Raw genomic sequence first — 143,559 nt, 5'->3', positions numbered from 1 at the left:
AAATAAAACTATTAAAGCTATATTAAATCCTACAAGCTGCACATGCCAAAGAAAGCTGAAAGAATTTGGGGACTTTGGAATTTCCCAAGCCTTGGGAAGGCGCACCACCGATTGAACAACACAGCCACAGCTGAGGAATTAATTTTAAGCCATTTTTTAAGGCCTGGCAAGTATTTTGTTTGAATAAAACACTGTTGTGGAGTATCTGAAATTTGGGGTTCTGGCTCAGGAGTAATCAGGGGTTTCCTTTAACACTATTATGCAGAAAGAAGAAACAGGACTCACAGGTTAGTCTACAAGTAGACACATGATTTGACCTGTTGGGAGCCCATCATATTATATCCCTTCCTTCCTTCCTTCCTTCCTTCCTTCCTTCCTCCCTCCCTCCCTCCCTCCCTTCCCTCCCTCCCTCCCTCCCTCCCTCCCTCCCTCCCTCCCTCCCTCCCTCCCTCCTTCCTTCCTTCCTTCCTTCCTTCCTTCCTTCTTGCCTTCCCTTCCTCCCTCCTTCCTTCCTTCCTTCCTTTGTAGGTTTCTGTTGATATTTGTTGTATAATTAGCTACACTGATCAAAGGCAATCAAGCCCTGTGCTTGCCCTAGGCTTTGCTAAGAAGGGCCCAAGCCAGGCCTGATGATATAGACCTGTACTCTCTGGACTGAGCAGGCCAAAGCAGGCCAAACCCAGGCCAGCCTAGGTCACATAGTAAGACCCTGTCCCCAAAAACCAATAATTAAAGTGAAATGCTGCACAGGTGTGCGCACAGACATGTCAGCTGGCAGTGAAGAGCACTGGACCTTTGGGCGGGAGTCCCCACAGTGTGGTGTTTTCAACATGCTTCAGGCAGCACCCAGCTTCCCCAGCTCACATGCCCACAGAATGTGTCATTGAAAAGCTTGCAGAATATCAGGAAACTGAGACCCTGGGTGAAGGGAGCTGGTCAGATGATTGCAATTCCTTCCTTTGGAGAAGCCATTCCTCACACCACAAGGAATGCTGAGAGGAATTTGCCCTTTTTCTTCCAGGAAACAGCCCTCCTATCTAATGGGCATGGTGATCTGTGCCAAATGGGCTGACTGAGGACACATGCCAGCATGAGGGGTAAAGCCCCCAGAATTCCCTGGCAGCTATTTGCAATGAACCATTCCCTGGACGTTAATTTGCAATGAAGTCATTACCTCTGTGCTCTCGAAAAAGCAGAGCTGCCCAAACACTGGCACGAAAGTTAGCTAGCATGCACTTCCCTGCTCTGCTGAAAACGGGTTTCATGTTTGAACCTTCGTTCCTGGCACCGCTGAGATAATGAAAATAACTGGGGTAGGAGCTTTCTGAGGTGCTGGGCGCACAGTGGCTGTCTTCTTGGCAATGCCCAGAAGCCCTCGGGGGTGTAAGACTTTGCTTCTGTAGGTGTGCCATTTAGTCGGATTGGAGAGGACTGGATCCACTGAGCTCTTTTGTGCTGAGGGATTGCGAATAGAATGAATGCAATAAACTGAAAGGGGGAGTCCCACGCCAAAGAGAACTAATGACAGGTGCTTTTTATAGAGCAGCCCACCAAAAAGCTTAGAGTAAAATACTAACAAAGGTTCAAGTGCCCAGAGGGCATCGAACAGCAATTGAGGCCTCAGTTGGAACCTAAAGTTCAAAAGGGGGCTGCTGTGGAGAAAACACCAGCCAGGGACACAGACCTCATGCAGGGTCAGTGCTGTGACAGCTGAAGTCATTCAAACACAGGTTCAGAGGACTGGAAACACGATTGTAAAATTGCACCCCCAAATTAGCCTCAGAGAACTATAATTTCACTCCAATGCCTTGTTCTTATTGTGTTATCAAAAGCAGTGTCTGCTTCACTGACTTGCAATGTGTAAATGGAAAATACTGATGTTTTGTGACTGCATAATTAACTGACATTTGGTTTGAAGACAACTCTTACATGCATGGCGCTTGCTGTCGATAAGACAAATGCTGAGAAGAGGTGAATGAATTCGACCACTGGGCCTTGGCTTCCTGTTTTCCCCCAGAAGCTTTCTAATTGATCGGTAAATTGATGCAATCTAACATTTCCAAGCAACCAAACTACACAGCTAGAAGAGATTAAACACCACCAGGGAAGCCAGCCTGGGACGCTGAGTGGGAGACTCAGGAGTTTGAGGCCAGCCCAGGCAATGCAGCATTTTGTGAAAGTGGATGGACACCTTCATGCGGCTTCCCCCGACGGAGAGCTTCTTACAGACTGTGGTCGAGTCCAACAATGGCTGTCTCGTCATGGGAAGTCCGAGAATCAAATAGTCCACAAGGCTAGATGTCCTCGCTGGTCTTCCATATATGTTGAAATCCCAAAGAAGTAGGCTCTAATCCTTGTGAAGGAATGCACATGACGGTGAGAGCAAGGGCAAGCAGGCAAAGAGCAAGAGCTTCCATTTTACATGTCCTTCATATAGGCTGTCACCAGAATGTATGGCCTGGATTTAAGGTGAGTATTCCCAACTCCAAAGATTCAGACTTAGAGTGAGTCCTATATACCCAGCAGCTTGGGTTTTAGTTAATTCCAGAAATATGCAAATTCACATTCACAGCTAAGAATAGCCATTACAACCACTATCTTATGGTGAAAGGATGGGAAAAAAACGTTTATTTATTTATTTATTTATTATTTTTATTACTATCATTTATTACAATTTATTCAATTTGTATACCGGCTGTGGCCCCCTCCCTCATCTCCTCCTATGCCCCTCCTCTAGTCCCCTTCCCTCTGACCCTAGCATATCAGGTCTTATTGGACTGTCTGCATTGTCTTCCTCTGTGGCCTGGCAAGGCTGCTCCCCCCTCATGGGGAGGTGATCAAAGAGCTAGCCACTGAGTTCACGTCAGAGACAGTCCCTTTCCCATTACTAGGGAACCCACTTGGAGACTGAGTCTATGGGCTACATCTGTGCAGGGTTCTAGGTCCTCTCCATGCATTGTCCTTGGTTGGGGTATCATTCTCTTCAGGGCCCCCAGGGCTCAGTTTTTATGGCTGTCAGTTTTTATGGCTGTTGGTCTCCTTTTGGAGCTCCTGTCCCCTCTAGCTCTTTCTATCTCCCCTTTCTTTCTTAAGATTCCCTTCACTAATGCGATAGACATTGGAAGCAGGAGAAGACAGGGAACAGGACAGGAGCCTACCACAGACAGGAAAAACTATTTCAAAGCTGGATGTTTGACATGCTCCTTTAATGCCAGTACTCAGGAGGCAGATCGATATGCGTTCAAGGCCAATCTGGTGTATATACCAAGTTCCAGGACAGCCAAGATTATAGTGAGACCCTGTCTCAACACAACAAAGCAAATATTTCATTAAGTAGAACTAGGAAACATGCAGGCATCAATATTCTAATATCTGATAAAACAGACATATTTTTTAAAACTTCTATGATGGGCAACAGGTATGGGAGCCCCACCATGGCAGACAAAGGAGAGTGTCATTGCCACGTAGGGCCAGCTAAGACAGTGCCACGGTTCGCAGAACCAGCCCTCGGAGCCTTGCAGGAGGAGAGCGCAAGTCCTCAGCAGTGCTCTTGGGCTGCAAACAGGGATGGTTGTGTCCGGGGTCCTGGCAGAGGGGCCTGTACCGCCCAGGGCAATATGCTCTACAGCTGCATGGCTCTCACCAGGTCCTGTCCCCTACAGCACTGCCCAGCGGCACAACCACCCTGACCCGGAGCAACAAGATATCTGAGATGAAAAACGGTTCATTTTCTGAGGGAAGTCTTCTCAAAAGACCTCCATGGCTACTACTGCGTCCAGAAATCATGTGGGCGTCCACGAGCCATGCTGCCTATAACAGGAAGGCAGCTTCTGGTGCAGTCAGTGACACGTAAGAAAATCAGAATGAAATATTAGTATGCATAATTAATATATGCTAATAAGACACATTAAAAAAGAAAATATGGAAGACTAAGAGACTTGTCTAGCTTAGCCATGCTGTTTGTTCTTAACAAGCTCACTTAGTTGCATCTAATGACATGCTTGTCTGTGTTGATTAAAGGGGATCTCGTTAGCAGACGTTGCTGGGACCAGAATTACAGGGTTGCAAGTTCTCTCATCAATCCTTCTCTGGGGAGAAGCAAATCTAAGGTGGACATGAACAACCTACCACACCTGTGCCAGGGGCAGTGCCGCACAGACAGTGATGAGGCTGGCGATGATGCTAACAAGAAAGAGGAAGAAAAGGAGGGGGAGAGAATGCCAACCACAGCTACGTATTCTGTGCCTGCCATGGCTCCTTCCCTGTGGCAGAGGCTCTACAACAATTTCAGTTTTTGCATTGGCTCTCTGGTAGTATCCCATTTGGAAACAAAGCAACTGAGGCTGGGGTGGTCTTTTCTGGCTTCGTAGCAGGGAAGTTTCCAAGCAACTTTTATTTTCTTCAAGCAAAGGTGTGGGAGGGAGGGCAGCCTGGAAAAGAAGGTGTTTCATAAGATAAAATGCCTCCCCAGCAAGCCCAGAGCAGCTGCCTCACTGACTATTCATTCGGTCTCAGGCTCTAGGTGATAAGAAAGAACTGTTTGCCATCCAGAGAGTGGGTGAAGGCAGAGCAAACCTTGATGCTCATGGGCCAGGAAGCAGAGAGAAAGAGAGAGGCCAGGGTCCCACAGTCTCCAATGACCTGAGGACCTCCTATTAGTTTCTGCTCCTGCAGAGTCCACCATTTCTCAGTGGTGCCACCGATGAGACTTAGCATGCGGACCTCAGGGATGTTCAACACCCAAACAACAGTGCCAGGGCCTAGAACACACAAAAGGCACCAGGTTTCTCAGCCCAGGTTCCCAGCTCCTTTCATATCCCCTTTTCTAATCCTTAAAAAAATATTAATATTAGTAGTATCATCATCAGTCTTTTAAGACAGGGCATCTCTGCGTAGCCTTGGCTGATCGCTATGTAACTCTCTATGTAGCCTCAAACTCAGAGATTCTGCTGCCTCTGCCTCCTGAGTGCTGGGATAAAAGGAATGAGCCACCAAAGCCCATGTAAGGTCTATTTATTTATTTGTTTATTTGGGCGTGAAGAGGGCACTCATGCTACTGTGTGAGTGTTGAAGTCAGAAGGTGACTTTCACCAGTTGGTTCTCTCCATTCTCCACCTGAGCCCTGGATGTCAAACTTAGGCCATCATGCTTGATGGCAAGGACCTTTGCCCACTGAGTCACCTCGCCAGCCTTTACCAATCTTTCAAAGTAGGTCTATAGTTTTTGTTTGTTTGTTTTCCTGAACAGAAAGACAACACGTGTTCCTTTAAGTCATCAGATAAAGAACGGGGCTGGAGAGATGGCTCAGCAGTTTAAGAACACTTTGTTCCACCACAAGAACAGGAGTTTGTATTCCAGCTCTGAAGCGAGGAACCCTTCTGGCCTCCAGGGGTTCTGACACACACACACATACACACACACACACACATTTTTAAGAATAAAAAAAGAAGGAACCACACACGCCATATTAAACCTTCCTATGGTGCTTTCCTCTGAGATCTTCCTTCTGCCTGGCTGCCATCTGCCCGTATGTCTGTCCTGGTAGCTTTAGTTCAGAGCTTCCTGTGTGGCCTTTAGCCTTATGCTCAGTTTCAGGAAACAGCTTTGTAGAGGTGGAAGGTTCTGTTTCCTGACATGTTCGTGTCATATCCTCCGTTCTCTTTACTCTTCTTCACATTTGTAGTTGGAACTAAATTTATTTCAGCCACGCAAAGGGCCCGCAAAATACAAGATGAAATGCTCTGTTCATTTCAAATAATCTTAGCTGCTTCAAAGAAGAATCTGGTTTTCAAAACATGGTGCTTTTTATAATATGCTTCCTTACAAAGGAAAAAGTGAAAATCAGAAACTGTCATGAATAGGGTGCAGTGGCTTTCCTTGGAAGGGCTAAAGGGTGAGTGAGGGTGGGGTCCTGATTTCCTGTGATGGGGAGTTTGATTTCCTGTGATAGGGGTCCTGATTTCCTCTGATGGAGGAGAAAGAGTTGGATACTTGAAACATAGGAAAGACATTTATATTCATGAACTTGGATTTAATATTGATAAAATGCCCATACTCCCAAAGCAATCAATGGAATCAATACAACTCCTATGTATGCCCAATAGTAACTTTCAGTTTTAAAAAGAACAACTTTGAGATTCATTTGGAATCACAAATGGTCCTAAAGAGACACAACAATCTTGAAGAATTACAAATTTGTAGACAGCACAGTTGCTGATTTCGAAATCTATTTCAAAGCTATGGTAATTAAAACCATATGGCAGCATTATACTGCTATTATTACTGACATATAGATTAATGGAATGGAATAAGGATCCTAGAAACAAACTCAATTCATATGTGATCAATTATTTTTTAAAAACAGTACCAAGAATGTACAATGGGGAAAGAATAGTGTTTTCCACAGATGCTGCTGCAGGAGCTTGTAGAACAGCGGAGCTGAGCACCGTCCTGGGTTACTTCTTCTGTGGCTGTATTGAGCACTGACCATTCCAGCCTGAAGGAAAAAGGGTTATTCGGCTCACCGGTTACCGGTCATCTCTGAGGAAAGCTGAGGCAGGAACAGAAGCAGAGACCATGCAGGACTGGTGCTGGCTGGCTTGCTTCCCCTGGCTTGCTCAGCTATCTTACACAGCCCAGGATCCCTCTCCTTATTGGGCTTAGCCCTGCTACATCAATTATCAATGGATGAGATGCTCCAAAGGAGGTGGAAAGATTTTAAGAGCCAAAGGCCATGGATGACTCCAAAGAAACAGCATCTTCCAAACCCAGCAGGACTGATACAGGTTCAAACTAGTGAAAACCTGCATTGAGAAGGGGCAGTGAAGAAAAAGTCTCACTCCAACCCAGAGGCTATTTGCACAATCATACCTGCTGAGAATGGAAAAAATCGGTTTCTTGAATGGATACTAAAACCACATTCCAGGGCAGGCCGCAAGCCCAGGAGTAGTTTTTGTTTTTATTTACTTTGTTGTTGTGGTGGTGGTGGTGGTTGTTTTGGTTTTTTGTAGCTTTTTGTTTTATTTTGTTTTGTTATTTTTCTTATGTTTTTTTTTAGCTTGTTTTGCTTTTCTGTTATTGTTGATGTTCTGCTCTTTTTTTGAGAGACAAAAAGAGAGACTATGAAGTTGGATGGGTGGAGAGATGAGGAGGATCTGGGAGCTGGAGAAGAAAAAAAGATATGACCAAAATATATTGTGTGGAGTTTTTAAATAAAAATAAATTAATTATAAAAATAAAATTAATCACAAAAAAGAAAAAAAGAAGGAAAGAAAACACCTCACAAATATGGTCACAGGTCAATCCAATGAGAGTCGTTCCTCAATGGGATTCTTCTTCCTAAGCGTGTCAAGTTGACAACTGAAGAGAACTATAACAATCACTTATCTTCCATCATACACAAAAGAATCAACTCAAAGTGGATTCAAAACTTATGCATAAGGCCTGAGCCTGTTAAAGTGGCAGGAAAGTTTTAAACATTGGTCCTGGCAGTGCACAAAAGACTTGTACAAGTTCAACATTCCTCCATGAGCAAGTCGGGAAGAAAGGAGGAGGGGCATGGAGCGTGAGACCCAGGGCATGGTGAGAGCCATAGAACTGACAGTATTCCCTCGGGAAAAGGTTTCCTCTAAAATGTCCTCTGAGTCACGGTGCCCACTCTCCCATCTTACTAATAGAGTATCCAAAGTCTTAGAGCAATTGGGCAAGAGAGAGACATCAAAGGGATATGAACAGGGAAGGGAGAAGTGAAATTATCCCTATTTGGAAATGACTACATAAATAGGAGAAGGAAAATATTGTGAAAAAGATTATAATGCCGAAAATGATTCACATAGTCAGTGTAAAGCCTACCGAAGTCCAAATGACATTCTTTACAAAAGCAGAAAAAGAAAAACAAACACACACAATGCCAAAATTCATACAAAAGTACAAAAGACCCCAAACCAGCAATCAGCTGCAGAAAGATGAATGCCACCAAACACATCTCAGTGTCCACTAAAGAGCCGTGGTAGTGTGACCAGCAAGGTCTGAGCAGAAAAACACCTGAAAATCAAAGAAACCTCCCCGGCTACCAGCGCCTGGTTGTTGAGAAAGGTGTCAAAGCATGCGCTGGAGAAAGAGCTTCTAACAAGTGGTTGTTGGGAAACAGGTCTGCAAATACAGACGCAGGGGACGAAATGGGCACACACTGCTCGCCCCCACTCGCCCACCAATTTAAAGTAGAACAAAGAACTTTGTGTATGACCTGCAACCTCGAAACTGCTCTCAAGAAAACAGGAAGGACAGTTCAAGATATGGGCATGAACAAAGCTTTTCCAAACAGAAAGCCATAGCACAGGAAATAATCAGGAGACTTGCCGTGGGCTCGCTTGACATGTAAAGGCAAAGCAAAGGAAGCGGTAAGAGGAGTGAAGAGGCAGCCTAGAGAGCGCAGGGGATCTTGCCCGCCACTCATCAGATGGGGCTCCCTGTGCAGGACATACACAGAGCTGCAAGCTGGGTGCGGTGGCGCACGCCTTGAATCGAAGCACTCAGGAAGGCAGAGGCAGGCAGAGGCAGGCACATCTCTGTGAGTTCCAGGCCAGCCAGCCAGAGCTACACAGTGAGACCCTGTCTCTAAACAAACAAACAAACAAACAAACAAACAAACAAACCTACGTAGCCTATGTGGACCATTCTCATTCAAACTGCCACAAAGATACAGGTTATGAAATTAAAAGTGGCAACACGGGAGGAGGATGGAGGGGTCTCACAGAATCAGAGAGGGGAAGAGTAGCCATGTTATGTGAAAATTGAAAGGGCTAGGCTAGTCAGGGGAAGAAGGAGAGACGGGAGCCAAGGAGAAAGGAAGGAGGGAGAATCAGTGAAGCAAAGCATTATGAAAATGTGGTAATGAAAGCCATTACTTTACATGCTAATTTTTTTTTTGGCTTTTTTGTTTTGTTTCATTTTTGTTTTTCAAGTCAGCATTTCTCTGTGTAACAGAGCCCTTTGGCTGTCCTGCACTCGCTTTGTAGACCAGGCTGGCCTCGAATTTAGAGATCCACCTGCCTCTGCCTCCCGAGTACTAGGATTAAAGGCCTGCGCCACCACAGCAAGCTACATGCTAATTTTAAAGAACTGGAACTTTTAAAAATTCTGATATAATAAACCAGTCCCATAAAGACATATACAGCATTTTCTCATGTAAGTAGAGGGAGACTCTTAGGGCAGGGGAAGGGACTAGCCGAGGAAAATGAGTAAATCCAGTCAAAGCACATAGTGAAGCAAGCACTTTAAAAGATCCAGCTTCCAGGTAAGACTGCACGCTAAAGGCTTCCTCTGTGAGAGCTGTGACAGTAAGGATCTAGATAAGAAAAAACAAAAACAAAAAATAACCCAAAACATTAGAAAAGGCACCGGAAAGAGCGAAAGCCAAGACATGCCATGCAAGCCAAACACAGCCTCAGTTGCTCAGTTCGGTGTGTGTGGAGGGGACTCAGAAGTCATTACCAAACCGGGACAGCCATGCCCTGGAGAAGCCCACAGCCTTCAGAAAACTCAGAGCCAGCTGTGGGGTTTTGATGAATGATTCTTCCAGCCGACAGTGCTGCCAAGAAGAAAAATCCCACTTAGTCAGTGAGTCTGAGGGCAGGGAGTGGCCAGACATCATCCCGAGAGGGACTTTGCTAAAAAAAAAAAAAAAAAAAAAAAAAAAAAAGAAAAAAGAAAAAAGAAAAAAAGCTACCTTAGGAGAATGAGAACATGAAAATTTACAGAACAGAAAGCCCCAGTTTGACCTGCTGTTGCCCACAGGGGCTGCCAGGCCCAGAGAGGCAACTGTAGAAAGCAGGAGGGGTCGGCTGGCAAAATGAGGGAAGTCAGGTGGCAGGAGCCAGGTCTAAGGAGGCTAGGAACAGATCCTGTCAGCTGTGTTGAGTTTGATGTAAGTCCTGAGCCTCAGGCCAGTGGGTGGGTCAAATTCCAGAGCCAACTATCTGTCATTCCCTGCTGCAGGGCTATCCATGTTACCCACGCGGTGGCATCGCTCCAACAGGGTGACAGACGATATCCCGGAAAACCTGGAGTTGCAAAGTCCACCCAGAGAGGATCTGCCCAGCTCACAGAACACAGAGCTTAAGTATGGCCAGGAGAGGCCCCTGAAATGCAAAGAAGAAAGATGGCTGCCATGAAGCCAGCTCTAACGTCATCAGACACATGTAATACACACTCAACAACAGCCACAGGCAAGGCAAGAGTTCACAGCTCAACTAGGCTCATTTGTGCCCACTGGCATGGTTTCAATGCCTAGGCTACACGACAAAGCTGTGGGACCCTGAAGGTTTTGGGCGATACTGGGAGCCAAGAGGCTCAACAGGCCCAGCGCAGGAAGCTAGCATCACCTGGCACTGAGACAGAAATGAGATAGGCCTGGCCTTCCTGAACCCAGCAAACTGACACAGAAGAAACCTCTGGTGGGTTCCCAGCGCCTGGGTTGCGCAGGAGGGAGGCAGTTGAAAACAAGCCTCCTGTTTTGTTAAAAAATGAAGGAGGGTAAGGAGGAGGAGGCCATAAGGATTGCACACAGTTCTGAGTTTCGAACTGAGGTGTATGGACTTTTGATCGCCTTGCTTATTTTGTCTGACTTTTAACCTGCCACCCCCTTCTTGTTTGCATCAGTATAGAACGTGGTGCCTCTGGAGCTGGTGTCCTCTTTACAATACGTGGAAGAATCCAATTAGTTCTTTTTATAAACTGAATACATTTGCTTTTAGGATATTTATTAATTTCCCCCAAGTAGTTACTACAAGCTCTTTTCCAGGCTTCATTGATCACCCACAATGACGTGATCTCAGTATTAGTAAGAGGTACCACAATTTTGGCCAGGTCTGTTCCAGACAATTGGCATAGTCTTATTCTATCTTTTATAACCAATTCAGAAATCTTCTTTGTATATGTCTTCAATTTTTTATTTTTTACTTTGTTTATGTGTTAAGAAAAACCATTCCATAATACTATCTTCCCTTTGCATAATGAGCCCAGTAGGAGAATGAGTTGAAGGCAAAATGACCAAAACACAATCAGGTTTTTATCAATTCAATCCACATATAAATCTTGCAGTCTTTGTTCTACCAGAGTTAACTCTTTTTCTGCTTCAGCTGTTGGACATCTTGGACTGTTTAAGTTTGAATCCCCCTGTAATGTTTGAAACAAATTACTTAACTCATAGGTACTCAATCCAATTGTGGGCCTCAGCCAGTTAATATCTCCCATTAATTTTTAAAAATCATTGGGCTGGGGGGCTGGAGAGATGGCTCAGAGGTTAAGAGCACCGTCTACTCTTCCAAAGGTCCTGAGTTCAATTCCCAGCAACCACATGGTGGCTCACAACCATCTATGAGATCCTAGTGCCCTCTTCTGGGGTGCAGGTGTACATGCAGGTAGAACACTGTATATATAATAAATAAATTAATTTAAAAAAAATCATTGGGCTGGAGAGATGGCTCAGAGGTCAAGAGCACTGGCTGTTCTTCCAGAGGTTCTGAGTTCAAATCCCAGCAACCATATGGTGGCTCATAACCATCTATAGTGAGATCTGGTGTGCAGGCAGAATGCTGTATAAATAATAAATAAATCTTTAAAAAAATACTTTAAAAAAATCATTAAGAGAGTTTTAATTTGGGCCTGGGGAGATGGCTCAGTGGTTAAGAGCACTGGCTGCTCTTCCTAGAGGTCCTGAGTTCAATTCCCGGCAGCCACAAGGTGGCTTGCAACCATCTGTACTGGGATCGGATGCCCTCTTCTGGCATGCAGGCATACATGCAGATAGAGCATTCATATGCATAAAAATAAATAAAATCTTTTTTTTTAAAGAGTTTGTATTTGGTCTCTATGGAACTGTCGAATTTTTTGTTGACTGATTTTATAACTCAAATAACTAAGTGAATTTCCTCTTTGTATTTTTTCTGCAACAATCTGTAACCTCCAACTTAGCAGAATTCTTTGTGTTTCTTTAAACATTTTCTAAAGTATCTGCATCAGAATCGGCCAAGAAAATATCATCCATGTGATGATACATGACAGATGAGGAAACTGCTACAAATTATTTCCAATGATTGTCGCACAAAATAGTGACACAAAGCTAGACTATTCAACATTCCCTGTGGCAACACCCTCCTGTGGTGTCTCTTTATTGAACCACTATTGTTATAGGCCTGGATCTAGGTAACAAAGAAGGTAAAGGAAGTCCAGGCTGTAGAGGACCCATTGGTTGAATTACTCTTATTCACAGCTCTTAACTCCGCCATCATCCGCCATTTTTCTAATCTCATTTTTACACCAAACACAGGGAATTCCATGGCCTGGTAGACTCTTCTGAATGTTGCACCTCCAGCTGCTCTTGTACTAGCTGTTCAAGTGCCTGCAACTTTTTCTTTTGTCATGGGCCACTGCTCTTGCAAAACAGGTCTGTTTGACATCCATTTCAGGGGCAAGGCTGCTGGTATCTTAGCAGTGACCCCTATTATAAATTTGGAAACTCAGTTCCTGTGCTGTCTTATGTTTGGACAATGGGCACCTGTATCAACACCTTCTCCAGGAGAATCTACCATATCATTCCCAATTTCCTCGGTTTCTGTCTCTGAGATGGCAGGAATATTAATTTGAGTACCCCATTGTTATAAAAGATCCCTCTCCCATAAATTTATGAGTATGTCAGCCAAATAGGGTCTCAACTCCCCTGTTTGCCTTTCTGGTCCTACACACTTTATCCATTGGACACTTTGTCTTATTTGTGATAATTCACCAATTCCTATAAACTGTGTATAAACCTTCTGAAGTGGCCAATCTGGATTCCAAGACTTCTGGGATAGTATACTGACATCAGCCCCTGTAGCCCCAAACCTTCCATTTGTTTGTACCATTATTTGGGTCTCTGATCATTGAGCACGGATTGTCAGAACACACGTTTTCCAGCGCTCCCAAAGCTCCCGCTCCTTCTGCTGGAGCAGGCTTGCCCTTGCTGCAGGGAAACAGCAGCAGCCGAGCATAAGTTGCCTCTCCTTTTCACATACACCATCATTTTATTTTCTTCCTTGCAGCCCCCATCTATGATACCTGGATGTACAGTAAATCCTTGAGAAGTTAATCCACTCCTTCCCAGGATTATTCCTACTGTCCCTGAAGGTAAAGGACCACAAACACCAGTGGTTATCTTGTAACATTGAACAGTTGGGGATAGTGTGTAAGGGGCGCATCTGTGGCCAGGCCCAAAGATTCACTACCTTCGGGAACATGCATTAGATCATCAACACTGAGTTCTGATTTTCCTGCCTGATTGGTACCTCCTGGCTGACCGAGGGAAGATGGCTCCCATTGTTTGTTTCAGGGCCTCGAGCTGACAGGCCCCTTTGTTCGTTTCCTGATGGCAAGAGATTACCATCACGTCTCTTTTGGACTTACAGTCCCTAGACCAATGTTTTCCTTGCCATAGTGGCTACAAAACCCTGGAAGCCTTTGCATTCTGTGGCAGCCAGAAACTGCTTGTTCCCTTCTAAATACTATTTTCTTCAGTCAATGTGCCTACTATTTTGATCTCTGAAGCTTCTGGTCTTACAGTTTCTTTGAAAGTGGCCAAATTCACCACAACTATTACGCCAGACATTTTGATTCTAACTACAGCTTGTCCAATGATTTTGGCATTATGTTCCTGAGAGCCAATATCAGCTTCTCCCTCATCCATTTGTTTATCGGGGCTCATTGTGCTTTTAATGGTCTAATTGTTCTCTTAACATTCAATATTTGAATTTCAAATGCTAAGATCTCCATCAATGACTTTCTGGTTCCAGGATCTGGTCTGGTTCTACTGACAGCAGAAGTCAGTCTCTGTAATAACTCAGTGAAGGCTTCTCCAGATCCTGTATTACCTTAGTAAAGGAGGCGGTTTTCCCCCGGCTCCTCAACCATGTCCTATGCTGCAGCATGACATTGTTCAAGTATGACATAACCAGGCCGGATTTACTCTTGTAAATCAGCGTAACAGCCTACACCAAGCAGTTGTCCCTCCACCACGATCACCATTGCAATTGTTGCTCCGCTTCTAGGACAGCTGACACCAAACCCTTCCAATCCTGGGGAAGAAGTCCATTTTGCATAGCCCCATTATTTAATAATTGTTTAACAAATGGGGAATACATCCTGTACCTTAAAATAGACTCCTTAAAATGCTTTAAATCTAGCATGTCTGTTGGATGCCACGTCATCTCGTCATAAGCTTCACCACCATCATTAGCAGGCATATGCTGCACAAAGACTGGAAAAGCTGATGGTTCCTGCGGAGGCCTAGGCAACTCCTCAGGAGGTACACTTGGCTCCGCAGGAACCCGATTACCCTGCACAGCCTCCTGCTCTTCCCGGCCCTTTGCCTCACGGAGGTGCTCTGGGCACTTCGTACGTAGCGAAAGTGTGTGGAGCAGGGCAGGGCAGCACCCTGCCTTCCAGCCTAATTTGCTTCCCTCTCTCAGTGTCGGACACTGAACCTAAACCCTGTTGTTCTCCTCCCACTGGCTTCTTTTGCTTTCCAACCTCTATTCGCAAACTCTCTAGGTTCATAGCCAATTCTGTAATCCTTTCCAACACCAGAGAATCGAGTAACCTTCTGAGTTTCAGCCCCCGCCCCCAGTCTTTTTCAAAATGGTATAAATGAAGACCACAAAGCAAAACCAGAACCCCCCCCCTCCCGGGAGCAAGACAGGAGACCACCCAGAGGCAAAGCCACTGTTTCACCTACCTCCTTAAACAGCATTTTCAACCCATCAAAACCTGAGGATTCCCCCACTCCATTAGAATCCAAGTTACCCAAAGTGCCTAAGCCACGGCTGGGCACCACTGGTAGGCTTAGAAATTTCACCAAACCTGCTTTATTTAGGATTCTTAAGCACCTTTACCTCCCTTCCAACTCCCCACAACCTTAGGTAGGAGAATAATAGGGAAAGGGCTGTATTCCTCATTTTATCTACTTCTGTGGGTCTGTGGGTCTTTAGGGGATTACCAAACTCAGTCATTAGGATACCAGCAGTCAAGTCCAAAGGCCAACACAAAGCCACGAAAGCCGAAAGACTCAGTTGGATTGCCCCAAGAAGCTCTCTGGAACGTTTCTCTCTGTGAAGCCAAGTGTCAAGCACAAAGATCAGCGTGGCAGTGTGGATCCAAAATGCGGCATCTCGCTGTGCATGTGGCTCTCTATCTCCTGTCCTCAAAGTCTACCCACGGATGTTCTCAGCTGGCCACAGTCACGCCCCTCGAAGGTGAGAGCTCACAGCAAAAGGTCACGTACCCTCTCACAAGCCAACCTGGGAAAAACATCATGTGCCCATCTTGCAGCAAAACATCACATGACAAAACTGAGTCTTCAAAGAAACCCGAAACTTCCACTTCACAGACCAATTTCCCTTATGAACATAAATGCAAAATTTTTCAATAAAATACTTGTAAACAGAAGCCAAGAACACATAAAAAAAATCTTAACTGTGATCAAGTAGGCTCTATCCCAGAGATACAGGGATGGCTCAACTTAAATAGATCAATAAATGTAATCCACCACATAAACAAACTGAATGACAAAAACTACATGATCATCTCATTAGATGCAGAAAAAGCCTTTGACAAAATCCACATCCTTTGTGTTAAACGTCACAGAGAGACTAGGGATCCAAGGGTCATACCTAGACATAATAAAGGTAATTTACAGCAAGCCCACAGCCAACATCAACTTAAAGAGAGAGAGAAACTCCAAGAAATTCCCCTAAAATCAGAAACAAGAATGTCCATTCTCTCCATACCTATTCAACATAGAACACAAATTGAAAAGGATGAAGTCAAAGTATCTTCATTTGCAGATGATATGATAGCATACATAAGTGACCGTAAAAATTCCACCGGGAAACTTCTGTAGCTGATAAACACTTTCAGTAAAATAATAGGATACAAAATTAGCCCATAAAAATCAATAGCTTTCCTATATGTAAGTGACAAACAGACTGAGAAAGAAATCAGGGCAACACTATCTTTCATAGTGGCCTCAAAAAAACAAAAAACAAAAAACCCAAAATATTGTGGTAACTCTAACCAAGCAAGTGAAAGGCTTGTATAACAAAAACTTCAAGAGAGCCAGGCCTGGTGCATACCTTTAATCCTAGCACTCAGATCCCTGTGAGTTCAAGGCTAGCCTGGTCTACAAGTCAAGTCCAGGATAGCCAAAGCTACACAGAGAAACTCTGCCTCAAAAAACAAACAAACAAACAAACAAAAATAACCAACTTCAAGACATTGAAAAAAAGAAATTGAAGTTATCAAAGGATGAAAAGATCTCCCACACTCATGGATCAGTGGGTTTAATATTATGAAAATGGCTGTCCTATCCAAAAGCAATCTACAGATTCAATGCAATCCCCATACAAATTGCAACACAATTCTTCACAGAGACAATTTTCAACTTCACAAGGAAGCACAAAATATTTAGGATAGCTAAAACAATCCCGAATAATAAAAGAGCTGCTGCAGGTATCATTATTTCCCATTGCAAGTTGTGTTACAGAGCTATAATAATAAAAACAGCATGGCACTGACATGTAATAGAAGCCTACATATCTATGAACACTTGATTTTTGATAAAGAAGCCATAAATACACTGAGTAAAAGGCAGTATCCTCACCAAACAGTGCTGGTCAAACTAGATGACTGAATGTAGAAGAATGCAAAAGGATTCAAATTTATAACCCTTTACAAAACTCACACTCCAAATGGACCAAGAACCACTCTGTAAAAGAACCTCAACATGAAACTGGATCCCTTGAATCAAAAGAAGGAAAGTGGGCATAGCCTTGAATGCACTGGCACAGGACGTAACTTTCTGAACAGAGCATGGATAGAGCAGGCACTAAGGTCAACAATTAACAAGGGTGGCCTTGTTAAATAAAACTGAAAAGCTCTGTAAGGCAAAGGACATGTTCATTCAGACAAAGTGGCAGCATACAGAATTGGAAAAGAGCTTTTCCATTACCTGTCCAATATAAAATTAATATTTAAAAAACATAAGAAACTGAAAAACGAAACAAAACTGGACATCAAAGAGCAAATACCCAATTAAACAAATCGGGGTACAAGCCAGGTAGTGATGCATTGCTTTAGTCCCAGCACTTGGGAGGCAGAACAGACATAAGATCTCTGCGAGTTTGAGGCCAACCTGGTCTACAGAGGAAGTTCCAGGACAACCAGGGCTGCACGGAGAAAACTTGTCTCAAAAACAAACAAACAAAAAATGGGATACATACCTAAGCAGACAGTTTTCAAATGATGAAACACTGAGAAACACTTAAATAAAACTGCATGGACTTTCTATGTCCACACCAGCTCTGAATAATGACTCGGAAACATATTTATTTATAATAGGTTTAGACCTTAGCTTTATAATAGATTTATTATAGATTTATAATTATAGATTTATAATAGATTTAGACCTTAGCTTATAATAGATTTATTATAGATTTGTAATTATAGATTTATAATAGATTTAGACCTTAGCTTACTGTTTTCAATTAGCTCTTATATTTATAGTAATTTATGTTTTTCTACATGGTTATTTGTTGTTATTGTTGTTTTTTTAACCTCTCCTCAGTTTCATATGTCTGACTTCCTCCGTGTCTTGTAGGCGAATCTTTTTGAGGCTCTTCCTTTCTGAGAGTTCCTATCTCTGCCAGATGCCCTACCTCCCTTCCCTACCTTTACTATTGACCATTCAGCTCTTTATTTAACCAATCAGAAGGTGATAGAAAACAATGTTTACAACATTGAGACAGGTGATTAACAATACTGAAGTCGGGTCTGTACTCAGCTCTCTGCCGGTATAGAAGCCAGCATCTGAATATACGAAAGACAACCTTTACACAGACACCAAAGCACCATCACTCCAACACTTAAATAAATATGCAACATCCTCAGTTAGCAGAGAAATACAAATCCAAACTAGAGATTTCATCTTGCCCTAGCCAGAATGCCCAAGATCAGTAAAACAATTGAGCGCTCACACTGGATGAAGGAGAAGGAGAGCACTCATCCAGTGCTGGCGGGAATGAAGTCAGTGTCATCATTCCTCAGGAAGCTGGGAGTACATCTCAAGGTCCAGCCACTGCACTCTTGGGCATATGCTAAAGGATGCTTCATCCTATCATTACTGAGTTACTTCCTCAACCATGTTCACTGCTGCGCTGTTCTTAATAGCCATTAACTGGAAACAACTTAGATGTCCATCAACTGATGAGTGGATAGACTGATGAATGGATAATGAAAATGTGGTACATTTACACAATGGAATATTATTCCACTGTTAAAAAAAAAATAAAGTCATGATTTTTGCAGGTAAATAGACAGAGCTAGGAAGAAAAATCATTCTGAGTGAGGTAACCCAGACCACAAAGACAAATATGTGTTCTCTTACATGTGGCTGTTAGCCTTTGATGGGCATGCCACAATCTGCATAGGCACAGATGTTAGGTAGAGAGTAAGGAAGGGGTGATCTCCCGAGGAAGAGGAAATAAATAAATATATAGGAAGAATTATGGGGAGGAACAGCTAACACCAAAGGCCTTTTGAAAAGTCACATGGAAACCTCCTACTACAGAAGATCCCTAACACACACATGAGAGGAGCCTAAATGCAGTCACTAAATTACAGAGGAGATGATGCCCAACTTCACATCTTACACCACCAAGTAAAGCCTCCAGCTCTTGGAATAGGTTACGCCTTACTGAGTTGTTAGCCAAAGAGACCTGTTGGAAAGCCCAGAACAACACATTATCAGGGCTGTTGGTACTCTCTACAGCTACTGGTAAGGCCCTACGTCTGGAGACAACTTACTGATCCCAAACCTCACTGAACACAGAGATGCTTCATCTCCACTGACTGGTGCTCATGGTCCTGGACGGGACTCTGCATACCACTGAAGGAGAAAGATAAACATCAACCCAGCTACAAAGTCAGCAGTCTGCAATGGCGGCCTGCCTGCATGAGATGCTGGGACATAGTGGCAGAAATGTCGTTGGAGTAACCAACCACTATCTGATTGGCTTGAAGCCCCACTCCATAAGCTGGAACTTATACCTGACACTGCTCAGCCAAGAACCCGAGACTGGAGAGAGCACAGGCCTAGAGGAAACCAAAAAACTATTGTTCTGTTCAAGGAGCATAGCAACAAAATGACTCCCAAAAACAATTCTGCTGTGCTCAGAGATCAGGGTCTTGCTCAGCCCTCATCAGAGATGGGAACAAATACAGAGACCCCCAAAGAGACAATGTACTTTGGCACACTCAGGTCTAAGCGGAACGTCTTCGTTAAGCCGGTTCAGGGCTCACGGACCTCTGTGGACCAGGAAGGCAAAAAGATATAAGAACCACAGGGGATGGATGACTCCACGGGAACAGGGTCTTCCGGACACAGCAGGACTAATGCTCATGTGAATGCACAGGGCGCGCACAGGTTCAGGCCTGATGGAGTCCCAGCACTGAGACAGGGGAGTCAACACAGGGTCCCATCCCGAATCAAGAAGGTACCGCCAACTGACAACCACATGCAAAGGAAAAAAAATCAGATTTCTCCAATGGAGTCTCACTGGTCCCTTGCCCAGCAGTGGCTGGCCAGCACAAAACAAGCTCAATGGTGTTTTTGGAGGTTTTTTTTCTTCTTTTTTTGTCTCATGCTGTTTTGTTTGGGCATTTTATATCTTACTTTTTTTTTTTTTCTAAATCTTTGTATATTATGGCTTCTGGCTTTGTGTTTTTATGGTGTGTGTGTGTGTACTTTAGTGCTTTTTCTTTTCTCTTGCCCAGCTTGCTTTCTAAAGGGAGAGAGAAAGAAGGCATGGAGTTGGATGGGTGGGGAGGTGAGGAGGGTATACTTGTATGAAAATATATTTTCAATAAAAAGGAGAGGAAAAACAAAAAAACATAGTCAGGACCTGGCAACCAGAAATTACCTTTTATATAAAGCTAGGGCCTTGATTGAAGTCATCAAGAATATTTCCTCCTTTTCTTCTTCCTCTTCCTTTTATTTTTTAAGACTTGTTTGTTTTTATTTCATGCGCTCTGGTGTTTTTCTCGCATGTATGTCTGTATGTGAGGGTGTGTCAGATTCCCTGGAACTGCAGTTACAGACAGTGTGAGCTGCCGTGTGGGTGCTAGGAATTGAACCCTGGTCCTCTGGGAGAGCAGCTGGCGCGCATAGCTCCAGTCCCCTCCTCTTCCTTCCTAAATTAAGCACACGCTCATCGTGAGCTTGGAGCAGCTTCTAGCTGGCTTTACAGCCGCCGAGCCAAGAGAAGTTTACTGTGGCTTTCCACGCAACAGACCAAGACCGAGCCGCGCCGAAAATTGCGCAATACGTTCACAATAAATCTACCTTTGTGTTCATACCGCCGAAAACACCGAGACTCATCTCAAAACCAAGGAATTTACAGGTTGTTTTTCACAGCAAAGCATATCAATGAAATATTAGCAAATCCCAGACCCATATGGGCGTTTGGGGAACGCAGAGTAGATGACGGAAGAGGACCCAGCCAGATTCCTCCTCTTCTGGTCTGGCTCCTCCGACAAGTGTTGTTTTGTACCAAGCTGTTCTCAGCAGCCCGTTCCCTTCAGCTCCTTTGACTTCAGAATAATTGCGAACTCTGATTGGTGAGGACCTTGGAGCGCTTCCCAACATGTCCACGCTCCTGATAAATCTCAGTGGAGCCTCAGTCTGGATCCTCTGAGACATGAGCTCCGTTAGCCGCTGCAGAGCCTGTGGACGCCTGACAGTGTTTTCCAAGTGAGACTGGGAAAAGCAATAGGGCAGGCATATGTGAGGTCATAGGTTCAAACCCCAGCACTGAATAACAATAACAAAAACCTCATAATACTAGTAATAATGATTATTAATTTCTTATTATTATTAATGGTTATTATTTATGCATATCCTGCTGCACCACTTTCCCAACCACACTCCTGTCTCTAGTGGAAGCCTTCCACCATACTTGGGACCCGGAGCCCGCCTTATCCGAGACTGAGATTTATTAAGATAAATTTTCATGTGTGTGTGTGTGTGTGTGTGTGTGTGTGTGTGTGTGTGTTAGGAATGGAACCAAGGGTCTTGCACATACTGAACACACACACTGCTACCAAATTCCATCCTGACACTTTGCCACTGGGTTCTCAACCTTCCTAAAGCTGTGATCCCTTAATACACTTCTTTATGTATGTACTGACCCCAATCATAAAATTATTTGTGTTGCTACTTGGTAACTGAAAGTTTGCTACTGTTATGATTCATAATGTAAGCATCTGATCTGCAGGATATCTGATAAGTGACCCCTGTGAAAGGGTCCTTTGACCCTCAGAGGGAGCTTGACCCACAGGTTGAGAACCAATGCTTTAGGCAGTTAGCAAAGCAAGCACAAATCAGTTGATAAAGCCCACTTTATAGCAGAGAGAAGTTCTATACTGATGCTTTGACATACAGTTATGGGTTACATCACTGCGGGGATAGCTTCCAAGAAATGCAACATTGGACGACTTCCTCATTGTGAGAACTTCCTGGAGTGCACTTGCACAGAGCTAGAGGCCTAGGCCTGTCAGTTCATCCTCTGGCTGTGACAGGAGACAGTAAAGAAACACAGTATATCCAAAGCGTCTTCCGGAGATATACAGTGTACTTGGACACGTGAGAGTGCCATGGGGTAAATCTGCTAGTGTCACAAGCTGTGAAATTCCTTAGTTCCCTTATGCCAGTGTGTGTATGGGCCATTACTGTCTAAAATGTCATTATGTGACATGTGAACACTTAATTTTATCACATATCTATCTATTTAACTTTCCATCTGCCCATCCACCCATTTTATTAATGTAGTTTATCAAGGTAATTTGCAGGCACCCCTACTCACCCCTGAACACACCAAGGTGAAAGCCATTAAGTCACCAGTATGTGTGCATTGATTTTTAAAGGTTAGTGTTAAAGAAATGTGCCTGTTGAGGCTTGGTCTGATGCTTGTATATTCATGCTACTTACTGGACTCAAGATGTGATTACTTCCTGGGTACACCTATCCTTACTGTGTAAACCTGCCTCAGACATTATACCTGATTGGTTCGTTAAATGGCCTATACCTGGGTAGGGTAGAATAGGGTAGGCGTGGCTAAGGTTCCTGGGCTTTGGGTTCAAGAGAATCACAAAAAAAGAGACGGACAAGAAGAAAGGAGGAAGGAGGATGCCATGATGGATTAGTGTGGTTAAGGAACCATGTGGGCCAGGAGGAAGGACTCCAATAATGGCGTGGAGAGGCCCAGATAAAAAATAAAAGCAAGTATTTATAAGATTATGGATGGAAGATAGCCCACTGAGGATGACTGAGGAGGATGGCATTGGATGGGGGCTGGGAGGTGAATGGTGAGTAGTTATTGAGACAGCACAGGTAAAATATCTGCCCAGCCCAAGGTAAATAAGGCAACTATAAAATCTAACAAATGTCTGTGTCTTATTATTGTGATAGTGGGCTAGAGAGATGGCTCAGTGGTTAAGAGCACTGCCTGCTCTTCCAGAGGCCCTGAGTTCAATTACCAGCCCCCACATGGTGGCTCAGAGCCATCGATAATGGGATCTGATGCCCTCTTCTGGCCTGCAGGTGTACAGCGCATAAAGCACTCATACACTAAATAAATATATAAAACTTAAAAAAAAAAACAACACCACAATAATTACAGGGCTAATGATAAATAATATATAGCCCAACATTTCATTTTTATTTCCTACAACATGTGTCTGTTGAACAACCTTTCTGCCTAGGAGGCTAGTGGACAGGAGGGGCCCTCTTCACACTTGTGGGTGAGCTTAAAGCAAACCTGAAGAAAAAAGCTTACGGTACACTGATGACTGATGAGACGAGTGAGAGAAAAGTAAAGACTCACTCAGCCAGGAATCACCAGCTGAGCTCTCCTTAGGGACTTCCAACCCTAACAACCAGACTGACTTTTCTCCACCTCCCACGGCGTCATTTTAGAAATTTCTTCCCACCCTCTCGGTGGAGTGATAAGCAGTTGCTTAGATCTTCTGACCTGATCCTCTCTCTCTTTGGTAGGATTTATTTCATTTTTATCTGTGTTTGTATGTGTCCCTTGTGGCCAGAGGGTGTGTGGAATCCCCTGGAACTGCGGTTATGGGAGGTTGAGGCATAGATGCTGGAGACTAAACTCGGGCCCGCTGGAAAGTGGTTTTTGTTTTGTCTTGTTGGTTTTTGGAGACTGGCTCTCTCTCTACGAAGCCCTGGCTACACAGAACTGGAACTTGTTCTGTAACCAGGCTGGCCTCGAACTCAGAGCTCTGGGATTGAAAGTATGCACCACCACTCCCTGGCATTGGAAAGTGTCCCTAACCAGTGGGCTGTCATCTCTCCAGCCACACAACGACCAAATAAGCTCATATGTCCTTGTCCTGTTTGACAGTGGACTGTATGCACTAATACATTTTTAAGAGTTTTGTGAAAGATAATTTACATATGGATAAATTCACTTCTTTTAACATACAGTTTATGAGTTCTGCCAAGAATTCCTATAGCTTGGCCCCACAGTGATGATCACTCATCCATCACCTTTTGTCTCAGGGCAGTCATGGCTCACTTTTCCAACCCCAAGCTTTGCCTTTCCCAGGATGTCATGGGAATGAAATCACACCACAGGAATTTACATTTTCTTTTCCATTCTGCCTCCTTTTGCTAAGCATAATGGCATTTGAGGAGAGACAGCTCAGGGGTTAAGAGCACTGGCTGCTCTTCCAGAGGTCCTGAGTTCAATTCCCAGCAACCACTTGGTGACTCCCAACCGTCTATAATGAGATCTGGCGGCCCCTCTGGTGTGAAGGCGTACATGCAGGCAGAATATTGTATACATAATAAGTAAACATATCTTTAAAAAAGCATACTGGCATTTGAGACACAGAATTACACTTAATTTTGAGGAACTGTAACTCATTCCTTTCCTGCTGCCCACACACTGGTAGCCAGGCATTTTTAGAGTTTATTTGAAACTGATTGGCACACTTGCAGTGTCATGCAAGCTGACTTCGGATTAAAAGTAAATTGCTAATATTTTAACACCTGCCCTTATGAGAAACCCATGTGTCCTGCCCTTCACCTCCCCAATTTCCTAGGAATATGCATGACAAATGAGTGAGCACCTGTCTCAACACAATTAACCCAGCCAGCTACCCAGCGCCAGAGAGCTCACGCACCCTTGAGGTTCTCTGCCAGCTTTCCTAGCCCAGCATAACTCCCAAGTGCACCTTAAATGTCTATCTTTATACCCTCAGATAAGCATAGTTCTCCTCTGTCACCAAAGAAACTTCTCTTCGCAACAGAGACCACTACAGCAAACCCTGACAGATCAAATCGCAGAGAATAAGCGGCCACGCAGTACCCTGACCCAATGAATACATTTCCAACCCAACTCCAGTGCCTAAGGCTCAGGGAACATCACAGAAGAAGAAGCAGAAAGACTGCAAGAGCCAGAGAAACAGGAAGTCTGCTGTGAGATTGCTCCTCTGAGAAATGACTGGGAAGAGCCCCCATATTTGTTATCTGGCACCAAGCAGTTGGCCCTGGAGTCATGCAAGTAGCAGTATACAGAGTAAGCAGGTCACATTTATAAATACTTTCACACTAACAATTAAAAGAATAACAAAGAAAGAGAGGCCATGAATTTGAGAAAGAGCAAGCGGACATACCACAGAGGGCTTGGAGAAAGGAAAGGAAAGGAGGGAAATTATGTAAATATATTTTAGTTTCACAAAAAACCCTTAAAATAAATTAATTAGATTTTAATTAATTGAACTGAAAAAATTATACACATATATACTTATTTATATTATTTTTGTCTGTATATCAAGCCACATAAAATGGGTAAAAACACTAAAATGCTCACAGTAGCTATCACAATCTGATAACATTGTGAACAATTAAAATTTTTCTTCTTATATTGATTTTTCTCACAGAATTTTGTATAGTAAACATACAAAATTAATTTTAATTTAATAAAAATACAGGGGAAATTAAATTTATTTTATACATGCACTGTTACAAAATGGTAATTATCAGTTTAAAAGGTAGGTTTTTCTGTATGATGGATGTTACCAAATGGATAATGTGCATAACACATGATAATTTAAAGGTGGATATCTGAGTCTGTGTGATTATGGTGTGTATGTATGTGTGTGTACACAGACTTACTGAAGTTTCAGTCACTCACTATCTACCATTGGTCCAAAGATAAAAGGGTGATTTCAGAACTAACCACAGTCACACAACTCCAGCACTGATGGTGCGTTTGGCAGTCATATCCGCACTGTATACACCACCTATCTGTTCATCCTGCAGCAGTCACCCGGCTTATCACGTTGATTGTCATAGAGTCACATGCTAGTCTTCAAATACCCCTTAGGTTACTTACTGACATCTGCACAGTGATGATTATGACATAAGAAATGCATTTCATAGGACGTGAGGGGCACGGGAAAGAATATGATCAATTGTAGTGAGAATTCTGGAATTTCAGTTTCTTTATAAAAACACAGAAATATTTTAAGAATCTGTTTTCGTTTTCATGCCAGGTGTGGGGACACAGGCCGCTCTGCAGCAGCTGACTATGATTTGCCTCATGTTCTGGCAGAGGCATGATTTTGCCAGCTGCAGATGGTTCCTGCAGTTGCATGATGTTTAGAATGCTGAGGGCTTTTCAGAGGATATATAAATGCTAGGGCCAGGAGAGGCGTTGTTGTTGGGAGATGGTGGTTTGCTGTTTGTTAAGTAGTCATACACAAAGAAGGAAAAACAAGAAGAAAGTATGTATCCTGATGATGAAGATCAAACTTTCCTCCAAGGAACTCGATGCCCCCAATCAGCAGGAACTAGTCTAACAATAGCGTCACCCCTTTTCCAACCCCTGACTTTATTCAGAAATCTCTTTCTTTTCCCTTTTCCTCTTTTATCTAGTGTTAGGGTCTTGAAAGGGTAGAAGAAAAAGGGTGGAGAAGGGTGGAAGAAAGAAGAGCCCACAAAGTAGCAAACATTGGCTATAAGGTTACCATGTGAAATTCTTAAAAACTAAAAACACTTTGTAAAAACTAAACAAATTTTGTTTCTTGCTCTCTGGCCATCTTGGCGGCTGCTCTTGCTTGGGGGGCCATTCCACAGCTAGGGCAGAAAGACGGTGATCGCAGAGGATGGAAAAGTCTCTGGGATGGATCACCTCTGGGCTCTACTCGTTATGGAAAATGGAAAGTGCATGCTGGGATGAGAACACACATGGATGATGAGCCAGGGCATAAAGTTTTTTTTTTTTTAATCTTAAAATATTTTTTCCATGAATAAAAGTGATATAAAAGGAATTCAGCTGTTAAAAAAAATCTAAGCTAGGTGAAGGGCATGCTATACGTGATACTTCAAACAACAACAAACTAATTAAAGAGGATCTCGACTAGGAGAGTCTGCTGCAGGGCCAGGACCTGGCGAGTGAAGAAGTCCTGAGTGAACGTCTGTTGTTGGAATAATCACGGCCTTCTCAAGGACCCCAGAACCACAGCCTATGGAGGGCTGGAAAGGTCTTCCTCCTGGGTGAGGCCCAGAGGCAAATGGCAAAGCTTTCCTTGGGGGACCAAATACAAATGTTGACAGTGTGTGCAGAAAATGTCCACCGTGGCGTTCTCTCTCCAGAGACTCACAGCCTAAAGCTGGATCCCTACAGAGTCGGCTCCTACCAGGATTAGCTAAACCTGCCTCCTCCAGCCAGCTGGTTACCGTAAGCCCTGCCTCCTTGTTTAACTGAACATAATAACCTCTCTCCGTGGTCAGCTGTACACGCTAGCTAACCCTGCCTCCTTGTTTAACTGAACATAATAACCTCTCTCCGTGGTCAGCTGTACACGCTAGCTAACCCTGCCTCCTTGTTCAACGTTCTAGAATAAATACTCTGTGCTTTCTGGCTGCTGTGCTTTCTCTAGCCGAGAGCCCAGACCACCCAACTCTCGCTTTCTGTGTCTGCCTTTTTCTTCATTTCCTCACTACTTCAGTCATGTCCAACTCTCTCTGTAATTTGTCCCTGAGAAGGGCACATTTGTTACACGGCTCCCTCCATTCATCACTATCCCCATGCCCATAGATTCTTGAGGGTCACTTTTGTGTATTTGACTGGTCTGGACAAACGTACGACAACAGATACTCACCACTCCCGGGCCGGACGAAGCAGTCCCGCCATGCTAAATCCTCCATCCTTTCTCTCCCCACCAGCCCCCGACAACCGGTGACTGTTCCGTTTACGTAATTTGGCCTTTTCCAGAATGTTGTGTGGTTTCATTTCATTGTAGGAATCCTTTGTTTATTTTATACTGCTGGGATAAAGTATAGAGCCTCCTGCGTGTTGGTAAGTACTTGGTCACTAAGCCACACTCCTAGGCCCTGTTACGTCAAAACCCACACTATACAACATGCTGCTGTGGTCTGACAGTGTCGTTTCCCAAATCCACGTCTGAGACTGCACAGACCCAGAACACCCAGTAGGAGCCACTCTGCCAGCTGTCTCGCTGCAAGCAGCTAAGCAGACACTCAGAGTGACCTGGACAGTCCCGAAGGATGTTCTTGGACTCTATATGATTCAGACGGTTCTCCAGCCAGTCAATGCCCTCAGAGTACTCTCTGCCAAATACCAACCCTCTAGTGGGAGCAAACTGCAGAGGAGCCTCCGTCATTGGTCTGCCAGTGTGTGCACCACAGGGCGCCTGTGCTGTGGTGGCGGGTGTGGGTAGGACACCTGGACATGGCAGCTGAGGGCTTTGTCGCTCTAGAGCGTGGTGTATGTCTAGGCCTGTGGGCTCATAGTTTCAGAGGCCATCTGCCACAGTCCTGCCGCCTTCACCCTCCACTGTGTGGTTTTGGAAACAGGGTCTTGCTGTTACCAAATGGCAGCCCTTACTTACCTTGAAGCACAGTGTCATCCTGGCATTGTCCTGGCTGGATTCATCACAGGAGGGCACTCCCATTTCCTCAGCATCCCAGGCGCGGAGGCTATAGGGACCCGCCACTAGGCTCCCATTCTTGTTTTCTTCCAGTGCTGGTATTAGCTGCAATACTTACCAAGTTGCCTTGCTTTGTATCCCAATGGCCCCCAGAGTGAGGCAAGATCCTGTCCTTCCCCCAACAGAGCCAAAGGCACCAAAAGCCAGGAAAGCAGTGCTAAGCAGTGCCCACAGCCGTGGAAAGATCGCCATGTCACTCATCTTTCAGTGGCTGGAGACGGTGTGCTGCTAGAGACAGCACAAATACCCCTGGAAGGATGCCAACGAGAACCAACTTGGCCATTTTGTCATCATGGTGACCATTGAGTCAGCCATGAAGAAGACAGAAGACAATAGACTTATGGTCATTATGGACATTAAGGCTACCAAACACTAGATCAAACTGACTGTGAAAAACTCTGACTGTTGTAGCCAAAGCCAATGCCTTGACCAGGTCTGACAGAGAAGGTGCATGTTCTTCTGGCCTTTAATTTTCACGCTTGGGATGTTACCACAAAACTGAGGCCATCTACACTGAGTTCTGTGGCTAACCTCAAACATGCTTTTTTTTTTTTTTCCATCATAAAAGTTGTTGTCTAAAGCTGTAGAAATGGTTCAGCAGTTTGCAGCCTGTTCCAAGTTCAGTTCTAAGCTCCCACCTGGGGCAGTTCACAGCTGCCTGCAACTACAGCTCTAGGGGAATCCGACATCTTCTTCTGGCCTCTTCAGGCACCTGCACACATGTGTGTGTGCACATGCACATACTCACACGCAAAGAAAAATATGTTTGTTTGTTTGTTTTAACATTGTCTCCACCTCCTGGGCATGCTCTGTTGACATCCTTTGGCTAACAAAATATTGTAATAGTGAAATTGTTCTGCAAATGAGCCAAGTCCTCAGCAGGCTCTGCAGCCTCTGCTCATACTCTGGAAACCCTGAGAATGAGTTGTAAACGGCTTTGACCAGCACAGTTGACCTCTCAGAGTTCTACAGCTGCATGGATGACTCGCAGAACTTCCCGGATGAGTCAAGCCCAAATTCAATGACAACTGTCTTAAACTTCTTCCTGTGGGGTGGTTTCTTAGGGGAAAAAAAATCTGACAGAAGGCATGGTGGAGTACTCCTTTAATCCCAGACAGAGGCAAACAGCTCTCTATGAGTTGCAGGTCAGGCTGCTCTGCATAATGAGTTTCAAGCTAGCCAAGGCTACACAGTGAGACCCTATCTCAACAAAATAAAACAAACAAACACAAACCCCAAAAATGTCTGAGAAAAGTAACTTCAGAAAGGAAGGGCTTGTTTGGGCTTGGGATACAGTCTGTCTTGCCAGGGAAAGTATGGTGCCGGTTTTCTGAGGGCTGGGATTAAAGGCATGTGCCACCACTGCCCAGCACCCCACTTTTTTAATTGAGAGCTGGTAAGAGACTTAAGATAAACAAAAACCAAGACAAAAGCTGGGCAAATCAGCACATGACTTTAATCTCAGCACTGGGGAGGCAGAGGCAGTTGGGTCTCTATGAATCTGAGGTTAGCCTGGTCTACATAAGGAGATCCAGGCCAGCCATGGATACACAGTGATTCCCTGTCTTAAGAACAAATCCAAGCTGGGAGTGGTGTGGCATGCTTGTAATTTCAGCACTCAGAGGTTCGAGGCCAGCCTGGTCCTCAAATAGAGTCCAGGACAACTTAGGCTACACAGACACTGGACCCCCCAAGAAAAAACAAAGCAAAACAACTTCCCCAAATGAAACACAAACAAACACACCCACAAAACACTGAAGATTAAACAGCAAAGGCTGAAGAGATATCTCATCAGTTAGGCGCACTGGCTTCTTTTACAGAGGACCGGGGTTCAGGTGCCAGCACCCAGAACATGGCTCTGATAACCACTGTAACTCCAGTTTAGGGGATCTGAGGCCCTCTTCTGACCTCCACAAGTACCAGGCACATGTGAAATACACATAAATGCAGACAAAATACTTATAAACATAAAATAAAAATAAATCTTTAAAAAAGATTAACTGGCTAACTATGTCTGTATTGACATTTAAATCTAAAATCTAATTTCAGAGTGACGATGTGATATTACAGGATTAAACTCTAATGGATTTAGACTGGGTGAGGTGGCGCAGGCCTTTACTCCCTGCACTTGGGAGGCAGAGGCAGGTTGATTTCTGAGTTTAAAACCCGCCTGGTCTGTAGAGCGAGTTTCAGCTAGGGCTACATAGAGAAACCCTGTCTTGAAAAACCTTTAAATAAAAAAAGAATGTGAATAAAAGCTGAGAACATACTACACAGAGTGAAAGCAGATTCCAGCAAACATATGGCTCGACACAGCAAATTCTTGAGTGTCTTTTTCAAAAGATACTTATTTTCCATTATTAATATTTTATCTTATCTGTGTGTGTGTGCGCGCCACATGCATGGAGGTGACTATAAGGCTAGAAGATGATGTTAGTTCCATTGGGATTAGAGTGACGTTGCTAGCTGCCTGGTGTGAGTGATGGAACAGAATCCAGGTCCTCTGACAGAGCAGCAAGTGTTCTTAACCGCCAAGCTGTTGCTCTGGCCCTGAGGAGTGTCCGTTTTAAAGGCGTTTTAAAACCTATCCATCCAGTGCTTAAGCTTGGGGATAAAGTGAGACTCGCAGCTCTTTGAATGGTCCTTATTCTGTTTCTTTGGGTTAACATCTGCCGAAAATCAGATTGTTATGGGACAAACTGTTGCAAAATGCTCTTAGAACCTGAGAAGCTCTCTGGTTTCCAGAGTCCACATCCTCGGGCCTATTTTGGTGGAACTGACCCAGTTTCTCTCTCAGTATATGCACAGTTTATATCAGACATTTATTCAGGTCTATGACAAGCTCCGAGGATGGCTAGGAGCTGGGATTCAGGTCAGAGTCAGGGCCTGGCTTCCGGGAGCACACATTCGAGCAAGGGATGCTGGGAAGAAGTAAGGCAGTCAGAAAGTGGAGATGAGGTGAGAGATAAACCAAGAAGGCTCAGTGGAAGAGGGAGGGAGAACTTTATCTTGAAGAAGCTAAGAAGAGCCAGACTCCATGGCACATGCCCACAAACCTAGTACTTGGCAGGCAGAAGCAGGAAGATCAGGAGTTCAAAGACAGCCTCCGTGAGTTTAAGGCCAGCCTGGGCTACATGAAACTATGTCTCAAGATAGACTCTAGGAAATGTTTCTCTGAGAACTGGCTTTTGTCCCAGCGTGAATTCAGGCTGAAGACAGGGCAGAGCCCCAGGGGAGACTGCTCCAGGCTGAGGAAGTAGCAGTGTGATTGTCCTGGGCACGGCGAGTGAGGAGGATGGTGGGATTAGCAGGGCTAAGTTGCAATGGTGTATTAGTCAGGGTTCTCTAGAGCAATGGTTCTCAATCTTCCTAGTGCTGCGATTCTTTAATACAGTTCTTTGTGTTGTGGTGAGCGCCCCGTCTCCAACCATAGAATTATTTCATTTGCTACTTCATAACTGTGATTTTGTTATTGTTATGAACTGAGTGGAAATATCTGTGTTTTCTGTGGTCTTAGGTGACCCCTGTGAAAGGTTCATTAGATCTCCAAAGGTATCTCAACCCACTGGTTGAGAACTGCTAAGCTAGAATAACAGAACTTATAGAATGAATCTCTCTAAAATATACACAGAGAGGGGAAATTTATTTATTTATTTTGCTTTTTTTTTTTCCAGACAGGGTTTTTCTGCGTAGCCCTGGCTGTCCTGGAACTTACTATGTTGATCAGGCTGGCCTCCAACTCCCTGCCTCCACCCCATGGCTTAAGGCCATGCCACCACCTCCACCACCAGGCTGAGAAAGGAAATTTATGAGAGTGGCTTAGAGGCTGTAGTCTAGCTAATCAAACAAGGACCACCTGTGAATGAAAGTCCACAAATTCAATAGTTGTTCAGTCCTTGAGGCTGGGTGTCTCCGCTGGTCTTCCATATACAATGGAATCCCCAAGAAGTAGGCTCTAATGCTAGTGAAGGAATGGATTTGCTAGCAAGGCAAAAGCAAGCAGGTAAAGAGCAAAACCTTCCTTCTTCCATGTCCTTATATAGGCTTCCAGAAGAAGGAGTGGTCCAGATTAAAGGTGGATCTTTCCAGTTCAAAGACTCGGATTAGAAGTAGAACTTGTCACTTCAAATGATTAAGCAAAACTCCGTTACAGTTGTGCCCTGCCATTGGGGGGGGGGGTGTTACTTAATTCCAGATGTAGTCAAGTTGACAGCCAGGAACAGCCACTGCAGAGTCTTTTGCTAGAGGGTTTGAGATTTAAAAACACTACCCATTCTGTAGTGAGGAGGCCTGTGAGAGTGACTCAGCCAGGCGGTTAGGACCTTCAGGATGGGCCGTGGCACCGTCGCTCACAGTGCTGTGGGCAGGCAGGCATGCTGGAATGGCAAAGTACAGAGAACACCCAGAGTTCCCAAGTGGGCTTAGGTAGTCGAGGGCAGCGGTTCTCAACCTGTTGATCACGACCCCTTTGGCGCCAGATGATCTTTTCATGTGGGTCGCATATCAGATATCCTGCATATCAGATATTCACATTACAACCCATAACAATAGCAAAACTACAGTTTTAGGAAGTAGCAGCAAAAAGAATGTTATGGTTGGGGGTCACCACAGCACGAGGAGCTGTGTTCAAGGGGCGGCTGTGTGAAGCTGTAGGAACACTGAGAAACACTGACTCAGGACAGAGATGTGCTTTTTCCTCTTGGTATCAGGTAGGTGCTCTATGAGGCTACTCCCCTAAACTCTTTGAAACAGAATCACCTAGAGGCTATGCTTACAAATTCTGCATGCTCTGCCCCCCACAGATGTACCTGAAAGAAAGAGTGTCATTGTAGGAAAGAGAGAAGCTTCCAATAAGCCCCAAGGGAGCGAGGGAGCTGCAAGTGCATAGCCCAAAGCCTTTCTAGATCAGGACGCCTGTGGATAGTGCATTAGAGTTCACAGAGGCTTAGTCTCTGCCATCAGAAGGCATCCGTCCTCGTCAGTCTTAACAGTATAAAACTGCCGTGGGTATTGGAAAAACCTCCCGCTGCATACAATCTGCCTTTTCCTCATTCATGATGCTAAGGGGAATGTGAAAAAGAGGGAGTACAAAAAAAGAAGTAGAGAGTTCAATGACATATTCATGTGACTCTGAAGTTCCCTTCTTTAATGTGAAAATTATGATGAAGTTTCTATAAAATTCACTGTGTTATTGTACCCCTGTTGAGGTACGTGATTCAGTGACATTATGTGCATTCACAGTTTTCTATAAGCAATGCTACAATCCTTATCCAGAAGTTTCCTTCATCTCAAAAACAAACTCTGCCCTCATTAAGCAATAATGCCCCACTCCACCACCCTAGCCCTCGCTAACCTTTACTCTACTCTCTGTATTACGTTCTGACTGTCGTAAGTGCCTGTGTAAGTAAAATCATGGTTGTCCTCTGTCCTGCTTTCTTCCCTTACTATGTTTTCACAGCTCCTCCGTGTGGCAGCGAGCACCAGAATGCTATTCCCTTTAACAACTAAATACCCTGTGGCCTTCCTTCCTTCCTTCTTCTATTTTTATTTTTTGGACAGGTCTTCTCTGTGTATCCCTGGCTGTCCTGGAACTAGCTTTGTAGACCAGGCTGGTCTCAGAGACCCACCTGCCTCTGCCTCCTGGGTTTGAAGGCATGCACTGCCTTGCCCAGCCTGTGTGCACGTGTCTTCTACCCTGTTAACATGCTGTATCAGGACTGTTTCTGCCTAGAGTCTTGGGGCTAACGCTGCTGTGAAAGTCGATGGAGTGTCTGTTGGAGTCTCTGCTTTAACTCTTAGGCAAACACATCCAGAAGCATAATACTTGCTCGCATAGATTCTAAATAAACAAATGAAACAGAGAGAAAGCATGCACGCACCTAAAGGTTTTTGTGTGTAGGGCTGCTCCTACAGGGCTGAGGAGGTCACTGAAGGAGGCTGAAAAGTGATCTTAACTTCCTTTAATTTTGTTGTGGTTGTTGTATTTGTGTGTGTTCACACATGTGTGGAGGTCAGGGGACAAATCTGTGCACTTGGTCCTCTTTTTCTCCCCACCATTATGTGGGTTCCAGGGGTTGAACTCAAATCACCAAGCTTGCTCAGTAAGTGTATTTACAACCGGGTCCCAAATCTCTGAAAAATAGCTGCAGATTTACTGCTTTGTGGTGTTGGGAAATTCCATTTCGGTGAGCGCCAGTTATTTGGAACAGTCTCTGAACGAATGAAAACTGGAATCTAGGACGTGAAGTCTCCCCCGGGTTGCCAACAAAAAGGTTTTGAGTTTCTTCCTCTTCATAGCTACAGTATTCCCCCTTTAACTGATTGCTTACACTGCCCTCATGTGTCTGCATGTTTTCATTATGAACACTCCAAGAAAGTCTTACTATTAGAATCATGTAGCAGGTGTTTGGTTTTTAAATATCATTTAAAAAATGAACACAGCCTTCTTGCTGGATTTTATCCTAATCACATTTTAAAGAACAAAATTTTGACAGTGATCCACATCACACAGATTAATGAAAAGCCACACCCGTCTAATGTGCACAGGCACCTGTCTAGCCTTGTAGAAGCTGGCCCACACAAGCTGTACACCCTCAGATAAAGCTTCTCTGAATGTGATCACTCTCATTCTGCCACCAGGCAATGTCAGATGAGCTTTCCTGTTTGGGGGATTTACATAGATTGAACCCCCGCTCTGTCCGTTCCGTACTGGCTTCCCTACCTCTTGATGAGGAAAGTATTTTTACTTGCTTCCACCTTTGGTGTTATTTCGGCTCCTAGAGCAGATTCCAGTTGCCACTTGAGAGATGTTAGAACACTCTCCAAGATGGCACCCTAAGTTCATGGTGAGTTCTTCCTGTTGGGTAAACATAAGGAATGGGATTGTGTGTGTGTGTGTGGTATTCTCTTTTGAGACAGGGTTTCTCTGTGTAGCTCTGGCTGTCCTGGAACTTGCTCTGTAGACCAGGCTGGCCTCGAACTCACAGAGATCCGCCCGCCTCTGCCTCCCGAGTGCTGGGGTTAAAGATGTGTGTCCACCACTGCAAGGCTGCTTCATTCTTCATTCTACATTCTTAAGATGTAGACATGACTAGTTTTTCTACAGTTGGCTTTTCAAATTAGATAACCACTATCTGTAAGAATTCCCTTGTCCAGCCAGCCAAGCATGGTGGTGCACTTTAACCCCAGCACTCAGGAGGCAGAGGCAGGTGGATCTCTCTGAGTTCAAGGCCAGCCTGGTCTAAAAAGCTACACAGAGAAACCCTAGACTTGAAAGGGCTTGCCTTTCATACGTTCACATTTTGGCTAGTCCAGCAGGGTGAAATGTGATCTCCTGGTGGTTTGAGTTTGCATTTCTGCTGCTGCTGTGAACCTGGACAGAGGAACAGTCTCTGTCTGAAGTTACATCCTTTTTAAAGATTTTCTTTTTAATTTTATGTGTATGGGTGTTTTGGCTGCGTGTTTGTGTACCACATGCATGTAGTGCTGGAGGAAGCAGAAGGGCACAGAGCCCCTGGAACTGGAGTTCCGGGCACTGGAACCCACCTGCTCCTCTGTAAGAACAGCAAGTGAAGAGCACTGTCACAGTATCTCTGGATACCCTGTAGCAAAGATTTTCTCTAGAGGCTAACCACCAAGGAGACCATTAGGACTAGGGAATGACCACCAAATAACCCTAATCAAAAGTGTGTTTGCCGGCTTGCTTTCTCACCAGAGCACAGAGGTGTCCAGTCTAACAGCTGCTATTGTTGATATCTAACTTTTGCCAATGTAATACATTCCATTCGTTTATTTTATTATTATTTTTTTTTTTTGGTGGTTTTTGTTTGTTTGCTTTTTAGAGACACGGTTTCTCTGTGTAGCCTTGGCTGTCCTGGACTCGTTTTGTAGACCAGACCATGCCTCGAACTCACAGCGATCTGCCTGCCTTTGCCTCCCCGAGTGGGGTGAGAGGTGTGCGCCACCACGCCCCTGGGTTTGATTCTCTTGAATTTTGTGTGACATAAGAAGAGCCCAGAAGCCAGCGGAACTGGACAGGAAGGTATGTCTCCGAGGACTCTTCAAGAAATCACAACGTCGACCAACACAGACCTTTCTCTTTGTTCATATGGTGAAGGTCAGGGGTCCAAGTTTATTCGGAAAGCTAAAGAGACACCGTTTGTCCCCATTGGAATGGCAGGATGTGCAGCAATTATTGCGTTTGAGTTATACAAACTGGAGAGCAGGGGAAATACGAAGATGTCCATTCACTTGATCCACGTGCGCGTGGCTGCCCAGGGCTTTGTTGTGGGGGCCATGACTCTCCGTACGGCCTATTCCATGTATCAAAAATTCTGGGCCAAGAGCAGGCCTTAGAAGAAGAGCTGCTGCTGCCTTGGTCGGGATAGACGTCTCATATTGAGGTTCCATGCTTGTGTCTATAATAAATAATGTGTGGGTTCACTTCCCCGCAACGGCTGGTTTCACCACCACCTACATCTGCTGGCTTTGCAGGACATGTCTACCTTAGGAGTTTATATAAACCAGTCCCAGGCCCCTTTATCATCAATATCACTAACTTGCTCACATTTTTACATGTCACCTGAACGCTCTTAAGTTTTCGGTGTCCGCTACACATTTTCATCTTTCTGTACGAAACCGACTCTGGACCAACTTTTCTAGAAGCGGCTCGCAGACCACTAGGCATGCGCGTGTCCCGCCCCCACCTCGGGGCAACACGCAGGCGCTTCCGGGCTGCAGCCGCAAGGGAAGTGCGCCTGCGCCGAGCGACGCCCCGCCCTGCCCCTCGCCCTCTATAAAAGCTCGTGCCTTTTCCTCGCGAGAGACTGCTAGCTGATGCTCGCTGCAGGGGTCGGAGGTCAGGGCGAGCGTCTGCCGGGCCGAAGGAGGAAGATGGCGGTGGAGTCGCGCGTTACCCAGGAGGAAATCAAGAAGGAGCCGGAGAAGCCGATCGACCGCGAGAAGGTGCGGGCCGCGGGCCGCTGCGGGGCGGAGGCGGCGGGCGGGGGCGAGGCGGGCGGGGGCGAGGCGGGCGCGGGCGGGAGGGCGGGAAGGCCGGCGGCGCGGCCGGGGCTGACTCCCCGCCTCTCCGCAGACCTGCCCGCTGCTGCTGCGGGTCTTCACCACCAACAACGGCCGCCACCACCGCATGGACGAGTTCTCCCGCGGGAACGTGCCCTCGAGCGAGCTGCAGATCTACACCTGGTGAGCCTCGCGGGACCGGGCCTTGCGCCCTCAGGGACAGGGCTTTGCCCGCCTCGTAACGCCCTTAGCGGCGAGGAAACGTTAGGTTAGCGTGAACCGAGCGCCGTTACCCTCACCGGGTGGCTGCCTGGCACAAAAACTCCCGTAGAGAGTTTAAAACTAGGTGGTAAGATGGTAGGGAATCGGGGGCTGGCTGTTGCGTAGACGTGTTCGCAGAGCATTGGCAGAATGAAGCCTAAGGTTATATCGTGGCACCGAAAATTGAAAAGCGCCACCGAACCCGAGTTCTGCCCGCTCTGGCAGCGGTGTAAACGCGCCTGGCGTTTGTTCGGTCAAGAAGGCTGGCCCAAGTGTTTTATTTCTGCACACCTGCCCTGCTGCCCGCTCAGCGAGGACCACACAAGCCTCTCCTTCGAGTTGTGTTGGTTAACACTGGAACGGCTTTTGGAAAGCAGTGAAGGCCAATCTTAATATATTTCTGTTGTGGTAAGATATAATGCAAATTTTGCCACTTTAACTTTTGGAGGTTGTGCAACATCTACTTTTTCGGTTTTTCTTTTTTAAATAACAGTTTTATGAGCATTGGTGTGAGAGTCTCCGATCCCTTGGAACTGGAGTTGCTTGTGAGCTGTCATGTGGATGCTGGGAATCGAACCTTTCTCCATTGGAAGAGCAGACAGTTCGCTTAACCACTGAGCCATCTCTCCAGTCCTTTTCGGTTTTGGGGGACAGGGTTTCCCTTGTATAACACAGGTCTGGATATCCCAGACTCAATTTGTAGACCAGGCTGCCCTCAAGCTCACAGAGATCCACCCGCCTCTGCCTCCCCAGTGCTGGGATTACAGGCGTGTTCCACCTCACCTGGCAAAACTAACCTTTTCACACTTGACCATTAGGAGCTCTGCACCTGGTAAGCACACAGTAATTTCTTACTGCAGGTGGATCTCTGAGTTCGAAGCCAGCCTGCTGTAAAAGGTGAGGTCCAAACAAAAAAGAAACCTACCCAAAACAAAAGATAGTGATTGAACTTTTAGGGGAGAACTATTCAGTAGTGGATTAATGTAAGCCATTTTTCAAATATTAAAATTCCATTTTCCCAACAAATAAGAGTTCCAGTTTGCCAGGGCTTTCCTTATGTAAAGTTTTGCCATTCTATACAGTGAGCTCAGCTTTTTATAGAGGGTTATCTGTCTGTCTCTGTAGAGATTGCTCCAGAACCATGTGGATATCAAAATCTTGGAATGCTCCAGTTTTTTATTTTAAAAATGACGTAGTGTTTACTCAGAACCTGTGCACATCCTTTATGATATGCTCTTAGGACTTTCGGCTGATAAATTAAGGCCCAGCCAAAGTGTAAAAGCTTGTTTAATTAAAAAAAAAAATCGCCTCAGAACATAAGAAAATCAAGTTATTTCACCTCAGAGTTTATGCCATCATTGAAGTTCACTGGGGACAGAATCTAAATTTTCAGACTTAATTTCAGAATATCAATTTTGCCGAAGTAAAATCCAGCTGCAAAATTACATAGCAGTGTCCTTTTATCTGAAGTTTTACAACTCATTTGACTACACACTGAACTCTAGTTCTGAGAAAATAAGATTTTACTTGAAATGTACATAGCATGAAGTATATGTTTATGTCATAGTTTTGGTGTGATAGCTTTCAGTGTTAATTATTTTTATGTATATGGGTGTGTTGCCTGCATGTATGTGTGTGCACTACATGAATGGTGCCCACTGGGGCTGAAGTGGGTATCGGATCCCTGGGACTAGAGTTTTGAACCACCATGTAGGTGCTGGGAATTGAACCCAGGTCCTCTGCAAGAGCAACAAGTGCTTTTAGGTGCTGAGCCAGCTCTTTAGCACCTCTCCACTCACTGTATCTCTTTAAAAAGCTTTTTAGGAGAGCTGTAGAGAGCTGAGTGCTAAATAGTGCTCACAGGCTCCAAAAATTCAGTTCCTGGCATGTACCCATGTTTGGGAGCTCAGTTGTAACTCCAGCTACATAGTAAGCCAACAGACTTGTCTGGCCTCCATAGATAGACATGGTGCACACAATATGTGTGCAAGTAGAGCACTCATAAACTTTTTTTCCTCCAAAAACCCTCTTTAATGTTGTATTGTGTGCATATGCAGAAATGCCCACAGTGATGTTAATAGCACTGATTTTTTTTTTTTTGGATTGGTAAGAATTGGTCTATAATTTGTTGCATTCAAGGAAAGTATTGGGTTTGCAGACTTCCTGCATGGCTACATAAAATGGCCTTTGGTGTGGAACATTCCCATGGCAAAAGAGAGACCACCTTCTAACCTGTTTCTGGAAATACCTTCCTTGTTCTGGGCTTGTGGACTTCTTTGTGCTGCTTCAGTGTGTCCCCACTGCTCTCATTGCTGGGGAGTCAGGTCTGTAGTGAGGGAGGGTGCCAGCTGACTCTCGGAGGTTGTCTGACTTGTATCTTGGTGAGCAAAGTATTTGTGCTAATACAAGTAAGTAATGTCCTTGGTGACTATGATAGGGAGAGTCACAGGTGTGAGGCATTGGCATGCTGTGCTGTGCATGCAGTGAGACCCTCCCCGAGAAGTGATGACAGGTGGCACTCCACAGCAGTTTATACATTGGACCTGAGGGAGTAGCTCAGTGATAGTTTGCTTGTCTATATGCATGAAGACCTGGTCAGAAAACCACAAAAACAAAACCTCAACGTAGCTAAATATGGAGGAAAATAAAATTTTATCTGTTTAAGAGCAGGAAATAACAAGAATGTTTAATGAGATGATGAGGGGAGGACTTGGAAAAGTTTAATTAGGGTGATTGCTTGGGCAGCTAAATGGGTGTTTTTTTTTTTTGTTTTGTTTTGTTTTTAATCTTTTGTATTGGACTAGCAGAAGAAAGGCATGTTCTGGAAGACTGAGTTCTACTGCAGGGATATCAAGAAATATTTGGAATAGAAAATGGAGGACAATGTCATCCTGTGTATTTTTCATTCCCTGTACTTAAGTATAGTGCTGTGGAGATTTGTAAAGTTCACAGTGGAATGCAGAGGGCTCTTGGTTCTCTCCTTGATTCTATTACATCATTGTTCTTACTCTGAAGTGTCTGTCTAGGGTTCTGCCATTTTTCAGCACTTAACACAAAATGCTGCTGTAAGTTTAGACTTTGCATTTCACCTCTCTCCTTGTCATGGTCAAAACAATATAAATGTAAACTAGGTTGTTAAATATTGCTAAGATGTTCACATTTTGTGCTGTGTTAGATAAGTATGTTTAAGTTAATAATGGTTTATGTTGTAAAATGAGCCTGCAGTTTGTCTTAACATTTCGTGCCCATGGCTTTAAGATTCATTATTTTGAAATACTTTTTTCATCATTTTATGTTGTCTGCACTGTGCAAGTGCAGTAGCTCTTGGAGGTCAGAGGACAACTTCTGGAGTGTCTCCACATCATTTTGAGGGCTCTGGGGATTGGGGTCAGGGCAGCAGGTGTGCGGCCAATGTCTTTACATGCTGAGCCATCTCGCTGGCAAGCCTTTATTACAGTCTTACTTTGTGTGTATATGTGGCATGTGGGAGTGTCATGGTACATGTGTGGGTTCCAAGGATAAAACAGGTCATCAGGCTGGCAGCAAGCACTTTTACCTGCGAAGCCATCATGCCTGCCTCTGTCATTAAGATTCTATGAGAGAACAAGAACTTGCATATCCTTATGAAGATGCTATCCTCACACGTTGATTTTAGGATGCGTTCCAAGTTTAGATGCTGTAATGTATGGGAGATTGTGTATCTTAGAGATGAGACACTTATTTTGGATAGCTGAATAATTCGGACTGATTACTTGTAGATAAAAGAGATCAGTGAGCCAGATGATGTTAGTATGGAGCCTCAGAAGAGGGTATGTGGGAATCTCCTTAAGCCCTTGTAGCAGGATTCTTTAAGTTATTGATGTTTTTAGCATTGAGGCCAACACAGAGGCAAATAGGTTTATTTTGTTTTGTTCCTTATTGTGTGTGTGTGTGTGTGTGTGTGTGCACATTCCATGAAATGCTTAAGGATGTCAAAACACGTGGGTTTGAACTCTCCTTTTGACTTTCATTTGGGTTGACAACAGGTTGCCAGGATTGTGTAGCAAATTGTCTTTTTCTTGCCAGGCTTTTTTGCCAGCCCACAAATCATATACTGAGACCCTGGAAATACTCAAGGATGTACAATTGCTGTTTTTTAATGTCCTTGTTATACTGATGTTTATTGATCATTATTATCTTTTCAAAAAATTCAGGATGGATGCAACCTTGAAGGAACTGACCAGCTTAGTAAAGGAAGTCTACCCAGAAGCCAGAAAGAAAGGCACACACTTCAATTTTGCAATTGTTTTTATGGATCTTAAAAGGCCTGGATATCGGTAGGTGACTTGTTACTTTAATTCCTGTAATCAATGGATATTGCAGTCGCCCCCCCCCTTCCTTCCCTCTTTCTGTCTTTGACAAGATGCAGCTGTCAGTCTGTCTCAGGCTTAAGTGTTGGAATTACAGGCTTGCCTGGCTTTAGGATAATCTCTTCAGTGGCAGGGGTGTTGTCTACAGGTGTGTATTCAGATCTCGCCTAGTTTGAAGAGCGTGCTTAAATTCTGGGCTTTTGTCATGTGGAGATCATTTCATGTTCACTATAGTCTGTACTGTTCTGTACTGATGCATGTCTAGTCCATTAACAGTCGCTTTGCTTTTCCTGCAGAGTTAAGGAGATTGGCAGCACCATGTCTGGCAGGAAGGGCACCGATGACTCCATGACCCTGCAGTCACAGAAGTTCCAAATAGGAGATTATCTGGACATAGCCATCACTCCTCCAAATCGGGCACCGCCTTCGTCAGGGCGCATGAGACCCTACTGAATTCTATTGACTCTCTTGAAGTTATTTTTCAGCCAGTTTGTAAAATAAACTTACTTAATCTTTCCTCCCCTGGACTTTGCCATTAAGCCTTTAAATTTTCAACGAATTGTAACACATTTATTTAGGAATTAGAGTTGGATGTACTTTGGTATATTACAGAAAGTCCGTATGTTTTAAGCCCTTCTGTAAAATACGAAGAAAAGTGCTCTTAGCATTCTGTATAAACTGTTTTGTGAAATACATGTGTGCAATCAGTCCAGGTGTGAACATTAATGCAGCATGAGTCTCACCTTGTTTAGTGTTTTTACTAAGCAGTAGAGAGAGCATTTTAAGCCCTAAAGAGGCAGAAGAAGAAAGCCATGGAGTTGTATAAAGCAATGAATTATAAGCCTGGTGTGGTGGTGTGTGCGTTTAATCCCAGCACTTGGAGGCAGAGGCAGTTGGATCTCTTTGAATTCGAAGTCAGCCTGGTCTACAAAGCAAGTCCAGGACAGCTAAGGCTACACAGAGAAACCCTATCTTGACAAAACCAAACAATCCCCCTCTCCCCCCCCATACACCACACCACCACCACACATAGATAGACTAAGTAGTTCTGGACTTGTCCTCTCTGCTCCTAGCTTATGTGGGACAGCTTAGCTGAACCAGATACTGTGGATAGCACACCGCTAAGTTCTCTCAAAACCTGCACAAGTGAGGTGCAGCGACTGATTCCACTGGCAAGGAAGGCTGCGGATGCTCAGCTCACAACAGGCATTACTGACCCTGCTCTATTGAAGTCCTGCACGGTACAAACCAGACTAAAAATACATGGCGACAGACTCCACCTGAAGGCAGTGAAGAGCAGCAGAGCGTCTGCCTATCTGGTCTGTTGGCTTAAACACTTGCCAGTGGCTGTGATTTTCTAGGGTTGGCAATGAAATAAGCTTCTAAAAGTGTATTAGGACTAACCCTGGCCTGGTAACCTTTCTTTGAGGACAAAAATCATGGCTTCTTTTTTTCCCTAAATAAGGACATTGCTGGGGGCAGTAAGCTAAAAAGCTAAGAACAATTGAAACTATGGGGGAGAAGGAGTGTGGAGGTTAGGACAGCTTTGGGAAATTGGTTCTCTGCTTCCACCATTGAGCCCCAGGGGTGGAACTGAAGTAGCCACACGTTGCTTGCTAGTCGTCACCTTTTCCCACTGAGCCATTTCACTGGCCCGAGAGCAGCTTGACAATATTTGTTATTTTATGTATATGAGTGTTTGCCTGCATGTATGTGTACCATGTGTCTTCATGGTCTTTTTATCAGAGGCCAGAAGGTGTCATCCACCAAAACTGACGTTACAGACAAGTGACACTGGGAACCAAACTGAGTCCTCTGCAAAGGCAACAAGTACTCACTAGCCCTTGTTTTTGAGTCTTCACTATGTAGACCAGGCTGGCCTAAGACTCAGAGATCTGACTTGCCTTCTGCTTTCTATTCTGGGATTAGAGATACATGGGACCAAACCTAGACCCAAAGAACGTTTTTAAAAACTCTTAATAAACAAAAATCCTTAGCCTGAGAATGTTACATAGTCATTACCCTGGGAAAGTGCTGTGGTGATAATGCATAGCCTTTTGTTTTTTCAAGACGGTGTCTGTGTAGCCCCAGCTGTCCTGAACTCTGTAGACCAGGCTGGCCTTTAGAGACCTGCCTGCCTCTGCCTTCCGAGGGCTGGGATTAAAGGAGTGCACCAGCCCTGCCCCGCATACATAGCCTTTAGATTGTGGTAGTCAGTGAAATGGAGAACTTGGTGCAGAGTGAGTTCTCAGCATCAGTTGTTTCCAAAGATTGCCAGCCCCTCTAATCTGCACCGTAGGTGGTTCAGGTGTCCTAACCCTATTCAGATGCTTTAGCCATGTCCAAGGAAACTTCATATACAGTCACTTAAGACAGGGTCACTATGCAGTCCTTGAACTCCTGACCATCCTTCCATTGGCCTTATAGGTCTGGTTGTACCCAACTAAAACAAATGTGGATGAGATGAACTTTCAGAGAAATTTTCTGAATTTGAGGAAATTACTGTTACAGTAATCAGAAACTGGCAGAAAACTTGCAGTGTTCCTAATTCATCTCAAAGTTTACAGCAGTGACTACAGTGCCAAGGACAATACAAAGACAGATCCTCAAGAACTTTTTTACAGTACGGATGAAAAGAATGTGCAGCTGCTTGTGACAAGTGTCATGAAAAGTAATTGCTGAAACTACACAGTACAGATCTGGAGATGGCGTGAGCTGAACCTACACAGTACAGATCTGGAGATGGTGTGAGCTTGTCCAAAAATGTGAGGTGAGATCTCTACTCCAGATAAAGGGCTCAGTAAACAAGAGGGATTCAGTGCCCACAACTTCGTGTGGTGCTAGGAATCCAATGTAGGGCTGGTACATTAGGCAAATACGACTACTGAGCTACACACTGTAGGCTTCTCGCCCAAATTCTGTACTGTTGGCTAGAGTTGACAGGAGATAGAGATGTCAGATTAACCCAAGTGAGAACTGAGTGGAGCACACCCCAGATTAGAGACCATCAGAACTGTGCAGAACAGTTGTAGTGTAAAATAGGACATGGAGAAAAAAAATCATCAATGCCTCAATTTCCTCATCTGAAGTACCAGTTACCTATCTCAAATGTAAGAATTATAGCGGCTAAAACAGTTATCTAGAATCATAGCTGACAGTAAAACCTCAGTAACTGGCAATAGTTCAGTAAACATGATACCAGGGCAGAGGCCACAGAAAGGACCCCTGCTCTCACCAGTAACTCATGTGGGAGATGAACATGAATTTGTAACTTGGATATACAGTTCTACTTGTTCTACAGACAAAGAGCACCTGAGCCGATCTGGGACCTGGAACCCATCCTCCAAGTCTTCGTTGTTTGCAGTAATGAAACAACTATCTTAAAGCACAGGGGCTTCTGGTCATTTATATGGAAAGTCCAAGCTCACACTGGAGGTAGCTTAGTCTTGCTGGGCCCAAGTGGGCTGTGTCCAGGGAGACTCGCACTGCCTGGCTCCAGGTGTGCCTCTGCACATTCACAAAAGTAAAGGTCCACGCTTCCCAGAGGCCCTGGCACTGTTGCCGTGGTCAGAGACTGCAGTGCCGCATGGGTGAGCCTAGAACTGGGCTGTCAGTTGCTTGAGGACAGGAGAGAACGAAGCAGAGCTGGCAGCCAGAGCAGCCAGTGTGTGACACCCAAGCTGAAGACTGGCGTGGCTAAGGCACACATTGCGGGAGAGCAGTCACCGAGGCCTCAGTCAGGATCATGGATCTCATTTAAAGAACGGTGAAAGCTTCATAGCACATGAAGCTCAAACTAGAAGCACGGCCATTCTAAGTGACAAGCTAGGATCGAGAGCTGAGGGTGAAGCCCAGGGAAACAGGAATTTTGTACAACCTGAGGGGCTAAGTAAAAACAAGTAGCTTAAGCCCAAGTCAGCCAATAACCTTGAAAAAAGCTGCCGTTTCCTCCTCTAGACAATGCTTCATCCATTTATTTCCTTTTAACAAGCAAGGTTTTTCTATTCCCACCCTTGTTCTGGATGACAGACCTTTTAATGTTATAAACTTCAGGCACTATAGATGGGCAGATAGTTAGCTATTCTAACCCAGTATTTGCCTGGCCTATTTCCCAGCCACATGGCCATCTTAATTATGTGCCATCTTAGTTTTACTCTAGCTGCTCCTTCTCTGTGTCCTGTTGGGACAACCCTCCTCTGGTTCCCACCTACGATGGCCCTCACTGGGATCAGAAGTCCAGCCTTATGCTCTCCTGCCAAGCTATTGGCTGTTCAGCTCTTTAGCTGACCAATCAATAGGTGATGGAGAACAATGTTTACAAAACATTGATAGGTGGTGCTTCAGAAATATGCCAAAGTCAGACTGTATGTAACCAGATCTCTGCGTACAGAAATCGACATTTGAATCCAAAGTGTACAAAAATACCCTCAATTTCCCTTCTTTAGCAAAACTCGAAAGAGCTGCCTAAAGCTGCTACTTCCGTGTCCTTCCTTCAGTAAATCCCAAACTTCAAGCCTAAAACTGATTAAACATCAACTTTGGAAAACCCAACAAAACTCAGTTTCTTTATATCCTCAGCCTCGCTGAAAGGCTCTACCTGAAACAATTTTCTCCCCGTTTACACTAGCCTCTTTCCCTATCTTAGCTACAACATTCTTCTCTTACCTTTTCATTAGATTGTTTTATGTGTGCTTTGCCTGTGTGTAGTATGTGTACCACATCTGTGTGTGCTTGGTGCCCATGGAAGTCAGAAGAGGGCACTGGATTCTCTGCAACTGGAGTTATGGATGGCTGTAAACTTCCACAGGGTACCTGGAATCAAAACAAGGTCCTCTGCCAGAGCAACAAGTGCTTTTAATCGCTGAGCCATCTCTACTTCAGCAGTTTCATCCAGTTATGTGGACATGGCTGCAAATGCCATGTAGCAAAAAGAACTGAAATTTTGGAGTTGGCAATACATGAAAGGTAGTGAGAGTTTTACTTTGAAAATCATTTATTTTACATTATGTAACCAAAGATACAAACAAACACCAACAACTTAGAATTGCCCTGGAATTCTTCCACTTGATTTTCAATCTGCAATTAGAATAATCTTAATTCTACACAAAATTTCCTAAAGCTGCTGGGCAGTGGTGGTACATGCCTTTAAGCCCTATACCTGGGAGACAGAGGCAAGAGGATCTCTGTGAGTTTGAGGTCAGCCTGGTCTACAGAGTGAATTTCAGGATAGCCAGGGCTACACAGAGAAAAAAAAAATCCTAAAGCTAGGAAGCCCATGAAGCACCTTAGGGTAACTGCTAATTCTTTCTCAGAATGTTAGCTGGTCTCTACAGAACACCGGCCCCTCACTCCCCAACTGGAGCAATGCAGAGCTCTCCTGGGAGCACTACCATGAATTTGCAGATTTACTTTCTAGTTCTTGGATCGGAAGGATCTTAGGCTCAAAGGACATTAGATAGTTCTAGAATCAAGATGGCTCCTGGCTCAGGATCAGAATCTTCTAGATAGAATGAGGTTTAGATCTGCTGAGTGGCCAAGCTGGAGATGGAAGCTGGAGAGGCCAACACACTGTGGTGGAACGGAAAAATTCATCTAAGAATGAAGTAAGTGAAAGACTAGGAGAAAGCAGGATGACTGACGGCAGTGAGCCTTCCTTCCAGCTCCACTGGTCTCTCTAAAATTTTGAATAGAAAATTTGAGAACTTCAGTCCAGCTTGCTTTCCTATCTTTGTCCAGCTTCTGTATTGGATGTATCCACATTAGAATTCCTACAAACAGAAACAAAATCAAGACAATTAAGAGACATCAGAACAGAAGACAACATCATAGCTAAGTACTTTATACTTAGACCCTCCACCCCCAAATGATAAAGAATAAAAGAGACCATGGTGGCACACATGCATACAAGGCAAGCAGGCAGATCTCTGTGATTTGAGGCTGGCCTGCCTGATCTATGTAGCAAGTTCCAGGCCAGCTAAGGCTGTACGGTAAGACCCTTTCTCAAGAATTAATATTAAAAACTAAATTAAAAAGGGGATCTGGGAATAGACTCATTATTACACAAGCATATACTTGTAATTTTGGAATGCTTAGTTCAAGAGCTAGTTCATGTTAACCTAAACTGGCAATGCAGAGGAAAAGGAGACCACATTGCCATCTCACCCCATTTTCAAGACACGTGTGTGTCTTACTCATGGTCACCAGTTCTCCTTGTTGGCAGCACATCTGGTGTTCTGGCCCTCGAACTTGAGGAAGCCTCTCCTGGGCAGCGCTGCTTTAACCTCCACTGGAGAAGGTAGGTTTGGATTGTGCTTTGTTAACATCTAAAACAAACAATTCTTTTTATCAGGTCCATATTTATGAATGACAAATCTGGAAGGTGTTATAAAAATTCAAGAAAAGCTATGAACAATGTAAAGATAAGGGTTATTTAAAATACTTTTTAAAAATCAGCATATAAACATACATGTCCTTATAAACATTAAACAATAAAAGAAAATTAAATTAACTTCACATGGAAGCTTGATGTCGAAAATCTAAACACACATTGACTGAAGTTATGGAACATTCCGAGAGCCACGTTAAGTCTTAATGGTGTAGAAACTAACAGGAAGACTGAGATGCCCGGAAGAGGAGGTACACAACAGCTGTGAGTAAGTGCACTGCATCTAGTCAAGACTGAGCAAATGAGCATCCATCATGGGTGGAGAGAGGCTCACAGGCCCTAGCTCTCCTGAAGAATCCAGATACAGTTAATAAGGAGGGCAAGACATTGTCTTCAGTGGCAGAGCCACCTGTCAACAAACCCTCACTCATGCTCCTATAAACAGCCCTAATGAAACTCATTTGGAGTGTCTCTTTTAACACAGAATTAGAGGGAGCTGATTGGGAAGGGAAAGGGGGTCTGAAGGAGTGGGACAAGAGAAGGTAATGGGTGTTTGTGTGTGCCTGTGAACATGAACAAAATATATTATGTACATGTATGACAATGTCATCAGAAAACACATTACTATAGAATGAACACATGCTGCTTAAAACAGAAAAAGAGGGCTGGAGAGATGGCTCAGTGGTTCAGAGCACTATCTGCTCTTCCAAAGGACCCGGGTTCAATTCCCAGCACCCACATGGCAGCTCACAACTGTCTGTAACTCCAGTCCCACGAATTCTGACACCTTTACACCAATGCACAAAAAGAATAAAGTTACAATAAATTATTAAAAAAAAATAAAACAGTAAAAGAAAAAGTTAGAAGTATCACAGTGAACGTAAGGTGTCCTCAGGTCTGGACATGTAATAAAATGGTAGAGTGCGGGGCTGGAGAGATGGCTCAGTGGTTCAGAGCACTGCCTGCTCTTCCAAAAGACCTGGATTCAATTCCAAGCACTCACATGGCAGTTCACACTGTCTGTAACCCCAATTTCAAGGGATCTGACATCTTTACACTAATGCACATAAAATAAAATTAAATAAATTAAAAAAAGGTAGAGTGCTTCTGTGCCATAAACAAGTCCCAGTGTTTTGCCCCTGCACCCTTACTTTCGCACAGAAAGAAAACCCACAGCAGGAAACAGTAACCTGCCACATGCACCCTTGTAAAGACAGATGTTCCCCCCTCACCTAGTCCATCTTCTAAGAGCAGCAGAGCTGGGACTGGAGACAGCTTAGCAGTTACGAGCAGGTACCAGAGTTCGCTTCCCAGCTCCCACATTTACAGCTCACAACTGCCTGTAATTCTAGATTGGATGCCCTCTTCTGACTCCTCAGGCACCTGCATTCACAGGTTCACGTACTCCTACACACAAGTAAAAGTAAAATATACCAAAAAAAGGTAAAATTTAACAGACCCTTTGTTGATCTTTCAGGGTGAGTCAGTTCGGGCATTTGTGTGTTTTTCTCCGGGTTTATTGTTCTCGTGGCCCTCAGTAGGCAGAGAAGCTCTAGAGCAGTCTCTCAGGAGTTCTCTGCCCCTGCAAACTGTCCAGCACTATAACCTGGATTAGTGGCAGTTGGACCAGTCCTCTAGTAGTGTCTACTAGTTGGTGAAGCCATACTACAGAGTCAGCCTTTTTAACAGCATATGAATCAGTGCCCACAAACTGACAGTTTGAGAAATGAGGACACAGGTATTAACGACACCCTGCTATGGAGAATATAGAGCAAATGGCATTTTCACGTTCAATGGACAATAGCTGATGTGGCAATCACAGATAAAAACTAACAGAAACAATACACTGTAGAACACAAACTACAAGAAAAGGTAGTTCTCATGAAAGTAATATTGCTAAAGCCAAGCTAGGAACTGGTGGTTTTTGGTTCAGGAAAGCCTTAAGGTTTTTCTCAATACCCAAAGTCCCACACTGGCACAATGGTAAATATGACAGTTTACATGCACTTTCAGTTCTCTAACTCAAATAGATAATTTTCAAAATATTGGAAAATAACCTGGAGAATGTCTTCTGGAATTGCAGTGACTTCTGGAGGACTGGGTGTTCTGATATTTTCACAAGAAGTAATTGTAGGAGAAGGGGGATCTGTAAAATTCTCATAGCATTCATCTGAATTTAGGATTAACGGAGCACAATCCTTAACATCCAAATCACTCACTGAAGTATTTGACTTTGATAATGGATAATTTTTATACACCTACAGAATAAAAATAATTGAATTATAGTAAATAAATAATAATGTTTAAATACATTTTTATTCAATTACTAGTTCCTTTGGAGTCTAGTAGGTCAGGTCAAGTTTTCTGACTGAGTTCTACTGAGTTCTTGATTTTTAATCAAGAAACAAAGTACCGTCTCAGTACCAATACAGGCTTACAGGAGAACTCGACAGAACAGCAGCTGACTCCAGATCTGGACAGAGGCCCCGCCCCATCTCAGGCAGCACAAAACCGAGTACTGGGGCAGCAACATGAGGCCTGAGGAGAGAGATCAGAGCTTTTGCCTTGATGGACCTTTACCAAATCTGTGCGAGCCTCCGCAGGGGGTAGTTTCAAGGCAGGAGTGCAGGTGAGCAGAGAACAAAAGGAGGAAAGGCTAGTCCGCTAGACAGGAAAGGCCAGCTCAAGAGAACACAGTGTTTATTTATACAGGCAGGCTCACTCCCATACCCAGGAGAGGCTTAGCATACACTTAAGACGTCATGTAAAGTCGAGTTAACAAAGACAGTATGGTTACAAACAGCACACCAACAGGTGCCTTCCACAGGAACAGAAATTCAACAAGTGGGTGTGGTGGGGGGGCAAGAGGATGAGGAGATCATAGTCAATTCTAGGCTTTAAGCAAGGTCTACGGCCACTTTGGGCTACACGAGGCCCTTTCTTTTTAAAAACAAAACAAAACCACACTGCACACCGCCAAAAGGTGCGTGTGCAGCCGCACTGTCCAGCAGTACTAGCCACAGCTCAGGTGCATCAAGCCACATTTTACGTACTTAAAAACTAAAAACGACAGGACACTCCACCACTGTCAATAGCCTTGTCAGACTGTACAGCACCAGCTGTCTCACCTGACTCATGAGTAAAGTTTGATTATGTTGAAAATAAGTCAACAATGCTGAGCATTAAGTTACTTAAAAATCTGTTACCTAGAAAGAACCAGTCTGAGCTGTTTCTATTCACTCTTTTTGCTTAAAATATATATGTGTGCATGGTGGCTCACAACCATCTGTAATGAGATCTGGCGCTGGTGCCCTCTTCTGGCATGTATACATGCAGGCAGAATACTGTATAAATAACAAATAAATAAAAATTTAAAAATGTGTATGAATAATCATTTATCTTCAAGAATATCAAACTTCTTGAAAACATTTTTTTTTTTTTTTGCTTGGTCACATCTGACTTTAAGACTGACAAGATAGATGGCATCCGCTCTCAGACATGCTCACTGCATTCATTCTCTGCCTTCTCACTAGCTATTTGCATTGGTTCTCATGGCTCCAAATTCCTTCCTATACTGTCATATAATCTTTGTCTCAATTTGCCTTAAACAAATTTTGACGTATGAAAAAAATTATGGCTCCTGATATATGGGGATAAACTACCTCCCGAATGCACTGTACATGCATTCCTAAGAGCTGCACTGGTCTAACCTGTTACCACACCGAGTCTACAAGTAATGACTCAGTCATAAGGAGAGTAGAGTGTTTAAGTTCAGTGGAACCTTACCAAATGTGCACTGTCCAATGTAGAAGGAATCTTCAAACCAGGAGTGCAGAATTTAGGTGGCAATGGTGACTTGGTGTATTCAGCATCTAGAAGACATTAAAAAATTAAGTTTAAGTATTCCATCTTTTAAAATTTTTTTATACAATTATGTATGTGTGTGCACATGAGTACAGGTGTCAAAGCGCTCAGCTGGCCCTGGAGCTGGAGGTAGAGGTGGTTGTGAGCACCTAATGTGGCTGCTGGGAATCGAACCAGGGTCCAATGGAAGAACCCTCTAGCGGCATGTGCTCCTAAACTGAGCCATCTTCCAGCCCAGTATACCAATTTTCAAGTTAAAAGCACTGTCACTCTAGCTTGTGTATTTTATTATTAATGTTTTAAAAATCTAAATTTGGTGTGCAGTTTGGCTGGACAAGAAAAACCCATGAAAGGGTTAGGCTAACTTTGTAACCTATATGTCTTCTAAAGCCTATAGTTTTGAGTTTTAGGTCCAGGTTAAGCTAAAGCCTCTTAGTACCTTTCCAGAGAGTGAAGAAATGTGACCCTATCTGTGAGGACAGATATAAAAAAAGGGCAAGCAAACAATGACCTTCACTCACCAAAAGAAGGACCAGACCCTTGTCCTTGAGATAGCGTTTTTTAGCAATGAACCTAGACTTCTTCTGATTAGCTTTTGACTTCCAGCCAAGAGCCCGCAGCCCTAATTTTCAAGGATGAGCTAACCACCCCCACCTTCAATTGCAGCTGCATCCACACTTGGCAGGACTGGCCAAGCTTGAACACCTAAGACTAACCAATTATCTTACTTTATAGCTTCCTCATCCAATCCTAAATTGCCAAAACTAGAACTTCAAATCTCCCGCAATTTTTCTTTTAAAAACCTAAAGGCCTTTGTCTCCCGGTGCCACTCTTTGCTGACCAGCAAGGGTGACCCCGTTGTACAATGGTTAATAAACCTCTTGCTTTTGCAACGAGTCTTGGTCTGGGGGAGTTTCTGGGAAGGGCGCGATTGAACTCCTGAGCTGTGAGACCCCAGGTCTTACATTTTTGGTGCGTTTGGCCGGGAAAGGGCGTGCCCCTTCCCCAACCCTCATCAGACTGAACTCGGAGGTCGAGCTCGGAACAGGTTAGTCTGTTTCTGTCTTACCAATCTGTTTCTTGTCAGAGATGGCTGCCATGAGGCAGCCTCTCAATTAGATTTCTGTGGTACCAATCTGTTTCAGTTTAGGCGCCTATCTGGACCTTTTTGGTCATCTGATCAGTCATTGCGATTGACAGACGTGTCAGAATATCACTTGACTGGGAACTGGGGACGCCCACTTTCCGTTTGGGAGGTTGGATCTGAGACGGTCCTCCTCCCGTCTGATTTTCGTAGAGAACGACCGCCACCAGGCAGCCATTCTATCAGAGCACTGTGGTACCACTCACAAGGGTGTCCTTGTTTGATTACTTGCCTGATTCTTTGTGTTTCTGTTGTTGTTGCCTCTCTGACTCTTTTGACAGGGAGATGGTCTAGCTTGAGAGCATCTGTAGAAGGGGTTCGAGTCCCCTGAGTGGTTTGAGGCCACTTGCCTGGAACGGTTTCATTAAGGCAGACAGACATGTCATTAATGCCAAGTCCATGGAACATCCTGTAGGACACTCAGCTTGCTCCTTTCTGTGAACAGGGAGGAGCAGAGAGATTCTGCTCCCCCAGCAATTTAAATCCTGTGTTTCTCATGTATGTATGTATTTTTCTGTGTCTGTTTCTTTGTAGACTTGGACTGATAAAAATTTGGACAGAGGATAATTAAAATTAGAACTTGGCCCGGGAGTGTACATGGCTGCATGGCAGGACACCAAGCAGTGTGCTCTCCCTCCCGAGGGAGCCAAGGAGGGAGTGCTTTCGGGTGGCTGGGGAGACATGTGGAGCTGGGGCTGGAGCTTGGGCAGGGGGTGCTTAGGCACTTGAACATCTGTGGAATAACAATGCACACCCAGCAGGGCATGGGCTTGATGTGGCCCCTTGTTGCGATGGACAGCCAAAGAGCACGGGGGAGGGGAAAGGCCCAGCCAGGAAGCAGGTTCAGGACCTGCGGGGGAGGTAAACTACAGTAGAGCTCACAAGGGAGCCAAGGGAGCAGGCAAGGCTCATGGGCTTGCTGGGTCCTTAGACATGGCTAGGCGGGGATTGGCACCGTAGCTACTCCATGATAGGAGCTGCTCTGGCTGCCGAGAGTGAGGAAAAACTCCTCCCCCTTGCCTTCATGCCAGCTTAGCAGGGAAGTGAGAGCAAGAGTTCACCACACCCTCTTGCTCCTCTCTTCCCTCCTCCCACCTAGGGGGCTTGCAACTTATAGATCAAACAGTAATTTAAAAAAAAAAACTACACTTGCTGTAATGTTTAGAATTACAGCTGAGTCTGTCTGTTTAAATATATGGCCATTATACGATTGTTTTCAACTGGTCTTCAATGGTAGATATGATAAAAAAAATAATTGGGTTATGTTTTAAGGTTAAATTCAAATTCTTGTTTTAAACACGTATATGTGCCTATGTGTTTGTAGGGTCTATAAATGCATATGTTTAAATAACAACAATGTAAATTGCCACATGGTGTGGCTCAGGAAAAAAACAAAGGTTGCAAAATCTCTGAGTCAAAATGATTTTATTTCCTTTTAGGATAAGAAGAAAGTCTTATTCTAAGTTGATATTGGTTCTGAAGATTGGGTTGTTTTCACTGATAAATTTTGGTCTTAAAATCTGGTTTCGACTTTTAAAATTATGGTTATGCTTTGTAAATTCACTCCTAAAAAAGATACTTTGCTTTGATATTGCAGAGACGAGTTTTAAAAATTGTTTAGATGTTTAAGAGGATAAAACATTTACAGTTTATCAGATTTTTTAAGCAATAACTCTTGGGCAGTCCAACAACGAACTTAAAACAGTTTCCCAACCCTTGGGAAAAAAAAAATTACTGGGAGTTTTTCTGTTGTCTAAAAAAAAAAAAGAGAGAGTGAGCAAGAGATATTAAAAATAAATAAATAAATAAATAAATAGCTTGTCTAAAACAAAAATGTCGCTTAAGCCAGAAAAAGAAAGCTAGAAACCTAAAGGTATATAGGAAGTTGCAGAAGGTTAGTGGATGTATTATATAAAGCCTGAGAGTTAATATGATTTAAAAAAAAAACCTGTATTTAAATATGTTATAATTCATTTAAAAGGCTGGTGATTCTTCATTACAAAATGTTTTTTTATGCTCTTTTAAGGGGAAAAAAATTCTGGCTGATAGGTTTGGTATGGCTAAAATAATTCATACAGTTTAAAAGTGTTCTGTACTGTTCTGTTATGCAGTTGGTTCTAAAACTTATTTGATCACTATGTTAAAACTTTTGTTTGTGGGGGATTATGGATGCTCCACAGTGTTTGCTGTGTCATCAACATCACCTAATGGCTATGTTTGGTATTGTCAGTCACAGCCTGTGCTAACACATGGCTAGCTGCCATGATGGTTCAGAGATAGAGAGCACATGAAGCTGTAGTTTTGCTGCCATATTTGTTTAGGACTTCCAGCTGAGTTCAGTTACACGTGGCCAGCCGCCATGCTGGTTCAGAGATAAAGAGGGTAGAGACATGAGTTTACCACCATTTTGTTTAGGTCTCTCAGTTATGTTCAGTCCTCTGATTAGTGTTAAGTGCAAAGCTTTTTACTGTTCAATTTTAATACAAAGTGGTAGGATCAGCAAGATTTGCTAGCCCCTCTATAAACTGCATCTGATTAAAATGTTTGCTTTAATTTTAGTTCAGAAAGAGCAGACTTAAAGCTATGCTAACGACTGCAGTTGGTTAAGATGTTGAGCTCTACCTAGTGTCTTTGTATAGGGTTTTTTTTTTAAGGTTAAGCCAAGGATGGGTAACTATAAAGTTTGCCTATTTGTCTTAAAATATATAGTTCTAAAACATGCATCTCAAAAATATGCTAGAACTAGATTAAATAGCATTCTGTTTTATAGGACACAGTTTAAAACAGATGATAAAAACAAAGAGTAACTCAGATATGCTGGCCCTCAAGCTTATCAGAGATCTGATGAATATGGCATTTTAACATATGTAAGTTTATTGTGACAGAAAGTCCCAAAATCCTGGCAGTAGCTCCCCAAGGTCTCCGAGAAGATTTGGACAACGACAGATGACTGCAAGTCTGGATTGTGGTATGCTAACCACTGGGCAATACTGCCCCAACTGGCCCACTGCTAGGGCCCAGCCTAAACTGTGGACAAAGCCGGGGACACCTGAAGAGCCATTGTCTCACATTGTGAGAGGCAAGGTGAGGTCAATCTCTCCTGTTCCTCTTTCCACAGCAGCAGTTTCTCATCCTCTATGCCTGATGGCTGGACTGCCTCTGCTCAGAAAGCCAGGAGACCACAGGAGCAAGGGACACTGCCTAGGTGATGGACTAACTAGTCATCTCTGTCATTTTGATCGATACATTTACTTAGCTTATAATTTATCCTTCTCAGGTCTCTGATCACATTGACAGCTAGGCTGAAAGGCTAGGCTTAGTTAACAGTAACTTGGCAGTTAAAGAGCAGACAGTTAGGTTCACTATCAGCTCATTGGACAGTTCATTAGTTAGTTAAAACTACTGGGTACTATATCTTTTTTATAAAAAAAAAACACACAAAAAAAAACAGGTTTGCTCTGCTCACAGACTTTACATCAGTTGCCAATGTCTTATATTAATAGTTAAATAAAAAAATATAAGGTTTATATAGGGTCTGAGGATATAGGAGTTCAGGTTATAAAAATCTAAAAAATGTTGGTCTACATACTGATCAAAGTGTCAATTTAATGGACGTCAGGTTAACACTTAAGTAAAAAAAAAAAGTACAAGCAGTTTCTCACGCAGGCAATTTTGCTTAGCCAAAATATAGGAGGGTTTACTCTAAGGTTGCACAGAGCCTGCTGTCTGGTTACTATGGTTGCACGGAGTTTCTCAGGGTCAGAGCAGTCCACTGTAAGACCACCAAGGTCAGTCTGTGAGAGACTGGACTTTAAAAAATAGCCAAGAAGCTGAGTTCCGCTGCTCAGATGCCGTTAACTCCAAAAAGGCTGCCACATGGACACACTTAAGTTGTTTATAAAAGCTATAAAACAAACAGCTGACTGGTACCAATTCTGTTGGATATAGTTTTTATCTGTTACTCTCAAAATGTTGCTGTATTAGATTTGCTGATATGTTACTTTTCTGAGTTTCCTTTTGTGTACCAAAAATTTATATGAGTTTATAAAAATCAAAAGGTCATAAGACCTAGATCTGGCATAGCTCAAATGGATCCCAGAAGAGTTTTTCCCTGGTGTTGGGATTCCTCACTTTTTCCATTTAACAGACAAATCTTAACTTCTGTCTCTAGTCTGAATTTGTCTCAGCAGATTTTCACCTGGTTGACTCTGGGCTGCAAATTGAAATCTGGACTTGTTGGAAGCTGACATGACTGCTCCCTGTCTCTTCAATTGGATCCACTAACCAGAGACTGTTAAGGACTGCCTCATTGACCAGCCTTTGACTGGCTCCTAGTAATCTTTACCCATGTACTTTCCCCAACTTTTGACCAGCATTTCAGCCTCTTTTAAACTGAAATTTCAACGATCCATCATCAGCATGAAGAAATTCCAGAAGACGGATCATCGGCCCATTGTCCCATTCTACAGGCTGAAATGTTGAGTCAAAAGAAAAAAAAATTCTTAAGATAAAATTCTCACTCTGCAGCTGCTTCATGATTGAAGCAGTTACAAGGAGAAGGGGGAAATGAAAGGGTTAGGCTAACTTTGTAACCTATATGTCTTCTAAAGCCTATAGTTTTGAGTTTTAGGTCCAGGTTAAGCTAAAGCCTCTTAGTACCTTTCCAGAGAGTGAAGAAATGTGACCCTATCCGTGAGGACAGATATAAAAAAAGGGCAAGCAAACAATGACCTTCACTCACCAAAAGAAGGACCAGACCCTTGTCCTTGAGATAGCGTTTTTTAGCAACGAACCTAGACTTCTTCTGATTAGCTTTTGACCTCCAGCCAAGAGCCCGCAGCCCTAATTTTCAAGGATGAGCTAACCACCCCCACCTTCAATTGCAGCTGCATCCACACTTGGCAGGACTGGCCAAGCTTGAACACCTAAGACTAACCAATTATCTTACTTTATAGCTTCCTCATCCAATCCTAAATTGCCAAAACTAGAACTTCAAATCTCCCGCAATTTTTCTTTTAAAAACCTAAAGGCCTCTGTCTCCCGGTGCCACTCTTTGCTGACCAGCAAGGGTGACCCCGTTGTACAATGGTTAATAAACCTCTTGCTTTTGCAACGAGTCTTGGTCTGGGGGAGTTTCTGGGAAGGGCGCGATTAAACTCCTGAGCTGTGAGACCCCAGGTCTTACACCCAAACAGTCAAATTCACATATATACTTATCATTAGTATTAATAAAAGTTGCATGACATAAGAGCAGTACAAAGCAATGAATTCTGCTGTACTAGGTAACATCTAAGAGTGACAAACTTTTTTTTTTTTTGAGACAAGTTCTCTGTGTAGTCTTGGCCATCTTGGACTCGCGCTGGCCTCAAACTCACAGTGATCGGCCTACCTCTGCCTCCTGAGTGCTGGGATTACAGGCGTATACCACCTAGCTTCTTGCCTGGATTTTTAACAGCAGTTTTGGGGACCCAAACCCAATTCGGCTCTCACATTTGTGTAGTGAGTACTTTACTAACTGAGCCATCTCCCCAGCCATATTTCTTTAAAACGCCACACTTTATTGGGAAATGACTTCTGAACATGGCGTAAAGGCATACATGTCTGTGCATGTTTATGCCTACGGAGGTCAGAAAAAGACATCGGAGGCCCTGGAATTAGAGATACATATGGTTTTGAGTACATGGTTGCTAGGAATCAAATCAGGTTCCCTGGAACCTGAACCTGTTCAGCTAATGCTCTTAACTGCTCAGTTATCTCTGCAGCCTTAATTTCACTTTTTTTTTTTTTTTAAAGTAGCATCTTGGGAGCTGGAGAGATAGCTCAGCAGTTAGGGCACTGGCTGCTCTTCCAGAGGACTAGCTTCAATTCCTACCCCCCAATGGCAGTTTACAACCATCTGCAACTCTAGTTTTGGGGGATCTGACACCCTCTCCTGGACTCTGAAAGTACCAGATAGGCATGTACTTGGTACACAGACATATATGCAGAATACCCACACACACTAAAAATAAAAAAGTAAAATAAAAAGCATCTTGGCAGGCAGAACTTCTGTTATTGCCATACCCAGTTCGTTCCTTTCGATATACCAAAGAGCCTCTTTAACAACCAGTACTTCTTTAATGCAACCACCCTCTACCTTATAGAACTGTAAGCTACCAACAGTATGAGCCAGTTATTTTTTTAAACTCATTTGTATGAGCAGTGCAATTTAATAACATGTTGTAAAATTATATTTTTTTCCCCCTAAAAATAGTTCAAAACTTTGGAAAGATAAAGACAGTTTAAACATTTGCCAATAAGGTAAGAAGAGCTCACAGATTTGGAAAAATTAAAGAATAAATGGGGGCTGGAGAGGTGGCTCAGTGGTTAAGAGTTCTGGCTACTCTTCTGAAAGACTTGAATTCAGTTCCCCAGCATCCCCATGGCACTCAGCCACCTGTAAGTCTAGGTCCAGAGGATCTAACGCCCTTTTCACCTCTACAGGCAACAGGAAAACACGTGGCGTACCGACACACATAGGGGCAAAACACGCATACATACAAAAATAATTTTTTTTTAATTAAAGAAAAATGTTGAATATCTATTTTTGTGGGTTAAGGCTGCTGTTTGAGACAATCTCAACGTAGTCCAGGCTGGCTCAAGCTTGGCCTTTTCCTCCCTAGTGATGGATTACAGATGTGCCTTACATGTGTCTTTAAAGTTAAAATGATTCTGGGGAGCTGGCTCAGCCAGTGGGGTGTCCACTCTCCAATCACAAGGACCTGAGCTCAGCTCCCCAGCACCAGTGTAAAAAGCCAGGCAAGGCAATGTGCGGTTGTAACTGCAGTGCTGGGACGGGGCAAGGCATGTCCCTGAAGCTTACTGGCCAGCCAGCCAGGCCAGCCAAATCAGCAGGCTCCTGACTTAACGAGAGAAGCTCCCTCAAACACTAAGGTGGTGAACAGTCAAGGGAGGTTTCTATCCACCCTCTGGCCTCCACACAGACCCACATCAACACTTCCAACCAGAGCAGGTAAAATTTGGAGAACAAAAGCCTGACACATATACACATGGTCAGAACCAACACTGACAACCTACTGGGGCCGAAGAGCTGGCTCAGCAGTTGAGAGCACCGCTGCTCCTTGCAGAGGACCCAGGTCCAGTTCCCAGCACACATGGTGGCTCACAACCACCTGTAACTCCAGCTCTGGCGGCGCCATTGCCTTCTTCTGGACTTTAGGCACACATATGTGGTGCACAAACATACATGAAGGTAATCAAACATACACATGAAATAAAGGCAGTTGAAAGAAAAAATAAGACTATTAGAAAAATATATCTCTCTCTACCTTGAAACCAAGCTGAGCCTAAACGGAATAATGCTGAATAAAACCCAGTACTACAAATTAAGAAGTCGCAGTAAACTCAGGAGTCTTTTCTGAGACCAAGGACCATTGGTGGAGATAACCTAGAATGCTGCTCAGATGTAGCCCATGGCAGTTCAGTGTCCAAGTGAGTTCCACAGTAATGGGAACAGGGGCTGTCTCTGACAGGAACTGATTGGCCTGCTCTTTGATCACCTCCACCTGACGGGGAGCAGCCTTACCAGGCCACAGAGGAAAACAACGCCGCCATTCTTGATGAGACCTGATAGACTAGGATCAGAGGGAAGAGGAGGAGGACCTCCCTTATCAGTGGACTGGGAGAGGGGCACAGGTGGGGAAGAGGAAGGGAGGGAGGGATTGGGAGCAGAGGGAGGGAACTACAGGGGGGATGCAGGGTGAATAAACTGTAATTAATAAAAATAAAAATAATTTAAAAAACGTTGCAGAAAACTACCTCAAGATAATAATCTAAAATTAACAATTTTTTTTTTTAAACAAAGATAACCAGAAAAAGTACAAAGGAGAAGCTAATTTTTAAACTCACCAGTTTTTTCCAGCTGCTGGATTATGGGACCAGGAATAACAAAAGAATTATTACTGGTCACAGGCCTTGTCTGTACGGACAGGTCACAGGCCTCTTCACTGGTTCCACTCTCACGGAAACTGTAAAGTCATAAGAGTTAACATTCAACATTTGTAGAAAAACTTCATCTTACTATATTTCAGTTTGGAGTAGCTCATTTTCAGTTTATAAAATAAAGACCAATAGAAGTCATCAAAAGAATTAAACAAATATATTTGCAACACATATCTTTTAAACATTTAAAGTAATATAATACTTACCTTAAATATACTAATATATAAAGCAAGGTGTAGAGGCACATACTCAAAACCCTAGCACTTGAAGACAATAGATAATACCCTATCTTGATCATCTTGAAGAAGACTAACAATTAACACTAACGCGCTTTGAAAGGGCCATGGAGACCTACACTGTAGAAGCTTTCTAAAACATACACATACAGGAAGAGTTTAAAAGGAGTTACCCCATAACAAGAACACTGGCCCCCAGCTCCGGGACACACAGAAATCCCAGAGCCTGGAAAAAGTTACCTTTTGGAGTTGTTTGCCAGTGAAGCCCCATAGACTCCCAACCCATTACAGAGAAATTATGCTCACTAGAGTTTCAGAAATAACCACTTTCTAACTGAAATTACGACCTATCTACAAGCTGGAAGCCAGGCCTAACACTGTTATTGGGGACAAGAACCTGTGGCTAGATAGGTCCCAGGAGAACTGACTCGTGTTAGTTGTGCTACACGTTGGAGTATTAAACTGAAGCCTAATGACGATGCTATGATGGGTGTGTCCACCCAGCTTTTCGCTTTTGAGGCACGCTTTCTCTACGAAGCCCTGAATGTCCTGGAACTTGCTATGTAGACCAGGCTGGCCTCAAACTCAGAGAACTGCTCCCTCAGTGCTGGGGATAAAGCCAGCATCACCACGCCCAGCCTGATTACTGCATTCCTGAATCTTTGGGGATTTTTCTTTTGTTTTTGGTTCTTTGAAATAGTCTATCTCTATAGCCCTGGCTGTCCTAGAACCCACTTCATTGACCAGGCTGGCCTTGAACTCACACAGATCAGCCTAGCTCTGCCTCCCAAGGATGTCCAGTTTTGAAAAGCTTCTTTTTGCAGATGAGCATTTACACAGAGATCCACAATTAGTCAAGACTGCCGAGTGCTCAGCCCTAAATGGGATCATCTTGGAAGAAGAGGCAGTGGAGGACTACATTAAAATAGTGTTTTCCAGGGGAGGAGGTCTTTCCCTATCAGTGGACTTGGAAAGGGGCAGGGAGGAGACCAGGGAGGGAGTGTGGGGTTGGGGAGGGAATGTGGGAGCGGGATACAGAGGGGACACAGAGTTAACAAAATGTAACTAAAAAGAAAAATAAAATTAAAACAAAAAAAAGTGTTTTCCGGAGTCTAGAGAGTTGGCTCAGTGGTTAAGAGCACTGTCTGCTCTTCCAGAGGACCTGGGTTCAATTCCCAGCAACAACATAGCAGCTCAAAACTGTTAGTCCAAAATCTGACACCCCTACACAGACATAAATGCAAACCAAACACCAATGCAGTAAAAAAAAAAAAAAAAAAAAAAAAAAAGTGTTTTCCTGGCACAACAGGGCAGTTCACATATGAACTCACAACAGTTGTGACAGAACGTACAAAGTTAAGCTACACCAAATAGCAATATGGAGGTGGAAGGAGGCCACAAAGTCCCAGCCTTAGCAGAGGAGCTCCAGGCGCCTGTCATCTGCTGAGCGAGGTGTGGTCCTTGGCAGGTAGACTATGCTGCAGCAGTATTTGGGAGCACAAATCAGACTTCATGGGTTATTTAATGAGAAGGACAGGAACTGGGGCGATGGTAGTTCTAGAGGAATTAGAGGGAACAAACAAACAAACCAACCCTGTATAAAGTTCATAAAGAATTAACAAAAATATTTTCTGATGTTAACACACACTGTTAACTACTGAGCCACTAGTAGTTAACATCACACACTGCTCTTCTAGGACCTGAGTTGGGTTTCCAGCGCCTACGTCAGGCAGCTCACAACTGCCTGCATCCAAGGGGATCCAATGGCTCTGGGCTCTGAAGGCACCCACACTGACCAGCACACACCCACATGTGTAATTAAAAATAAACCTTTTAAAAAAGTCAAGTTGCTTACCTCTTAATGTTCTTCATGTTTTTAAGTCCAATTGTATAATCTTCATTTAAACACATAGTATATTCAGATATACCAAAGTGTTCTAATTTTGGGGTTACACACTCAAAATCATCCATCCTTATGGCACATCTGGGGGTCTTGAGCACTTTAACAAAAGGCTCTTTGGCAGGAGGGGTTTCAGACACACACTCCTCTTCAAGGCTGATGGCTGTCTGGGGAGGGTTCGCTGGGACTTGGGAGACCATGTACCGCTCGAGTCCAAAATCTGAGAGCTGTGGGCTGCGCAGAGGCTTTTCAGAAACAGAACTGCTTGGAACACATGGATCAGACAGGTCACCCTTCACGCCAGGCTCCTCGACATCTTCACACACAGCCACCTCTGGGGTGGACTTCCCCTCTCTCTGCTCATATGCTGGGAAGAAAAGTTAAAGAGGTAAATTCCGGTTAAATATCCAGACCGAACACTTTTTGACTATTAAAACAGCACAGAATAGCACACTGAAAATGTTCCACCTCAGCCAAATATTGATGCTTTGAAGCTTTCATTTCAACTGTCCTGCAAGTCTGACATACATCTTACCTACTATCTAGACATTTTAGAGAAATGAAATTGTTTCAAGAAATCAACACCCACAAACAAAATCCAATTTATTTCCTCAATGTGATTTATCAATCAGTCTTAGTGTTTCCTGAAAGCATTTAGTATGAAATTAGTGTATAATCAACTGTTCTAGATTTTACACTAACTATAACAATATGATTTTAGACTTTTAATTTTGTAAAAATTTTCAATTACATTTTATTTTGTGTGTGTGTGTCACGGTGTACATGTGATGTCTATTCTCTCCTTGTGGGTTCTGGAAATCAAATAGAGCTTGTCAGGTTTAGTGACAAGTGCCTTCACCCAGAGCTGTCTTGCAAGGCATAAACTTAACTTTTAGGTGTCCAAGTACAGAAGGAAAAAAGAGGAGTATGTGAATGTACGGTTGTTTTAGGAGGAAAACACTTTTTTTTTCTTTTTCTTTCTAGCCTACAGTACCTGGTATCCCCAGGTGGTCTCCCATCCAAGTACTAACCAGGCCCGACCCTGCTTAGCTTCTGAGAGCAGATGACATCAGGTATGTTGAGGGTGGTATGGCTTTAGACCTATTACACATTTTTAAACTTTGAAGGTAAACTGAATTCTAGTACATTATGTTGACTAACTGACTAACCATACATACATACTTACTGGATTTTATTACTGTTTTTCTGACATACAATGATGATCTTCATAAAAGAACAAGATACTGAAACATTTTAAGCCGCCCACTCAGAGGTCTGGGCAAAATGGCAGCAGCAGTAGTTAACACTGGCCAACAGACAAACCAGTTGGTCTCCATCTAGCGATCCTCATGCCCTGGCCTCCAAAGGGCTGCAATATGCTCAGCTCTCACTAGTCTTTCCGCACCCTCATGAAGTAGCTACATTACATTCCCCACCTGACACTGAGGAACAGGTGAGTAATGAGGCTCTGAGCAGTGACAACTTTTGAACTGCTGCCCCTTCTGCCTCAGACCCCTAGGATTACAGGCATGCATTGCTTTACTAAGCCATGAGAGTACACTAACCAATCCTTTTTTTTTTTTTTTTTAATAAGTTTGCAACTAAGAAATCAGTTGCAAGCTCAAGCATCTTGTTCTGCAGAAAAAGAATCTGAATATAAAAGGATGAAAGAGTTCTGTGTGGTTCTCCAGCTACTTATTGGCAGAACTAACTAGGCATGTTGTGCCCATCCTGCCAGGTGGTTTTACCTGCACTTTCTCATTTTGAACAGCTCAAAGAAGACTTATGTCCAGGACTGTGTCAGTTCTCATCTAACACTATGGAAAGCAGAACAAGGGCCAGTTTTATTTCTTGCTGCCAAGTCTTCCTGCTGTTCAAGATCCAGAAGTTGCCTTACAGGGTGCACTGGCTGGCAGAATGCTGAATGCTCCCTGAACAATCTGACAGCTGAGTCTCTAGTTGTCTTAATCACTCCGCCTCCCATTCTGAGATGCTAAAAAATGAAAGTCAGTCAAACCTGAATCTTTGTCCCGTGTTTGATATCCATACTTCTGGAAATATTCTCTTAGTTTTATGATGTCTGCTGTATTTTTTCTCATCAGTACTTTTGTTGCCTTTATGAAACTTGTGCTTTCTTGGCTTTCCAACCTTGCTTTATCAAGAACGGTGTTAACATCATCCTTTTAGGAAGAAAGCAAATATATTACACATTTTCTAACTTTCAAGTTTACTTTGTGAAGATTATTATTGTTTAAGTTTAAACTTACTATGCTTGAGACCAAAAAGCAAAAATGCTTCTAACATGTAAGCCCCTAGCTTGTACAAACTGTACCCTAGCAGCCCACTCTCCTTTTTCCCCAGACACTGACTATTCTTAAAGTTTCGTCATCTTATAAAATCTGCTCTTCTTGCAAGATAGTTCACAAGACTAACTGCTATTTCTGCTTTTGTAATCAAGCTTACTCTCTTAAAAAGAGAGTAAGACAACTAGAATAACTTTAAGACAAATATGTTAAACTTAGGCCCCGCCTACGCACAGGTACAACCCATGTAATCCTGTGGGGTTTGCCTTCATAAGCCCTGAACGGGTATGTCCAACTGCTTAGCTTGGAAGCATTCTCAGGTGCAGTCCTGGTGCCAATCAGTCCAGGTGCCAGTATCTAAATAAAAACCTCTTCTCATTTAAAATCTTAGTTGCCGTCAGATTGGTGCTCTGAGACCCCATACCCATAACAACTTAAGCTAGAGGAAAGTTACCCACAGAGAGAAATGCTAAGTTAATAGTACCTTTAGGGTCTGGACTTCTGAATGAAGGTCATACAAAATTCTCATTGGAGAATCCTCAAAGTCTTCAGGAAAGAAAAATGTTCAATAAACATGAGGAAAAGAAAAAAATTTAATGTAGTACTTTAGACATAAAAATCCTATTGGGCGGCAGTGGGCACACCTTTAATCCCAGCACTCGGGAAGGAGAGGCAGGTGGATCTCTGTGAGTTCCAGAACAGCCATGGATACACAGAGAAACTCTTACCTTGGAAAAACAAAAACAAAACAAATATAATAAAAGCACTCAATAAACTACAGCACATATAAAGTGCATAATCCAGGAACAGCAGCCCATGCTTTTGATCCAGAACTGAGAGGCAAAGGCAAATGGATCTGTGTGGGCTCAAGGCCAGACTAGTCTCTGATCAACATAGTAAGAGCTACACAGAGGGAGTCTGTCTCACCGAAATAAAGTACACCTAGCAGACAAATGTCCTCTAAAAATATAAACATAATATACAGCAACTGAGACAATGGAATAAGACTCAGCATTACTCTAGAATGCAGATAAACACGAGAATGGTGCTAAAGGACTACATATCACACAGTGCCTTTCACAGGAACGTCTAGAAGAGCCGGGTCCACTCACACAGAAAGTGGAGGTAAGGTTGCCCAAAGCCACTATGATGGATGGTGACAGGATTAGGGGAACGACTGTTTAATGAACCAGAGTTTGGGTTACCGAAGTTGAGAGAAGTACCTGTAAAGGAAGACCCAAGGCTTCTGTGACAAAGTTTCAGTGAGTTAGTTACCTTTGGAAATTATTAAAATCGAAACCTCCTATACCAACAGTTGCACAACTCTGACTATACTAAGAGCCAATGAAATGCATTCTTAAAAGTCTTACTGCATGTTAGTTATCTCAAAGACAATGTGTAAGTCCATTTCATGATTCATCACTACAGTCACTGTCTTAGGGTTATCATTGCTGTGATGAAACACCATGACCAAAAGCAACCAGGGGAGGAAACCTGGAGGCAGAGGCTGATGCAGTGGCCATGGAAGGGTGCTGCCTACTGGCTTGCTCCATACGGCTTGCTTGGCCTGCTCTTATGGAACCAATGACCACCAGCCCAGAGATGGCACCACCCACATCAAATATTAATTAAGAAAATGCTCTACAGGCTTGCCTACAGCCCAACCTTATGGAGGCAGTTTATCAACTGTGGCTACCTTCTCTGAGATGAATCTAGCCTGTGCCAAGTTGACATAAAATTAGCAGCAGTTATTAAAAGTGAAACTTCTGGCAATCTTCCACATATATATATATTACATATTAAAGAATTATTACATTTTCTTGTTAAAAAACAAATGAAGTTTGTGCAGAGATAATATTTTGGTAAGAATATAAAGCAGCAAACACTGAGAAGCAATTTTTATATAGTGGAAAAAATAGACTACAGCATATAGTCTATTATGCTGCATTAACTCGACAACATAAATAAAGCACTTTTTAACCCCATAAAATAAGAATGGCAAAAACAAACAAACAAAAAGCTTTTAAAACAGCAAGTGTTGTCTCTTGAGTTAAAGAGAAAATATGTATATTCTTTTTACTTTTCTGTATTAAAATTTTCCTATAGTGCATGTTACTTTCACAGTCCCCCAAAACATTTCTAAATGGAGAGTTAGTCTTAAGTAAATCTGTGTATACAGAGTGCAGTTTTTTTCTTTTCTTCTTTTTTCGTTTTTTTTTTTTTTTTTTTTTTTGAGACAGGGTTTTTCTGTGTAGCCTAGGCTCTCATCAAACTCTGAGATCCAACTGCCTCTGCCTCCCAGGGTGCTGGAATCAAAGGCTTGCGATAATTATGACATTTAAAGAAAACAATCTCAAAATCTGAACTACGTTTGCTTTTTTTTTTGTTTGTTTGTTTGTTTGTTTTGGACAGCGTCTCGCTACGTTCGTTAGTCCTGCTGACTGATAGGTCAAGAGTTCCCTACAGAGACCAGGCTAGCCTGGAACTCACAGCAATCTGCCTGCTTCTGCCTCTCTGAGTGCTGCGATTCAAGGGGCGCGCCGCGCGCTCCTTGACCTGCGACTAACCAACAGCAGAGCAGAGCTCTGTAGAGGAGACAACAGTTATTTACTGGAGAAAATGCAGACGGCCCGTTGGGCGAGGAGAAATCACTCGACGCGCACAGAGAAGGGCGCTTTAGCGCGTTTTCCAAAGAGACGAACCTGGATGTTAACAAGCACCCGACACGGCTCGACTTGAACGCAGAGCGAGGCTCCGCTCCGTGCTCCCTCCCCGCTCTACCTGCCGCCCCTCTCGGGGGCCGCGGCCGCCCGCGCCCGCTCACCGCCGTCCTCGCCGTCCAGCGCTCGCAGCAGCTGGGCCGTCTCGCCGTCCAGCACGGCGGCCAGGCCCCGCAGCTTGCAGTGGAAAGTCTGGATGGGGTTCATGCCGACGGCGGCCGGGCCGAGCGCGCACCTCCCGCCGCCCTCTCACCCGCCACTCCTTCAAACCCGGCGCGGCGGACGCGTCGCCCGCTCTACGCAGGCGCAGAAGGCTCCTCTCGCGAGAGCGGAAGTCTCGTCCGCCAGCCCCCGCCCGCCCGTGGGGAGCGTCGCGTCGCGGCGGCGGTCGGTGGACGCGTCCTCGGAGTTGAGGGCGCCCGCAGTGAGTTCTTGAGGCGGGGGGGTTTTCGGGGAGGCCCGCCGTTCCCCGCAGGGCCGCCGTCCCCCGGCCGCCCGCTTCCGGTCGCGCGGGCCGTGGGCGCCTCGTGCACGCCGCCGCTCGCTTTCCGCCTCGGGCGTCGGCGACCGCGGCTTTCCCGTCCTTCCTTCCCTCAGGAGGCGCCATGTTCCTCACCGCAGTCCTCCTCCGCGGCCGCCTTTCGGGCAGTCAGTGGATCGGGAAGCACCGGCGGCCGCGCACCGTGTCTTTCCACGCGAAGCAGAGCATGATCCGCCGCCTGGAGGTGGAGGCCGAGAACCACTACTGGCTGAGCATGCCCTACCTGACCAAGGAGCAGGAGCACGGCCACGCCGCGGAGCGCAGGGCCCGGGATTTTGAGGCTATCAAGGCGGCCGCCACTTCCAAGTTCCCCAAGCACCGATACGTGGCAGACCAGCTAGACCATCTCAACGTCACGAAGAAATGGTCCTAACCCGGTGCCATCACCCTTCGAGTTCATGGGTGCCGGACTGCTCTGGCCTTATTTGGTGCTGGAGCTGAAAAAAATGTAATTTATGTAACAGTGTGACCCCCCCCTTCGACCAGTATCTTATTAAAACAAACATGATTAATAGTTGTTTCATAGGAATATTTGGGACTCTACCTAGGCATTTGGCTCACGCCTGTAATCCCAACACTGCAGAGGTAGAGGCAGGAAAATCTTTGCTGGTGTACCTAGTAAGACCTCAGGAAGCCAAAAGAAAGACTATTTGGGGCTCTAACCTCCTTGCTGCCTCCGCATAATTGCTGATCTATCATCAGTTTTTGTTTTGTTTTGTTTTGTTTTGCTGACAAGCCCTGCTTGTCTCCAAGTGCTGCCTTTCTGAAAATAGGATTTCGTTTGTTTCCTATGTAGCCTTGGTACTTGCTGTGTAGACCAGACTGGCCTTCACTCAGACGTCTACTGGCTTCTGCTTCCCACGTGCTAGAATTAAAGGCAAGGGCCACCGTACTTTGTGCTTTTTGTGTTTTTGAGACAGGGTTTCTCTGTTTAATAGAGTCCCGCCCCCTTTTTTTCTTTTTTTTTTAATGCTATTTTAAAACTACAAACTGATTAGTCTTTAAGTCTGAGGTATACTTGGCTAGAGCTTTGTTGTATGACAGGAATTTTCTTACTTTCTGTCTAGGACAGCCGTACTCAACCTATGGGTCATGACCCCTGGGGGTCCGAACTACCCCTTCACAGGAGTAGGGTATCATTGCTGCATATCAGATATTGATGTTACGATTCCTAATCCTAGCTAAATTACAGTCATGAAGTAGCAGTGGAAGCAGCTTTTTGGCCTGGGGTCACCACAGCACAAGGAACTGTAATAAGGGTGGGAGATTAGGAAGGTTGAGACCACTGCTCTAGAATGTTTATACCCTGCCTGTGATCGCTTAGGCTGAACTGGGCTGAGCTGATCCTTCTGACTTGGCCTCTTGAGTAGATGCATAGTGACTTGTTGATTATCTAGTTATTTATTTATTATTTATTAAAGACAGGACCTCACTGTATGGTCCTGGCTGGCCTGGAACTTAATATGTGTATCAGACTGGCCTCAAGCTTAGATATGGACCTATCTCTGTCTTCTGAGTGCTAGGAGAAAAGCTGCATGCCATACCCCGTCCTCCTTACCTTGAATTGGAGATTTCATAGAAAATTAGCAAAAAAAGAAAAAAAAAAAAAGCACAAGTTCATTGTAACTATCACCCAGTTTCAGTGGTAACTTTTTTTTTTTTTTGGCTTTTGGCTTTTCCAGAGAAGGTTTCTCTGGTTAGCCTTGGCTGTCCTGGACTCACTTTGTAGATCAGGCTGGCCTAGAACTTACAGCGTCTACCTGCCTCTGCCCCCAGAGTACTGGGATAACAGGCATGTGCCACTGTACCCGGTAACACTTTTTCTTCACCATACCAAAACCTAGAAATTAGCATGGATAGGATCTGTATAACATATCCAGATTTCCTTATTTTATATGCACTCATGTTTATGTGTGTGCACTGGTCTATGCAATTGTGTAACCATGGTACATGGTCCTTCATGTTTGTGACAACCTGACTCCTCCCCACCATTTTTGTTATTTTAAGAAGTATCTAAAATAATATATATATTTTTAGGATTGATTTATTCTGTACACATGATCTGTCTGCATGTAGGCCAGAAGAGGGCACCAGATCTCATTATAGATTGTTATGAGCCACAATATGGTTGCTAGGAATTGAACTCAGGACCCCTGAAGAGTAGCCAGCGCTCTTAACCTCAGCCATCTCGTTAACCCCATATATATATATATATATATATATATATATATATGATATGAAATGTAGTTTATTTCCCTTGTGGTCCATTTAGGTGTTTACATGTATTGATGACTTGAACTTGCTTTTCTCATTGTGTAGCCCAGGCTGGCCTTGAACTCAGTAATCCTCCTGCCTCCCCCTCCCCCCATAATGCTGGGATTACAAGCATATGCCCCATTCCTAGCAAACTTTTTTTTAGTCAGCAGTGTATCATTGGCCTCTCTGTGCATCTGTATAGATCTACCTTGTACTTCTAATAACATGCACGATAATAGAGATGTGCCTATTCTATGAATTAGACGTTTAACCCCTTTTCTCCAGCAAACCTTGTAGTCAACCATGTCAGTTTACATGTATTTTGTTTGTTTTTTCAAGACAGGGTTTCTCTGTGTAGCCTTGGCTGTCCTGGAACTCACTCTGTAGACCACTCTCTCCCCCTACTCTATCATTTGATCTTTAGTTCTATGTAACTAAAGATGCAGGAAAATTTGTGAAACAAGCAGTGAAAATATGAACGGCCCTTTCACCACTCTGCTTACTATTTTCCTTTCCCCAACAGTATGGTATTTCCTTGGGCATAAGTCAACTACTTTTTTTTCTTCTGAACCTATTCATTCAGTAGACAAAACACTTATTAGCCAAGTACTCTATTAAATAAAACTAATACACCTAGTGTACACATACACACACACACCATCACATCTGCTCTTAACACATGGTTAACATTACCAAAACTAAGTATTTAAACAAAGGGCCTAGAGTTAATCACAGCAACAGTTTTTTGAGACAGGGTTTCTCTGTGTAGCCTTAGCAATCTACAGAATTCACTCTAGACCAGGCTGGTCTTGAACTCAGAGATCCTCTTGCCTCTGCCTCCCAAGTGCTGGGATACAGGCATGCACCATTGCTGCCTGGCTTTTTTTTTTTTTTCCCCTTTTTATTCTCTCATACATATCCCGAATGCAATTTCCTCTCCCTCCAGTCTCTTCTCCAGCCCCACCCTCTTCACCTCCTTTCAGAAGAGTGGGCTTTCCAGGGCCATCAATCAAATACAGCATAACAAGTTGCAGTAAGTGAAGCAATGGGCTGGAGAGATGGCTGAGAGGTTAAGAGCACTGTCTGCTGTTCCAGAGGTCCTGAGTTCAATTCCCAGCAACCACATGGTAGCTAATAACCATCTATAATGAGATTTGGTGCCCTCTTGTGGTGTGTGGGTGCACATTCAGACAGAAAACTATACATAATCTTAAAAAAGTGAAGCAACAGTTCTAATACATAGATTCTAGAAGGGATCATTCCACTCACTACCTTCCATTGTCCTCTCCAACCTCTGAAATGAAACTCTGGCATCAGTGAGTCTAAGCAGTGTATATCGTGTTTATAAACTTTTCCATTTGGATTATAAACTTTTGATAGTACCAGTGATTGCGTTGAGGGTGTCACCCATTATGCAGGGGCTCTAACAACTGAGTTCCACACCCTTTCTGAAAAGTAGGGGATTTTGCTGTCTGCGGTGGTAGACAGCTTTAATCTCAGCACAAGAGACACACGGTGAGGCCTTCTCAACAACAGCAGCAACAACAGGTGGAAGCTTGGCCCTCAGGATTTACACAAGGGCCTGTGGGGTATTCAGCAAAGACCACTCAGACACAGGGTCAAGCCAACAGAAACTTTATTAGCCAGCTGGTGACTACAATGGGCATTTGTCATCCAGTGTGCAGTACTGAGCCATTTTCAGGGTGAGCTTTTAAGTACAATAAAACCACAGCTGGCTTAACAGACTTGAGTTAACAAGAGTTAGCCAGGAGCAGAACTACAGAAGCAAAAAAGCAAGGTTACTACATATAGAGGCTTTCCCAGAACTATGGACTTGGAGATGTGAGGTCTCTTTTCATTTTCCACTTGGCAGCTCTTGCCTATGTGCTGGGTTGCAAGGCCATCTGCACAAGGTCTGTTGTGCTAAGGTCTGGGGGTCCTGTTAGAGCTTCATCATTCAGCCTAGGCTGACTTTCCCTCAGCGGTGGGATTATAGGAAGTTTTTCAAATGGTACTTCCAGCACAGATTCAGCATCTCCACACTTGGAAGGGCTGTAAAATACAGGCACCACATAGGTTTAAAAAGGTTGAAGCCAGGCAGTGGTGGTGCGTGCCTTTAATTCTGGCACTCAGGAGGCAGAGGCAGGCAGATCTTGGGAGTTCTGAGGCCAGCCTGGCCTACAGAGTGAGTTTCAGGACAGCCTGGGCTAAACAAAAAAGCCCTCTCAGACAAACAACAAAAGGTTGAAGGATGGATTATGGGTCCTGCTTACAGGTGGTTTTTGCTTGCTTACGATGTGCCAAACGCCCAGGTTCTAGAGCCCCAGGAAAAAAAAAAAAAAGGCAAAACCCAAACAGTTTGAGGAAAAGCTGCTAGAAGCTAGTTTACTTTATGTCCAGGCTCACTGAGAGTTAATAAATCTTCCAGTGGTCAAAAGAAGTTAAGTCGTAAGCCAACATTTTTACTTATCCCTGACAGTCTCCTTGCATGGCTCAGAATGAATTTGAACAACCTTTCATCAATCTCTCAAGTGCTGGGATTTTAACTGAGCTGCCACACCCGCCTTCCAGCTACCATGTCTTTCTCTGTGCCAGTAACCTCAGAGAGCCCACTATAGTCTTGAGTTCCCTCACTGCCTACCCAGCATTTTGCTGTCTCAGCCCTTCGTTTGCCAAGGAACCCTGGCCCTTATAGGTGCCCATCCATACCCAGCACCTAGAAGAGAGCTGTTTGGGCTGTTCCCACCACTCACCCATCCTTGTGCAGGTGCTCAGGAAGTGGCTGGCAAAGGAGCCTATATACTGTCTCCGTATAGTATAAAGTTTTCTGAAATTTTCTATTTTCACCTCATCTTTAAGGTCCTTCCCATGGATGTACTTTTTCATATTGTAGTCCTGTCCTGGAACCCACCATGTAGAATAGCTGGCCTCAAACTCATAAGAGATTCTCCTGTATCTACCTCCCTCCTGAGTGCTGGAATTAAAGGCCTGCCTGCCATGCTCAGGGGCACTCCAATTTTTGACTAGTTACAGGAAAACTTTAAATGGCTTCATGGTGTCTCTGTAAATGCAGTGAAGTAGACACAGGTCTCCCTCACTTCTCTGTAAAAAGCTCTCCAAACAACTAGCTTTCTCTGCTCATTCCTCAGAGGCTGCATCTCAGGCCTTCATTTAATCAGTGCTTCTTCATACGTCATCATGTACTCAGAATGTTTTCCTTTGGTTACTAGCATGACAACATAGCTATTTTTTAATAGTTTTTAATTTTTTTCATTCATGTGTGTACATGTATAGGCTACTGAGAACACTTGGCTTCCCGGAACCACACCCAGGACTGCAGGTTGGAGTTGCCTTTACCTCCAGAGCGATCTTGCTGGCCCAGGAGTTTTAAAATAGCTGCAAGTGCTGTAGAATGTATGTGCTATGTGAGAGGCCGTCTCTCGGCCCTCCTCAAATAGGCACCACACCGGTCCAACAGCCAGCATATTTTCATCATTGATGTTTGACACAAACACTGAAGTGGCAGCTATCAACTCCAAGCTCCCCTCTCTGGAAGCAGCCCCCTTGCAGGTTGGTCCTGCATGTTTTAGACACTCTACTGCACACGCAAACAGAAGCGGAGACAGACTCAGGACGCGTCAGTCTTTTTGTTGCTTCAAACAGTACTGTAATGAATTACTTTTTTCCTTGAAGAGGAGAGCATGAGTGCAGTCTCCCAGTACCATAAATTATGCAGCACTTTTTAGGTTCTGGGTTTCCCAGATTTGGAGAATGAAATATGTGCTGAAATAGATAAGCCTTACTATGGGAAAACCATCTTTATGATCATGGTAAATCCTGTCAGATATGTATATATAATGAATATTCTTACACAAATACAAATCCTGGTGTGTACCCCCAAGAGTTGCCTGAGACAAACGTGTTCATCTTTGTGAGCCTCTCTATTGGTTTTTCCAGATCCTCTTGAGATTTAATGATCAAGATAACACCTATTACTTGTAATATAACAACCACAACTCATGTACTTTACACATCTGGTGCAAGATCTTGAAGTGCCTTGTAAAACAAACTGTTCAGTAAAAGCCTAATTAATTAAACTTTTTAGGTTCTGAATAAAACTATGTAAACTACAAATTAACTGCCTCTCTTAGAGGCTATTTCCAGAAATTACTAAACTGCAGCTAAATCACCAGTTCTCAACCTGTGAGTCAAGACCATTCATAAGAGTTGACTAAGACTATGGGAAAACACAGATATTTAGGTTACGATTCGTTAACAGCAGCAAAATTTCTCCTTAAGTAGCAACAAAAATAACTTCACAGTTGGGGTCACTGCAACATGAGGAACTGTATTAAAAGGGTTGCAAAATTAGGAAGACTGAACTATTAGTTGCTCAAGAAGATTGGGAACCAATGAACAACAGATTTTAGTTCAATGATCAAAATGATAATTATTTTGATTTTATATTTATATTATAAAAGTAATTTTATAATGGCAACAAAACCATTCAAAACATAGTATCTTTAAAGCCTGTTTATTAACAAAGTAATTATGATTTCTGAAATAAAAGTTGTAAAATGTGCACATATTACTGCAGGTTAGGCCATCCAAAATACAGAGCAAAGAGTCATCAGTCATGGTCAAGGTTCACACAAATGATAAATAAATACAAGCCATGCTACTGATAAGTAAAGACAGCTAAGGGAAACTATATTTCAAACTTGTTTATAGAAAAGCATATTAAATAGCCTTAAATAGTATCCATCTTTTCTTTTAAATGGGCATAGACTTGTCTGTAATCACGTACAAATATAATAAACTAACAGCTTTCTTAGCCTCTTAATACAAATACAATTCCTTGCTTTACGCAACCCAAGAAAATAACATAGAGTGAAGTCATTAGAAAAATATGGACCTTTCTAAATCTCTATTGTATTTTAAATTTAAAAATACAGCTTAGATCATATGAAACATGAATTCAGATTTACATCTTATCTGTACTTTTACATGTTATTAGTTTGACTGAAATGCAAAAATATGATTTCTTAATATCAGATTAGTTAAAAATACTTATCCACAGCTAGAAGTACTAGTTTGTAGATCAAGATGTAAGCTACGCATATTTTTGAGTTACTTCCTATTCAATGCCCCAAATGCACAGGCTCTAACACTAACACTAAATCTGCCCTTAACACAGATTTGCTTTAGCGGTAATTGGAGATCTCATGACTCATCTTAAGCACTCCTGTAAACAGTCAAAATTTGCTTTCTGTAAGAATTAAAATTCAAGTAAACACCATATATTTAAGCTAACCTGTTATAACACACTGAATCATAAGCACTATGTAAAAAGTTTTAAAAAAATCATTCTTATGAAGACAAAACTCAACTTTGTAAACATGTTCAGTTCATTAGCTGGTACACTGCAGCTGCTTTGGTTGGCACAGTGACGGTGGTCAGGTGCCGCAGGTACTCAACAGTCAAGTACCTCTGTACCCGGATAAACCAAGTCTTCTGTCTAATGTTTTTTAATGGCAAGGGCAAGACCTGAAATTCAACTCCATTTTCTTCACAAATGTTCAAGTGTTTGAAATTTTGGCAAAGCTTTGTTTTGACCTGGTCCCCAGCTGACAGCAGACTCAATACTAGTTGAAATACTAAAGAGGAGCCTTGCCCTGATTCCCATCTCACTTCCTGGCCCCTCACAAATGGTCACTGATAGATAGTATGAACCTCTGGGATTGATTCCCCAGCACTAAATAAAACAAAAACAGAACAACAAAAGCCTGCTAAATATTTTAGAATGTGGCAAAATGTTGGGCATAAAGGCTACCAAAGCAAAAAACTAAAAATAGTTTACTAATGTTAATAAACAAAAATGATGAAAACTCAGAAAGATAGTACTTCTACATAAGGATATGTTAAAAGGGCATATTATGCCAGGTGCATCAGAATCTCTTGAACTAAATATAGAAACATGGAAGGACCAGAAGAGAACGCTTCTGAAAGTAGCATGCAAACTACAAAATTGAGGTTGTATTTCTGGTTGGTAATTGACCTTTTTTACCTCTCTTGGTTTTTTGACACAGGGTCTCATGCGGCACAGGCTCCTTTTGAACTTACTATGAAGCTGAGAATGAACTTGACCTTTTTGCCTCAGGCTTACAAGTGCTGAGATTGCGAGCTTTATCACGTATCTAGCAGTAATTGGTATCTCTTAATTCATTCTGTTAGAATCAAAGTTTTAACAATAAAGAGTTGAAACAAAGAGGAATTCAAACTACATATAATTTTAAACCATGGTTCCAATGCTAACTAACTCCTCTGGTCCAAAGGAAAAGTTACTTAAGATTCAGCATTAGTGAAGTCAATGGGAATTCAATAAATTTCCCAAATTGCAAAGTTGGAACATCAGCTGTCTTGATTTATGCAGGATTAGGAAATCACAATATTATCTTTAGTATAATGTCTGATATACACAGGATTCTAGAGATGCTTGGTGGGTACATGAAAAACAAGGTTATTTTGCACACTTCAACTCCTGAAATTGGGGAATGATGGGAGTCCTGTAGTCCAGCTCATACAGGATGCCCTGTCCTCCACAATCCCATTGTGCAGACAGTGGCACTCTACAGTCCCACCCCAGAAACCAGCACACGAGTGAGACCTCTCTTTGCTGGTCCGCTGAAAGCAATCATTTTGGGTTTTTCTTTGACAAACAGTATAAACCAAGATAGCATTCCCACATTGTCTTTTTACAGACACGGGACTAATCTAAATACAGCCATTCCTATTTAAGTCACTAGATTCTAAAGGACATACTATCTTTTAAAAGGGTTGTCTGTCAAAAGATGTGTGGGAGTTGGTTTTCTCCTTCCAGCATGTGGCTAGTCTCAGTCCCTTTATCTACTGAACATTTTTCAAGCCCAAGACTGGGAATTTCTGTTTTTGCTCTATTTACTTCACCCTCACCTGGAACAGCATTTTCAGTCACTGTTTATGCTGTACAGAATTACTATACAGTACCATATTAATTTTTAGAAAGCCTATTCAATAGTATGTTGTAGTCTGTATGCTTTGGGGATGAAAATCTGTTTAACTGTTTGTAATATGCCTTCTATCATTCTCTCTTCTTTAGCCATTTCCACCTATTCATGTTGTACTTGATCTTTGTACAGCATGTGAACCTCTGGGCTTCCTTGCTCATATAAAATTCCCCTGAAGTTTCAACAATTAGTAATTAAAAAGCAGAGAATACCAAAATATTTCTTTTACTACCATGTTGCATTTGAGCCTTGGGCACATACTACAACACATGGTTGCATTAATGCTTCTTTTATTCTGCATTTTGGATACCTATGTATGCATTTGTCCCTTTGTAACCCAGACTAGATTCAAACTCACAGCAATCTTGCTTCAGCCTCCTGAGTGCTGGGATTACAGGTGTATGCCACTTGGCTTTTAGAAGTATTAATTGGAAGTATCAATGCTTCTATCTACAATCTTCATTGAATTATATTAATATCTTCAATGTTCTAAATGATTATATTTAGGTATCTGAATCCTTCTGAGTGTTATTTTGTAGCCAATAATAAAAAAATCTTTATTAAAATGTTTACAAGTATAAAACAGTAATTATAAATTAGTAAACATCTAATAAAAAAACAGTATTTTCCTTCCCTTACAACAGCATAAGAATCAGTGATTTGTATTATCATTTTTTAGCCACCATTTTCCCTAGATGACTCCACCACAGACAACTTTTTAGTTTATGTTTTTAGGGTGGGAATTTATGTGGATACTAAGAAATAACTCTAATGTAACTCAGCTGTTAAAAATACATACGGCAGGTTAACATGTGATGATAGCATCTCAAAACAGGTGTTATTTCCAAAGGAAAATTAAGTCACTTTTGAGCTGTGAGGCAATGTTGCACAAATGGACACTAAAAATTAAGGCATCTTTCTGCTCTGTAGTGCTTCTGTGGATCCATCAAACTGTACAAACACTTCCTTTTAAAAAATATATCTTCTGTTATACTTCAATTATTTCATTCCATCTGGTAATTTTCTTGCAAATAAAACTGAAAATAGTCCAAAATGTGTTTTTATATACCTACAAAAACAGAAATAATTAAATTATTAGTTGAAAGCCAACTTCTCCAGGCTGGCCCTTAGATATTTAATAAATGATCCCATGGACTGGCAAGTTAGAAATCAAATCCTTGAGTTCTACTATAATATACTTTTGTTAGTAGTGAAGGAGGTAACAAACGAGCTTTCAACTTGCATGTGGGGCCCTGCATGCCTGCTTGGACACCATCAGGGAGGCAGTCCCTCACATCCATCTACTGCTGGACAGACTTGATCCTCTGACCTAGGAGAAGCAGTGCAGCTGCAGGAAGGAGCACTGGCCGGGAACTTTAACTCCATGTGGCTGGGGCTGATGAGACTGTGCCTGCTGTGCAGACCCGGCAGCTGGCGTCTTTTCATGGTGCAGCCTGGTCTACAGAGGTGAGGCTTGGGACCCTGGCTGTGGAGCCTCCAACCCTGCACAGACAGGCCCCAGGTCCTGTACCAAGACCTGACCTCAGGATTAGCCTGGAGTGCAGCACGCAGATGCTCTACTTTCCTCTGGGAAAACTAAAAGTAACCAGAAGGAAAGGGGACAACTCAATGTGTGCTGCGTTGGGCCATAGGTTTGAGACAATGCTTTGTTGCTGTTTGTATAAAACTAACATTAATGAGCCTGGAAGCCCTGTGTCAGCCTTGACTCAACCTTCACTTGGTCAAGCTTCTTAAATACTGAGCAAAGTCACCCTTTTTTCATTACACTAACTAGTAAGATACTGTTTCCATGCTTACATGGAAATCAAACATTTTCAATTAGTTTCTTCATTAATCTACCAACAGATGGTTAGTAATGTTGTGTTAGAAGTAGCAAGGAATAAGATTCTGGCAGAAGTCACATTCCAGTAATAGAACAAAAATGCTTGACTTGGGTGATATAAAAATTGAAAAAAATGACAAACTGTTTTGAAATGAAATATGCAAATAAACTACATTTGCTGAAGGAATTTACCTTTATACTATCTTACCTTGCACTCATCAAATGGTTAGTTATGAACAAGTAGTACTCAATTTTCTATTGCCACTGTAACATGGTTATTTGTCCCTGTAAACATATAATTAATTATAAGACAAAAGAAAGTGTTAATTTCCTGGCTAAACAGTGAAGCTAATTATATTAGAGATAACATCTGTGAATATTACCACGGTAGAATGTGAGCATGAGTACAGCGAGTTAGAGTTTGTTAGCTTTTCTCATGCTAGCATGAACATGCTCCACGGGTCGGATGTTAAGCAGCTGTAATTAAGAAGCGCATGAAACACATCTCTACTTTACTTTCCCTAGAGCTGACTCATCTTAATGACCCTAAGACACTAACACATTCCCTTCATTTATTTTTATGATGTTTCTGACACAAGGTCTCACTCTACAGCCCAGGCTGGCCCCAAATTCATGGAAATCCTTCAGCCTCAGCTCCTGAGTACTGGGATACAAGGGTGTGTCATCAAAACTGGAAGGAAAAGAAGTTCTAAATGCTTCTCTAAGAGCAAGTCCCTGAGTTGACAGGGTACTTCCTGGAATTACTAAAATTGATCTGAATATCTCAAACTGTTTTCCTATAGTGCAAGAGATTACGGATAGCCATATAGCCATTGAAGAGAAAGGACATGGGCTGGTGATGGGAGGTATGTGCGCAGATGCTGCTGCCCACCCAGTTCTGACCAGAAATTCCACTTATATCAGCAGCTGTTCTACCTACACCTGAGCTCATGGATGTCAAGGAAGGCTCAAGACTCGTCCATACTACTCCTTAAAGACTACAAAGCTCCATGCATCCCCAAGGGTGGTTTCACAAGGAGTCTGCACTGGGCACAGAACTCTGATCCTCTTGCCTCAGCCCCCGAGAGCTAAAATTACAGGCATGTGGTACTTGTCATTTGAGTACAATGCTTTTCAGAAATTGCTTTCAACTAAGTGCATACTTGAACAGTTAAAAAAAAAAAAACATTCTTAAAACATTATTCAGAGGCAGGCGTGGTGGAGCACACCTATTATCCCAGCACTCAGGGAGGCAGAGGCAGGGCGATCTCTGAGTCAAAGCCAGCCAGCCTGGTCTAGAAAGTAAGTTCTGGATAGCTAAGCCTATACAGAGAAACCCTGTCTCAAAAAAAAAAAAAAAAAAAAAAAAAAAAAAAAAAAATCAGATTAGCCAATACCAAACTAACTTTACATACATGGGCACAGAAATATGGCCGGCAAACAGCCCAGCTGAACAGAGAACAGAGCACAGCCCAGCCACTGTGCCTCTGCCCTTTCCTAGTTGATCAACCACTAACCCCTCACATGTACAGCAGCTTATCAGACAATATCCCATGTGCTCTAATTTCAAATATCACACAACTGTGGGTTTCTACTGTATTTGTGGAATCCGGTGATCTTCCTGTGAACCAGATGAGAATTATTACCTGATCTGGTGACTCCTTCTTCAGCTCCATTCTCTAGCCACTGAGATTCAGTGTCCAACAAACGGTTTTTTGATTCACTAAGTGGTTTGATAGGAAAAGGTTGATTTGAGCCAATACTGAAAAAGGAACAGATAATTCAGTAAATAGTTTAATGCTCAATTAAGGATACTTAATAATTAATAAGCAGCAAATTAGTATTCCTTCTCTGAGATATGTGAGGGCAACTCATAAGATCTTAGCACTCTGAAAAGGCTATCTCCAAGAGAAAAATATGCCCACAACCCCCACCCCCGGTCAAATAGCTCTTTGGGCCCAAAAGTGTATATTCTACACTGCCAAAGAAACCAGTTAAACTAACAAACAGCTTCAGAGGCCAGTGGGAAGGGCTTTTAAACACTTGTTAATCGGGAGCCATAGTAGCACAAGGACAGGTGAAGAGCTTTGTCTGTGGCCAGTACAAAAAGTTACCTGTCATCTCCCAAGTTTTCTGCTTTCTACCTCTGCAGTTTAGATCTAAGGGGAAAAAATGATTCAGTGATTTATTGTAGACTTATTTTTCTAACTCAGAGAACCAGGGAAGAAGGGAATGGAGGAAGGAAAGGAGGAAAGCTTTGCCAGGCACTTATGGGCAGACACTATGCTGTGCTTTAGACACTGCCTCCACCCTCTCAGGAACCCAGGGAAAGGAAACAAGTCTCAGGATCCTAAGTTCCAGAGCTGGAAACAGACTTGCTTAGAACCACAGTAAATGCAGTGTTAGGCCTGCCTACTGACATCAACATGCTATAGAGCTTAAAGCCCTCTTCACCTTCCATTTTTTCATGTTGACCGAAATATGAATTTCTGAATCAGTTTTCTTCATGTGCAACTATGTTAAGAAATTTCCTTTAGCTAGGCGAGGTGGCACACACATTTAATCCCAGCACTCAGGAGGCAGAGACAGGTGGATTTCTGTGAGTTCCAGGCCAGCCTGGTCTACAAGAGCTGTTACACAGAGAAACCCTACCAATCAACCAACCAACCAACCTTCCTTTAAAATGAGTAAGAAAATATTTGTACTTTCAAATTCTCATTAATTATTCTGATATTTTAATTAAAATCTAGATATCAAAAGTAATGGTGATTAGAATAATGACAGTGGCTTTTAAATTTTCTTTACAAAATCCAACGTGGTATAAGCAATATAATGAAATCCTGAAAGGGATTCTTACTTCCAAGGATGAAGACATAGTATTTATTTACCTGCCTCCTAGTTTTCCCCGACACCAAGCTGTGTGTGACTGTCCTGATCTAACTGTTTATATGCTCTGCTACTCTCAGGTTTGGGCCTGCATGTAGAAGGTGTCAATTCTAAGATGGCACCTACCATCAGTTCTCCATTAAAAAGAGGATGTAAATACAAGTTTTCTTTTTCTGTCTGCTTCCTAGAGTGCTACCGTTTGTATCTTAATCATTCATGTAGAACACAGGCATCTGATTGTTTTATAATGAATACTGAAAAACTTAGGAACAAGAAACACACCTTCTGACATATTCACTCTGGTTGGCAACAGAAGCTTGTTCTGGATCCATCCCCACAAGGCGAGTTGGAAAACTGCAACCATCACCCAAGCTGTATGATAAGAGATAGTGTTAATTTAACAACAGTCAACTTTGACACTTGTTTTTCAGAGCCACGATAGAAATAAATTACCAAAATTCATCAAGTCAGGTATCAAGTCCCAAGATTTCTAATTCTGGAAGTTAGTGCCTCCACTGAAAACAGCCGTTTTGCTTATCACTCTTATGTACTTAGAAAGAAGCAATATCCTCTACACTGATTAAGACCACAATGCCCTGTTAGCACCTCAACGAAAACAGTTACTCAGGTATGTGAGTACCTGATACCATCAAGATCACGGAAGACATTATCCATACTCAAACTGAAATTAAAACCCTGAAAAACACTACTGAGCTCAAGTAAACTAGTGGTGTGTCAAAACAGACTCAGCAGCTGGAAAGAGAGTAAAATCTAGACACAGAGCTAACTAGCATTGAGAACAACCATGTTTAATCAGAAGTAACTGACATGGAAAGTAACAGACAGTGTGATCAGAACTAAGAACAAAAAACAACCAACAGAAAACAACGGGGAAATTAGCAACTTCAAAACAGCAATTACAGAATAGACATATCCATGAATTTGGAAGACAAATGGATATAATAAAACCAGAAATGTAAACATTGTAAGAAAGAACCAAATCCAACTTAAAGAACTGAGAAATATGTAGTCTCAAATTAAAACCCACTATATGGGGCTTATCAGCAGTTAAGACACTACTAGAGGGTCAATTGTAGCAATTAAGCAAAAAAGATGAAAAGCTGAGGAGTGCACAACATACAGAACTACAGTATCAAACAGCAACAAGTAAAATGTTGGTGGGGAGAGAAGGGGTAAGAGGAATGAACAAGTAGAACCCCAAACAAACATAGTCATAACAAAATAACTAAAGATACATTTGATAAAATTTCAGAGCCCGTGAGAACACACTCACAGATCCAAGAGGGCTGGTATGTATCGCTAAGCAGCATCATGAAGCTGCTTAACGCCAGTCCTAAGGTCTGAGAAAGGCCTGGAGAGGATGGCTCAGCACTTGGAGCTCTTGCAGAGGACCCACACAGGCCAGACCACAAGCTGTACCCACACCTCAGGGAGTCACATGCAGTCACTTCTCCAGTCTTTGCAGCCATGTGTACTCATGTGTTGTGTACACAGAAATTGTAAAAGTTAAAAGTGGAAGTGGGGAGGGTCAATGAACCATAATTCACCAAGAATGGAGTAAGAGTGAGGACAAGTAACTCCTTAAAAAACAAAACAAAACACACAAACCAGAGAGCACTTTTCGCAGCACTTACAGAGGACCTGGATTTGGTCCCCAGCACCCACCATGTGGCACCACAGCATTTCTAACTACAATTCCAGAGGATCTTAAACCTTTTCTGACCCCTCAGACATCAAGTACATACATGGTGCACACACCCACACCCACCCACCTGACAAAATCTCCAAAAAAAGGGGGGAATCTACTCCATTTATGAGTTTCCTGATGAGAGAAAATAACCTTGTAATCAGACAGTATGCATTTCATTCAAGAGGAGTAGAAACTCTTCACTGGAAACAGGCGACAACAAAGTACAGCCAAAAGAGTAGACCTGAATACTCTTGAATGCAAGAAGGTTTACAGAAAATGAAACACATACAAAGACGAGCAAACAGTATCACAGAGCTGTAGGACGCAAGTGCTTTGCTCCATGTAGGCCCGCAAGGGGTGTGGAGCAAAAGAGACACTGCTTAGCAATTCCCAACCAACTACAAAGCCAGAGGCAGACTCAAGCAGCTGGGCATGGTGGTGCACGCTTGTGATTCTAACACTTGGGAGACAGGAGGGAAGATGAGGAGGCTAAGGCCAGTTTGGGCTATAAGACCCTGACTGAAAACAATAAAATACAAACCAACCAACCAACCAACCAACCAACCAACCAACCAACCAACCAACCACAAAACCCAAACCAAAACCAACCAATCAAACAAAAAACCCCTAACTTCAACTAATCCCAAACAAAAGAAACCTTGAAAAAGCTACATTAAATCTTATCACAATAAAATTTTTGTGATTAACAAAAAGTAATGATTAACAAAAGTCTTAAAAATATCCAGAGAAGACAGAGTGAAAAATAATAGGGTGATTATACCCTAGTCAGCAGAAAATAAGGCAAGCCAGAAGGCAGTGAAGCAACACCTAGAACTCTACACCAACAATAAATAAACAAAAAATAAACAAAAGGAGGCAAGCAATTAACTAAAGACCCTACAATTCTCCTAACCCCTTTTTGAGACAAGGTCTGACTATATGACTATAGAACTCCTACTGGGTTCAAACTCTTGACAATTCTCCTGCCTCAGTGGTCCAAATTCTGGGATTCTAGTGTGAGGCTCGACCCAGTACAACTACAGATTTTACAGACTTGGCAATTCACTTGCAAACTGTTTTCCTTCTCTGTAGTGACTGCTGTAGAGAGGGCCGGGACTAGCTGGGACTAGGGAGAAAGCCTCCAGCTGGTGGATTGTTTACACCTCAGGGGTCTGTAAGAAAACTGAGATGAGCTGGCTGTGGTGGCACACAGCTTTATACCACCAGCCCTCTGGAGGCAGATAGGAATATCTCTATGAGTTCCAGGACTGCCAGGGCTACATAGTAAGATTCTTGTCTCAAAATTAAAAAAAAAAAAGGAAAAGATAAGAAAACATGCACATACACTTACTTCTGGGTTGCAATGTATGAAAATATAATTTTTTTGTGTTCCTAAAGGTGATTTACTTCCATTTTAAAGAGCTCTTTTGAGTTACTTTTATTTTTTTCTACTTCTCACTCAAATGTATTCACTATATAGCTTCTCTTACTATATCAAAATTTTAAAAAAGAACATGATTTTATGTACATTTAAGATACTTAGCCAGAAGCAGAGGTTACCGTTGACTCCTACACTCCATAACTTACCTTGAAAATACTGGAACTAGCCAGTATTTCTTTTCATCACCAAAGACTTGTCTCCAATTTTTGCTGCATCCAAGAGAGAAACCATTTCCATCTATTCCATAAGAGAACATAGGTGCACGGAATGATTCTGTTTAAAAAAGAAAAACAAAAATACACGCATGTATACATACATGAGTAAGTGTTATCTATTTAAAAATTATAAAGAAAATGGAAAATACTAATTTTCTTGCCAATGTCTTTGACATGGACTGCTATAAACTTAGCTGTAACAGAAGATATCCAGGGATGATAAGCATCTGAGATGACAAATATCCTAATTATCCTGGTTTGATTATTCTACTACAATGTATTAAAGTGTCACCTCAGCGTATATACAATGTCAATTAAAATAAAAACCTACTTTTAAAAAGATAAATTTCTGACTTACTTGGGGAAAGTATTTTTATTTCAACCCTCTAAAATGACGGGCCCAAATAATTACCTAATATTACTTTCATTTATTTATGGGTAGGGTCTCTCTGTGTAGCTCTGGGTATCCTGAAACTTATATAAACCAGGCTGGCCTTGAACTCAGAGAGATCCACCTGCCTCTGCCTCCCAGGTATGGGCTGCCACGCCTTGACAGGTACTTCGTTTTAGAAAAAATTTCTGGACATCATCCTTTAGACTTATTCCATTTTTGTGGTGCTGGGAACTGAACCCTTGCACATGCTAGTCAAGTGCTCTTCCACTGAGCTAGGTCCTAAGCCTTTAACAAGAATATTCCACATCATTTCATTTATTATATTTCAATTTCCCTTTAAGGTATTGGAACTCGTCCATTCTTTATTGATGAACCTGCTACATATTCCTAACAACATGGGTACTGGGATCCAAGCAAAACCTACATCCACTAAGTGCTAAGTCCTGTGCCCTGTGAGTGCAGAAGTAAAGCAGCTAACTTTGTAAGAAAGAGTTCTGTGTGTCTGGGGGGCGAGGACAGGGTAGATGAAAATGGCAGCACTCAGCGTGCTTGAACAATGAGACAGCAGAGATAGATTACAGACCACAGCTTTAACACAAAGAGACACAAAGTGAGCTGTAGGCAAAAGACAGGCATCACAAGCAAACTTGCACTTCCTTGTTTCTCATCTTACAGGCTGACAGGGTGGAGCCAGGCTGGCAGTATGGGTAAACAAAGAAAAACCAAGGCAACCTAAAGGAAAGACAAAGTCTCAGGCAGAGTTGTCAGATAAACCTTGAGAACAACATTACATCATTCCCCAGAAGCTGGAGGGAGGCTGACAGTGACAGGAAGAAAAGGAGCCATGTATAGAAGGCTAGAGAGGTGAGAAGACAGGAGCTGGCCTGGGGCTCCTAAACATTTTCATCCTAAGGACTTAAAACAGGAAGAACAGAAGGTCAGGGCTGGGCATGGTGCCACATGCCTTTTAGTTCTAGTACTTGACAGGAGGATCTCTGATTTCAAGGACAACCTTGCCTACATAGCAAGTTCCAGGACTACATAGAGAAACCCTGTTTCACCAACCCCTGTACCCCTCCACCTCCCCCCGCCCCCCAAAAACAACAACAACAAACAACTAGATTATCAAGGAAAACAGCTGAGAAGGCCAACTGACCTTACCATCACTCTCAGTGAAGTCTTTTGTTTCTGACAGTCTTAGGCTAGCCTTGAGCTCACTGTGGTTGAACTACACTGCACTGAGATATCAGATGACATTACACAGGATGTCTAGTGATATTTTTTGAAAGTGTGCTTATTTATATAATTTTGGAAGTATATGTGCACATGCTAAGTCATGATATAAAATGGCTTTTCACTAGTAAAAAAAAAAATGTAAAAAGATTATTTAAGGGCAAGAGCAGAGTGCCTAGAAACCCGACGTTAGGTCCGGACTTGAACTGTCTCCACAGACAGGTGCTCAAGGGCTAGCTGCTGACCCATAGCACCACCTGAAGGTGGTGGAACCTTCAAGAGCTGAAGCCCTGTTGGAGGAAGCAGGTCTCGGAGGGAAGGGTAATGTCCTTAAAGAATTTAAGCTCTCTCTCCCTCGCCTTTATGCTCCCTACCACAGCACATGGATCCTGACAGCAGAGTACAGGAGAGGAACAAGGACTGAGACCTCTAAAAACACAAGGCAAAATCAAGTCCTGATTCTGCTTCTTTCAAGCTGACCCAGCTGAGGTTCTCCATTACTCTCTTACACACAGGGGCTCGGACTCCAAGCAGAAGAAATAAGCGTCCTGAGAAACAGATTAAACTATTTGCATGCTGCCTGTGGCAAATGGCTGCTCCTCAGACCCAGCTGGGCAGTACCAGTTAGGAAAACTGGCCTACTACTACCAGATTTGTCAACTCTGAAATGAATTATTTTATTTTAAATGTATGGATGTTTGGTCTGAATGAGTGTGTACACGTGCCTGGTGCCAAGAAGGCATTGGGTCCCCTAGAACTGGGAGTTACAGACAGTTGCGAATTCTGGTTTTGTATGTGAAATCTGTGTGTGTGTTAGGTAGGCTCTGTGAACAGGTCAAATTGTAGTCAGTTCTAGGGAAAGAACACTTTTTGATATAATTTTTTATATTAATTAGTTTATTTACTTTGTATCCCAGCTATAGCCCCCTTCTTCATTCCCTCCCAATCCTACCCTCCCTCCCTCCTTCATCTCCTCCTTGCCTCTCTCTAAGTCCACTGATAGGGGAGGTTCTCCTCCCCTTCCATCTGACCCTAGCTTATCAGGTCTCACCAGGACTAGGTGCAAGGTCCTCCTCTGTGGCCTAGCAAGGCTGCTCCTCCCTCGGGGGGGGGGGAGGCCAAAGAGCTAGCCACTGAGTTCATGCCAGAGACAGTCCCTATTCCCCTTAGTAGGGTACCCACTTGGATACTGAGCTGCCATGGGTTACATCCCAGCAGGGGTTCTAGGTTATATCCATGCACTGTCCCTGGTTGGAGAATCAGTTTCAGACAAGCCCCTGTGCCCAGATATATTTGGTCCTTGTGGAACTCCTGTTCTCTCCAGGTCTTACTAACTCTCTCTTTGGGAAACTTTTATAAAGAGAGCAAATTACTTAACAGACATAAGGAATTTTATTTATATGGAAAAAGTAAAGCATCATGGACCTGAAGGAGGGCTTAACAACAGAGGGTGAGCTGGGCAAGGAAGCAGAGAAATCCTTATACTGAAAGTCACATAAATATAACATAGATGACCATATAATTGAAATATACTAACTAAAATATACATTAAAATCTTTTGCCTTTTCTACATTAAAATGGTTTCCTTCCAATTCTGGCAAATCCATGGGCTTTGGATGGCAAACGGACTTTAAACTGCTATATAAATATTAATGGTAACAAGGTTATGAGGCTGCCATGACAGTTCAGATGACAGGGCCTCTCTTTCCCTCTCTTACCTGTGAGTTTTCCTAGGCAACCTCGTAAGACGGCCTCACAGCCTCAGCCTCCCGAGTGGGGAGGAAAAAGGTGTGTGCCACAACAACCAGCCTTGCTACCCTAAACACCTCATTGAATTATTCCTTTCCATTTTTTAAAGCTTATGTCTTTGCATTTATCCACTTATTTAGTATTTTTCCATGTTGCTGAACATATGTGGGAATTGGTTCTCTCTTCTGCCTTGTGGGTTCTGGAAACTGAACTCTCAGATTATCAGCTTGGCAGCAATCACCCTTATCTATTAAGCCATCTCTCCAACTTTGTATTTTTATTTTAAAAAATAAAAAAACAGGAAAAGAAAAAAAAAACACAGCAGCAAAAATACTATGCATTAAACTTCACTGACAAATGAAACAAAAAAATGGAAGTAAGAAGATGTGTGGTGATCTAAATGAAAATGGCCCCATTTTCATTTAGGGGGAATGGCATTATTGGAGGTGTGGCCTTGGAGGAAGTGTGTCATAGAGGGTGGGCATTGAGGTTTCAGAAGCTCAAGCCAGGCCCAGTGTCTCTCTCTTCCAATCCAGACATAGGATACTCAGCTATGTCTGCCTATGTGCCACCATGCTTCCTGCCATGACAATAATAGACTAAAGCTCTCAACTATAAGCCAGCCCCAATTAAATGTTTTCCTCTATAGTGTTGCCCTGGTCATAGTGTCTCTTCACAGCAATAGAAACCCTCACTAAGACAGCATGTTGTAAGCACTAGCCCTCAGATTATGCCAGTTAAACTGCGTCTGTGGGGGTCAAGAATACACATGAGCATGCTGCTCTGTCTTAGCAAGAAAGGTAAACTGAAAGATTTAAAATGGTTTGGGTCTGATGATGAGCTTCTATTAAGCATGAAAATCTATCATTCAGAGATTAGTGTTTGAGAAATATTATATAAACAAGGTAACTGGTTTATTTATAATCTATACACTGTAAATTTTGCTATATGATACATTACTGAAATCATACTAGTTTCACTTCTGCAATCCTTTTCAACATGAGTCTAAGCATTTTATACATCCACTGTACCCACCACAGTACAGTTTAAGTACACAATTACTTTTTATTTCTATAGAAAGACTGTGGTAGACAGGGTAATAGACTTCACATCCATTATGGTCACTTAAGAAAAAGACTTATACTTCAGTCTATTTACCTATTGTTGTTCTGTTTTTTCCAACTAGCCAGCAATGGTAGCTAAACAGCGAGAGCACACTGACGAAGAACATTGCAGACACAAAGAAAAGGAACAGTACGTGGAATTTTGCACCCGAATTTTTCAGTTCATTCTGAGGGGGAGAAAAAAAAACAAGGGTTAATTGTAAGGATATTGAACCTCTGAAGATGCAACTTGTAATCTGGTTCTTCCTAAAGACTGAATCCACAAAAAAAAAAAAAAAAAAAAAAAAAAAAGTATGAAGAGTAATAAAATGAGACCATATACTCTGAAGTAATGATTGCAGAAGCAAGTGATGGCACCATCATAGCAGGCTGACCCCATTATCAGTCCAGCAATTTAAAAACTGTCCTTAGGAGCTGGAGACAGAGGATGGCTCAGGGCTGAGAGCACGGACTGTTCTTCCTGGCACCCACATGGCAGCTTACCACTGTCTCCAAGTTCAGCCCTAGGGGCTCCAACACCCTCTTCTGACTTCTGTGGGCACCAGATATGCACGTGATGCACAGATATAAATGCAGGCAAATATCTACCCATTCACAGAATAATAAACAAAACACTAAAAGTTGTCCTTAAACATCTAAGAACCTCAGCAATTCAGCCCTAGCACCTTTCTTTTACACCGTATGTACATATTCGGATTTCCCTCACCATCCAGAACACCCGTACTCTATTTGCGTAAGAGCAGCTGCTTGATTACACACGCTCTAAAAACAAGTGGGATGTGACGTATTCACTTTTACTTCTGTGTGCCTCTCCTCCAGGGCATCCATGTCCTCAGATGCTATGATGCCCACTTCCTCATCCATGTTTCTTTTCCTTGGGAGTCTTTGTAGGTAATTGTCATTTGGTAAGGTATTAAAGAATGAACAGTTTCTGTCATTCCTTCTTACAGAAATATGGCTATTACTACAAAGAAGCCTTTAAATATTTGCTCCTAAAATAAAACCATAAAGGGGCTGGGGACGGAGTTCAGCCAGAAAAATGCTTGTATGAAGTCCTAGGTTCAGTCCCAGCATGACAGAAAATGGGCATGATAGTGCATGCCTGTAATTCCAGGACTCAAGACATGGAGGTAGAAGGATCAGAAGGAGACATTCAAGGTACTGTGACTACACAGTAAGTTCAAGGTCATCTTGGGATACCTGAGACTGTTTCAAAAACTGCCTAAGTAAGTCTTCTAGTCTTACACAACAGGTTGCCCTACTTAATTTAAAAACTATTTAAGGGGCTGGGCATGGTGACACACACTTTTAGGAGCACTTAGGAGGCAGAGGCAGGACAATCTTTCAGTCCAAAGCAGCCTGGTCTACATACCAAGCTCCATGATACACAGGATTACATGGAGAGACCCTGTCTCAAAAAGGGAGTGGGTGGGAGACCAACCACACACACACACACACACATACACATTTTTTTTTTTTTTTTTAAGTTTCTGATCAGTAAGCAGGCTCAGAGGGTAAACCAGGCTTACTGGTCAAGCCAAACATCCTGAAAAGAATGTACGATGGAAGGAAAACTGACTTGCAAAGTTAAGCTCTCACCTCCACACGAGCCGGTATGCATGTATGCACATTATACACACAACTATAATTTAAAACAAGTGTCTGACAGGGGTTAGGAGGATGGGTGGGTGGGTGGGTAAACACATATGTTCTGGAAGCCCAAAGGCCTGAGTTGAGATCTCCAGCACTCACATAAGCCAGAGGAATGGCTACTGAACCCTTGTAAGGGCAGGGAGAGAAGCAGACCAGGAAGGCTTGTTGGCCAGGAAGCTTCTGGTCAGTGAGAGGCCCTGTCTCAAGGCATTAAAGTGCAACTGGCAGAGGAAGATATCCAACATCCTGTTATGGCTTCCCACATAAGTGAGCACTTGTACACTCCTGTGCATACACACACACAAACATAAACATAAACACACACACACACACACAAACACACACACGACTGACAGACTGAACCTGGGGACTTTACCACTGAACATCTCCCCCACAACCCTGCATTATTCTGATTTTTACTTCTCTTTTTCAGAGGAACCACTATACATATAAAACATAGTGACTAAGCAAATTTTCACTGCAATTATTGACTCTGTGAAGAGGTTATGAGAACGTCATGGCAATGAATCATTTTACCTTTGGGCAATTTTCTGTAGATTTCCTGCGGCAAAGCTTGTGCAAACAGAGACAACATGTTAAGAAAATTACTTTTATAAAAACTTATCTTGAAAACTAGGCTTTATCAGTTATGTGCATTTAGAAGGAATACAAGAAGCTGCCCTTTAATTTCGGGTTTATGTTTTCCCAAAAAATAGTAATTAAAAAATGCACGTAAAAACATTTAGCTCTTCAAATACATCTCAGAGACCCTGTAAACATGCACATTTCCACCCAATTATACAAGAAATTTGTGTCTAAAAGAAGAAAATAAAACATTTAGCATGCACATCTGTAATTTTGTGCCTTCTGGTTGATTAGTGGCCCCAGAAATGAGACCTAATGACTCAGCTCCTGCCTGTTTCGGCTGGGCAACAATGGTAGCCTCCAATATGGCAGCTGGGCAGGCTCTGCCCACTGGATCTCAGCTCAGCAATCAGAACCTTTTTGAAGTCACATCATGTTACTCTTTTCTTCCCATTTTACTGGAGACAGACACGTTCCTCCTAACACTAGAGATCTCTAAGGCCCCTTTGTCACTTGGCCCTACCGGGATCCTGGGCTTACCTGTACTATCATTCCAGTCTAATCGAGCTACCAAAACTTCCCCTGGAGTAGGGGAAGTTCCCTTTGTAGCTCAAACACTCTGCTGATGCCTATAGATTGCTTTGGCTTACATGGTCTTTCCTCGGACATCTACCAATTCTCTTCTGTCTTGTCTCAAATCTTCCCTTCACAGTGAGGCCCATCTTGTCCACTCATTTTAATATGCAATCTACTCCATCTCAAGCACCCCAGAGAAATGAAGGAATCAGCTACTTAAACCTGGGGTACAGTTTGCATCTCCTACTGAGCATCCAGAAACATTACACAACTAATAAAGCCCACGCTGCCTACAGACACTTGTCTGATGTGTCAAACAAAGATGTTAACAACTATGCATATTTTGGACACAATGTTTGTGACTTTGAATTTAACTGTATTAGCATTCTTCTGTATTAGCATTCTTTTTAGCGCTAAGTCTAAAAAAAATTCACCCCAAAAACCACTTTAAGATTTCATTTGGCTTTAGAGGCAAGGTCTTACTATGTAGCCCTGGCTGGCCTACAACTGGTTTTGGAAACTAGGCTGGCCTCGAACTCATAAAAGTATACTCTTTAAGAGAAATAACTAAGCTAGTTCAGTTCTGTTTTACTAATCACACTCTTACATTTGAACTTTGCTTCATCTTTAACTCCTGTAGATGAAATCTTTCAAACAATGTAACCTAGCCACATTAACAACCATGGGAAGGCTATCTAACTGGGGAAACCCACAGCCGTGCCTTGAGTGTGCAGTTTTTTTCCTGTGCACATCTTCCTCTCAGTGCCAGTGCTAATCTAAAGCAGTGCTTTCCAACCTTCCAAATGCTGAGAACTTTAACACAGTGCCACAGTTACTGCGGTGACCCCCAACCACAAAAGTCTTTTCACTGTGACTTTATCACTGTAACTTGCTACTGGTGTGAACATCCGATATGGGGTGCCTGAAGAGCGACCCCCATGCAACGGCCATCGGACCCCAACCGCTGCTCTGAAGCTGGACTGTACCCTACCCAATAAATTCACCGACTTGACTCCTTCCTGTGGAAGTCCATAGGAAAGTACCTCAGGAGAGTGCTGGGCTGCCTCTCCCTTATGCTGCTGAGGGAGCACGGCTCTTATGCTCACTCTATCACTGAGCAGAAACCTTTTCATTTATTTTTTGGCGTTTGTTTTTGTTTGTTTGTTTGTGTTTTTGTTTTGTTTTTGAGACAAGGTCTCACATGAAGCTCCAGCTCTTCTGGAACTGACTCTGTAGATCAGAGATCACCTGCTCTGCTGGTGATCACCTGAGTGCTGGGATTGATGGCATGTGTCACTTTGCCAGACATACAGGAAGTTTAAGAGAACACATTTTAAAGAATTTTACTTAAAATGAGTAGGGTTTTATGTGCACGTAGTAACAGACAGCATCCAGAAATATAAATACGAGCTTTAAAAAAAATAGAATACTTTGACAAAAACAAAACAAAACAAAACGTGTTTAGAAAATATAAGCCAAAATGTGAATGGAAATTCTGCAGCCAGACTCAGAGGAAGATGAAAATCTTCAAGAAGCCAAGCTCTAAAGATGAGCATGTCAGGGTCATAGAGTCAGAGGAAGATGAAAATCTTCAAGAAGCCAAGCTCTAAAGATGAGCATGTCAGGGTCATGAGCTCTGGGACTGCCTTTCCACTTGGAGCCTTTGCTGTGCTGTGTGGCGGAGGCTGGGCTCCACGGCCTGGGCCCAGGCAAACATGTCTCAGACAACAGAGAACAGGACACAAGAACAGAAGCACAGTGGCTCTGGGTAGGATAAAGTATCAACTTCAGTGCTGCCTAAATTATGAATTTTGCTTTTATAGCTGGTGATTTCTATATTTTATTAAAGTCCCATCAATACCAAGGTCAGGAATAAACATTAGTATCGCCCCTATGGAAACAAAAATCTACCAGAAAAAATAGATGAGGAACAAAAATAGAGCTCATAAAAGATATGGCAATGACTAATAAATAGTCTTACACCTGCAGAGTTAAGTTAGGTATTTCATTCAACAGTGCTGCACTTAAGAAAGGAGAGCAGAAACAAGACACCAGGAAACAGACATGGTTGAAAGAGAAATGAGAAGAGAACAAAACAAAACAAAACAAAACACCAAAGACATCTCAAAAGGTAAGGCAAGAGGCCTGTCATGAGCTTAGGCTACATGCTGACTTTGAGAACAGACCGCCCAACTTAAGACCTTGCCTCAAACACAGACAGACATGTACTGGATGCTTTTCACTTACATGCTTACATTAACCCATCATTTCTGTAGAGTAAGTATAACTCCAACCTTCACAAAGGGAAGAGCAATCTAAGCTAGCTTCCTTTGGCTAGTTTACCACTCAGGAAGCACATTTACTAAACACCTACTGTGTTCTGTGCTAGGCAAGATCCTAGATGTTCTACTGATGAAAAAGAAAAATTCTTGCCTCATGGAGCTTAAATTATAGAAATATTCAGTTGTATAGATCTACCTGATTCTAGACCTGGGCACTAGAGGACAAACAAGAACTCAGAGATGACAACTCTTTAGCCTGACTTTAATCTGACTGGTGCAGATTCTATTCCCATTACATTAGGTAAGCATGGAGAGACACCATGGAAAGAGAAAAGAAGCAGATTTGAAAAGTTCATTTTTATGACAGCTTAGTATGTCTGACGGCTCAGTGATTATCAATTGAAGGTTGGGTCCTGGGTTCAGCAGTGTGACAATCAGGACTGAGCCTACATATAATAGGGCTGGTAACATTGAGGGAGAAGAATAGAGATGAAGAGTATCAGTTATTTATAATTTTAATGAAAGTGAAGTTTTAATGTATTTTAAAGCTACTTCTAAATGATACAAATAGCACATTGACATATAAAAATCAAATACTCAGACGGAGTTCTTTTCATGTTTGTAGTTATTTTTCCCACATTAAAAAGGCTTCACCTTGATTCTGTATTCTGAATAGACGAGCGTTTGTATAATGTCTCTTCTCCTGGCGACCCCTCCTAGCAGTGAGCACTAACATTTCCATATAGGCATATAGGACATACTGGCAAGTTACTCTCCCTCAGACACCACCATCTACTATTTGCACTCATCTGTGCCTTGTTCCTTACAATATATCTCACAGATCCCTTCCCAGTCATTCACCATACAGAGCTGATTGTTTCTACATACTTTCCTCACATAGATAAACCAAACTGTAGTCCCTTGTTGATTATATTTGATTATTTTTAACTATTTGCTCTTTTAAAAAAATCTGAAAAGATGGGGCTGGAGAGATCATCCAGCTGTTAAGAGCACTGGCTGCTCTTGCAGAGGACCCAGGTTTAACTCCCAGTATATGCTGGCTCACAACTTCTTTAACTCCAGTTCCAGGGACCAACACCCTCTTCTGGTCTCTGCAGGAACCAGACATACACGTGGTGCACAGATGTACATGGCAAACATATGCATAAAATAAAAATAAGTTTGGTTGTTTTTTTTTTAATTCTGAAAAAAAAAAATGTATGTAGACAGTAAACAAGTGTTTTTCTAGGCCCAAAGGCATCACTGAGTGCAAAAATGCAGTGAGGCTTGTCAAACCAAGTGAAACCATTTACTGCTTTAAAACAGTCTCGGTACCTATAGCCTATGTTATATACACTTATTTAAAAATACACATGCAATTTATATGAAGGAAAATGTAGTCCTCTCTGAGCTGTTATAAAATCTAAGCAAATCTACTTTAAAAATATACACATATATTTACACATATATATCTTTAAACATCTTTTACATATGCTTAAGAGAAAAAAAGGCTTACCGTCCAAAATTTTATAAAATACTCTAAAACTGTTGTAGCCACAAAAAGGCAATACAGTAGAGAATACAACAAAAACAGCATGAAGAATTTGTAATTAGTAAATCCCACACAGTTATTCACCCTAGAAAAATACAGAAAGTAACATTATAAAGATAAGACAAATCACAGCTATGCAGAAACAGAAAGCAAAATGGGGTCTCAGGGCTGGTAGAAGGAGGGTGCAGGGGGCTGTCTAATGAGACAACTCAGCTCTGTAAGATGTGAAACTTCTGCACTTGTACAAAAATGGGGATATTCCTAACAATACTGAGCTTATAGACATAGTTAAGGTACTAAATTAATGCATGCCTTAGTCATAAGGGGGGAAAGGAAAAGGGCCAGAAAGCTAATATCACCCTTGCTTGGAAATAGGTCAAATAAGAGGAAGAAAACAGTATCTTAACCACGGATGTGCTTTTAATTAACTTATACAGATTTCGTAACTGAAATATTAACTTTTGACATACAACATCTGAATTATGTATTTGTTAGAAGATATTTTAAAGGAAAAAATACAAATGTCCCTATCTATCTATCTATCTATCTATCCATCCATCCATCCATCCATCCATCCATCTATCCATCCATCCATATATGTGTGCATGTGTGTATTAGTAATTTAATTGAGCTCAAATGTAGTAATTAAATTGAACTCAAACACAGGAATATTGGGGAGCTGGGTATATGGTCTTAGTCATAGACAGCACATGCTTAAAATGTGTGGGGACCCTGGATTTAAACACCAGCTGCAAGAAAAAAAAAAAAAAATCATTCTCGATTTCCTGCTTCTGATGCTAACCCCAATCCCTTGGTTTAAGCAATTTCCAGTATTTTTCATACATACCATGGACAGTGATGATCCATCTTAAGAACACATCTAGAAAGTAAGCATAAGAACAGTCATACAGAAAATCCCAATTTTTCATTATTTTACTGAACTTAAAAATATCCCCTCAAAATCAAATCGTAGAGAACCAACCTAGAAACACCAGGTAATTTCTGGTATTCCATAAGCACCTCCACAGGTCCAAGTTTTTTACACTGTGAAGTCAGTTAATCCTATCTGGCTCACTGCACCAGACCAAATGAATCTTACTATTCGTATGTGGGGATGACTCTTGGGACTTTAGAAAGGTCCAGTTTAAACATCAGCTAAGCAGAGAAACAGATGGCTTCTAGGATTAGGAGCATGGCTGATCAAAAGTATCAGTCGTCAGAAGTGAGCACACCAGAGATGGCCACATGCCTGCATTCTTTAACATCAAGTTTTCCTGTGGTGATCACTACTATAATTTTATCACAAAGAACACCAAGGCAAAACCAAACTTTCTTCCCACTAGTGTACATGTAGAAAGTGAGACTACAGATCTCACAAATAAAGTAAGAATGATAAACCTAACACTCAAGAAGTTACACAGCTGGTCACATCACTGTCTCACATGAAAATAGGATTTAAATGGAACAAATGGCAGCTGAAAACAATTACAGAATTTACTTCAGTGACTTTTTTGTTTTAGTATCAACATTGAACATTAATACTAAAAACAAGAAAATATCATTACAGTCTCTTTAATCCAGGAGGTAATCACATTTTACAAGGAGGTTAATAACCACTGGCTCATCAACATTATATTAAGCATAAGTACAGAAAGCACACTTAAGGTTAAAATTCTACTCGACTAGCAGAGACACTTATTAAAGACTTCTTCTAGTATATTCTGGCTTACAAGCATTAATGAATGATAGTTCTACATCCACAGCAAAGAATGGGCAAGGATGAAACGGTTTTGCTAAACAGGAAGAAGTATGTAAAATGTCCCTCTGTCACCAAGTTCTAGGTTAGGGCTAAAGGAAAGCAAACTGTGAAACACTCACCTGTCACAGGCTGAGCAGTGATGGGCCCGATCAGGTTTAATCAACTGACATTTTTCACAATATCGGATAGCTAGAGAGAGAAAACAAGGAAAGTCAAAGGTGTGTGTGGTGGTTTGAATAAGAATGGCTCCCATAGGTCCACAGGGAGTTGCACTATTAAGAGGTGTGACCTTATTGGAGTAGGTGTGGCTTTGTTGAAGGAAGTGTGTCACCAGGAGGTAGGATTTGAGTCTCAGAAGCTCAAAACCAGGCCTAGTGGCTCATTCATTACTGCTGCCAAGCTTTCTTCCATTATAATGGACTAAACCTCTGAAACTGTAAGGCAGACCTAATTAAATGCTTTCCTTTGTAAGAGTTGCCTTGGTCATGGTCTCTTCACAGCAACAAAAACCTAACTAAACAGTTTGTAAGCATGATTTACAAAAGCTTAATTTTTCGAATATACTTTGGAAACTGACAGTGATTAAGACTACCAAAATGCACCAGAGTTTCTCAAATAAAATATTAAGAGAAAAGGGACCTAATACTGTATCCTTCCAGAAGTTTTCAAACTAAATAAAGTAGATCCAAAGTAAGTGACTTGCAGAAGGCCAAACACCAAGATGAAGAACAGAATCAGGCCAAAAATCAAGAGGTCCACTGGGTTCCAACCCCAGCTCTTGTTGACTACAGCAGGGTCTATAATAGATCATCAGCGTACGTAGAGGCATCTTAAGGCACTCTGGTTCTAAAGTTTTGAAACTAAAGTTTTGAAACAGCTTTATTTACAGGTTCTCGCAATACCTTGTGCCTGCATTCATCCCTAACGTAGACCATTGACAAACAATTCATTTCTGGAATAACAACAAAAACTTCACAGCTGGAAAGATGGCTCAGAGGTTAAAAACACTGGCTGCTCTTTCAGAGGTCCTGAGTTCAATTCCCAGCAATCACATGGTGGCTCACAACGATCCATAATGAGGTCTGGTGCCCTCTTCTGGCATGCAAGTGTATATACAGATAGAGCATTGCATACATAATAAAATAAATAAATCTTAATAAACTTTCCAAATTACTTCATTTTTTAAACATTAGTTACAGTTTAACTTTGTATCCCAGCTGTAACCCACTCCCTCATTCCCTCCCAATCCCACCTTCCCTCCCTCATCTCCTCCCTGCCCCTTTCCAAGTCCACTGATAGGGGAGGACCTCCTCGAGGCCCTTTCATCTGATCCTGGTTTATCAGGTATCTTCAGGACTGGCTGCAAAGTCCTCCTCTGTGGCCTAGCAAGGCTGCTCCTTCCTTGCAGGGAGGAGGTCAAAGAGCCAGCCATTGAGTTCATGTCAGAAATAGTCCCTGTTCCCCTTACTAGAGTACCCACTTGGATACTGAACTACCATGGGCTACATCCAAGCAGGGGTTCTAGGTTATACCCATACATGGTCCTTGGATGGACAAACAGTTTCAGAAAAGACCCCTGTGCCCAGATATATTTGGTCCTTGTGGAGCTCCTGTCCTCTCCAGGTCATACTAACTCCCCCTTCTTCTATATGATTCCCTGCACCCCACCCGAAGGTTTGGTTATGAGTCTCGGTATCTGCTTTGGTATACTGCTGAGTCTTTCAGAGGCACTCTGTGGTAGGCTAATGTCCTGTTACTTGTTTTCTCCTACGTTCAATGTTCATCCCATTTGTCTTTCTAAGTGAGGATTGATCATCTTACTCCTCTTTCTTATTTATCTTCTTTAGGTGTATAGATTTCATCATGTTTATTATATCTTATAGGACTATATGAGTGAGTATATACCAAGTGTGTCTTTCTGCTTCTGGGATACCTCACTCAGAATGATCTTTTCTTGGTCCCACCATTTGCCTCCAAATTTCATAATTTCCTTCTTTTTAATTGCTGAGTAGTATTCCATTGTGTAAAAGTACCATAATTTCTGTATCCATTCCTCCGTTGAGGGACATCTGGGTTGTTTCCAGGTTCTGGCTATTACAAATAAAGCTGCTATAAACATGGTTGAGCAAATGTCCTTGTTGTGTACTTGAGCATGTTTTGGATATATGCCTAGGAGTGGTATAGCTGGATCTTGAGTTAGCACTATTCCTAATTGTCTGAGAAAGCACCAGATTGATCTCCAAAGTGATTATACTAGTTTACATTCCCACCAGCAATGGAAGAGGGTTTCCCTTTCTCCACAACCTCTCCAGCATGTGTTGTCACTTGAGTTTTTTATTTTAGCCATTCTGTTAGGTGTAAGGTAAAATCTCAGGGTCGTTTTGATTTGCATCTCTCTGATGGCTATTGCCTAGTTCACTGAAGGAGTCTGGAAATTGGAATTCTATCTCCTGGCCTTGGCAGATGCTGGTCTTATCCATAGTTCCATTTCTCAGAGACTGTCCTTGGTGGTCTCTGCAGGCGGGGTGCTCTGAGCCTGAGAAGTAGATAGCAAGCTCCCTGCAACCTTGGGAACCAGACAGCGGACTTTGTGTGACCTTGAGTGAATTCCTGCATGCCATGCCAAGTGGCACAGATGTGTTGCTACTGTGAAAAAAAATTGCTTGTACCCTTTGCTTTATAAGTGTTGTTTGCACGTTCAGTAAACTGAGACTTGATCAGGAAACTGTCTTGTCTCCATTCTTCGAGTCTCTGTCCCCCAATTTCCACGCCCTCTTTCAGGTGGACCCTGTTCGACCAGCAGGGATTTTGCTTAAAATACCTGGTGCATAGTTAGTGATCAGTATCTTTTAAACAATTGAATGTGAACTATGCACCAGGTATTTTAAGCAAAATCCCTGCTTTGTGAAGCTTATATACTCCCTATTCTAGGGACTAACAGACTCAACAAAATACACAGCACATTAGACATTGCCAGCAGACGGTAAAGAGAGTAGTCTAGCTTTACACACACCTGAGAAAAGAGAAGGAATTAGAGGCCGAGGGTGGTGCAGACGGCGAGAGTGCTAGCCTCGCATTCACACATTCATGTTTGAAGTCCACAATGGTGCATGCCCCTAATCCCAGCGCCTGGGAAGCCTGAGGCAGAAAGCTCCGTAATTCAAGGCCAGTATCAACTACACTGGGCGTTGGAGGGCAGTCTGGCCTGAGCCTTAAAGGGGGAAACAACAAAACACTGAAAACAGAGACTGCTTTCCCGCTGCTGCCAAGCTGCACTAAGCTGGAAGCTCAGGTGCATTCAAGATTCGGCCTTATCATCCACCGCCATAGCTGAGCAGTAATGGACATCAGTACTGCTCTACAAGAGGTGCTGAGGGCCTCCCTCATCCATGATGGCTTAGCACATGGCATATGCGAAGCTGCCAGCGCCGTAGACAGCGCCATGTTCATGTTTGTGTGCTGGCATCCGGCTGTGATGAGCCCATGTACGTCAAGCTGGCGGAGGCGCTCAGTGCTGAGCACCAGTGATAGGGCTGATGACAAGAACCCAGAGGATGGGTAGGTAGGCCTCTGTAAAATGATGGAGAGGGGAAGCCAAGGAAGGGGACTGGTTGTAGTTGTGCAGTGGTTAAGACCTGTGGCCAAGGATGTCATTGAGGAGTGCTTCAAATTGAAGAAATGAAAAAATAAACAACTTTGGCTCATTTAAAAAAATGAAAACTCTTAATCAGAGGGAACTGACTGTGGTAGAAAACTGCTTGGCTTTTTTGGACAGTAACAGACAGGGGGACTGGAGAGACGGCTCAGAAGCTCAGACCATTTTATTACCTGCTCTTCCAAAGGATCGGAGTTCAGTTCCCAGCACCCACAGCAAGTGGCTCATACCCATCTGTAACTCCAGCTCCAGACCTCTGGCCTCCAAGTATACTACCTACACAGAAAACACACCCCTAATTAAAAGTAATAAATATTTAAAAAGTAACAAATATGGATGCTCACTACAGCTATTTTAAATAATAAAACACCAGAAATAATTTGTTTTTAAAAATGCACATGAATGTTTTTCGTGAGAAACACTGTGCAAACCATTGGTGCCTAGAGGTCTTGAAGGCTGGAGAAGACATCAGATCCCTAGTGACTTGGAATGATAGACAGTTGTGACCTGTCACATGGGTGCGGGTAGTTGAACCTGGGTTCTCTGGAAGAGTAGCCAGTGCTCTTCACTGCTGGGCTCCGGTCGCTAGGTATAATTTTATACATGAAAATGGCTAAATACTTTATGGTGTATCTGTATAGTGCACTCTTCTGCAGAATAAGAATTTCCCCCCACAAAATACAGATGCCATTAACAAAAAGACAGCAAGCTGAAGATGGCCCACATAGCAAACAGGAGCATGAGGCTACAGGTGTAGTAAGCTCAGGGTCAGAAAGAAGCCAAGTGCCTTACATCTCCTTTCCTCGACCTCCTCCCTCCACTCAACCTGTGACAGCTATGCATGTACCTAGGCCCTGGGATGGCAATGAAATCAAACAATCCCTATAAGCAAATGCGGTGGAGCTGGCATGGTATTCCAGAGAAAGGTAGATTACGGTGAGTGCTAGGGCTACATAGTGAAACTGTCTAAAGGACAGGGCAAGGAAGAAGAAAGGGAGGAAGCAGGGAGGAAGGAAGGGAAGAAGGAAAGGAGGGAGGGAGGGAACTATGCTTAATAAATGAGCAGATGAAGATAATGAAATGGCTGCAATCAAAGGAAGCTTCCGTTTCTTGAAAAGCACAGCGAGAAAAGGACAGTACTAAAGACAGAAATGCAGCAGGGTGTGGATGGGGTGCTCTTCCATTTGTTCAATGAGGACTAGAAACTTTCTACATATAATACTGCCCATTTCCAGAAATACAGTGAACACAACAAACCTGCCTCTTGCCTCCATGACAAACTAGACTTTAAGTGGAAATCTGTTTTCTGTGTTTGAAGGTTCAAATAGTAACTCACTAAAGTACAAGTGTCCTTTCAAAACTAGAAACACAAGATTGGTTCTGACTGGATGGGCAGACACTGAATTGAAAGGTACATGCTCAGGTGACTGATGACACCTGACTGATGTTTCTGGGATGAGATGGGGCAAAATGTTAAAGATCAATCTGAAATCAGAGAAATGAGACTCGAGGGTGCAGCTTCTCTGTTGATTAAAAAGTGCCAGAAAAGAAGATGTGCAGAAGAGAGACTTGGGCCCTCCTTAAGCTATCAAACTACTGAAGCAATGAATGCCAGAACACGGGAATTTCTCCAGGAATCTCATGCAGGAAGAAGGAAGGCTGAGGACCTAGGGACAGCCAGAAGAGGAACTTAACTCCTGTAGCTCCCAGGATTTACTAGTCAGAAGACCTTGCCAGAGAGATGGAAGCTGCAGAGCCATACCAGGGCCAGGACTACTGGGTCACACAGACCTCTTGCCTCATATTTAAACTTTACCATCTGTGAGGACATCAAAGATGGGCTCAGGGAAGCTACCAGATCTTGCCTCTCTTCCCAATGTGGACACACTGAATATATCTCAGTGGAAAAAATTCTCATTTTCATGACTCCCTTTAATCGACTTACTAAAGGCAGGCTGCTGGGCTTGTTGTGTTAGGACAATGTTGATATGTAGCCGTGCGCACAGCGGCGACTCCACCTAACACCTGCCACACGGCAGAGGACTTGGAAGGTTGTCGCACAGAAAGAAGATCCTTGAATCTGCTCTAAGTCAGGAAAAAACAGTAAACATAATGAATGATGAGAAGATGTTGGTATCAGAGCTTCGTAGCTAAAAACTGTAGCTAGGAGCTCAAGCTCTATCTCAGTGGTACAATGCTTGCTAGCCTTTGAGAGGGCCTCAGTTCCATCCACATCAAGAGACAAAACATTCCTGCAGAGTTAAGAAATAGAAGAGCCAGGCATTGTGGTATACGCCTTAAATCCAAGCCCTTCTGAAGCAGAAGGCAGAGGCAGATCTCTGTAAGTTCAACGCCAGCCTAGTCTACCAGTGAGTTGTGAGTTCTAGGATAACCAGAGCTTTACGGAGAGACTCTGTCTCAAAATATAAACTGGCTGGCCTTCAATTTGCAATCCTTCTACTGTAGTACCCAGAACAGGGCCCAGTTAAGACCCAAGCTTTTGTACGACTGGCTCTTTACCTTTAGGGGCACATGTACTACTTCAAAGGTGGATGATCTTAGTCAAGCGTGGTGCCACGTGCCTTTACTACAGCATTCAAGAGTCATTGGCAGGTGCAGCTCTGACTTCTAAGCTAGTTAGAACTAAATAATTAGTGTCTTCTTTTTTAAAAAAGATCTTGCTATAAACTGACCAAATTGTGTATAACTTGGAAATTCATAAATTCACTGAAAGGATGGACCCACGGTTTAATATATCTACTATCTGGAATTATAATCACTATTATAAATTAGTTATTTCAAAATTCTATATAAAAAAGGATTATTTAAAACTACCTGTCATTTGTTGGAAATGAGGTCTACTAAAAACCTCATCATATATTGAGATGTACTTAGTTGTTTTACATCTCATCTAACATTTCTACCGACCCAAAGAAGCAGATAATTATATATATAAAAAAAAAGTCAATATACCAAAACACCAAGAATGTAACTTCAAAACCCAGCTGTTGTTAAGCCACTCCCACAGCGGCTGCTGTGAGCACAGCTACACTCCTACACTGGTCATCCCTAGCACCAGTGGATCTGCACTAAAAAGTTCAGAGAGATTTAAAATTTTTAATTATGTGTGCACGCGCCTCTGGGCGCAGGTGCTTGCAGTGGCTACAAGAGGGCACTGGTTTCCCCTGAGCTGGGGTTACAGGAAGTTATGAGCCACAGGCCGTGGATGCTGGGAAACAAACACAAGTCCTCCAAGGAGCAGTAGACTGCTGAACCATCACTCAGCCCTCAGACAGCTCAGTGGAACTCTGCTTCATAGCGATTCATCCCCAAGTTCTGTGACAGAAGTCACAAATCCTGGCTTGACCTCGAGGCCTCTGAAAAAACTTCAGCCTGCTGCTGGCACCATTAAGCTGTGGCTTCTGCTGCTACTGAGATAACTTGGGTTTCAAATGTTAAAGTGACTTGCACAGCACTCGTAAGGAAACAAGAGAGGTTAATCTGCAACAGAGGCTTTCCTCCTCTACTGTAATAGGCTAGTTACACTGTCTGCTGTGTGTTGTCTGTGTGTGATGAGGTGCATGTATGGCGCACTCGCATGAGGAGGCCAGGACAAGTCTGTCTATCATTGCCTTGGACAGGACCTGGCCCTGGGCAGGAAGCTGGCTGTTCTGCCTAGCCCTCTCAGGACGTGTGGCTCCCCACCCTGCAGTGTTACAGGAATGCATGGCAATGCTGACGTTTTTACATGGGTGTTAAGAGATTCAAACTTAGGCCCTCACTCCAAAGACTTTTACCCACTAAGCTGTCTTTCCAACCTACCAGCCTGTTTCATATCTTTAAAATCCAAATATACCCTTTAAAATATTGCAGATAATTAAAGTTTTCTTGTTCTGCTTCCCTCCCCCATTTTTTTAAAGACACAGCCTAACTATGTGATCCTAGCTAGCCTACAACTCACTATGTAAGACCAGGAGAGCCTCAAACTCACAGGCTCTGCCTGCTGGGATTAAAGGTGTAAGCCACCATGGCCAGTTTAAAACTGAGTCAGGATTTATACACAGTCACTGAGGTAAGCTCCCCGATTGTGTGCTTTGTCACTGAGAAGGCCATGCGATTCCATTAGGGTACTTCGATTCACACCGTTTCTTCACATACTACAGCCTCGTAATGATCAGAACAAGTAATTCGACCTGTGTCCTCCATAGGGATTCAATTTGTCGTTATCTACCACTGGCCTGAGCCATAGTACAAGGACTCTCCTGGAGCGATCACAGTCAGTTTTCCTGCTGTCTGCCAGCATGCTACAAATGGACCAACCATGTGTATGTTTGTAACTGCACTCAAAAGCCTGCCTGACTCCATGCCAGTATACCAGAGGCCACAGCAGGAGGACAGCCCGAGCCACATAGCTTAGGCTATATCACCTTAGTCAATCCGGTCTTTCAGTTGCCTAGGCCCACGTTTCTGTCAGGAAGTCACTCAATAACCCCCAAACTGTGTTCTGATTTCTCTGCTGCGTTTCACTGGCCCCACAGCACCCTGGGCTTGTTTGCATTATTTGGATAAGATCAGTATCTATCCCATGGGATTACTGTGAGTTTAAATGCATTCTTATATGTAGAGATCAGAACAGAGGAATCATTAAGCTGCTACTATCTTGTCTGAACCAATTAAAAAGGTAAATAATTTAAACAATGTCCTTCAGTAAAGTGACCAGCTCAGAACCTCAATTCCTCTCTATCAAAAATTAAACCCACGGAAAGAAAACTGATGTCTCAGTTGATCGTTATGAGAAGCAATGTCCTAGAGGAAACAGGCAGGCTAGAATCAGGCAAATGAATTGTCCTTGTCAGGATTGCTACAGCTGTAATGAAACACATGAGCAAAGCGCTCCAGGAGGAAAAGCTTTTTTTGGATTACACTTCCACATCGCACGTAGTCCATCACTGAAGTAAGTCAAGGCAGGAATTCAAGCAGGGCAGGAACCTGAAAGCAGGAGCTGACACAGGCCATGGAGGGGTGCTGCTTACTGCCTTGCTCCACCTGCTTTCTTGTAGAACCCAGGACCACTAGCCCAGGGATGGCACCACCTACAATGGGCTGGGCCCTCCCTCATCAACCACTAATTAAGAAAATGCCCTACAGGCTTGCCTACTGCATGATCATTTTTAAAAATATTTTATTTATTTATTTATTATGTATGCAATGTTCTAGCTGCATATACACCTGAAGAAGACACTAGATCTTATTATAGATAGTTGTGAGGCAGCATGTGGTTGCTGGGAATTGAACTCAGGACCTCCGGAAGAGCAGGCAGCGCTCTTAACCTTTGAGCCATCTTTCCAGCCCCTACTGTATGATCTTATAAAGGCATCTTAATTGGAGCTCCTTCCTTTCATGTGACTTTTTAAAGCTGTGTCAAGTTGACATAAAATTAGCCAGCAGAATTCATAGCTTGGCCTTCACAATCATATTTTGTTAAATTTTCTCCCCCTTGTCTTTACTTATCCTCATACTTTATATATTCTTGATTTCTTTTATTATTCAGTGACATAGAATAGTTAAAATTGAATTCAAGACAGAATTTTCAAATCATAGTGTACTAGGAACAGTGTTAGAAAGCTTTGGCTAGTAAGGCTGAGTGTTAGGGTGAAAACAGGCAACAAGACAAACTAAACTCAGATTCACATTAGAGAGAACCTGCATTAATACAGGTAACTAACTATCCACTACATTTGAAATACTATAGAAGACACACTGAACAGGAAACCACGTTCCTTATGTGGCATCCAGTGATGAGTGAGGCCACGCAGAGACACACACAGTAGAGCTCTTTGGCAAGGCCCAGCCTGCCTCTCTTACCTTTCGAAGCTGATGTGGTGTAGATGGGCAAGTCTCTTGCTGCTCTTCTCAAAATGTCTTGCTGTCTTTCTTGGCTAAACTCCTTCTCATAACGTTCCTTTTCAGAGTTTGACAAGTAGAACTAGAGAGAGAAAGACAACTACTAAACTTGGAATTCTTACCTAGTGTGTTGAGAGTTTTACCAAAATAGGGGGAGGACCCCTAGACACTGTGCTTCATGACAACAAAACTCATTTCCAACTTAACTTCATGTAAATTTTAACAAAAACTGCACAGATTAAAGTGTTACTACTTCCTACTAATGAAGGCACAGAACAGAAATTCCATTATTTTTGCACCTTTGAGTCTCTGCAAGTAACTGCTGCCATCCTCTACAAAAAGAAGCTTTTTCAACCAGAACTAAGTTCTAGAAAAACTTTTAATTTTTAGAAGGATACCCCAAAACGTTGATATGCTCGAGTGATAATGAGATCCCTGGGATAAGGAGTCTCATGTTTTGTTTTCCCAAATGCCTCCCTGAGGTCAAAGACTCACATTTTTCACTGCACATGGGGTGCGTGCATGCTAGTGTAGTATTAGCAGAGGCCAGAGGCACTGGATCCCCTGGGGCTGGATTACAAATTTTTGAGATACTATCTGTCATGGGTGCTGGGTACCAAACTCAGGTCCTCTGGCAGAGCAGCCAGTGCTCTTACCTGCTGAGCCATCTCTGCAGCCCCGTCATTACTCGGTTTTAAAAAGCCAACCAATTGTGCTATTCTCTCCAGAGTTACCAGGGCTCCTTTCTATATCTATGTCTCCCTTCCTCAATGAGATAATTCTTGGAGGTGGTTCTGGCTTTAGATTTGTTTTTGGGGGGAGGGTTGGGGAGCTTAAAACTATTTTTCATAGCTAGGCATGGTGGTGCATGCCTTTAATCCCAGCACTCAAGAGGCAGAGGCTCCTGAATATCTGTGAGTTTGAGACCAGCCTGGTCTGCAAGTCCAGGCTTGTTACAGAGAGAAACCCTGTCTCCGAGAAACAAAGCAAACAAACAAAAATTCCATATGTTATCATATACTCTCCCCCTAACTCCTAGGTCCTCCCCACTGCATACTGACTTCATGTTCTTCCTTTCTCTCAAAACAAAACAAACCCAAAAAAGATTTAAAAAAATGTTTTAAACACCAAAACAATAACAAAGTACATAAAAAACAAGGAGTCCTTCCACTAGTTTCTTTCTTTTGGGACAGAGTCTTGCTATGCATCCCAGGCTGGCCTAGAAACAGCTATGTAGCCCAGGCTGGCCTTGAATGTACAATTCTCTTTCCTCTGCTTTTCCACCAAGACCAGCGGGGTTCATTTCAGGAACATTTTTCCTAGCATGAACTTAGTTGCTCTTCTTTTTATGTCATCCCAAGGGCCTTCCCTCTTCCATGACTTCTTGTAACTAGGAATTTCTACATTCTTTAGCAAGTCTATTTTACAGATTTGCTTTTTAGACTAAGAATAACTTAGATTTATTTTTTTAAAGATTTATTTATTATTTATACATTATTCTGCCTGCATGTACACCTACATGCCAGAAGAGGGCACAGGATCTCATTATAGATGGCTGTGAACCACCATGTGGTTGCTGGGAATTGAACTCAGGACCTTTGGTAGAACAGCCAGTGCTCTTAACCTCTGAGCCATCTCTCCAGCCCCAGACTTGTTTTTTTTTTTTTTTTAAAGTCATGTTTCATATTTTAACAATTCTGACCCTCAATTTTTACTTGTGTTTTCTTTTAAAAGGGCAAGGAATCATTAACTGAAATTTCACATAGTCACACTTAATGAACAGGCTGATCTGTGCTAAGTCAACTAAGGAACTGCCAGAGAAGACTCACATGGTCTTACTGTGAGAGCTGACACAAACTTTCACGTAATGAAGTTTTGGTTTCTTTATAAACTCAGTTATGTTATGTAAATATGTTATCATATACTCTTGTTTTAATCCCAAGCATGGGATTTTACTTGGGCTACAGTTTGTTCACAGCTGTCAATTGTCTCGTCTGGGGTGTAGCTTTTGCCAGCTGGTTCTACCACTTGTCTCGTGCAGCACAGAGAGGGGTGTGGTCCAGGACTCTGAGGATATAAATTTGAGAGCCCAGAAAGAGAAGGCATGGCCTGCAGTGTTGGTGTGTGGCGACTAGCAGTTTGGAGCAGACAGACTGAGAGAAACGCTTCTCAGTGGCTTGGAGGAGACTGTGGGCTGTGTTTGCTCTTGATGGAGATTGATATATCCCCAAAGACCCATCCATCCTAAACAGCTGGGAGAAGTGAAGGGGTCTGCAACCCCTCTCGCCACTAACCTTCTCTCTCCTACCTAGGGTTGGGGGTTGGTGGAAGGAAGGTAGAAGCGTAAATACCCCAAATAAAGTAGTTTTTAAAATGAGTGCTACGCTTTCATATGCCTCAGAGATAGTTAACACTTTCAAAAGAGAAATACAATCTTATTATATGATGTTCATACATGAGACTCTGACCAGATACCTGCAATTCCTCTGGACTGACATATCTAGCCAGCGGGAGAATTTTCTAGCCCTCAGCTTGATTGCACTTTTACCCATCACCATTCTTCCTTAAGAATTAAAGTTATAAAACAATGAGAAGCTTAAATCAAATGAAAACTTTCAGATAGCAAGTATATAACATTTAATGCTATTGAGAATAATTCAAATTATGGGGTGCCATTATTACATTAGATTCAATATTCACAAAAATCCACTTAAATATGTATATTAAATGAAGGATGGTATACGCACACAAGTCCTGGGTTCAATCCCCAGCAACAAAATGACTAAAAATAAACACTCTTATTTATTTTTGTCCTAAAGGGACAGTTCTGCTATGTTGCTCAGGCTAATCTCAATCTCCTGAATTCAAGCAATCTACCTGACTCAGCTGCCTGACAAGACAAGTCATAAATCTAGATAAATGCCCATGGCTGGAAGGGATGGGGAAGCATGGATGGACGGATAGACAGATGGACAGACAGACAACAATGACACACCACCACTATTACTGTTGTTCTGCCAAATGAATGACACGGTGTGAAACTGCCCTACATATACTTATGTCTATACCCTTACAGTAGAGCGGCACTCTCAGCCTGGGTCAGAAGCTGGTTTGCAGTGGCTGATGGCTAATGCAGACTTATAATTGGTTAAAATTCCAAGATTAAGTAACTGATGAGTGGTCAGCTCTAAATACAACATCTCTATCACCCCTTCCAAGGCTCAGGAAACACTGTGGAGGGGAAAGAGGGATGGTGACGAAACACTGCTTTCTGGACATGACACGGCCACTGTACTTATGAGCTCGTGTCTCCCTGAGTAAGAGTGTGTCAACATTCCATCACAGATGGACAAAGAGCTCATAAGGCCCTAGGTGAGGAGGTGGCAGTTAGTTAATGGCTATCAGGGACGGAGGAGTCATTTTTCTTCAGTGTGGCCACTGGTAAGTTGCCCGGTAAATAACTAAATAACTCCATACCAATGCTCAGGCAGACCACCCTAATCCAACTCGGTTTATAACAAACACACACATACACACACCCCATGCACGCATACGTAGGAGGGAGGTTTGTTCGGGTTTAGAGGGTGGGGAAGATAAAGGGGGCTGAGTATGATTAAAATATATTATACACAAATAGGAAACCATCAAAGGATTTTAATTAATCTACAGTAATGCCCCCCCCGCAGGGTTTCTCTGTGTAGCCTTGGCTGTCCTGGACTCTCTTTATTGACCAGGCTGAACTCTCAGAGACTCGTCTGCCTTTGCCTCCCAGAGTGCTGGAATTACAGGGGTGTACCACCTCAATGGCTAATCTACATTAATCTTAATCTTTAAGTAAAATAATAAAATACCATTTCATGGAAGATTTTTGGAGACAGTGGTATCTAACCTGGACTCTGAAGGATAAAGAAGAGCTTTCCAAAAAGACAAAGGGAAGAATCGTGGTAGAGGGAACAATGAGACACTAGGGTGTGAAAACAGCCTGGCACTGGATTAGCGCTCCCTGGCAGAGGCAATGGCTGACAAATACAGGTAAGAAGATTGCATGTGGCTCACAGAGTATGGCTGGCATATCAGTTACCATGTGAGTGAACATGATCTCTTCTCTTGCAGTAGCCTGGCAATTTCTATACAATTTCAACCAGAAAATGATGGGTCCAAATTTTCTTTTAGACAGGATAACACATTTTGCTGGGCATGGGGCTCATGCTTATAGCCCAGCACTTGGCAGGCTGAGGGAAGAGGACTGCCTAGAGTATAAGGTTCCTTGGGTTACAGACAGAAATAGTCTCTTAACCAAAAATGACAGGAACAAAACAAAATAGAAAAAGCAAGTAAGCAGACATCTTTCTTAAGGAGATGGGATAATGGCAACCAACGGTTATTCACATCTGTAGTTATCCTTTCGCCATTCTTTCAGGTTTTAATCTCTCTGCCTATTTTATAAAACCAGGTTCTGATTTAGCACAATGGTGACACTACAGTAAACAACAAAAATTTTCCCTTCAGGAAGCTGATCTGGAGAGGTTAAAAACAACTCAGCTGGATTCCACCTGCTGGGTGAGCACTGTCTAGACATTATTTAAAAGGAGCCTTTCCTTCCAGAGTAACTTCTTCCCAGCTATGCTAGGCCATATCACTCTTTTTCTAATGTTACTTCAATTTCATAAATTTATTATAATCTTTCTGCCATTTGTTTGTTTAACACCTGCCTTTGGCTTTAATATAAAGAGCAGGTCTATCTGATTTCCTGTTTATTCTCTAAACCCAGCAAATCACATGCAAGGAAGGTGCTTGGTAAACACCCACTGACTGGCAAGTAAACAATTCCATTTTTATAACTTAACTCCCCTAAAAAAGTTCCGTTTGTAAATCGATTAGAAGAAAAAGTGGGGAAGAGCCTAGAACTCATTGGCACAGGAGACAACTTCCTGAACAGAACACCTACAGCACAGGCTCTAAGACCAACAATCAATAAACGGGACCTCATGAAACTAAAAAGCTTCTGTAAAGCAAAAGACACTGTCGTCAGAACAAAATGACAGTCTACAGACTGGGAAAGAATCTTCACCAACCCTATATCTGACAGAGGGCTAATATCCAGAATATATAAACAACTAAAAAAGTTAAAAAGCAACAAATCAAGTAATCCAATTAAAAAATGGGGTACAGAGCTAAACAGAGAATTCTGTATAGAGAAATATCGAATGGCAGAGAAACACTAAAAGAAATGCTCAACGTCCTTAGTCATCAGGGAGATGCAAATCAAAACAACCCTGAGATTTCACCTTACACCCATCAGAATGGTTAAGATCAAAAACTCAAGTGACAACACATGCTGGAGAGGATGTGGAGAAAGGAGAACCCTCCCCCATTGCTGGTGGAAATGTAAACTTGTACAACCACTTTGGAAATCAATCTGGTGCTTTCTCAGACAATTAGGAATAGTGCTAGATCAAGCTATACCACTCCTAGGCATATATCCAAAATATGTTCAAGTACACAACAAGTACTTTTGCTCAACCATGTTTGTAGAAGCTTTATTCACAATAGCCAGAACCTGGAAACAACCCAGATGTCCGTCAACAGAGAAATGGATACAGAAATTGTGGTACATTTACACAATGGAATATTACTCAGCAATAAAAAAAAAAAAAAAGGAAATCATGAAATTTGCAGGCAAATGGTGGGAACTAGAAAAGATCATCCTGAGTGAAGTATCCCAGAAACAGAAAGACACACACAGTACATACTCACTTAGAAGTGGATACTAGATATATAATATAGGATAAACCATACAAATATCTGTACACCTAAAGAAGCTGAGCTAGAAGGACGACCCTGAGTAAGCTGATCAATCCTCATTCAGAAAAGCAAATGGGATGGACATTGGAAGAAGGAGAAAACAGGAAACAGGACAGGAGCCTGCCACAGAGGGCCTCTGAAAGACTCCACCCAGCACTGTATCAAAGCAGATACTGAGACTCATAAAAAAACTTTGGGCAGAATGCAGGAAATCTTAGGAAAGAAAGGGGAGATGGTAAGACCTGGAGAGGACAGGAGCTCCACAAGGAGAGCAACAGAACCAAAAAATCTGGGCCTAGGAGTCTTTTCTGAGACTGACACTCCAACCAAGGACTATGCATGGAGATAACCTAGAACTCCTGCACAGATGTAGCCCATAGCAGCTCAATATCTAAGTGTGTGTCCTAGGACGGGGAACAGGGACTGTCTCTGACATGAACTCACTGTCTAGCTCTTTGACCACCTCCCCTGATGGGGGAGCAACCTTGCCAGGCCACAGAGGAGCACAATGTAGCCAGTTCTGATGAGACCTGAGAAGCTAGGGTCAGAGGGAAGGGGAGGAGGACCTCCCCTATTGGTGAGCAGCATGGGAGGAGATGAGGGAGGGAGGATAGGATTGGGAGGGGGCTATAGCTGGGATACAAAGTGAATAAACTCTAATTAATATAAAAAATAATTTTTTGTATTTTTATTTTTTATATTAGTTTATTTACTTTGTAATAAAATGTAATTAAAAAAAGAAAAAGTTCAGTTTGTGCTTTTTAATTCCCAGAGCCCTAACCCCCAAGTGCTTTCACTTCTGACCTAATACAGTTCTGTTAGCAGCAGAGCTTTGCAGTCTTATCTATAGTGCTAGCTATCACTATATGGAATCTTTATGAGAAAAACAATTTTTGGTTTTACTTCTGTTCTTGGTGTCAACACCTTAATTTAGGTGGCTTTTGAAGACTTAAAATTCATTCAGCATTTGTCAAACACCCATGACATGCCAGACTTTCATGGGGGAGGGGTGTAAAGTAGTCAACACAGCAGAAAGATCTGTGTCTTGGGCAAGTTATAGTCTGATAAGGTGAGGCCCGAGAAGTGACTATGGTAGTACCAGGTGAGCTCCATGGCAGAGCAGACAGAGTTCCACGGCCGGGCTACTGGACCAAGCTTAGCCACTGAACCTACAGGGGTGGGGTAGTGAGGAGATGCAAGAGAATGGGCATAAAAAGGGAAGCTAGGCAACATAACGAATCCAGCACTGTGACACCTAATGGTTCCCACTATGTCAGCCCATTCTTGCAGTGGTTTATATATTTTATACGTACTGCCTATTTATTCCGTCCTCCCAGCAGTCCTGTAGGTACGCAGTACCGTCTGGCCCATCTGCCAGAGGAAGCATTACAGAACATCTCAAGAGGTGCACAGACAGCAGGTGGTAGAGTGGTGTGGCTCCAGAACAAGTTTTTGGCACCCTCATGTGTCTCAGGTGGACTACTCGCTGTTTCGGTTTTCTATTTCTCATTTCTTGTGTTGGGAACTATTTACGTGTTACACACACTTAATTTTCTTTTGGCTTTTGTTGTTTTGAGACAGAGTCTCAATGTCGACCACTTACCTATGCTTTCAAATGCTGGGATTAAAGATGTGTGCCACCATGCCCTGCCGCACATGCTATATTTTCAAGTCTTCACTACTAAGAGTTGATTAATTACATCTTTTTCAATTTAAAAGATTGTGAAAGAGATAGAAGCTTGTAACATAACTTTAAGGACTAAGCATTACCAAATGCTTGAAGAACATAGCTAAGAAACTGGTAGGTTTGATTCATGGTTTTCTTTACTCTCAAAACAATGGCATCCAAAAGAAAACTAGGCAATAGTCTGTGCAGGTTTATCTGCTAAAGTTCAGCACGTGTGTAACGTGACAGAGCAGCTCCAATCCCAGAGGGACATGCACAGCTTACTGGAACCACCCTGGACAACAGGTCCTGTAAACACAACACATCCACCACAACATAACAGTGAAAATGACTTACAACAGCAGAGATGAACCCTACAATTAGAATACCAATGAAGGCATTTATGAAAACGAGAGACACTCAGGCATTCATGAAAATGAGAGAAATGAACCTATACAGAAGTAAGGCAGAAGAGTGATTTCTTATGAGGTGGGTGATCACCTAAGGCTGATGCTTGGTAAGATTCTGTTCCTGAACTGGCATGGATGATGGTTAACATGTGTGTTCAGTTTTTGTGAAATCTTTTTTGTTTGTTTTTTGAGGCAGGTTCTCTATTAAGTAGCTCAGGCTGACCTGGAACTTGCTATGTAGACCAAGTTGGCTTCAAACTCAGAGATCCACCTGCCTCTGCCTCCCAGAGCTGGGATTAAAGGGTAACCTGATATGCTAGCTAGTTTTATGTCCACTTGACACAAGCCAGAGTTACCTGAAAGAAGGGAAAATCAATTGAGAAACTGTCTCCATAAGATCCGGCTGCAGAGCATTTTCTTAACTAGTAAGTAACGGGGGAGGCCGGCCCATTATGAGTGGGTGCTATCTCTGGGCTGGGCTGAGCCAGTCATGACAAGAAAGCTCTGAGGAGCAAGCCTCTGCGTCAGCTCCTGCCTCCAGGTTCTCGCCCTGACTTCCTTTGGTGATAAACTGTGACATGGAAGTGTAGATCAAATAGACCCTCTCCTCTCCAACTTCCTTTGGTGATAAACTGTGATGTAGAAGTGTAGGTCAAATAGACCCTCTCCTCCCCAAGTTGTTTTGGTCTTGGTGTTTCATCACAGCCACAGCCACTCTATCTAGGACACTTGGAAATATTATCAAGTATACACTTAGACTTTTATTTTCTGTATATAGACTTTCTTCAAAAGTTTTAAAAGAAAGTTGGTATTTGAAACTATATGGTCTATCATTTCAACAAATTTTGAAAAGTTTGAAGGAAAGCAATTACATTATTATCATGTAATATTTGAATATTAATCCTGAAGCCAGAATATGTTAAAAACTCTACTTGGAAAATGTCCGTCCTTAAATGCATCCCAGAGACAGGTACAATTTTCTGACAAGAAAACTGAAGCTCAGAAATTAATGTGTTGAGAAAAAATCTAACTCAAACAAACTCTAAAGTGTAAGTATGTGTGTGTTTGTGCACGTGTGCATGTGTACCTAGGTGTGCATGCGTGTGTGTGCATGCTGTTTCCTTGTTTGGGGGACAGGTCTTAAATGTCCAAGGTTGGCTTTGAACTTGCAATCCCTCTGCGGAAAGCTACATTAACTGGGTGTATCCCGCCTACAGAAGTCTTGATCACCTTGCTATACACTAGATTTCAGTGAGGGAAGAGATCATCTGTGTCAAGGCAAGAGACGCAATTGCAAAACCTACTGTACTTAATTGTTTACCTATATCATTTTTCAAATGCATCCTCCAAGCAGAGAAATGTCACCACAGCAAGATGAACCTTGAGTAACTCTTCCCACAGAGACACGTGCTTTAGATTTAGCACATTTGTTCATGGCTGAGAAAATATGCTGAAAGATTTCTAAAAATCAGCCTTATTGACCTAACTGAATTCTGACCCTAAAACTTTTTACTCCGGGTTTAAGAAAATTCAGCATGCCAGAAAATATTAATACAACTAAACACACTACACTGTCAGTAAACTGTGCTGAGAACAAGACAATGACTCACTTTCGTATTACCGAAGATTTTTACAAATGGAAACAGAACAACTGCATCATGCGTGGCTTCAACACAGGTAACACAAGGAAATACCATGCCATAATCACTTAAAGCATTTGACAGTTTACCAACAGAAAATTTACCTCTTTGGAGGGGCTAGCGGCAGATGTGAATATTGTCATCCAATAGGACCATACAAACATAACAAAGAACAGATGAAAAGCCACAAGGTAAATAACCATCTTTCCTGGTAAATAAAAACAAATAACATTTCATTGAGTCAAGGTGAAAACAAGAAAACGGATTACATTAAAACAGTACTTGGGTCACAAGACCTAATTTAATAAAAACTTTTACTTAAATATCAAATATATAAACTCCTTTATCTATATGACATAACAGTAAGAAATATTAGGAAATAGTGTATTCTTCTATTTTAGAGTGTAAAGTAAAATCTTTGCAAACAAACAAAAATCTTTGCAAACAAATCAAAGCTCTAAGAAAAATCTAAATCTATAAATCAAAAAGTCTGTATTCAAAAATCACCTACAATGCATTGTTTTATATAAGACAGCATTTAATAAAGGGGAGGGGGAGAACAAAAATTCTCTAAGACATGGTAACAAATATCAAGACATAATAATACAAATGAGAACTTTAAAAAACTAATGTCAAGGCTGAGCAGATGGTGTAGCCTGTGACACCAGCATTTGGAGGCTGAGCATGTTTTATGTCCGTAACTTCACCATTTGAAGGCAAAGGCAGGTGGATCTCAAGTTCAAGATAGAAAGCAAGTCCCCGAAAGCCTGAACTACACAAAAGACCCTGCACTCAAATATACAAACAAAATCTTCAGAAATTCCCTGTATTTTGTATGTATATTTTCAACACATGTAAAATAATTATGAATTGTAGAAAGACAGGACTACCAAGACTGAATCTATGTTTCTTCTCTTACTGAAAATTAAGACTTAAGAGCAACTTTAATCAGACACGACTATCTCCAGTAATAAGGATAAATACTAGGCTTGGTGGTAGCACAAAACTTTAATCCCAGCACTGAGTAGGCAGAGGCAGGCAGATCTCTGAGTTCCGGCCAGCCTGGTCTACAAAGTGAGTTTCAGAGAACTACATAGAGAAACCCTGTTTCAAAAAGCCAAAAAACAAACAAACAAAACAAAAAACCTGCTAGCTGCTCAAAATTTTACTTCAATGGTACTCCTAAAGTTTTAATTCTAGTGAAATTCTTAGAAAAGATTTTTCCCTCTAGGTGTTACTTGGTCATTCTAAATTCTTTATTCGTTTGACCTAATAATACAATTTCAAGTCTGGTTGATTAAAAAGCTGTAAGTAATAATGTGCTATTTTAAACAAATATATGAACAATAGAACCACCCAAGAGGTAGGCCATAAGTAGATCTCATTAGAATTGAAACAGGCAGCGCTGAAGAACATGGCAGAAATACATGAATTTACACAAACTATAGGTACTAGAAGCCCTAGGAAAACATGGCTATGTTAATCATTTCTGATACTCAAGTGTTCTCTCTCTTTAATTACTCAGAAGTTAAAGATACATATTTCCTTTCAGGAAAACAAAAACATTTTATCTCCATCAAATAAAAAGTACATGGCTACAACTGAGATTCTACTTACCGTTTTCTCCATTTCGAAAAATAGTAACTAGAACAGAAAAGAAAATATACAAGTAAATATACTTCATACATGAGGCTTATTTTACACTGAATATTTATCTCAATTTCATTTTTATAAACTTCAAAAGCATTCCTTAACTTTAACAATATAACTACTTAACATTTTTAGACTTCTTTAAACTTTAGGAGTGTTGATGGATCTCCTTAGTGCTTTCTTTAATCCTACAGCACCATTCTCTTTATTAGACTACAGTACTTCACAACAACCTCTTTCTGAAAACTGTACTCAGAGCAAAATCTTTTGGGCCTGGAAGATGATTCACTTAGTGAAGTACTAACTGAACCACACAGGGACCCGCCTTGATCCCCAGCGAGTGAGAAGCATGTGTAACCCTAATACTGGGCATGTGGCTGCAGTCAGATCCCTGGGTGGCCGCCAAGCTAGGTTAGACAATCAGCAGTATTCACGACGTGGTATAAGAGTGACAACACATCTGGACAAGGCTGAATGGGAGGAGAGCACAGAAACAAAACAAAACAAAAACAAACAAACAAAAACCAAGATGGACAGTTCCTGAACACCATCCAAGATTTACCTCTGGCTCACATACACATTTTCTTTTAACTGGCACACAGTAATCATATATATTTAGGGAAATATGTAACAATTCACGTATGTATGCAAAGATCTAGCACATGAAAATTACAGCAAACCACAACTGATCAAAATGCAAGGAAGAACTAACTGTGGGGTGCTCATCCCTCACTAATACACATACAACACAGTACACCTAACGCTCAGGACACACCTCAGGAGAGGGGGAATGTTAGAGCCAGTAGACCATATAAAAACATACTCTGAGAGCAAATCAGAATTCACACCATCACTACAGCTGAGTCAAACAAACTACTGCGACAAATGGATCTGAGGTGGGCAAACAGGTAATTTAATTTGGTTTGGGTTATGCACACATCTCTTGTAATAATACACTTGGCAGCCTAGCTCCTTCACCTGCACATTCTCTGCACACACATTCCTCTCCTAAAAATGCACCTAGCAACCGCTGAACCCCAACATCAGACTAAACATACCCCATCTCTGAACAACAGTTTAAGTTTCCTCCCTCCTCGTAACAACCGAACTTGGTTTCTATTCAAATGTATTCTGAGTAAGAATATATCTGAGTAAGAATAATTGGTTTGGGTGCATGCTGTGAGTCCTGGAGAATCCAGTATTTACCATCTTATGCTTGCATAGGATGGGGTATGTATACATTTAAAATCTCATTATGAGAAAGGAGAAAATGATATGGCCCATCATCAAAACAGAACACCCTCACTATGCCCTTAGCGCCCAAATCCCTCTTAAACCCTTAGTATTCACTCACATGGCCTAGTGTCAGTCTAAACAGTATAACCCTCTAGACAATCTGCATCACCAGTTTTCTTTTTCTTCTTTGTTTTTTGAGACAAAGTTTCTCTGTGTAACAGTCCTAACTGTCCTTGAACTCACTCTGTAAACCAGGCTGGCCTCAAATGCAGAGAGATCCAACTGCCCCTGCCTCCTGAGTGCTGGGATTAAATGCATGTGCCACCACCACTGCCCCGCCCATTTTTCTTTGAATTAAGTGATCTTGCTACTTTTACAAATCTCTGTGAGCCCAGTTTCAAATATTCAGATAAGTGATGGAAAACACCCAACCCAAATCAGATAGGTAACCACCTGGAAAAACAATTCTCATCCACGCTTTCTCAGCCTCCTGGCTAGGAAGAGGTGAGAACTGTCCAAGTCACTCTTCACAAAAGTGGTTTAACTACTCTTGTTATACATTTCCATACAGTTTTGTTATGTTTATGTCTTTAAAAAGCCTTGCTGGAGGTTGGAGAGGTGGCTCAGAGGTTAGGAGCATTGACAAAAGTGGTTTAACTACTCTTGTTATACATTTCCATACAGTTTTGTTATGTTTATGTCTTTAAAAAGCCTTGCTGGAGGTTGGAGAGGTGGCTCAGAGGTTAGGAGCATTGGCTGCTCTTCTGAGGGACCTGGCAGCTCACAGCCATCCATAACTACAATTCCAGGGGATGTAATGCCCTCTTCTGGCACTGCATGCACATGGTACAAAACATACAAGCAGACAAAACATCTACGCACAAAAATATTTTGAAAGCCTTCTTGGCTTTGGTTAGTTTATATAGACCTTCTGGATGAACTGGGGGAAAATAGTCATATCTTTATACCGTTTGACAGTCCATGAATAAGTTATCTCCATCTTAAATTCTTATCCCATCAGTTTACAAATGGTATATATTTATTAGAATCATTCCTAATCTTTTGTTTTTGATGTTATTAAAAACCTATTACTAGAAATACAAATGAGTTTTGCTGACCTATCCTATCATCTTGCTAAATTCATGTTTTAGTTCTAGAGGCTTTTTTAAGGAGTCGTTGGGATTTGCTAGTAAATGATAGTCTAGTACATCAACAGGTCATATATATATTTCTACAGTTAATGTGCTTTTAAAAAATAGTTTTGTGTATACGAATGTTTTGCCTGCACATATGTCTATAGACCATATGCAAGCCTCATGTCACTGGAGTTAATATCCTCTGGAGTTGGAGGTATGGATGGTTGTAAGCATTCGTGTGGGTACTGCGGATTGAAACTAGGCCCTCTGAAGAGCACCCAATTACTCTTTAAGTGCTGAACCATCTCTCTAGCCCATTATGTATGCGTTTTCTGTTTCTGTTTGAGGCAGGGTCTATCTAGTCTGGGCTGAACTAAGAACTCACTGTGAAGATCAGGCTCGCCTTGAACTCAAGAAATCCTCCTGCCTCTGCATCTCAGGTGCTGGGGTTAAAGGTCTGCACCACCATGCCTGGCCTGTGTAAGCACTTTTAATCTCATAAGCTTATGCTGATGTTTTCTTCCTTACTTCCTTCTTTTTGGTCAAGATAGGGCTTCTCTTTGTACCCTTGGCTGTCCTGGACTCACTTTGTAGACCAGGCAGGCCTCGAACCCACAGAGATCCTCCTGCCTCTGCCTCCCCAGTGCTACGATTACAGGTGCAGTACCATGCCCAGCTGTCATGTTTTTAATTAAAATTCGTGCCTATAGTTTTTGCTTTTTCCCGAGTTTTCTTGTGACCCAAGTTGGCTATGAACACTCTATATAGCTGAAGAGAAATACTGAAAAGCCCATCAGGAGGATCAGAGTTAAATTTTGGTTTTTGTTGCTTTGTTTTTTAGGGTTTTTTTTTGGGGGGGGGAGAGAGGGGCTAGAGGGTTCAAGACAGAGTTTCTCTGTATAGTCCTTGCTGTCTTATAACTCATTCTATAGATAAGGCTGGCCCTGAATTCAGATATCTGCCTGCCTCTGTCTCTCCAGTGCTGAGATTAAGGGTGGATGCCACCACCGCTCAGCCAGGATAACACCATTGTAATAAACCTTGTAGAATTTTTAATGTTCCTAGAGCTGTGGGGAAGAGGAAGGGAAAAATGTTGACTTATTGTAAGAAAGAATTCAAGTTGGGTATGGTGGTGCATGCTTTTAATCCTATCACTCCAGGGACACAGGCAGGCTAACCAAGATCATGTTTCAAAAAATTTACATTCTTTTAAGCAATGTATGAATACCCTGACTGTTTTCAGTCTGTTTTCAAACTCTTGGTATTATAGGGTAATTTTACAGTCTGCACTTATAAATGAACATAAGCATATTTTATGTTTAAAAGCCATTTTCATTTTTTCCTGTGAACTATTTCTATCCATTTCCATCTTTGCTTATCAGATTTGGTAATTCTGAGCTATATATAGTACAGGGGCTTTCACTGGTTTCTCCTTGCAGATTATTCATTTAGTTTCTTCTATTTTTATCTTTTTAAAATTCAGAGTAGACCCACTTTGAAACAGCCAATTCTAATGGCAGGAAAAAGTACCAGGTGAACCTTAAAAAGCTATAGTAGCAGAAATGTTAAAAATGAAGGTGGTTGCAGGAACCAGAGGATGGAGCTCCTACTGGCCAATTTAAATAACAAATATCAGATTACAACTCATAAGATGGGACTCAGCATGCTGACAGTAACAATTTCATCAACTACACAGGAAGGCTGGACCAGCAAGTTGGCTCAATGAGTAAAGGCATTTGTGACCCAATATGGCAAAAAGAGGGGACCACAAACACACACACACAAATAATATATAGGAAGATAAATTATTCCTGCTTATAAAATTCCAGTTAATAAATATAGACAAAATTATAACATTAGAAAAAATCACCATTTGACTGGGTGTGATGGCACACACCTTTATGCTGAGCACTCAGGGAGGCAGAGGCAGGCGGATAGCTATGAGTTCAAGGCCAGCCTGATCTACAGAGCAAGTGAGTTCCAGGACAGCCAGAGCTGATACACAGAAATCCTGTCACAAACAAACAAACAAACAAACAAGTAGATGAACCAATCAATAAATACATAAATAAATGAAATCACCATTTGATGACTACTGCTTTTTCAAGCAAGAATCCTCAAAGGATGCTAAAAGGAGTCCAATAAAAATATCAAGGAATAGATAATTTACAGTTTCTAAGTGCTTCCATATATGATACCTGTCTTGGGTTGGGTTCCGTGGAACCCAATGTTGTGCTGGATTTTTTTAATGTTATTTTACTTTGTCACCTTGACATAAGCTAGACTAGCAGCTGTCTCTGTAGGACTGACTTGTAGTAAGTCTGTGGGATGGCTCCTTAAGTAGTAATTTCTGAAGGAGCTGAGCAAGGTGATAAAAGTGTTCTTCATTGGCCCCTGCTTCTATTCCTGCCTCTGACTTCTTTCTATGATGGACTATGATGCAGATATGTAAGCCAAATAAGCTCTTTCCTCCCCAAGTTGCTTTTGGTCATGGTGTTTATTTCATCACAGCAACAGAAACACTTACTAAGGCACAGGCAGGTGCTGAGACTGAGCTTCAAGTGCAGCCTACCATCTAGGGGAACCGTTAAGAGGACAAAAAGTAAAGCAGAACAGAGCCAAGGCAGCACTCCTAACTGCAGCATAGGATTTGCAGTGACAACTGCAGGGAACAGCTCAGCTCCACCTCTCTCAGGCACACCAAGCAGGCTGCACCAGGAAGGATGTGACCTTGGGCGAGGCAAGCTACTCTGCAAGAGCTTGGCTGCAGCCTGCTGACCGCACTTGCCACAGCAGAGCAGCAAGTCCTTCCTCAAATGCAAATCTGTATAGTCTACCAGAACACCAAGAAAAAGAAAAGCTGCACCTTTGATAGATGAAAAGCCTGGCAAAACCCATCTCCTGAATGGTGAGCAAAGCTAAAAACAATGACACAGCATCACTCCTGCTCATCTAATCATGAGGAAACTTCCGATAAACCCAAACTGTAGGGTATCCTTACAGGGCACGCCTCCATTTCTAAAAATGCCACAGTTAGGCTTCAGATCAAGGCTAAAGAAGACAGCTGTAATGGGTAAGCCCTTATTTTTATTATCTGCAGTGCTGTGGCTCAAACCAACGGCCTCGTAAGTGCTTACGACCGACTGGTGTATGAGATGGGGACTCACTATGTAGTAGAGACTGGCCTTGCGCTCACCACAGAACCCACAACTCCAACTGCTCTTGAACTCACAATCTGCGTGTCTCTGCCTGAGTGCTACCCGGCCCATCTTTAACGTGTAACCTTGAATGGATGGTGGAGAAGGAGGAAGAAGGAAGTTATGCTGTTTGCAAAAATGGGGGCTCAAGCAGAGATAACCACATTATGAAAATTAAGCTAATGAAGAAAGACAGTGTCTTCTCTCATTTCAGGTTCAAATGTAACAGTAAAAATAAACCGGGGTAAAAGGGGAATGAGAAATGCGATGTCAGAAGAATACAAATACAATATACATGCAGAAAAGCCTGGCGGAAAAAAACCTTAATATTTACAGTGAAAGGGCATGGCATCAACAGCTTACTCTCCAACATTCAAGAGACAATGACTGGAGGGCACCCTAAGGGGAAAACAGCAGCATGCAGAAAATCTGGGTGAGGCTACATGGAATTCTTCACATTATTCTTCTCTAGTGAAAGGCCAGGCCTTTAGCTCAGTAGAACAGTGCTTGCAAAGTAGGCACCAGGCTTTAGCTTTCGCCCCAGCTCCTCAAAAGACAAGACAGATAATAGATAAGATAATAATCAAGGCAAACACACACAAGGAAAATGAGACTTCACGCCAGTGTAATCAAATCCTGGAACAGCGAGGCACAGACTGATTTTCTCTGGCCCAGGGCCCCATCTTTCTCTCCATGATCTGAGGTCCTACCTTTACCATATTCCAAATTTTTATACGTATTGTCTATTTCTAATATTGCATTCTGTTTCACTGCCAACGTATCTGCCTATTCACTGAATATATAATTTTAAAAACATACCATTCTGGAACAGTTTTGGATGCCCAACAACAGCAACAAAAAAACTAGGAAAAAGCAAAGTTGTCATGTGTCCCTCACTGCCAACTAATTATAGATACTGGTTTTGAATCTGGTGAAGATCAGGGTGTAGCAATGCACTTAATCCCACTACTCAAGAGGGAGAGGCAGGTGGGCCTCTGTGAGCTGAAGGACAGGTTGGTCTACATAACTGAGTTCTAGGCTAGCTAGGCTACACAGTAAAACCCTGTCTTTCTGTCTTTCTTGAGGCCATGTTGGTAAGAGCAGGAGAAACTCCCAAGGTAAAAATGGAATCTTGACCTGGGTGGAGACCTAACATTCAAGCTGGGCTGGTTCAGTCACTGGCTAAGGGCCCAACCCGCTCACTTTAAAACATGTCAGAGAGACAGAAGGAATTATTAGTTCTTTAATGAGATACTGGATTTGTTTCCCAGAATCCGTGTGGGATTTACAGGTGGCAGGCATGAAGTAGAGTCCTTACATCTCCCAACTTTTCTGATTCTCCAGAGGCAGAACTTTTCTTGTTTCCTCGTTCCTAAGCCCAATTTCGTGAGTCAACACTCTTGGCTTCCTGAGCCTTTCTCATAGCCCTGTTATCTGCCTTCCGTTTGCCTCCTCCAGGTGGCTGCTGAGGTTTACAGCCTGCATGCCTTGTTTTTCTTCCAAACATTAATAAATTTTGTCCTTGTGTTTTTGAGTCCATTTTTGAATTCTTTTATTGATGGGACTAAGAACCCAAAAGGGGGGCCCCAATTTCCTCTGTATCACGTTCTTTAAAAAAAAAAAAAAAAAAGTGAGGAAACGGAGGCCATGGCTTGGAGGTCTTACTTAGCATTCTTGAGCCTCGTCCTGTTTTATTTTCCCTATTCTAGGCTCTAGAAACACAGCAATATGCATAGTGCTCAGGTGAGAAACAACTCTGTGAGGCAGTCACACATGCTGCTAAGAAAAATTGGCATAAGGATAACATGGTGGTCAAGGAGGAAGCATCTACTGTGTAGGGGAAGTCGGAAGTGACCCTTGCAGGTGACTGAGCACCAATATCAACAGGGACCTCTCCACTGGGAGGAGGCGCATTCCAAGCAGGAGCGGGAAGCAGAAGCTCCTCAGATGACCATGCCTGGGCGGACAGGTAGCCTTTTTGTTCGAAGCATAAGAAACAAAGTCAGAGCAGTGGGCCTGAAAACAACAGAATTCACTGAGCATACTGGAAAGGAATTGGAGATTGTGAAGCAGAGGCTTCATAACCCTGATCCTGACTTTAAAAGATTCAATCTAGGAGACTGGAGAGATGGCTCAGAGGTTAAGAACACTGTCAGCTCTTCCAGAGAGCACCACATGGTGGCTCTCAACCATCTATACCAGGATCCGATGCCCTCTTCTGGCATGCAGGTGTACGTGCAGAGAGAGCACTCATATTTAAAAGAGATTCAATCTATCTATCTGGAGGCTGGCAAAGGAATAGAATAAGGGCAATTTCTGAGGCAGATGCAGGTGGAGCTCTTGTGAATTCAAGGCCAGCCTGATCTATATAGACAACTCCAGATTAGCCAGAGTTAGACAGTGAAAGCTGTTTTAAAACAATAAAAACCTTGCATATGTAATATTTACTATTGTCACTGTCTCTTTTAGGGTGTCTACTGCTGTGACGAAACACCATAACCAAAAGTAACTTGGGGAAGAAAGGGTTTGTGTGTCCTACACTTCCATACCATAGTCCATCACTGAAGGAAGTCAGGACTAGAAATCAGACAGGGCAGAAGCCTGGAGGCAGGAGCTGATTACAGATGCCAGGAAGGGGTGCTGCATATTGGCTTGCTCCATATGGCTTTCTCAGCTTGCTTTTTTATAGAACAAGGACCACCAGTCCAGGGATGGCACCACCACAATATGATGGACCCTCCCCCATCAATGAAAAAAAAAAAAGCCCTATAGGCATGCCTACAGCCAGATCTTATGGTGGCATCTTAATTGGGGTTTTCTCCTCTCAGATGACTTTAGGCTACGTCAACTTCACAAAAACTAGCCAGTAGTCATAATGAGTTTCTAAATACTTACAAAACCTTGAAAAACCAAAACACAGGCTGAGCATGGGGACACAAGCCTACAACCCCAGCACTTAGGAAGAAGCAGGAGGACTACAATGAGTTTGAGGCCACCCTGGACTACAAAATCAGGCCCTTGTATCAAAATTAATAAAATTTTAAAAGGTTAACCACTATAAAATCCTTTTTGTTTTAAGTGTTAATTTTCAAGATCTGGATCTCTATCTTACAAAAATCTATCCTAAAGCAGTCATTTTTACTCTTGATCTCTTAATTCAGTTTTTAAGAGTAGGTGCTTTTCTGCTCAGGAACACCCAAATTTGCACTGCTCCCATGCCTACAGGAAGAGTATGAGGAGTTAACCATCTTTAAACTGCATGTGATAGTGACATGGGCTTCTTTCCTTAGACAGCACATATAAGCCTGACACTACCAGCAGCTTAACAAAATTGGCATTTCTGCAAAACAATCTTCAAAAAAAAAAAAAAAATCTAGCTAAGAAAAAGCTATGAAAACTGGGTGAAAAGGGTTCCTGTTCTTACTAAAAACAAAAGGACAGAAAATATAATTTTAAAAAACAAAACCACTAGGCCAGTATACATCTTTAATGCCAGCATTCAGGAGGCAGATGCAGGAGGCTCTCTAGTGCCAGGCCAGTACATAGTGAGACTAGCTCAAACGGTAACAAAATTAAGCCAGAGCAGGGTCCTCCACAACAGCAAGTACTCCCAACCACTGGGACATCTCCAAGCCTTGTGAGAGTTCCCTTACCTTATTAGAACTGTGAAGATGTGAAAGACAGATATAAGCTCAGAAATTACAGTCCCTCTTCCTAGATCTCTACTTGAAGCTCGCCCGCTGCGTGGACGAACCACACAGCTCTTCTCAAGGTTTCCTTAGAAGTAAAATAAAAGGGCTGAATTATATCAGCAACTAAAACTCAACTTCTAAGTGCTATACTCTGTTCCCTCAAGAACGTACACATGCCTACTCCTACAGCTTAAAACGACTAAAGGCAGTGTCCTGATAAATGCTGGAAACCTGGAAAAAGGGCCGCCTTAGCTTGGGATGTACTAGGTGGCACAGGGAAGGCTCTAGGCTTGAACTCCAGGATGGCAAGCAAGCAAGCAAACCATGTTATCTACATCAGTATTCTCAAATATCAGCTTTGGGAAGAAAAAAAATAAAAGGGGAATTCCAATCTAAAACAAAAACCCAGTGTCATTCCTGGTGCTTAACTTCTCTGTCACACTGGGAAAGGCAGCAGCTTAGATGAATCACTTCCTAATCAGTTTTGTTCTCAGTAATGTCCTTCCACAAGGCTGGGAGTCTCACTTCCTACCTCTGTAGACAGAATTGTGTTCTGAGATATGGGGAGAATGAGGGTGCGGAAACACTCCCTCTATGCCATCAACACACAGCATTTCTCTATGCACATTCATTTCCCTTTACTCGGAGAGACAGAGTGGGTCAAGGGGCTTCCTGCCAAGCCTGATGACCTGATTTAACCACCCAACTCCCACAAGTCACACTCTACAGACACATAAAAATGAAATGTAAAAATAAAGGGATTGACAAAATAACAAGCTAACTAGACTTTTTATCTCACTGTGGGTATTCTGAATAAAAACTATTTAAAAAAAAACAACCTATTTTCAAGTTAAGCTGTGCAGTCTGAACCCAATTCACATGTTTAGTGTTCCTTCAGGAACTTTAACTCAAAACTATAAGGGTGACGGGTGTGAGGGGTTGTGTGTGTGTTGGGGGCAGGGTAGCAGGGTTGGAGGCTGGCATGCCTTTAATCCCAGCAGAGGCAGGTGAATCTCCGAGTTTGAGACCACCCTAGTATACAGAGCAAGTTCCAGGACAGCCAGGGCTACATTGAGAGACCCTGTCTCAAAAATAAAACAAACAGAAAGAAACATTTAAATCTGGTCAATTCTAATTTAACAATTTTAGCAAACATTTTGGTAGTCAAAAAGAGTCTAAATCATTACATTCAACAAAATTACTATTTGGAAAGGCGTTCCAAAATTAATTCATTCTGAGCCTAACTGTAGAGATAACTGTCTTAAAACATACTGCTCTGTTTGGGCCAGTGAGCCGGCTCAGCAAGTAAAGCAGCTGGCATGATGACCTGAGTTCAATCTCAGGAACCTGCATGAAGGTGGAAGGAGAAAACTGCCTCAGACCTCCACAAGTGAGTCTTGGTCCTTGTGTACCCTTGCATGTCTCACACACACACACACACACACACACACACACACTACTTTTGTTGTAATTTTGAGACAGGGTCTCCCTACATACCTCTGTTTGTCCCAGAACGATGTACACGAGGCTGGCCTCAAACTCAGAGATCGCCTGCCTCCTTAGTGCTGGGGTTAAAGCCCCAGCTCTTTGAGACAGGGCCTCACTAGCCTGAGTATCAGCCTCCCAAGAGCTAAGATGGCAGCTGTACGCTCTGTTTCTTCTAAATCAAATGTTCTAAGGGGCAAAGTAATTTTCTTAAGGATGCTGCCATTTAAACATCTGCTGCAAACTTGGGCTACTGCAGGGCCTTCTATGCACAGAGCACTTGGTTTAGAGCTGGCCAAATCCAGAGCCACAATTGCAGTCTAGACTCCACCATTTTCAAGTGATCAATTTTGTTTTTCCATTCTTGTATTTACCTCATATACTTTTCCCCAAATGATATCTGTCCTTCTGATAACTGCAGACTCGGTTTGGAAATTAAAACTGCACCATTTTTGGAAAGCCAAGGGGACTGCTTTTTCTTAGGTTTTCATTTGATAATGCTGGTGTGAGATACGCATAGAAACGGGCCAGGCGGTATAAACATATACTCAAAGCATACAGGCAGTTATTCAGTATCACAGGCACAGTAATGGCCTCAGGCGTCTTGATGACAAGGAAATTTCCTTCCACATTACAGACAACCTATTTGAACCAATAGGTTAAGTCCTTTAAGTGTAATGTGACGCTAATTATTCCAGGAAATCAGGGAAGAAGAATAATATGGTAAAAATTAAAGGAAGGTACATAGCAAAAGAAAAAATAAAGCAAAACCCTAAAACTACAGCTATAAAGAAACAACAACTCCGAAATACACAGCCCAGAAAAAAACAAATTGAGCTACGTATGCATCTCTCGTTCATCTCCTTGTGCCTCAAAACACCATTTTCTGTATGTCTAGCATTGAGACTCGAAATGAATATTAAAAGGGTCCATCAGCCCAGGCCAGAGGCTGACGCTCCGGTCTGAGCCCTCACTGCAGACCTCGGAGACACACCTCCTCCCAGGACCCGTGCTCTTCAGATTACGCGCTTCTTCTCGCGCAGTTTGGAGACCATCTGAGAGAAAAAGATTTCTTTGTTGTGTGTGTGTGTGTTTTAAGCCAAATTGACCCCACGAGCCGTCTCTGAAGGGCGATTTCTCCATTTCCAAAGGGGAGGCCTTCGTGACCATTCCGTCACAGTAGGGCAGGAGCCCCAAGGCGACCGCAGCCACCCGGAAGCTCGGGACGTGGGCGGCTCTCAGGCCCGAACCCGCGACCCCACGAGCAGCGAGGCGCGCCAGAACCCTTGCACAGGGCCCCGCGAACCGGAGTCCCTGGACGTGGGTCCCACCGGCGGGGAGCCGCGGGCCAGAACCCTCCGGCAAGGAGCCCCCCGGCCCGGGACGCGCAGGCCAGGCCCACGATCGCCCCGCGGGGATGACAACGGGGCGCCGCGGCCTCGGCCCGCCCGCCGCCCGCGCCTCCCGTACTCACACACGCACAGCTCCACCACGTACGCGTAGTAGGACCAGACGACCACAAAGGTGATGAAGAGCACCGGAACCCAGCCCACCACGCGCTGGCAGCAGCGCCAGAGGGTCCAGGGCGCCATGTTCCTCCGGTGGCCGCCTGGGTCCGCTTCGCCAGATTCCGAAGAGCGCCAAGACGCCCCCGGCTCCGACGCCAGCTCCGACGACCGCGAGGCGCGGCTGCCGCGAGGAACGGCGAAGGCCGACGGCGGAGCTCCGCCCCTCCGGGCGCCGGGCCCGCCCCCGCCCCGCATCCCGGCGCTCCGCCCCTCGCAGCCCCGCGACTTCTCTCGCGGTGGGTGGGGCTCCCGGCAGGAGGAGGCGGGGCCCGCGGCCTGGGCGGGGCTTCTGCTCAGGCCCGCCCACGGGACTTGAGCGGGGGTCTGGGTGAAAAAGGGGAGGGCTGGGGGTGTGCGAGGCCACCCAGGCCTGGGTGGTGAGAGGGATGGGGATGTGCAAGGGGAGAGGGGTGAATGCTTAGCCGCCCCCGTGTGCCTTGGGCCTCCGTCTGTACATAACTTCCCCTGGGGTCTTCCTGTAAGGCCATGCCTCACTCCAGCGTGCAAAAGAGAAAAGTATCATATATATTCAAATATAAGACTCCTATGACTCCGACGAGTCTCCAGTGCAGACTCCCTGAGAAAATCTGGTCCTCATCCCGCCCTTCCCCCATGATGGTTTGAAGTGGTAGGTGACTGAGATTTAAGGCGGAAGCCATATCCAGCCAGTGAGTTTGATTTGGAGCCCACGTTTAAGGTTGCATTGTGAAAGCGGGATATAGAAACAGCCCTTTCCCGGCGCTGACTTTTCAAGAATCTACTTACAGCTGGAGATTGCTGAACAATGACTGTAATCTTGGTAGAATCTAGAAGCCTTGCCATGGAGCATCATAAAGCATGACCATTAGAAATAATTTCAGCTGTTTTAAAAAAAAAACTAGTACATTTATTTACTGTATGTGGATGCGCACGGAGCGCTGCTCCCGTGGGAGGGGCGGGGTGCTCTGAGAATAATTTGGAGTGATTGATTACTTCACCCATGGGCTCCTAGGTCATGATTTTTTCAAACTCAAGTCAGGTTTCCCACAATGAGCCACCTCAGTGGCTCCCGACAGCATAGTTAAGCTTTATTATTTTTTGGAGCAGGGGACTGGGCCTGGTGGCACATGCCTTCAATCCCACCGAGCTCAGTGGGAAGAGGCAGGTGGATCTCTGTGAATTTGACACAGGCTAGAACATAGTGTGACCCTATTTCAGTTTTTTTCTTTCAGTTCATGGGTGTTTATCCCCATCTATGTCTGTGAGCCATGTGCTTGCCTGGTACCGAGGACACCAGGAAATAGTATCCGTTGCGGTACTTTTTAAAAACTCTTTTATTTACATTTCTTATATTTCTTTCTCCCTAGTCCACCCCAGTCCCTTCTAATACCCCAACACCAGGTAGGAGAGAGAAAGGGTTAGTGGGAGAGGGGCACAGTTCTCTTAGCTGCTTCCTGCTGGCTAAGTCCTCGGGTTCCTTGGAGCCAGTCCAGTCCTTGTTACAGGAAATCTCCAATTTCTTGTCTCACAGCAACCGGGAGCCGCAGAGGGGAGCAGCAGCAGCCTTGTTCTTTCCCAGAGCTTCCACTTGCTCTGGGCTCTGACATTTATCCTCTCTCCAGAGCCCCCGGATTTAAACTATCTGCAGCTGGCAAAGAGCTCCTCTCAGCTGCACAAGGCAAATAGTTTGTTGCTGTGGCCTGAATCGATCCCACATCCCACACCTGGGACCAAAACAAAAACATGTTATATCTACAATAAGCGTCAGAATCCTAGAACTGGAGTTCCAGACAATTTAGAATATGTGGGTGCTGGGAACTGAACCCTGGTCCTCTGCAAGAACAGCAACAGCCTCTCTCAGGCCCTCAGCATTCTTTTTGTTTTTAATTCATTTATTTTTATTTGGATTTTAGACAGATTTTAATTAGCTACTGTTCACTGAAGTCTCCAGGAAAAGGGGAACTGCTTTTATAGCATGATAAAGACTTAGTAAAATGAAAATTGGTATTTAGCCATCACAGACTACTGTTTAAAGTAATGAAATGTGTGAAATACTCTGACCTCCATTTTCTGATTACAAATTAGCAGCAAAGCTGACACAAGATCTAAGGCACTAAGGCGGGTAAAACTCAGCCAGTTTTCCGGAAAGACTGCTTCAAAGCCTTGAGATTAAACATGGACTCTGGATGATAGAAGGGGTCCCAGTGGGGGACCATCTGACACACAGGTGTGGCAACAGGTTCAGGCCCCAGTGAGGTGTGGGTGGGTGGTTGTGATAGAATTAGGGTTGACAGAAAAACTAGCATTATGAATGCTGTCTCTGCACACGCCTTTAATCAATCCCAGCACTCGGGAGTGAGTTCCAGAACACCCGGGGCTACACACAGAAACCCTGTCTTTAAAAAAAAAAAAAAAAAAAAAAAATAGATAAAATGTTGCCTGAGTGCTAGGATGCCATGTAAGAAATGAAGCCCCTTTTCCTCCAGCCATCTATCTAAAACTATGCTAAAAGTTATGCCCTTTACAAACTCCCTGTAAAACAGATATTTCTCTTATGTCATTATAACTCCTGGGTCCTGCACAGCTTCAGGGAGTGACCTAACTAGGTCATCAAGGGAACAGAGGACATACACAGCAAAGCAAAGACTGGGTGGTCTGGGCTCTCTGGTGGAGAAGACTCAGCACCCTATGTTTTAGTCAGTGTTGTATTGCTGTGAAGAGACTCCATAACCATTGCAAATCTTATCAAGGAAAGCATTTGACCAGGGCTGGCTTACAGTTTCAGAGGTTCAGTCCATTGCCAGCATGTCAGGGAGTATGGATGCAGGCAGGCAGATGTGGTGATGGAAAAGGGTCTAAGAGATCTACATCTGTATCAGCAGGAAAAGAGAAAGCCACTGAGCCTGGCTTGGGCCCTTGAAACTTCAAAGCCCTCCCCCAGTGATAGACTTCCTCCAATATGGCCACACCCATTCCAAGGCCACACCTCCTAATTTCTCTTAAGAAGCCCCACTCTCTAACGACTAAGCATTCCTCTTCAAACCACCACTCCCTGGAAACTCAGCTTGTTTACTGTCAAGTCGAACAGAGAGGCAGAACAGGGAAGACGGTTACTACATGCTGGTAAACAAGGAGGCGCAGCTAGTCTCTGTGGGGTGCAGTCTTCAAGCCACTAATATCCTAGGAGAGGGAGAACTACAGCGGACATTTCCTACTCACACTGTCAACATCTTCATTCTAACCAGAGGGAGCTTTGCCATAGCTCTGAGCCCCGCCCAGGGAAGGCTGTGCCAGCCTCATGGAGCTGAAGCATTGGTCTTTGGCATGGCAGTGCCCATGTCAACTACATACAGTCACTCAGGACTTAATTTGTTCCCTACATGTAACACTAGCTATAAAAACATAGCAGGTCACAGTCTTGATCCGTGGTTCTCAAACTTCCTAATGCTGCGACCCTTTAATACAGTTCCTCATGCTGTGCTGATTCCCCAAGCATGAAAATTGTTTTCGTTGCTACTTCATAACTGTATTTCCTGGTGTTATGAATAGTGATGTAAATATTTTTTGAAGAATAAGATTTGCCCAAGGGGTTGAGAAGCAAGCAGTGAACTAGAGGCTTAAAGCAACAGAAATGAGTTCACTAAAGAAGAAAAAAAACAGTCAAGGTGTTGAATAGAACAGTGAGGACTCTTTTACTCGTTTGTGTTTTATTGCTTTGAGACAGGATCTCAGCGAGTACTCCAGGCTGTCCTCAGACAATCTCCCTGCCTGCCTCCCATGTGCTGGGATTAAAGATGTCCTCCGCCACACTAACTGTGTAGGAAGAGCTCTTCTTTGTTCCTTCCAGCTGCGGCTGTGGCCGTCAGTCCTTGCCAGTACTTGAGCTGCAGGCTGTGTTGCTCCAAAATCTACCTCCATTGTCACCTGGTGTTTTCCTTGCCTGCCTTTCCCTCCGCACCTCTTAGACTGGATTAAGGCTCCATTGACTTTGTCCTAACTAGTACTTGCATAATGATTATTTGCAAGAAAAGCTGCATTCCTAATAACTGGGGTGGGGGTGGGGGGTTAAAGCCTCAGCTTGTCTTGGGAAGGCACAGCTCAGCATATAACATAATTTTGAATCCAACTGAAAGTAATCACCTTGCCTATTACCTTGGAAGGTTCTTGAAGGGAGAAAGTATTTATTGTGAATCAGTGCCACCTGGGTAAGAAATACTTGGCAACTGTAATGATTGACAGTTTCTGTCTAGCATTTCAGGAAAATAGATAGTCTCCGATTTCTGAGTGCCACGTATGCCGAAGGCTTTTTGCAAGGGGTGTAGGGAATATTTCAGATCTGCTTCTTTGTATTAAAGTCGTATTTAGGGCAGATTGTAATTTTTTATTAAAGGCAGGGTTAAGGCTAGGATAGCCCCCTGCTAACATTTTGGAAATGTGTCAGTCTTTGGTGATCACAGGCACACATTAACTCCTAAGCAATTCTGCTTGTGAGTGGTCGGAACCAGCACCCCGGGCCCTTGCTGGTCCCTGCTGGGCGCAGGGGTTCACTCCATCTCTGCCAGGTAGGGTAGGGTCATGATGTGAGCAGAGAAACGGTTGGATGACAGTCAGTCATTCTGACTGTGGGTGAAAAAACAGCAAAAATCAAAAACAGTCTTTAGGCAAGGAAACCAACTGGGAGGCAGTTCCACAGGCGTGTTGAGGCAGCCCGAACTCAGGTTGCAGAAATTACTCCAAAAAACACAGCAGTGACAGAAGAAAACAGAAAATGAACAACCGCCTCCTCCATCTCCATCCTTTATTGTCCACACATATCCCACACCTGAAGCAGAAAAAAAACATGTGTTCTGTCTCTCAGACTGTGGCCTCCCTTCTGTCCTCCTCCCCCCACCCTTTTTTTTCTTTGTCAGCTGCCACTTGGCCTAATGACTGATTTTTGGGGTCTCCATTATAACCACCAGCAGGAACCTAAATATAGCTCAAGCTCTCTCTCTGGGTCGAAGGGTAGGGGAGAATCGGGGCTGACATAAAGCAGGTGGCTGTGGGTGTGGAAAGAATGAAGGTGAACCAGATGGCAGCAGACGCCCGGAGTTCCTGGCGCTCAGGAGTCTTTGACACAGATTGAGGTTTGAGGACAGGCTGGCTAGGCTACATTAAGACCTTGTCTCAGTGAACAAAACAAGTAAAGAAGAATAGAATTTATATTCTGAATTAAAGCACAATTCCAAAACATGAAGAAATCTAATATGCTAATCCCAGCACACAGGGAGGCAGAGGCAGGCAGATTGCTGTGAGTTCGAGGCCAGCCTGGTCTACATCCAAGGCTATGCAGAAAAACCAAGAGAGAGAGAGAGACAGAAATCTAGTATTTAGAAAGGGCACAAATAAAAATCAGAAGATGAGCAGCGGTGGTGCAGACCTTTATTTAACCCCAGCTTTTGGGAGGCAGAGGCAGGCGGATCTCTAGGAGTTCAAGGCCAGCTTGGTCTGCAGTGCTAGCTCCAGGACAGCTAGGTCTATACAAAGAAACCCTGTTTCCAAAAACAAACAAATAAAATCAGCAGGAGAATGCAGGGGCCGGGAGGGGGGTGCAGTGGTGGAGCACAGAACCCACACAGTAGAGGGCCCTCCTTAAACCCCAGGAAAAGAAACCATGAGCCCAGAAGATGTGGACATGCCGAGGAGCATGTGAACAAACAGGCCTTGCTGAGCTCCTGTTTTATTACCATTAAATCACACCTTTTCTCCTTCAATCACATATCCACTCCACCATCCATAAAAACAGACGGGGTTCCCTGTTTGGCTCTTCATGTCTAAGGGCTCCGAGTCACATAAAACACAATAGTAAACACAGCTGGACGCGTTTCTGTTCCCAGCCTTTTATTACAAGCGCCTCCGTGATGGAATTCACAGTGGATGAGGAAGCATTTATTCACGCACTGCCCACATAACCATATTTTTTGAGAACTGCAGGAGGGCCCTGTCTTGCTTTAGGAACGAATGACTCAGAATCTGTCAAGCTAAAAAGGCAAGTTGAGGCATATGGAGCATGAGAATGCAGAGTCTGTCCACTCACAGATGATCGCTAAGGACCAGAGACCCAGGGCTAATTCTGCCTTCCACCCAGGGTATATAGGCATTCTGGTACCTTGTTAGTTTTTGTATGTGTGCTAGGGATTTTATGTAGGGCCTCAAGAAAAACATGTGCTCAAGTCCTGTCCCCACTTTGTCCTCAGCCTGTGTATAATAAAGTCACAAGAGAAAAATACAGCTGGCCACACTGATTAAACCAGACACAGGTATAAGAGTCCTTTCATTTTGGCTGGTGATCAAGAGTGGATTTAAGCCTCAAAGTCTGTTGGTATTGAAGCACGGGGGTACAGTGTTTGTGTAGGCAGGCTCCACAGTTACATCAACAGCACGTGAGGGTCAGAGTCACCTGGCTACTTTTGTTTTGACAGAAGGAAGTAGTAATTTCAGCTGCGACATGACAACTAATTTTGACTTATATCTTCTTCAGTTACTTTGGTTGAGGTTTGTATAAACATTGATTATTTCAGTTAATACATCTGGGCCATGGTCAGGGACACAGAAATCTTGTGTTGCCAACGCAGACAGACTGTTGGGGGGGTAGAGGGCTGAGAATGTAGAAGCAGCCACAGAGTAAGTCAGGACAAGATGGTGTTACCTTAATCACGTCATATGGATGGGTTATTGTAGATAGAAACAAAAAGGAAAGAGGGTTAATAAACCAGTTTGTCACAAATGAATTGTGTCCGTAAAAGTGTCACAATTAAAGGACAGTGCTGGATGGTGATTAGCAGTGGCTCACAAGTAATCCGTCCCCAGAGAGAACTGTGGGAAGCATTGGGTATGGTCCCAAGACAGCTACATTTCCCACCTTTCAGGTCCTAGGTTCTGCAACAGGGCCCTAGACCTTAGCACAACTGACTCCATGATGGAAGAGCCAGTCAGGCTGTAAAACACAAAGCACCACCTGCCAAAAACAAAACAAAGGCCTAGTCCGTCAAAGTCCATAGTTCTAGTAAAGTCTAAATGTTCTAACTTTGCTTTTTGGCTTCTATAGTTCTGCTTCTGGTTAACTGTTCTTGTTAAGTAAAGTATGTCAACCCAGGCCATGGTTTTTGTGCTGAAAAGCTCACCCAGGCATCCCAGTCACCCAGTGTAATCGCAGGGCAGCTAATAAAGACTTTCTGTTGGCTTACATCCGTGTCCCAGCAGTCTTCTCTGATAGATACCCACAATAGGGGCCTGTGTGATTCAGGCTCCCTAGAGAACAGAAGCAATGGAAATGCGTGTAGTGGCACATGCCTGCGATCCCACTACTTGAGAGGCAGAGGCAGGTAGATCACTCTAGTTTGAGGCCAGCCTAGTCTACAAAGTGAATTCCAGGACAGTCAGGGCCACACAGAGAAGTCCTGCCTCGAAAAACCAACCAACCAACCAACCAAACAAACAAACAAATGCATAAAATATAAGCAAACAAACAAATAAACAGAAGCTGGGTGATGTCAGTGAAGGGAACAGGAGCAACCCTGATAACTGGCAGCAAGAGGGAAGGTCAAGGCGAGACGACCTTCCTTTTTCTCATCCGTCATGCCAATCAGGACAGTTGGGTGGGTGAGAATCCATGCTTAGGTAATCTTAATTTGTGACATGTTGACACTAAAACCATAATAGTTCCATCCTTAGTACCACAAAACCAAAAACAAACAGAAAACAGGTGGCAAAGAGTCAGCTCTGAAGTTGCTTTTTATTATCGCTGTTGTTTGGTTGGCTTCTGTTTTTTTGTTTTGTTTTGTTTTGTTTTGAGTCAGGGGTCCACACGTAGCTCAGTCTAGCCTTGAACACTTCACCCTCCTGGCTTGTTCTTTGCACTGTTGAAGTTATAGGCAAGTGCCACCATCAAGTCAGCCTCTATGTCCTCTATGTGTGGCCTTTTTTTTTTTTTTTTTTTTTTTTTTTTGAGACAGGGTTTCTCTGTGTAGCATTGATTGTCCTGTACTCACTTTGTAGACCATGCTGGCCTCGAACTCACAAAGAGATCTGCTTGCCTCAGCCTCCCAGAGTGCTGGGATCACAAGCGCATGTCACCATGCCCAGCTTTTTTTTTTTCTTTTACATTATTTATTTTTAAGTTTTGCTTTTTTTTTTTTAAATATTAGTTACAGGTTATTAACTTTGTATCCCAGCTGTATCCCACTCCCTCATTCCCTCCAATCCCACCCTTTCTCCCTCATCTCCTCCCTGCCCGTTTCTAAGTTCACTGATAGGGGAGGACCTCCTCCCCTTCCATCTGACCCTGGTTTATCAGGTATCTTCAGGACTGGCTGCAAAGTTCTCCTCTGTGACCTAGCAGAGCTGCTTCTCCCTCGGAGTGGTGGGAAGTCAAAGAGCCCGCCATTGAGTTCATGTCAGAAATAGTCCCTGTTCCCCTAACGAGGGTACCCGCTTGGATACTGAGCTATCATGGGCTACATCCAAGCAGAGGTTCTAGGTTATATCCATACATGGTCCTTGGTTGGAGAAACAGTCTCAGAAAAGACCCCTGTGCCCAGATATATTTGTGGAGCTCCTGTCCTCTCCAGGTCATATTAACTCCCCCTTCTTTCATATGATTCCCTGCACTCTGCCGAAGGTTTGGTTATGAGTCTCAGCATCTGCTTTGATACACTGCTAGGTAGAGTCTTTCAGAGGAACTCTGTGGTAGGCTCCTGTCCTGTTTCTTGTTTTCTCCTAAGTCCAATGTCCATCCCATTTGTCTTTCTAAGTGAGGATTGATCATTTTACCCTGGGTCCTCTTTCTTGTTTATCTTCTTTAGGTGTATAGATTTCAGTATGTTTATCATATTTTATAGGTCAAATAAGTAAGTATATACCACGTGTGTCTTTCTCCTTCTTGGATACATCACTCAGAATGATCTTTTCTAGATCCCACCATTTGCCTGCAAATTCATGATTTCCTTGTTTTTAATTGCTGAGTAGTATAGGAGAACCCTCCTCCATTGCTGGTGGGAATGTAAACTGGTACAACCACTTTGGAAATCAATCTGGTGCTTTCTCAGACAATTAAGAAAAGCACTTCCTCAAGATCCAGCTATACCACTCCTAGGCATATATCTGAAAGATGCTCAAGTACACAACAAGGCCATTTGTTCAACCATGTTTGCAGCAGCTTTATTTGTAATAGCCAGAACCTGAAACAACCCAGATGTCCCTCAACGGAGGAATGGATACAGAAATTGTGCTTTTTTTACACGCCCAGCTTTATGTATTGTCTTTATATACTAGGGCTTGCGGAATACTGCAGTGCTAGGTCAAAACGACTAAGGTGACTGTCTCAGTTGCTGTTTTGTTGCTATGAAAAGACACCATGACCAAGGCAGCTCTTATAAAAGAATTTAATTGAGAGCTTGATTACAGTTTCAGAGGTTTAGTTCATTATCATCATGATAGAAAGCAGACAGATTGGAGCAGTAGTTGATTCACAGGAAGAGAGAGAGCGAAAGAGAGACAGAGAAAGAGTGACAGAGAGAGAGAGAGAGAGAGAGAGAGAGAGAGAGAGAGAGAGAGAGAGAGAGAGAGTTGGACCTGGCCTGAGCGCTTGAAATCTCAAAGCGCATCCACAGAAACACACTTACTCCACAAGGGCCACGCCTCCTAATCCTCCCAAACAGTTCATCAACTGGGGACTGAGCGTGCAAATTCGTGAGCCTGTTGGGGGCAATCTCACTCAAAACACCACAGTGACTGTAGTCTCACCTCATGTTTCCCTGGGCACAGGGTTGTGTAAACCCCTCCACTGTGTGTGTGTGTGTATGTATAATTTAGATCCTTTCTCTATGCAAGTCCACATTCTTGAAGTGGAGGTCTTGGAGGAGATGAGGAAAGCAGAACAGACTTTGGTGATGTATTCATTAGCAGCCTCATTATTGGGACAAAGTGCCTGCCCAAAGCAATTGAAGGAAAGAGATGTTTATTTCAGCTGAGCAGTTTATGGGTGCAGTCCATCATGCAGTGGAGGTCGTCATGGCAACAGGAGCTCACTGTTCTTACATCTGCAACCAATCAGGGCAGAGAGAGAAGGCTCTTTCTGCTCAGCTACCTTTCTGGCCCATGGAATGGTGGCACCCACATTCAGGTTGGGTCTTCCACTTCATTTAATCTAATATAGATAATCCCTCACAGCCATGCCCAGGAACTCGTCTCCTTGGTGATTGTGAAGTGCTAATAAATATTAGCCATAACAGATGGTGTTGGAACAAAAACAGGGCTTTCACCTCAAAGGGATAAGAGATAATTTAATCTGGGGTCATATGAGTGACCATGGCCCAGTAACATTTGTATTGCCCTAAATGTGTCCCCCCCAGCAGGGTTACAGTTTTATTTTGTTTTTATAGTAATAGAACAAATAGAATTCTAAATCAATGACTTTTTAAACACACACAGGTGGAAATATCAGGTAGATGTAGTGTTCTTCTTAAACATTTTCCCTTTATTTGGGGTGTTTAGGCCTCCACCTCCCTCCACCAACCCCCCAACCTTAAGGAGGAGAGAGGAAAGCTTAGTGGAGAGAGGGCCCAGACCCCTTTACTTCTCCCGGCTAGTTAGGGTCAAGGGGTTCTTTTAGGGCTCTATACCAATCTCTGTCAACTGCAGACGCAGCCAGCAGCCTCCTGCACGTTGCTGCTCCCTGAAGCAGTTCTCTCCGTCTGTCTGCTCCAAATCGCTATACGGTCCCTGGACTCTGGTCTCTTTAAACTGCTTCATGCCACACACCAACACAGAACGCCACACAGAACACCACACGGTCTTTTTCTCAGCCTCATATTTATACTCTCAGAGTCCGAGGCCATGCCCCTCTCTGTGCTACCTGTGGAAGGAAGGTTACCAGCTGGCAAAAGCCATGCTCTGCAGGAGACAATTAACAGGTGTGGACAAACTATAGCCCAACTAGAAACCCACACTTGGGATTAAAACGAAAGCATATTTATGTAACATACAAGGAAAACAACACTTCCATCAGAGGTAGGCCATCTGCAGCAAAGTGGGAGATTGCTCTAGGCCTCCAATGCCATCAACAACATCCTTGGCCTTTGTGTTGGTGGAAGATTTATCAAACAGCCACAAGGATGTTAGTAATACCGAGAGGTGGGCAATGAGAGCCAAAGACAGCTAAGATGAATTTGGGTTCCTAACATGTAACATTGGAGCTCCCCACCATCAGTCAACCAGCTCTGAAGGGTATAACGCAGATGAGACTTCCTCCCAGTGACCATCCAGCAGGATGAAGGAAAATGGCCAGCTGCAGGGAGACAGTGGAGAGAGCAGAGGCAACATCGTTGGCCGGGACTCTCTCTCCCTCA

At 43.1% G+C, this 143,559-nt stretch overlaps 5 protein-coding genes and 1 pseudogene across 15 annotated transcripts; 3 read left to right on the top strand and 3 right to left on the bottom strand.

Annotated features, from left to right (window-relative positions):
* The first annotated feature begins 36,162 nt into the window (after nt 1-36,162).
* On the top strand, nt 36,163-36,474 carry LOC110549739 (HIG1 domain family member 1A, mitochondrial-like). Its single transcript, XM_060390626.1, has one exon. It carries the CDS (start codon nt 36,163-36,165, stop codon nt 36,472-36,474), a length of 312 nt encoding a protein of 103 aa, XP_060246609.1.
* Nucleotides 36,475-36,923: 449 nt separating this feature from the next.
* On the top strand, nt 36,924-42,457 carry Sap18 (Sin3A associated protein 18). The gene is made up of 4 exons (XM_021639055.2): nt 36,924-37,083; nt 37,214-37,323; nt 41,595-41,717; nt 42,047-42,457. Exons 1-4 carry the CDS (start codon nt 36,955-36,957, stop codon nt 42,201-42,203), a joined length of 519 nt encoding a protein of 172 aa, XP_021494730.1. The 5' UTR covers nt 36,924-36,954; the 3' UTR covers nt 42,204-42,457.
* A 4,268-nt stretch (nt 42,458-46,725) lies between these two features.
* Nucleotides 46,726-68,541, bottom strand: Ska3 (spindle and kinetochore associated complex subunit 3). 4 transcript variants are annotated; one of them, XM_021639079.2, is made up of 9 exons: nt 68,408-68,541; nt 66,068-66,129; nt 65,298-65,460; nt 63,236-63,647; nt 61,052-61,170; nt 51,922-52,007; nt 50,193-50,393; nt 47,913-48,073; nt 46,726-47,518 (listed from the first exon to the last, which is right to left on the bottom strand). In XM_021639079.2, the coding sequence occupies exons 1-8, from the start codon at nt 68,508-68,510 to the stop codon at nt 47,948-47,950; spliced, it is 1,272 nt and encodes a 423-aa protein (XP_021494754.1). In that variant the 5' UTR covers nt 68,511-68,541; the 3' UTR covers nt 46,726-47,518; nt 47,913-47,947. The 4 variants fall into 4 exon arrangements, with proteins under 4 accessions (XP_021494754.1, XP_021494755.1, XP_060247098.1 ...); XM_021639080.2 differs by having other exon boundaries at nt 47,942-48,073; XM_060391115.1 differs by having other exon boundaries at nt 68,365-68,499.
* On the bottom strand, nt 64,263-64,381 carry LOC132656662 (5S ribosomal RNA; annotated as a pseudogene).
* A 44-nt stretch (nt 68,542-68,585) lies between the features above and the next one.
* On the top strand, nt 68,586-69,358 carry Mrpl57 (mitochondrial ribosomal protein L57). Of its 2 annotated transcripts, none has more exons than XM_021639082.2 (2): nt 68,586-68,727; nt 68,901-69,358. In XM_021639082.2, exon 2 carries the CDS (start codon nt 68,909-68,911, stop codon nt 69,215-69,217), a length of 309 nt encoding a protein of 102 aa, XP_021494757.1. In that variant the 5' UTR covers nt 68,586-68,727; nt 68,901-68,908; the 3' UTR covers nt 69,218-69,358. The 2 variants fall into 2 exon arrangements, with proteins under 2 accessions (XP_021494757.1, XP_021494758.1); XM_021639083.2 differs by having other exon boundaries at nt 68,630-68,731.
* A 3,361-nt stretch (nt 69,359-72,719) lies between these two features.
* On the bottom strand, nt 72,720-132,345 carry Zdhhc20 (zinc finger DHHC-type palmitoyltransferase 20). 7 transcript variants are annotated; one of them, XR_009594182.1, is made up of 14 exons: nt 132,100-132,345; nt 119,847-119,873; nt 118,334-118,437; nt 108,670-108,790; nt 99,269-99,338; nt 98,238-98,270; nt 97,355-97,475; nt 92,933-92,968; nt 90,777-90,909; nt 86,174-86,300; nt 83,158-83,247; nt 82,104-82,148; nt 81,636-81,751; nt 75,619-79,215 (listed from the first exon to the last, which is right to left on the bottom strand). XR_009594182.1 is itself a non-coding variant. In XM_021639059.2 (14 exons), exons 1-13 carry the CDS (start codon nt 132,215-132,217, stop codon nt 80,237-80,239), a joined length of 1,134 nt encoding a protein of 377 aa, XP_021494734.1. In that variant the 5' UTR covers nt 132,218-132,345; the 3' UTR covers nt 75,619-79,215; nt 80,198-80,236. The 7 variants fall into 7 exon arrangements, 5 of the variants coding, with proteins under 5 accessions (XP_021494733.1, XP_021494735.1, XP_021494734.1 ...); XM_021639059.2 differs by lacking the exon at nt 82,104-82,148 and adding an exon at nt 80,198-80,274; XM_021639058.2 differs by lacking the exons at nt 75,619-79,215; nt 82,104-82,148 and adding an exon at nt 72,720-73,152.
* Nucleotides 132,346-143,559: the final 11,214 nt, after the last annotated feature.

This window comes from Meriones unguiculatus, chromosome 9 (assembly GCF_030254825.1).
Source record: "Meriones unguiculatus strain TT.TT164.6M chromosome 9, Bangor_MerUng_6.1, whole genome shotgun sequence".
Lineage (NCBI taxonomy): Eukaryota > Metazoa > Chordata > Mammalia > Rodentia > Muridae > Meriones > Meriones unguiculatus.
The sequence above is the reverse complement of the archived record's forward strand: the minus strand, read 5'-3'. Positions and strand labels throughout refer to the sequence as shown.

What these genes read in the sequence shown, in the direction of transcription:
- LOC110549739 (XM_060390626.1), top strand. Translation starts at nt 36,163, where the DNA reads ATGTCTCCGAGGACTCTTCAAGAAATCACAACGTCGACCAACACAGAC.
- Sap18 (XM_021639055.2), top strand. Translation starts at nt 36,955, where the DNA reads ATGCTCGCTGCAGGGGTCGGAGGTCAGGGCGAGCGTCTGCCGGGCCGA. An exon ending in AGCCGATCGACCGCGAGAAG is followed by an intron (nt 37,084 to 37,213) that starts GTGCGGGCCGCG and finishes GCCTCTCCGCAG; the next exon opens with ACCTGCCCGCTGCTGCTGCG. An exon ending in CTTAAAAGGCCTGGATATCG is followed by an intron (nt 41,718 to 42,046) that starts GTAGGTGACTTG and finishes CTTTTCCTGCAG; the next exon opens with AGTTAAGGAGATTGGCAGCA.
- Ska3 (XM_021639079.2), bottom strand. Translation starts at nt 68,510, where the DNA reads ATGAACCCCATCCAGACTTTCCACTGCAAGCTGCGGGGCCTGGCCGCC. An exon ending in CAGAAGTCCAGACCCTAAAG is followed by an intron (nt 65,461 to 66,067) that starts GTACTATTAACT and finishes TCTTCCTAAAAG; the next exon opens with GATGATGTTAACACCGTTCT. An exon ending in AACATGAAGAACATTAAGAG is followed by an intron (nt 61,171 to 63,235) that starts GTAAGCAACTTG and finishes ATGACTTTACAG; the next exon opens with TTTCCGTGAGAGTGGAACCA.
- Mrpl57 (XM_021639082.2), top strand. Translation starts at nt 68,909, where the DNA reads ATGTTCCTCACCGCAGTCCTCCTCCGCGGCCGCCTTTCGGGCAGTCAG.
- Zdhhc20 (XM_021639058.2), bottom strand. Translation starts at nt 132,217, where the DNA reads ATGGCGCCCTGGACCCTCTGGCGCTGCTGCCAGCGCGTGGTGGGCTGG. An exon ending in CGTGGTGGAGCTGTGCGTGT is followed by an intron (nt 119,874 to 132,099) that starts GTGAGTACGGGA and finishes TTTCTGTTCTAG; the next exon opens with TTACTATTTTTCGAAATGGA. An exon ending in CACTGCTCAGCCTGTGACAG is followed by an intron (nt 98,271 to 99,268) that starts GTGAGTGTTTCA and finishes CTTACTTTCTAG; the next exon opens with ATGTGTTCTTAAGATGGATC.